Source organism: Pipistrellus hanaki (assembly GCF_964339955.1).
Source record: "Pipistrellus hanaki genome assembly, chromosome: 1".
In the NCBI taxonomy this organism is placed as follows: domain Eukaryota; kingdom Metazoa; phylum Chordata; class Mammalia; order Chiroptera; family Vespertilionidae; genus Pipistrellus; species Pipistrellus hanaki.
Window position 1 is genome coordinate 145,536,362 of NC_140503.1, and position 121,896 is coordinate 145,658,257.

The 121,896-nt window shown below is 37.6% G+C and overlaps 1 protein-coding gene across 5 annotated transcripts; it reads left to right on the forward strand.

Annotated features, from left to right (window-relative positions):
• Positions 1-53,607: 53,607 nt before the first annotated feature.
• CENPE (centromere protein E) lies at positions 53,608-121,580 on the forward strand. Of its 5 annotated transcripts, none has more exons than XM_084901700.1 (44): positions 53,608-53,729; positions 55,977-56,068; positions 59,174-59,263; positions 59,388-59,506; positions 60,222-60,341; positions 61,868-61,949; positions 62,110-62,177; positions 62,251-62,316; positions 66,604-66,655; positions 68,565-68,652; positions 68,990-69,119; positions 70,421-70,540; positions 72,545-72,703; positions 76,905-77,049; positions 79,432-79,520; positions 81,155-81,322; positions 84,187-84,261; positions 84,478-84,597; positions 86,289-86,411; positions 86,497-86,662; positions 86,962-87,116; positions 87,339-87,653; positions 87,763-88,023; positions 88,177-88,335; positions 90,275-90,565; positions 90,720-90,875; positions 91,286-91,573; positions 91,690-91,842; positions 92,014-92,298; positions 92,893-93,051; positions 93,717-93,998; positions 95,114-95,404; positions 95,970-96,128; positions 97,482-97,586; positions 101,251-101,469; positions 106,168-106,365; positions 107,093-107,296; positions 108,933-109,151; positions 110,111-110,296; positions 112,454-112,566; positions 115,566-115,663; positions 117,162-117,345; positions 118,601-118,845; positions 121,229-121,580. In XM_084901700.1, exons 1-44 carry the CDS (start codon positions 53,674-53,676, stop codon positions 121,321-121,323), a joined length of 6,948 nt encoding a protein of 2,315 aa, XP_084757826.1. In that variant the 5' UTR covers positions 53,608-53,673; the 3' UTR covers positions 121,324-121,580. The 5 variants fall into 5 exon arrangements, with proteins under 5 accessions (XP_084757826.1, XP_084757828.1, XP_084757827.1 ...); XM_084901702.1 differs by having other exon boundaries at positions 121,232-121,580; XM_084901701.1 differs by having other exon boundaries at positions 118,604-118,845.
• Positions 121,581-121,896: the final 316 nt, after the last annotated feature.

The window sequence follows — 121,896 nt, forward strand, 5'->3', positions numbered from 1 at the left end:
CCCAGATATAAGGAGGACACTGAGTGTGGGAGCATTGCACTTGCTCTCGGGTGTGGCATTTCATTTCAGGATGGCATTCCCAGTCCTCTCCTGGTCTTCCAGTATGCTTAGCCCTGACACTAAAAATTATTGCCATTGGTCAGTGTATGGGACATTTCAGTAAAGTAAATCTCTTTAAATTGGCCTAAGTCAAGCCAGCTACATATAGGTTTTCTAAAGAAGAGCATATAAACCATGTTTATATAGGTTGTAAAATCAGAATATCATACAAAATAGTAGGCTCCAAAATATATAGAGAATTTTCTTGTGTCTTCTCTAATTTGACCAGAGTAGTGAATACACACACACACACACACACACACACACACACACACACACTGTGGTAGTCATGGAAACATGCTACTTGGATCTATCTTCAAGAAAAAAAAATTTGCCATTCAGGTGCAAGAAATACAATTATTGACAGCTCCCAGTTGTTACTGTCTTCAGTGTCCACCTTTTCTTTAAATTTATTTTTATTAAATTTATTGGGGGTGACATTGGTTAATAAAAGTATATAGGTTTCAAGTGTACAATCCTATGATACATCATCTGTATATTATATTGTGTGCCCACCACCCAAAGTCAAATCTCCTTCTGTCACCTCTACCCTTCAGTACCTCCCTCATCCTCTTTTCCCGCTGGTAACCACCATACTGACGTCTGCGATTACAAGTTTTTATTTGTTTAGTTGTTTGTCTTGTTTGTTCATTTATTACTTTCAGTTTATATCCCACATAGAGTGAAACCATGTTGTTCTTGACACTTTCTATCTGACTTATATTGCTTAGCATGATATTCTCAACAGCCATCCATGTGGGCACAAATGACAGTGTTTCATCGTTTCTTATGGTTGAGTAATATTCCATTGAATATGTGTGCCACATCTTTTTTATCCAATATTCTATTGTGAGATGTCTTGGCCACCATGAACAATGCTGCAAAGAGCATAGAGGTGCATATGTCCTTAGTAAATGTTTTCAAATGTTTCAATACATGCTCAACTTCACTAGCTATTAGAAAAATGCAAATCAAAGCCAAAATAAGCTACCACTTCACACCTGTTAGAACGACTATTATCAACAAGGCAAGTAATAACATGTGTGAAGAGGTTGAGGAAAAGGCGCAATCATTAACATGTGGTGGGAATGTAAACTAATAGAGCCACTATGAAAAACAGTATGGAGGCTCCTCAAAAAGTTAAGAATAGAGTTTCCCTAACTTCCAGTATCAACCTTTTGAGCAGAAACAAGTCTTTCCTGAATCTCACTTCTCCATCAATGTATTCACTCAGCCAATGACTGAGTGTGGTGAGGGTACCTGGACCTGGTGGTTTCTAACATTAGACTCATCTATTAGGTGTTTTTTATTTAGAGTTCTCTGTTGGCTTGGCCAATGCTTTGTCACATCTGCATCAGAGTCAGAGGCTCCCCTGCCTAATCCTTCTCTGCCCTCTTTTCATTTGCAGGAATCAAATCTGTTTCCTCCTCCCTTTATTTCTCACAAACATTCTCCCTCATTAAATTTCCTAGACTGCTAATTCTGTCTCAGAGTTTTCTCCTCAGAGGACTCCATGACGCACACATCAATATTTTTAATTTTATCATAACTTTCAAGTTAAAAAATGTGTGTGTGACCCAGCTTGCCATTGTGTGCTTGAGCATTGGCCTATGAACTAGGAGGTCACAGTTGATTCCTAGTCAGGGCACATACCTGGGTTGTGAGCTTGATCCCCAGTGGGGATGTGCAGGAAGCAGCCAATCAATGATTTCATCATTGATGTTTCTCTCTCTCTGCCTCTCCCTTTCTCTTCGAAATTAATAAAAATATATTAAAAATTATATATTTTTTAAAATGTGTGTGTGATATCCACATATATGCATAAGTGCACACACATAATTATCTCATGCACAGAGTGAAGCAGAACAAATACTTTTCAATCTTTAGTACTATTGACCTCACCACAACACTTAGGTAAGTTACTCCTAAATGTATTACCCTTTCTTATTAGGAAATAAATCATGTTACTTCAACAGAAACTAAATTATAATGTTTAGATGTAATTTAAGGGAGTATAATAAGCAAAGTTCCTTGCATTACACAGAAAAAGTCTGCAGATTATTATTTCTTATCATCATAGCTATTTATAAAAGAGTTTTGTGGGGTTTTTTTGTATGTGGATAAGTACAAAGCAATAGATTTTCATTAGGCTACTAAAAAAAAAAAAAAAAAATTTATTGCCACTATTTCACATTGGGAAAATTATACTCTTTTGCTTTAAGCATACCTCAATAAAATTATTCTTCTCTCTAAATCATATATTTTGTTCTTTAAAAGAATATTCTTAGAGACAATTTTATCTTCTATCAATATCTACTTCCTCACCCATACAAAAACATAAAACAACTGGAAAAGTTTTAATGGAGGGTATGTATGTTATATATCTGGAGAAATAATGTGAGTCTGGGGAAAATGGTTTTTGGATTCCAACAATGGTAAAAAGTTGGGAAATGACTTTTGAGTTGGCCAAAGGAAATTGTCTGCCACAACCTCCTCTCACTCCAAGTGTTCCTAGGATTGGGCACTATACTGAAATTACTGCCTACAATAGTATCCAAAAGCTAGATTCTCATTTTCTCAGAATCATAGTACTAGATTGGCATGGGACAGAGTTCTGACCGAAGAGCCATGAGTCAAAAGGGGAAATCTAGGCCAGATCTACTGCAAAAATGGAGAACATTCTCAGCAATCAGACTGCTAGCATTCCAGAAAATGCTGACATAGTAATTTTTAACCCATATTGCCACAAGAATTTCAACCCACTATTTCAGCATCAGTGTGCCACAAGAATTTTTAACACATGCGACAACTATTTAGTCAACTCACTGATCTCTTTTCTCTTATATTGCCAAATTTAAAAATGACAACAGCCGATACAATGGCCATCCAGTGTGAATGAATCAGCAAAAAACAATATATTTGTTGGTGTGCCGAAGAATTTTAGTAATTAGTTTATGTGTGCCATGAAATGAACAAGGTTAAAAATCAGTGCTCTGAAGTGATGCACAGTTACTGTGAAGGTCCGGAGAGGCACCCTGTGGAGGGACTTCATTCACATCAATGTAGAACACAGTCTCAGAAAGATAAAAAGGCTCCAGGTTGATAAGCGGTGGGAAATAGACTCACAGTGTCAGCAGTCACGCACAGGGCCTGACCCAGGGTGTTCCGCCGGGCTTCTCGTACAAGGTGAGGTCTGTGCATGCTCACTTCCCCATCCACGTACTTGGGAGAATGACTCTTCCTTGTTCACATCAGAAATGTCTTGGTTGAAAACACATCTGCAGGATTCAGATAAGGTCAGGTGTTGCTTGTTCAATATCTCAAACCCAGAATTATGAGTTAACTCTTGAAGGAAACAAATTGAACTTATATCAAATTCAGCTGCATTTATTCAACAAGCTACAACAGTAAAAAAAAAAAAAAAAAAGAAGAAGAAGATATCAGAAAAATTTTGGATGGTATCTATGTTTCCAAAACAGTTCAGCAAGCTGATAAACAATATCTTAGTTGTCCAGTTATAGAAACAGCAAGATGCCCGATGATTCCTCAGAGTTTTTGGTGATATTTTAAAGGTGCAATAAAAGGCATTTATTAATTTGGGGAAAGGGATCTAGTTGAAAGTTTCTGGGAAATATTTTCATTCCCGACATAAAAAAAAAACAAAAACTATAGCTAATACCACCCTTTCCTTCCTTTTCTGTCTTGAATATTGGCATGAAGCCAGTAATTGCAGCAGCAACCTTGAGTGTTAAAGTCAAAAAAAGATGCTGAGATGGTGGACATACAGAAAAGATATGGATTCTGTAGTGAAGTAACACCAGCCCAAAGCCCTAGAGATTAGTTTATATAAGAAAAATAAACCCTATTTGATTAAGCCTCTGTTTTCAACTGAGTGTATTTCTGACAGGCATAAGGCTTTAACAAATTGGAACAATTTGTACTTCATTTTGTCAGAATAGAATCAGTCTTAGTTGGATTTCAGAAGTTTCAGTTAATGGACTATTTATTACATCTGCTGCTCTGCCTTCTCCAAAGGCTAGAACATTTAATGAGATTAAAGATAATGTCAGTGAGCATACAAGGAATCTTGGATATATTACAGATTTTCTTTATTTTTTAAAAGTCAGCCATAGGTGTATTTTAGGACTTATATGTATTTTTTCCCCCACAAGACCTTTCAATGTTTTATATTTCATCATTTTAAAATCATAAAAACCAAACCTGGTCATGGCATATTATAAAAATATAAAGTAATGACTGGTTCCTTTCTTTGTAATAAAAAACAATTAAATATATTGCTTTAAAATTGCAAATACTTAGGTCACTAAGGTAATTAAGTATTTTAATACATAAACTATCTAATTATTCACAAATATTAAGTATCTACCAGGGGTTTATTCCTAGGCTAAGCTGCAAATGTAATAAATGAGATTTATTGCCTATAAAATAATTTTATTCACTATTTTATGTTCATGCATGTTAATCATTGCTCATGCTGGATAGTGCGGATTTCTGGGACAAAGGTTCTCAAAAATAAGGGAGCATAAGGATTGTCAAAAGCACTTGTTAAAGATGCATGTTCCCAGTCTTAAGTTCCAAATTCTGATTAAATGGATCTGTGATTGCACCTATTGATCTGCTTATTTAATAAGCACTCCAGGAAATTGGGATGGAATCAGAATCAATAAAATAGCATTTGAAGAACTGTCTTGAAAAGCACAGACAATCTTTCTAGTTCTCTTTGTTCAGGAGGATGCTTTCTTTAAAATATATTTTTTATTGATTTCAGAAAGGAAGGTAGAGGAAGAGAGAAACATCAATGATGAGAGAGAATCATTGAACGGCTGCCTCCTGCATGCCACTTTCTGAGATAGAGCTCAGAATCTGGCCATGTGCCTTGACCAGGAATCGAACTAGCAACCTCTTGGTGCATGGGTCAATGTCCAACCACTGAGCCACAGTGGCCTGGTATGTTCATGAAGATTCTTAACCAGTTGATAAGGACTTGCTAATGAAAAGTGATATTGGAATTCTACATACAGTTTTGAATAAATGAAAATATAATATATATAATTAAAAAGTACAAAGCTGTCTTTGTTTTTTTGTTCTTCATTTGTTTTTTCTGCTTATGTTATCATACTCTCCTATTATTAAAAGATGATACCTATAACAAAAATTATAAATTTATATGTTCTTTTATATTTATTAATATTTGTGGTCTTTGTTGATATTGACAAGATTAGTTATGTTAAATTGACTGGATCATAACCAAAAATCTCTGTCTTAATCCTCACATTTAATTCAAGCCATAATTTTATTAATATCTCTCCAGCAATCATTTGCATATAGCTTATTTCATGGAAAAGTTTATAATTCAAAATTCACATTTGCCTAGAAATTAGAATTGTCATAATAACAGTTTTTGTCAAACCTCTTTGATCTTCTAAGGTAGAATTTTTGAGGATGGATAATTTTGTCATTGCTTTTTTTATCCAATTTTTCTTATCCTATTTTGTTTCTTTTATGTGATATAATGTGTTCTATCACTGAGTCCAAAGTATTTCTTTATGATTGGAAAGCACTTGGATTCATAAAATATAATAATGTAAACTTTTCTCCATGTGATGGATGAAGTATTCCAACAAATAGTGTTCCTGAATGTCAGAAGCAGGATGAATAAAAAGGGGGGATTAGAATACAACTTGCTGCCTTGGCCAGGTGGCTCAGTTGGTTGGAGCATTGTCCCATTCATCAAAATGTTGTGGGTTCGATTTTGGGTGAGAGTACATACACCGGTTATGGGTTTGAACCTTGGTCATGGCATGTATGGTGATGCAATTTCTCTCTCTCTCTCTCTCTCTCTCTCTCTCTCTCTCTCTCTCTCTCTCTCTCTCTCTTTCTCTCTCTCTCTCCCTTCCCCACCCCAGCTCTCTCACTCCTTCCCTCTTTGTCTAAAATCTTCAGGTGAGGATTTTAAAAATTACTGAATTTGAGTGAAATATCTACTAACAGATACATCAGAAACATTGGCCTGTGAAAATAGATGCTTCTGTATAGCTCTTCATTTTAAAACAAACATGCCCTCTCAATTTCCCTCACCTCTCTGACCCAGCTTCAGCTCTCGGTGTGACATTTGCCTTTCTTTCTCCTATGTCTCCAACATTCAGTTTCCCCTTCCCTGCTGCTGTGTTGCTGTCTGGGACGGGCCTCTATTTTCCTCAGTCACCCCTTTTACCAGATGCTCCTTCACCTCACATACCTCTGACTGACATGGATCCTCCCAGGTGGCTGCTCTCTCATCCTCCATTACCTTTCAATCCCCAGTCACAATTGAAAATCTATTAAAATCTGGCTGTTGTAGCTCAGTGGTTCAGTGTTGACCTAGGAACTAAGAGGTCATGGTTTGATTCCCGGTCAGGGCACATGCCTGAGATTGCGGGCTCAAATCCCCAGTAGGGGTGTGCAGGATGCAATTGATCAATGATTATCTCTCATCATTGATGTTTCTAACTCTCTGTCCCTATACCTTCCTCTCTGAAATTAATATATATATATTAATTTACAATCCAAAGAGTGTCAAGCAGCATGTTGAGACAAGGATGTGCTGACTCTCACCAACCAAGGCAAGAGGGCTTGTGCAACTAGTATATTGATTCTTAAATTTTGGAGATATAAAAGTAAAGTAATTTTTATCTAATTGCTAATGAAAATCATTTAACAAATTTTTCTTTCCTGTTTGTTAACTGTATTTTAATTATTCCATATTATCTCCAGAAACTTTTGGCTATCCAGACAGTGCAGTCCATTTTAAAACTCCAAAACCATATCCAATTCTAAGCTTTCCCCTCGATGGGCTATGTGGAAAGGAAGGGGTGGTCTTACCCTCTTCTCTTCTAGATTCAAATGTACTCATTATTGGGGCAGGCAGAAGAATGCTGGGAAGTTTCAAATGTTCTGTATTTGCCTGAGTGAGATCATGTAACTGCCTGAAGGTTACCAATGCTGTGGGCTGGCCCTGTTGTCTCTCCTCCCCGGATATAAGGTGTCCAAACTCTGACTCTCACATGGGTCACATGTGAACACTTACAAGAGTCCTGCAGAGAATTCCCTGAAGTAAGATCTGGGTCTGGATCACCTTCTTCCCTCATCTCTCAGTCCTGCATAGCCGTCCGCCCATAACCCAGCCGTCTGCCCTCCTTTGAGCACTTCTGGTAGGAGAGTAGGAACCTGACTGCCTCTGCACTATCCACTAGATTCGTGAGACACCCACACATCTTTGCTAATCCAGCTCTGCCCCTTCCCTTCTCTCCCCAGCACTCTTTCTCCTGACCAGATAGACACAAGGGCAGACCAACCAGGCCACTCCCTCAGCAGATGAGATGCAGCCAGATGATCTGCCAGACCCTTTTCCTTGCAGTCCCACTCAGTGGTTTTTCTTGGATCCTCAGCCCACTCTCTTTGCTTCCAAAATAAAAGGGAGCAACCTCTCACCCCAAGCCCTGCGCTTCCTCCTAAAGTGTGTTTTCAGCATCTTCCCTTTCTCCTCTACAGACTTTCCTTTAAATGTTTTGGGGGCAATAGGGTAGTGGGCAGGGTGATGGACTCGTTTGGCCTCCTCTATAGGAAATACTAGAAAGATGGTGCCTGGTCTAAACTTGTAGTGACTTGAAAGAAGCTTTTTATCAAAATGAGGGATACTTCGTGCCTCTTATCCTCACTTTGGTCATCAGCTGCAAATCAAGAACAGAGGTGATTCCAATCAGCATCATGTCAAATTACACCAGTAATAGTGGCTTTAGAGATGAAGTTGATTTTATACAAATTATTTTAAAGATTCCTGCAAATCACAGTTTTAGGAAGATGATATTCCTTCATAGGAGAAACTCAGTGACTTGCCCAGTTCACACCCTTGTAAATTATAGAGCTAAGCCTATTCTCTTTTCTCCTTCCTTTCTGCTTTGCTATGTCAAGGCACTAAATTGCTCCTAATTATCTTCACCCTCCAGTTATACTACTACTAAATTATCCTTGACAGATCTGGGACTAAATGGGCAAAGTTGAAAAATCAATATCCAATTTAAAGGAAAAGCTTACTTGCTTATATAATATAAGGATGATCCAAATGGATTGTGGGGCATGTTTTCGTGAACTGTATTTGTAAGTCTATATTGATGGTTTCATGGTACTTTGCAAACTTTCATAGGAATTTTTGTTGTAATGTTTCTGTGGTTGCAAGCGAATGCCATCACTATCATAACAGATGGTCATTCTAACCAAAAGAACAAGAATAATAATAATAAAAAAGAACAAGAATCCCTGACACTGGGAGATATCAAAGTGACTCACAATCCATTGAATAGCAGCACAGATCTGAATTAATCACATATCCAAAAGGCAATGACTTTTCCCTTAGTTCCATAAGAAGAGAAGGGAACTGAAATAAAACAGGAAAAACAGAAACCACAGGTAATAAAACTTTATTATGACTCTCAAAACAGTTAAACTGTACCTATGATATACAACATAGACAAAAAAGCACAAATACTTTAACTTTTAACACCAATTCAAAATGAACTCCTGCATGACAACAAAAGACATACTGTTGTCCAGCAACTTGACTAGTTTACAAATTCACTAACCAATAAATTCCTGCTCAGACCACCTATTAGCACCTTTTTTTAATTGTTTTTTCTCTTTTGAGACACTACTGAGGGTCGGACATGGTGATATTCTCCTCTGCCCGGAAATTTGTATGATAAACAGGCTTTCTTGATAGAAGCTTCAAAGGTTTACAAGCACATAGGAGTAGAGCCAGACATTACAGGTCATTATTAGTGACTGAATGATGTTACCCGCCTACCCTCAAAGTTCATGTGGTTGAAGTCCTAAACCCCAGTATCTTAGAATGTGGCTCCGTTTGGGTCTTTAAAGAGGTAATTGAGTTAAAATAAGGTAATTGGAATGAGTTCCAATACAATACGATTGGGTGGCTTATAAACAATAAACATGTATTTCTCAGTCTGGAGGTTGGAAAGTATAAGTACTTGGCACCAGCAGATTCAGCATCTGGTGAGAGCCAGATACAGCTCCTAGGGCAATGGAAAGTAAGGAGAAAATAAATAAATGGGACTACCTCAAAAATAAAAAGCTCTGCACAGCAAAAGAAAACATCAACAAAACAACAAGAAAGCCCACTACATGGGAGAACATATTTGCCAATGTTATCTCCAATAAGGGTTTAATCTCCAAAATTTACAGATAACTCCTACAATTTAACAAAAGGAAGATAAACAATCCAATCAAAAAATTCGCAAAGGACTTATATAGACACTTTTTGAAAGAGGATATACAGAAGGCCAAGAGACATAGGAAAACATGCTGAAAGTCACTAATCATCTGAGAGATGCAAATCAAAACAAGATACCATCTCACACTTGTCGGAATGGCTATCATCAATAAATCAACAAAGACAAGTGCTGGCAAGGATGTGGAGAAAAAGGAATCCTCTTGCACTGCAGGTGGGAATGCAGACTGGTGCAGCCACTGTGGAGAACAAAAAATTAAAAATGGAGCTCCAATTTGATCCAGTAATCCCACTTCTATGTATGTACCCCAAGAAAACAGAAACACTGATCAGAAAGAATATATGCACCCCTATGTTCATGGCAGCACAATTTACAATAGCTAAGATCTGGAAACAGCCTAAGTGCCCATCAGCAGATGAGTGGATTAAAAAAACCTGGTGCATTAATACAATGGAATACTATGCAGCTGTAAAAAGAAGGAACTTTTACCATTTGGAACAGCATGGATGGATCTGGAGAACAATATGTTAAGCGAAATAAGCCAGTCAGAGAAAGATTAATATCACATGATCTCACTCATTTGTGGAATATAATGAGCAACATAAACTGATGAACAAAAATAGAGCCAGGGGGAAAAAATAATTTAGAATATATTAGAAGTAATCCTGTTATTTGCAGATTTTTAATATTTTCTACAACATTTGGGCCGTTATGCTATATTAGTACAGTTTGGGCAATATTATATTTAAAATCTCTTTTTCTTAAATATTAATGTTTATTGCATGTAACATTATTATATTTAAAATTGTTTTTCCTAAAATATTAACAATTATTGCATGTAACATTATTAAATAAATAAATAAAAACTTCGGTTGAAGATGAAAAGTACATCTCTTCCTGTTTGGGGTAATTGATGATGAGTGGTAGGATATGAAAGCTCCCTTTATAGGCCCTCCAAATGCCAATTTAAATAAAGTTTCTGTTTTTTGAAAAATTTTATAGAATAAAGCCATAATAAGAGTAGCAATTTCGGGGGTGGAGTGAGGAGAGAGGTGTAATGAAGGATTTATTTAGAATAGTAGTAGGAAAAATGTTCAACAGAGCAGTATGCAGTCCAAGAATAATGACTTTATGACCAGGGACAAAAACTTCCTTTTCTTATTCTGGGTTAGCAATTCTCCAAATGACTTCTGAGAAATTCTGGGACTGTGAGATGCTCTTTAATAACAGGTCTTTGTGGTCAAATAAGTTTCAGAAACTCTGAACAATATGTCCTCTTTTGTCAGAAAAAAAAAAAATCATATACTCTGTAGAGTATATTTAATACTCTACTGAATAAAATAAAATAGAATTCAAGGGGAACAAAAGCAAACATCAAAGAGATTTAAGTTTGAGGAACTCAAATTAGGGTTTCCAGGTAAAGAAATATCTCATTAAATTAGAATTTTAGATAGACAACAGATAAAGTGTAATTATATATTAATTTTCTAAATCCTGTGAAATTTTTAATATATCTTCATTGGGCCATTCAAAACTCATCTCTCCTCCACTTAAATGTGCAGGTGTGGGTCAAAGAACTGTAGATTTTTAAGAAAGAAGAAGCCCATATCTAATGACCCTTACACCTCTTGGAATATATCAAGGGGGAAAAATGTATGGGTATAACATATATCAACAAATGTTTTAATGCAATTTAATTTTACTGAGCATCAACCCTACACATGAATAATGACATGACTGCTTTACAAAAGAATCCAATATAGGGTTATGTAGAATTTAGGAAGCTTGCCTAAGATATGACAAAATTAGTCAAGTCAAGTAAATATGGGTATGAATCTCATTTCCACTTCAGCAGGATGACCTTTGGGACACACAAAACTTGCCTCAGAGTTCCACATATATACAGTGAGAAAGGACTGCTGTGAAGATTTAATAATACTAGATTTGTAAAGGGCTTGGCATAGAATCTGATCCTTAGAAGTGCTCAACAAATATAGTTACTAGTTAATTCAACATACGCATATATTCCAGAACATATCAATTGCATTTAAAAAGAAAGCAGCTATTAACTATTTTTAAACAAACATTGTAAGTGTTTCTCTTCCTAATGAGTATCTCTGGAATTTTGGAAAATCCTACCAACCACTCCAGGGTTCAAACCAGTTCCTTTAATAAGGTTACTTCAACAGAAGTGAAAAAACAGGGTATGAGTTCTTGATTCCTGGTACTCTGCTCTACTCAGGAGATGCTCTCCTCTCCTAAATCAACCACTAATCAGATCTCTTTGCTTCTTTTGTCCTACAATTTATGCAGTGATGTTTTCTAATGATAATTGCTTTGTAAGGAACAGATTGCTTCAATGCTAAATCTATTTATTGACACTAGGACAGACAAAGATGTCTAGCGATGTCATGAGCACGCAGACCCTCAAAAAGTAATATTTTTGGATAGGTGAGATACATTTCCGAGTATTGGCATAGCCAAAATTACCTCTGACATTTCCAAATGTCACAGTTAATCCACTCTTAACAGCAGTGTCTTACAATGTGCTGGAAGGAAAACTTTCAAAAGTCATGTCTAAGATAGAGGATACATAGTGATTTTAGCTCAGGATCTCTTTAAAAAACAAACACATAGCAGAGTTATTTAGATAGGCATTTGGAAAGTTGATTATTAATATTTTAAGAATCTCCACAAAATTCAACATAAAAAATATTTTATTTTATTCCGCGAAAAACTGGCACTGTTTTCATGTGCTGAATCCCACCATGGCTGACTTAGCTTTATTCTGCAATTACAGACAACCAGCCAGAACATCCCACCACACCACTGTTACACACCAAATGTTTGTGTCTCCCTAAAACTCATATGTTGAAACTCTGTTAGTCTATGTAATGCTATTAGGAAGTGGGGCCTTTGGCAAGTAATTAGGATTAATGGGGCCTTTGGCAGGTAATTAGATTAGTTGAGATGATGAGGGTGAAGCCCCCAGAAATAGGATTAGTGCCTTTATAGGAGTCACCAGTGAGCTTTCATGTGTCCTCTGCTCTCCCCTATGTGAGAAAACAAAAACCAGCAATCTACAACCCAAAAGAGGATCCTCACTAGAACTTGGTTATTCTGGCACCCTGATCTCGGACTTCCAGCCTCCAGAACCATGAGCAATAAGTTTCAATTGCTTAGGAGCCAACCAGTCTATGATACTTTGTTATAGCAGCTGAACTGACTAAGACAACCCAACAATTCCTTGACCATATATAATTGGTCCAAAAATTGACAGGTGAACTAATTCAAACCAGTCAAAATCATTCTGACATTCTATCAATGAATGCCATCTTTTTAATCAGCCATGGGTTACTAAACTAGGATGACATAATCCTGAAGATCTCTGTGGCTTTGCCATCATTTCCTTTACATGGAGAAAACATGTCTATTATAGGAAGCCAAACATACCAATAGAAAGAAAACCAAGTGATGGATATATGGGTTGGAGAGATAGATCAAGAAAAAAAAAGTCATTCTTTGAATCCATAGTGTTTTGTGTGTGTGTGTGTGTGTGTGTGTGTGTGTGTGTGTTTTAAATATGTTTTATTGATTTTTTTAACAGATAGGAAGGAAGAGAGATAGAGAGCTATTGTAGAAACGTCGATGAGAGAGAAACATTGGCCAGCTGCCTCTTGCACACCCCCTACTGGGGATGTGCCCACAACCAATGTACATGCCCTTGACCGGAATCGAACCTGGGATCTTTCAGTACGCAGACCAACACTCTACCACTGAGCCAAACCGGCTTCGGCATGAATCCATAGTGTTTTTAAAGACAATCCCACCCTCTTGGAATTTTTAGATACATGCATGACTCAGTAAATTCCTATTTTTAAACTGGTTTATTTGAGATTTTGTCATTGCAACAGAACACTATCTTTTTTTAACTTTTTTTTTTTAAATATATTTTATTGATTTTGTACAGAGAGGAAGGGAGAGAGATAGAAAGTTAGAAACATCGATGAGAGAGTCATCGATCAGCTGCCTCTTGCACATTCCCTACTGGGGATATGCCCGCAACCAAGGTACATGCCCTTGACCGGAATCGAACCCAGGTCCCTTCAGTCCCCAAGCCGACGCTCTATCCATTGAGCCAAACCGGTTTCGGCTCTTTTTTTTTAACTTTTTAAAAAATATATTTTATTGATTTTTTACAGAGAGGAAGAGAGAGGGATAGAGAGTTCGAAACATCGATGAGAGAGAGTCATCGATCAGCTGCCTCTTGCACACTTCCTACTGGGGATGTGCCCACAACCCAGGTACATGCCCTTGACCGGAATCGAACCCGAGACCCTTCAGTCCGGAGGGCGACACTCTATCCACTGAGCCAAACCGGTTTCGGCCTTTTTTTAACTTTTGAATACATTTTTATTTCAGAATAATTTTAGATTTGTAGAAAAGTTGCAAAGATAGTAGAGTTCATGTGTACCCATCACTCATTTTCCCCTATTGTCCTTTTCCTATTTTAACAGCTGTTTCTGTGATATATTTTACATATTATAAAATTTATCCATTTCAAGTGTATAATTAAATTATGTTTAGTAACTTTACTGAATGGTTCAGCCATCGTCATAATCAGTTTTGGAACATTTTCACTCCCCCAGTAATATCCCTCATGCTCATTTATAGTTAATTTTTATTTCTACTCCCTGCCCCAGGTGTTAACAGTAATCTTCCTTCTGGCTCTATAAATTTGCCTATTATGGACATTTCATCTAAATGAAATCATACAATATGGGGTCTTTTTTGCCTGGCTTCCTTCGCTTAGCATAATATTTTTGAGGTTCATCCATATTATAGCATGTATTTGTACTTTATTGCTTTTTATTGCCAAACAGTATTCCATTTTATGGATATAATACATTTCATCTATCTACTCACTAGTTGATAGGTATGCAGGTTGTTTCCAATTTTTTGCTATTGTGAATAATATTGCTAAGTGCATTTGTGTGCAAGTCTTCATGTGGACATATGTTTTCATTTATCTTCGATATATGCCTAAGGTTGGAATTACTGGATTATATGGCAAATTTATGCTTAACTTTTCAAGAACACTATCTTTTTAAAACATATTTTAATTTATTTCAGAGAGAAAGGGAGAGGAAGAGAGAGATAGAAACATTAATGATGAGAAAGAATCATTAATCTGCTACCTCTTGTACACCCCACACTGGGGATTGAGCCAACAATCCAGGCAGGTTCCCTGACTGGGAATGGAACTGTGACCTTCTGGTTGATAGGTCGTCTCTCAACAACTGAGCACACTGGCTGGGCTAAAGCACTATCTTAATCACACAATTTAGCCTACTTAAACAAAAAGAGGATTCACATTTTATAGTGTGAATAAAGTCTTAAAGATTGTTTTGAAGATTCAGTTACTATTTTCATAGAATGTTTTTAATGGCATAAATGGATTTAGATAATCTCTTTAATTACAGTGTAGTGGAGTTCAATTGAAAAGTTTTATTTCAGTAATCATAAGCACCTATTTTGTCAGTGTCAGGAATTATCCAGATATTCCTTGCCTTTGTGCATGAATTATTAAATAATTGGATTTTTTAACTTTTACCAAAAAAAAAAAAAAATATGGTGATCTCATTTTCACATACTTTTCAGGAAGGCCAATTTACAGGAATAATTTCTGAGTTTTAGAATAATGAAATATTGGTCCTCTTTTTCCTGATGTTAGACAATGAATATAAAAAAAATGTTTTTGTTGCCTTAACCAGTTTGGCTCAGGTGATAGAGCATTGGCCTGCAGACTGCAAGGTTCAATTCCGTTCAAGGGCACATGCCCAGTGGGGAGTGTGCAGAAGACAGCTGATTGATGTTTCTCTCTCATTGATTTTCTAACTCTCTATCCCTCCTCCCTTCCTCTCTGTAAAAAAAAAAAATCAATGAAATATATATTTTTTTAAATGTTTTTGTTGTTTTATCAGTGGTATAGCACAATGAGTTGAATAGTAATCCCAAAAGTTACGTCTACTTGGAACCTCAAAATGTCCAGACCTTATTCGGAATAAGGGTTTTTGCAAATACAATTAAGGTAGAATCTGGAGATGAAATCATCCCAAATTAATGTGGACTTGATATAAAGAGACAGAAAAGGAGAAGACACAGGGGGATGCAGAGAAGGGCATGTGAAGATGGAGGCAGAGATTTAGAGTGATGCAGCTATAAGCCAAGGACCACCAATACTTGTTGGAAGCCACCAGAAACCAGGAAGAGGCAAGGAAGGATTCTTCCATAGAGCCTTCAGAGGAAACATGGTCCTACAAACACATTGATTTTGGATTCCTAGCCTCCACAACTGTGAGAGAATAAGTTTTTCTTATGTTAAGTCAACAAATTTATAGTAATTTATTATAGCAACCCTAGGAAGCTTATGCATACAGAAAGGCATATTTCCTGTAATTAATTTGAGTATTCTTTTTGTTGGTTTCCTGGAGGCTACGAAGGTTACGTTTTTAACACTATTCTTAGAAATCCTACTCTAACACATTTTGCCATGTGTGAAAGTCTCTGGAAGTTTTGACCTACTTTTCCCTGGGATTACTATTTTTCTTGAAACAATTTCTATGTGAAAGCATTGATTCACCTATATTTTGCAGCTAAAGGGTATTTCTCAACTATATTTTTACAACTGGTTTTCTTAAGCTTTATATTTGAACAAGATGCCTGCTAAATGTCACTTTATGCTGTCATTCAGAATGTATCTGTTAAGTCTTGTAGATAACAATTCCATAAACAATTTTTTTCTGACATAAATGATGTTTGTTTTGAGGGTCTAAGATTTTAAATCCTATGTTTTATACAAAAGTTTCATGAATTCTTTGCTCACTATAAACTTCATTGGCTTCAGTTTCCCAACATAAAAATAAAACATTTTAAGGACATTTTACAATTTAAGAGGCATTTCTGCATACAACATGCTATGCAGTTTAAATACAGTTAACTAATATAATTATACCTGCTTAACATTCAGTATCTCTGATTTTTACATAAACTACTAGTGTAAATAGCCTTTCTGGGCTTCTTCTTATGGTTGGATAACTTTATATATCATATATCCCCCAGTACCTACAAAACTGGTATTTATATAGCTATCTACTAAATGTTTTTTATTTAAACACTAGAGGCCCTATGCATGAAATTCATGCATGAAGTTGTGGGGGTCCCCTCAGCACAGCCTGCACCCTCTCTAATTTGGGACCCCTTGGGGGATGTCTGACTGCCGGTTTAGATCGGGCCTAAACCAGCAGTCAGACCTCTCTCTCACAATCCTGGACTGCTGGCTCCTAATTACACACTTGTCTGCCTGCCTGGTCGCCCCAAACTGGCCCCTCTCCCTGATGGCCTGATCACCCCTCACTGCCACTGCACTGGCCTGATCACCCCTAACTGCCCCCCCCCTCCCCCGCTGGCAGCCAGATCAACCCCAACTACCTCCTCCCCCCTGAACTGGCCTGGTCACCCCTTACTGTCCTACCTGCTGGCCTGGTTGTCCCCAACTGCCCCCTTTGCTGGCCTGGTTGCCCCTAACTGCCCCCCCTACCAGCCTAGTTGCCCTCAGCTGCCCCACCCCCACCCCCACTGACCTAGTCACCCCTCACTGGCAGCCTAATCACCACCAACTGCTTCCCTTGCTGGCCTGGTCACCCCCAATACCCCCACCCTACTGGCCTGGTCACTCCACACAGCCTGAGGTTTAATCGTCATCCCTCACTAACCCCCCTGCCAGCCTGGTCACCCAACACAACCTGCTGTTTGTTTATTTATTTATTTATTTATTTATTTATTTATTTATTTATTTTAATATATTTTATTGATTTTTTACAGAGAGGAATAGAGAGGGATAGAGAGTTAGAAACATCAATGAGAGAGAATCATTGATCAGCTGCCTCTTGCACACCCCCTACTGGGGATATGCCCGCAACCAAGGTACATGCCCTTGACCGGAATTGAACTTGGGACCTTTCAGTCCGAAAGCCGACGCTCTATCCACTGAGCCAAACCGGTTTCAGTACAACCTGCTGTTTAATCCTTTGGTCTTCCCTCACTAACTTCCCTGCCAGCCTGGTCGCCCCACACAGCCTGCTTGTTCAGTTGTTTGGTCATCCCTCACTAACCCTCCTGCCAGCCTAGCTATATGCAGCCATCTTGTGAAGGTGTGTGGGTTAATTTGCATACCTATTTATTATATAAGATTTGGGGTTTATTTATTTATTTTTATTTTTTAACATATTTTTATTTATTTCAACAAAGAAGAGACAGGGAGAGAGAGATAGAAACATCAATGATGAGAGAGAATCATTGATCGGCTGCCTTCTGCACACTCCACACTAGGGATCAAGCCCACAACCAGGGCACGTGCCCTTCACTAAAATCGAATCTGGGGACCCTTCAGTCTGCAGGATGATGCTTTGTCCACTGAGCCAAACAAGCTAGGGCCTAAATGCTTTTTAATGGATGGATAAATAAGCCAATGATTTTCTGTTCTTATTCCAGAGAGAAATGCAGCCTCAAATTCAATACTTCCCTTTAACCTCCACAGTGTTTGCTATAGACACGGTGGAGCTGAGCAACATTGAATGCTCTAGTTGACCCAGCCCCGCCACAAATAAGCAAGAAAAGCCATGAGTGAGAGCAGAGTTTTGTAACTTAGAGTCTATAAAGGGGTTTCTGGGGTGGGGTCTACAGGAAATTTTCTATAAAACAATTATTAATACTCCTGAAGAGGAACTGCATAACTTTCATCACATTCACAAAGGGGTTCTTAACCTAAAAACAAGCTAGAACCACTGATTCATGGGTTTCAGTAATACATATCAAAGAGAGAAATGTTGGAGACATTTTTATTGTCCTAAGAAAAATGATAAAGCTATGAGACAGTATCTATGTAGCTAGCTGAAATAATCTTAGTTTTTGAGTCATGCCCTGTAACATTATTTTCTTAGATGGGTACCCCTTTGTAAAACTACAGTCAGAATCAGAGTCATCTGTCTTATGTTTCCAGTCTCATAGTGAGACATTTATACTCACATAAGAGGCTTCATCTAGCCAGCATATAGCTAAACTGCCTTATTATGAAACTTCTCAGGATTTATTCCCACATTTGTTACTTTATCTTAATGGTTTCATCCTTATTTTTACTCAGATATAATTGACATTATAAAAAAAGTAGTATTATCTAACTTAAAATCCATATACTTCATATGCAAAATCCACATTAGAGTCAGCTCAGCACTTCTAATAATTATCTGAAACAAAAGTATTTATTAAGTATAAAATGTCCAGCATCTGGAGAGTTTTCTGACTCATAAACTGCTTCCCATTTCCTATAGCTGCATCTTTTTTTTTTTTTTTTTTTTTTTTTTTTTTTTTTTTTTTGTGTGTGTGAGTTTAGATCTAGGTCCAAATCTCCCCTGGATAACAGGACAAGCACAGCTCTCTCAGAAGAAATAAAATAAGATTGGGACATATTTTAATTACACGTTCAAGGTCTCTTGCATTCTCCACATTCCTATAAATTATTATAAATACATCAGATTATTTTTGCTTTGGCTATACCCTGTGATAAGAAGTCAGTCACAAAGGACAAAGACCACACTGACCAATGCTAAGAACAACACCACATGCTCAGTGCCTGCCAAAGTGTAAACTGATTTCAGATGTCACTGAATGGGGTCACAAATTTTTGTATGTTAAAAATAAAATTTTTGACAGATGTGAAGCCAAATGAAAATGGAGAATCAGGACACATATTTTAAACTACTAAAACTGCTCCTCTCACTTTCCGTTTAAATGCTAATTTGCCCATAGGGTTTTTTTCATACTTAGTTGCTTTTTTTCTTCCCATCTCACCTACAATGGTGTTCATGTCCTAAGCTTCTACTTTAACTCCTACTAACATAAGCTTTCAATGGGCATTTACAAATTTTTAATTGAAATGAAGACTTTATTGAACCAAGTGTGAAGTTTCCCTAAGAAACATAGAAACAAAAGATTCAAGAATGCACAGAGCAAAAAGCTGAACATCTGGTATTCAAAGATGTTGAAGATAACACAAGGCACTATCTATATCTCCCAATGTATCTCTTTAAAGCCTGAGGTCAATCAGAGGTCAACATATGCCACAGTGAAGAGCTACATGAACTTTTTACCTAAAATATTCAAATAATCAATAGCCTTTTCCGGATGCATCTTTTTAACCAGGTTAGTATTTAATGTTTAGTTCTCATGGTAAAATTCATTCCTTTATTTCTAAGGCATATTATTCGATTATAATTTTTCCTTTATACGAAAGGGATATAATGTAATTGAGCATCATCCTATGAACCAGGAGGTCACAGTTAGATTCCCAATAAGAAGAGTTGAGCCCGGGGTTGTGGGCTCAATCCCCAGTGTGGGGCATGCAGAAGACAGCCTATCAATAATTCTTTCTCATCATTGATGTTTCTCTCTCTCTTTCTCCCTCTCCCTTCCTCTCTGAAATCAATAAAAATATATTTTTAAAATAATACTTAAATTCTATATTTGATTAGCTATCATTTAATTCTATTGTTTAGAAAATACAAATTATTTGGTTTTTATACAAGAAATATTTCATAAGATTTTTCAAAGCACCACTAATTTATTCTTCAAATTGATTAATCCTGACAAATGCCAACTGTAATCATGAGTTATTCTATATCTTTTTTAACAGTCACATTTTGTGTAACATCAGTAGTCTGGCTCCCATGCCAAGAAAACATGTTTATACCATCTAAGTAGGCCAACCGGGAGACCTATACATGATATTTTCACAAAATTTCAGCCCCCAGAGCAATTGTAAATGTCCTCCATAAACAAATACAGTCCTAAGCAATAACATTGTAGCTTTCCAGCCAGCACCTCACAAAGCTGCATAATGTCACCCATTGCTATAAGCATTTTCTCAGCAAGTTACCTTCTAAAGCTAAGCTGGGTTTTGAAAGGCATTTTTATATATTTGCATCTTCACATTGCCAAGAGTTTTGAGTGCCATTAACTCAGTATTATACAAGCTCTTCAGGCAAACACAAAATATTAAAAATAATAATGCCTTCACCATCAATTACAGAAGATATTTCTAATCTAAAGGATCAATTCAGGCCAAAATAAAAAACAAAGCTAAAAACAATCCTAAGAAATATGATTTGGGATATCGCTTGAATGAATTAAGTGGTCCTTTACTTAACAATGTTTCATTTTGCTTGAATAGAGATAGCTTGTACATACATTAAGAAAAAAATTTCATGACTTTCCAAATTATAATTAAGTGACTGTTAACTAATTAGCAGTTCATATATCTAGTGAGAATATAAAAAAATAACTTTCTTTCCATCTTCTAAGTTCTTCTACATGGGCTAATAATCAAATTAATAGAGAAATTAATTTGAGAAAATGTACAGTTTATTACGAATGTACATGCCTGAAGTATCATTAAGATAGGAGACACAGATACATCAGACAGTTGGGGTTCATGTGCCACTCTGGTGAAAGGAGAAGGGGGGCTAGGGAAAGTCAGTAATTGACAGTAGGAGAAAGAGCACACGTACGGTAAAGGAATCCTTACTGGGTGATCACAAACAATGGGACACAGAGGGGAACGGTGTTTGTTAGATTTCTTCCTGTCCATCACATTCGTGCAAAGGTGAATCTGCTGAATTTCCCTTTTTGAATGAAGCAGGTATTTTTATCTGAATTCTTTTAGCCAAAAATGTAAGTTTCAGAGGTTCTTTCTGAGTTTTTTTGTTTCTTAATAACCAACTCAAAATCAGTGTCTCAAAAGGCGGGTTTTTGGGTGGCAGTGTATTCTGGACCTTCTGAAAACTACCATCTAGATGGGAAAAGCACTTAACTCTTTTTATTGTTTCTCAATGAGGATCAGAAAAGCCAAGCTTCTGTCCAAGCTCTGCTGCCTACAGCCTGGATGGACTTTCAGTTACTAAACCTTTCCAAGCCAGTGTGTACTCCTCTACACAATGAGGTTTATTTTGCCTTTCACAGGGTTTTGGGAGTATACTAATAAAAGGGTAATATGCAAATTGGTCTGGATGCCCTCACAGTAATGACCAAACAGCAGGCTGCATGGGATGAACAGGCCAGCAGGGGGCACAGTTGGGGAGGGTGGGAAAGAAAGTTGGGGGGTGATCAGGCAGGCAGGAAGGTGAGCAGTTAGGAGCCAATGGTCCCAGATTGAAGAGGGTGCAGGCTGGGCTGAGGGGACCCCCCCACAAACACACACACACACACACACACACACACACACACACACACACACACACACATCCTATGCATAAATTTCATGCACTGGGCTCATGAAAACCTCACGGCTTCCACCCATGGGTGCAGCCACCCTAGGTAATGCCACCAACCCCAGCAATGCTAGCCTTTGGGTGTTCCCACTACACTCCCATTACTGGTGCCTTTTGCTTCTGGAAAGAGGACACAGCTGCCTCGCCTCACCAGAATGCATTCTGAGGGTTCCCCCATGGCTGAGCATGTGTGGCTGCTTGTCAGAGCTTGGGCTAAGGGTCAGGCCTAGATGGATGAGAGGCTGGGATGGGAGGTTCTTTAGTGGGAGGTACATGCAATCTCATGAGGTTAAAGAGGCTACAAATACTGAATGTGGTTATGGGGCAGAAAGGGGTCATGCCTACTATAGCTCACCAATTACTTCACAAGTAGGATAAACAAGAAAAAAAATATCTTACTTTTCTGTGGTATCTCTCAAAACACCCAGAACAAAGTACTGCATGCAATAGGATATAAATGATTAACCTTGTAATACAGTTATAAACTTTTAGGACAAAATAGCAACTCACATTGAACATTGCAACTGAGAGGGGCTTCAAAAATCCTATTTCAAAGCAGAATCCAAATGTTACCACAATCCCTGTGACTTTATTTATGCCACCCTGTTAGCGATAGAACAAAAATCTAGTCTATTTAACTATACTGCAAATATGTGCAGCCACCAAGTCTCCCTTCAGCAGCCAGTAAGTGCAGACTGCTTAGAAACGTGGAATAATGAAGCAATTAAGCAACTCCATAAAGAATATTGTAAACTTATACAGTGCTAGGAAGAAGACATCCTGTAGCAGAAGTCAACCCTGGATAGCAGATTCTCAGACAGCTGGTCACCCACATCACTCAGAGGAATGACTGCTATACAGAAGTTATAAAATTGGACTAATTTATACTTGAAAGCAAGCATCCTGCCAATGAAGCAATGACAGAGAGATAGAAAACAGATTGTATATGGGCACATGGTCTTTGAGTAATAAAGCAGTTGTTTTCTCTCTATAAGAGCAATTCTGTGAATTAGAGCAGCAATTTTCTACCAGTGTGTCATGGTGTGCTGCAAGAATCTTTAAAACATGTGATACCCGACTATTTAGTGAGGGGCACTGACCTCTTTCCGATTATCAAATTAAAAAATGACAATAAGCCCTGACCGGTTTGGCTCAGTCGATAAAGCGTCGGACTGTGGGCTGAAAAGTCCCGGGTTCGATTCTGATCATGAGCATGTACTTTGGTTGCAGGTACATTCCCAGTGGAGGTTGTGCAGGAGGCAGCTGATCTATGTTTCTAACTCTCTATCCCTCTCTCTTCCTCTCTGTAAAAAAAAAAATCATTTAAAAAAATCAATAAAATATATGGTTGTTTTTTTTAAATGACAATAGGCCAACACAACAATAGCCATGTGATGTGAATGAGTCAAAATTATATCTATTTTTTTGGTCAGGTTGGTAAAAAATATTTTTTATATGTCGGAGAATTTTAGTAATTTGTTTACGTGTGCCATGAGATGAAAAACGGTTGAAAATTGCTGAATAAGAGGATATTTAGTAGATTTTAAAACTTCATTTCACAAAGCCAGGATTAATAAAGATGCATGGCATGGTATTATTTATGTGAAGAAGAAAGAAAGCTTTTCTTTTCTGCCAGAAATATTGAAGAGCCCATATTTGAATGAGCTTCCTGCAGTAGGCTGTGAGCAGGCCAGACAGAGAACAATTATATTACTAGCTTGCTTTTTCCCTCTAAGCTTGGATATAAAATTTAATCTATGGAGAAACAATTTCAAAAACAATAAACACAAAAGAGATTATCATGGTTTTCCTTTTACACACGTCTGTTCAAAAAAATCTTAATATCTGGTGTCTAGTAGTAAAAAAGAATAAAGAAATAAAAGTTTTTAAAAGAAAAACTCTATTCAAAGGTTATACTGTAGTGATGGAATTTTACACACAGCTTTCATAAATCAAAAGACCTGAATAATGTTGCACCTTTAAGAAATTTTTCATTCCTTCTTTGTATATCTTTTATGGAAATTACTTCAAGCCATGCAAAAAGATAACTTTCAAAATATCTGCAATAGGAAAATCCAGTGTCTTTCAGTAATGTTTTCTTCAATCCCAACCAAAATACTAAATTGGAAAAAAATTGGGGGTATAAAATAAACAAATAAAATGTGTGACTTCCCATAGCTTTCACATGCCTTATCCTAAAACAATTCCTTTTTTAAAAGATAGTAATAAATACATTCAAGATTATGTCATTTTTTAAAAATATTTTTATTGATTTCAGAGAGGAAGGGAGAGGGAGAGAGATAGAAAGATCAATGATGAGAATCATTGATGGGCTGCCTCCTGCACACCCTCTACTGGGGATCTAACCCACAACCTGGACATGTGCCCTTGACTGGAATCAAACCCTGGACTCTTCAATCCCCAGGCCAATGCTCTATCCACTGGGCAAAACCAGCTAGGGCAAGATGATGCCATTTTACAAAAAAATAATAATATTGACTATTCTTTATGCCAAAAATAGCTGAATCTTCTAGCAGCCCCTCCATTCCACTCGCTAAGGCTTCTCTTTCAATAGGCATCAATGTTTAGCTAGACACATAGCCACTCATAAAAGATGCATTTCTCAGGCTCCCTACAAAAAGAGTGTAACCACATGACTAACAATCAAACCTCTGAACAGAAGTAGAGGGTTTCAGAGCAGCTTCAGTGCACATTACGGAATGTCTGCCAGTGCATGCCCTTTTGACCCATATGGACTTGATCCCTTTCTCATCCTACTGCTTAGAATAAGTCACCATTTTAAACTATGGGGACGAGGCCATTCTCTAGGGTTGGCAAAGTGACAATCAGAAAGGAATCTCATTCCCTGTACTACCTGCTCTAAACTTTTATAGGAGAGAAGTATAAAATTCTTACAGAATGACCACAAATCCTTTTTGGAAAAGACAGAAGCATAAGTTAATAGATTAAAAATAAAATCAAAACTTTCTTTGGTATTCAAGTGCTCATAAATCTGATAATCAAGCACAGCCCTCATACCTTATAGATTATTTACTGTTTTTGAACTTTTATTACTATTTAATAAATGTCTGTTACTTAAAATTTGAGAATCTGTACACAAGAATCCTAAAAGCCAAATGGGAAATGAGACATTTCCTTAATAGTTCTGAGTTCACTTACATGGTACATTTTTAAACTGGCATTTTGCTTTTTATTTGTTGTTGTTGCATCTCTGTTTTTATTGAGGTAAAATTTACATAACATAAAATGAAATACTAAACTTTTAAAAGTATACAATTCAGTATTGTTAAGTATAATCATAATGTTCAACTTTAACTTCTATCTAGTTCCACAAGATATTTCACCATTCTAAAATAACCTCAAAAGAATTAAGCACTCACCCCTAATCCCTCCCCAACCTGCCCCTAACAACCAGTGATCTGTTTTCTGTTTTGATGGACTTATCTATTCTGGATTACTATGTTTTCTTGAATAACTGGCCCCCTTATCATTATGTACATCCCCTCTTTATCCCTAATAGCCCATGTTATGTAGTATGCTTCTTCTGAAATTAATATAGTTACTCCAACTTTCTTTTAACTAATTTTAGCATGGTATATGTGTTTTCAGCTCTTTAGTTTTTCTTTCTTTTTTAAAATATTATTTTTTATTTAATTTATTAGAGGCCCAGTACACAAAATTTGTGCAGGGAGGTGGGAAGAGGGAGTGTTCCTCAACCCAGCCTACACCCTTTCCAATCTGAGACCCATTGGGAGATGTCTGACTGCCGGTTTAGGCCTGATCCTCTCACAATCCATGGTTACTGGCTCCTAACTGCTTGCCTGCCTGCCTGCCTGCCTGATTGCCTTTAACCACTCTCCTGCTGGCCTGATTGATGCCTAACTGCTTCCCTACTGGCCCTATCGCTCCCAATGGCCTTCACCTGCTGGCCTGATCACCCCCAACTGCCCCTCTGCCAGCCTGATTGCCAACAACTACCCTCCCCTGCCAGACTGATCACCTACAACACCCTCCCCTGCCGCAACCTGCCTACTCTGCCTGGACCGGCCTCCTCCACACAGCCTAGAGCCATAGGACCCCTAGGCTTCACTGCACAGAGCAGCCACCAAACCCTGCCTCCACTATGTGCATGTCCATCTTGTGATGGCCATCTTTTGGCAGCTATCTTGTGATGACATCACGCAAGGTGTCGTGTGAGGGCATGACGCCATCTGGGCTTTTATTATACACTAGAGGCCCAGTGCACAAAGATTCGTGCATTGAGGGTAGGCCCCTCAGCCCGACCTGCACCCTCTCTAACCTGGGAACTCTCAGGGGAGCCCTCTCCAATCCAGGAGTTTCTGTCTGTCTTTGCAATCATATGAGCGAATTGTCTGAGACCTCAACACAGTTTGGTTTGCTGCTCACAGAATAATAAAGGCTTTTTTTTTTTTTTTTTTTTTTTTTTTTTTTTTTTTTTTTTTTTTGCTTTGCTTCATTGGTGGAGATTTCCTGGAAGTTTTAGGATATCTTCCCTTTGATTTTTCCTAGACATTCTGATTTTACTTTCGTCTCTCACCTTTACTGTCCCTCCATCCCCCACCACAACAATAACTTGCTCCAGGCTCACTTTGCTCTAGTGTCTAAGAGATCCATCTGTTACTAGAACTATGATTCCCAGCATTCCTGGCGCTACCCACTCTCTGGGCTTCCACTTCTGGGCCCGGGGCTGCCACCAGAACTACTATTCCCAGAATTCCTGGTGCTCCCGGCACTCTTGGTTTCCCCTTTCTGCTCTGTCTCACAGACCTTCCAAAAGGGGCTCAGGGTTTTACAGAACACACTTTGAGAGCCACTTTATGAGGAGAATGATAATAAAGGATGTCTTTTAATGCATGCCTTCAGCCAAATAGATAAACTGGATTATGCAGAAGAAAAATCATGGTGACATGATCTGGTAAGAAAAACAAACCGTGACCACATTTTCAGAACCAAGATTGGTGATTATCTGAGTAAAGATTTATTTTGTGTCATTTAATGCCAAGAAATAGTCTGGATACCAAGATGTTAGAATTTCTAAGACACCAAGCAAGTTTATAATAAACAACACAGAACATTTAGAATCTATATAATTTTTTAAAAAGACACCTATATGCCATAAACACAAAGAACATCTTTTTTAAAAAAGATCAAACAATTCCTTTTTCTGAATGGTCCTCAGCAAACTATGTCTACTATTTTTCTTCATTTAGCAAAAACTAAAGGCAATAAAGAAACACAAAGTAAAAACTAGGATAAAATAGAAATAAAAGCAATGCAAATAGTGCAGAAAATGAAGAATACTATCAACTTTTTCTGGAAGATATTCTATTTTGTATGACATTTGCTACTAGACATTAAGATTGCCATCGATCTCAGTATTTACCCAATAAATTTGGAAATCAAATTTTCTGCCTGGCATAAATATAATCAGCAAATATTAATTGAGTACTGATTATGCTAAGACCAGACACACTAATAAAATGTAGACTCTAGCTGCAAGAACAAACCTTTATATGTGACACAATATTATTATAAAATGGTCCTGAGATATTGATTGCTCTTTACAATAAAAAGTAATCAAATTGCATTAAATTCATTCCTGAGACTAAAGGTCTCCTTGCTCAGAAGTTATACACCTATAAGCTGCAGACCGAATATAGCCCACAAGCTTTTTTTTTTTTATCATGTCATATATTATTTTTGTTTTAATAAAACCAGATTTCTGAATACTCTTGAATAACTGCAATATATCACAAACAGGCTTACATTTTCACATGATAATTGGCATGCAGTTCACCCCAAACCCCCCCCCCCAAGCACATATACACACACACACACACACACACACACACACACACACACTTTCTATTCTTCCTCTATTGGAAACCTCTATTCTGGCCCTTTGAGACCCTTGGCTACTCCCAATCCTGATGGAAGGGAGTAGTCAGAAAGTGGGAAGATATTTACCTATTTTTTTAATTTCCCAGTGGTTGTTGACACCAAAGCAAAACTAACAAAAAGAGTCCTTAAAAACCCTAAACATCCCCATTTTAAAGATAGGAAGGCAAGAAGAAAGCTGTGGAATCTTCATTTCTCCCCTGTGGTGAATTTGAGAGAAGAGAAACTCTAGTTAATAGAGTTTCTAATAGTGAACATAAAAAGGTAGATAAATCAACTAATATTTCCATATGGCCAACCATGTGCAAAACTTGGTGCCAAATAGGGGGCCAAAGCAGAAGCCTATGGTCAGATAAATTCATGGTCTAGTATCACCAGTTCCAAATCATGAGCAGCAGACACCTGAGATACATACACCAAGCATTATCAGGTCCTAACTCCAAATATACAGTAGTCAAATTCTGAGGAACTAAGGGTCAAGGCTTCAACATCTAAATCTGCAAGTTGGGTGGAACACAATTCATCCCATAACAATAACCAAAGAAGGGCCCCCTCTTGCCTGGATTGAGAGTGGTACTATAAAGATTATTGTAAGAGCTTGTGAAATTCAGATAGTACATAACCAACATACAACATCTGCCAGGTGTGAGAATGACTATCCTAGACACTATATAGGAGGACTAGCCACCGTGTAGTAATCTTAAACATCTATAGAATAATGAGACAGTTCAAAGTTGGAAATCTGTGTGGGGAGGAAAATGTTTCACAAGTCAGGTATACCCACAAGAGTATTCAGAGAAAGCATCTGTAGACTTTACATAAAGGACCTATATATATATATTAATATATAAAAACCCTGGGTCCATCACATCCACAACCACAGGGAGGCTCTACCAACCAGAAGTCAGTCCTACAGTCAGCACTGGGTTGCCATAGTGACCCAGCACTGACTGCTACAGCTGCAGGCACGGTGACCCAGCACTGACTGCCGAGGGGGCTGGAAATCAGGCCTGGAGAGGGGCCCAAAGAAAGAAGCAGGGTCTGATCTATAGCCTCTGTGGTAGCTGCTGGTCATTGGAACACACACACACAACAACCAAACTTAGAACGCACATACACACAATAACAACACAAATCAAATGAGGGAGCATATTTAACCTTTCTGTGCACATATTTTTTCTCTTTACGCTAAATGTCTAAGGTATTGTAGTTGAAAGTCTCTTTAAAATTAAAAATTGGATTTTTTTCATGTTGAACTAAAACAGCAGACTCAAATGTTGAGGGGTACATTTTTAAAAAGAAATAGCTAATGTTAGGACCAGTAAACGATACCATGGTGAGATGATCAAATCAAACTGGGGTTGGGTAATAGACCTGGGAGAATGCCTCTGCCGCTGCTTGCCATCATCTCCACAGGTCCGGGCTCCTGGAGCCATTGCAGTTTTATTATGAACCCACGAAGGAGAATATTATTGGTAACTTAAAATTCTCCTAAATACACTTTAAAGCTGCATAGATATAAAAAGAGCAGAATAAACACTACAAGCATAGCTGAACACCATGGTACCCAGAAGCCAGGTTGCAAGCAGCCCTGCTCCCCAGGCCTTTACCACCCAGAACCAAACTTCCAGTTGAAGGAGACTCTTTTTAATTTGGCTTTATTTGTTTGTTTATTTATTTATTTTTCAATGGTATGAACTAACATATTCCTTTATTTTTAGCAATCAGCAATACATGTTAGATTTTGTCCAATGCCATTTTAAAAACTGTTGAGACATCACATACATTTTCTCCTTTGAGCTATTAATATGGTACATCATATTAATATATTCCCAGATATTAAACCATTACTGCATCTGTGGGGTGAATTCTACTTTGCTTGATATAATTAATCCAGCAATACAAAGTTTACTGTCTTTTATTCACAATTACAAAGTTCAAAACTCTTTGAAAGCCAAAAACAGCTCATCTAGTAGCATCTGATCTGATGTGGGATTATATATGGACCTGTTTCTTTTTACTTAATTTTTATTGTTTACACTATTGCAGATGTCCCCATTTTCCCCACCTTCACTCACCTCTGCTCCACCCTGATCTTCCTTCCCACTGACTTTTTAAATTTTGACTTTGTCTTGTGCTCACTTCGGCAGCACATACACTAAATTTTGACTTTGTCTTGTTTTATTGTGGGAATTTGGGGTTTATTATTGCTGTTGTTTGGGGGAGTGGGGGTAAGATAATAAACAATAGAATCAGAACAAAACAAAGAAGCAAGAAACTCATTACTTGGATCCATCTATTATACCACAACACATTGATAACCAATAAAAGAGAGAAATAGGTTTCCCGTTTTGCTTCTATCTTTCCTTTAAAAAGAATAATCTTCAAACAAAAAGTATATAATAAACATTTTCAAATATAGAATTGAAATCCAAAATTGGTGGCATGAGACTTGAAGAACTACTATCCAGTTAATTGGTTTTTTGTTTAAGTTCAAGTGGATCTAACGAGAATAAATTATACATCTGAACAGTAAAGGGATTTGCTGGCACAATGCAGGATAGGCATCAGTATTTGAGATGTAGTAGTGAATAAAAGAGATGTCAGAAGACTGAAGATTAATAAACAAATGTTCCATTTTTAAAATATATTTTCTGGAAATGACAGACTTCAAAGTTTATTTCAAACCCTGGCCAAAATAAAATAAAATAAAATAAATAACTTGAAGAAATCAATAATAAGGGTGTGTGAACATTTATGTGTTAATGGCTAAAGCCAGTCAAGCCTTATGAAGAATAAATCATGCACTTTCACCTCATATCTTTTTCTGATAGCCAGGCTGGCATGAAATGTTATATTTGGGTTATAGCAAGTCGTTTGATATTTTTAATGATAAACTTACTCATTAGGAGAAAATTGATATGGATATACTATAAGTGAGTGAATTAATAGCTAGATGAGTAATGAGAACCAAAGAGTGTTGGTTAATAGATCAATTCTATCTGTAATAAATTATCTATTTTAATGCTTTCACCAACATCTGTATGAAAATCTTGACTATCTGCTTATAAAATTTACAAATAAAAATAAATTGGAAAAATAAGTAATATGCTTACAGGCATAATCAAGATCCAAAACATGCAGCCTATACTAAAATAACTTTAGGAAGATAAAAATAATATTTGAAGGAAACATCTAAAATACTACCTACAGATTCCAAAACACAAGTACATAAATGCAAAATCAAGGAAACATAACTAATTTTTTCCCCTCTGCTAAGATTCTTGCCTAAAACCTCAGAGCAACAGTATCTCCATAATAACCCAGGGAGGGGGAAAGAGAGTGTTCTAGACCTTTAATAAGATGTGTGAAAAGGACCAGAAGAAAATTATGCTCTTCGTGTTGAGGAGCCAGCAAGCAACTTAGCTGAACTAGAGCCAGAAGCCTGAGGTAAAGAATAGATTCAGAGATCTCAGATGGCTAGAGAGTGGGGAGAAATAGAAGAGATCAACCAAAGAATATACAGTATATGCATATATGCATAGCCCATGCATATAGACAATAATGGGGTGGAGACCGAGGGCAGGTGGGGGCAGGATGGAGGGTAAGGGGGGGAGGGGTAAATTGGGGACATCTGTAATAGAGTCAACAATAAAATAAAAAGAGTAATAAGGACAGAGGAGTGAGACTAGAGGGGGGAACTGATAGCGGGCTGGGAGTAACTGCTAGGATGGGAAGCAGGCAAACAGCAAGAGACTTGAGAACAAGGGAAGCAATCGAGCCAGTACCATCACAGCTTTTTCATTCTTCCGGCCGCCCTGTGTGTTAGAAACCGCACGAAAGGATGGGGGCAGGAATCTGCTGAAAATGCTGTCATTACCATCCAGGCAAACTGGACGTCCTTAGTGACGATGGAAACATGCAGTAAGTACGTGATATACTAGAGAAGATGTGGATAATTCTTCTCCCTGATGCCCTGTGCGGCTGGCCACTTCAAAAACAAACAAAAACAAAAAAAAACAAAAACCTTTTAATAGAAAAATTGAGTACAAGATATTGTGTGAGGCGTTTTGGAAGAAACAAAAACAGTAGTTCCCTTTATCCATGAGGTGGGAATATTCTAAGACACACCCCCCACCCCCATCCCCCAGTGGGTGCCTGAAGCCGTGGATGGTACTAAATCCTATCTATATTTTTTTTCCCTATACATACACACCTATGATAGAGTTTAACTTAGAAAATAGGCACAGTAAGAGAGTAACAACAATAGCTAATAATAAAATAGAACAATTATAATATACATAATGACAGTTGCGTGAATGTGGCCTCTCAAAGTATAGAGTGTCCCCCCCCACCAAAAAAAAATGTATACACACTTTGAATAATGATAAAGGCAATGCTTATTAAAATATATTTCATTTTCAAAACTGAACTAACGGTTGTTAAAATGTATACATTTTTGGGGGACTCCCTGTATGCTATTGTCCTGTACTCACTCACCATCTCCCTGTGATGATGGGAGATGATACCATGTCTATGCGATGAGATGAAGTGGAGTGCTCAGAATGGCGCACAATTTAAAACATAAATTGTTTACGGCTGAAATTTTCCATCTAATATTTTCAGACTGCAGGACGCTGTATAAGCAAGACACCAGCTCTGCCTTAGGAGCTAAAAATGTACCAGACGCTTCCATGCACACAGGCTCCAAGGCAGCATCTGTATCATTCAATGAGCAGGACAAACACAGCGCTAGAGACGCTCAGAAAACAGCAAGGCCCTTCCGCTGGGCTTCAGAGGAGGTCTTCTTGAAGGAAAAGGTATTTAGCAGCTAAGCTGGCAGTCCCGGCCTTCCCTCAGTACCAGGCAGCCTACAATGTGATAATACTGTAAAACCCTCAAACCACAGAAAAATTATGATTTCTTCTGTCTGCCCTCCAGATCCTCTCCCACCTTTTTCACCCTGTTCTTGTCACTGGGAGTCTGGCCTGAGTGGACTGCAGCCAATGTCAAGCCAACCTGAGGCAGCAGGGGGCAGCAGAAGGCAGGAGGGCAACGAGGTCAGAGTCCTTCGAGCTCTAATTTCCTCCCTGCCAGACCGCCCAGATGATTTGTGTCTGTCTTCCCAAGGCCAGCTCATGTCATAGGACCCTTTCTCTATTCCTCTCTCACCAGAAGTGGACCCCTTTATCCATTAACTTTTAAAGAGAGGGAGAGGGAGAGGGACAGGGAGAGGGAGAGGGACAGGGAGAGGGACAGGGTGAGAGGGAGAGGGAGAGGGAGAGGGAGAGGGAGAGGGAGAAGGAGAGGGAGGGGGAGAAGGAGAGAGAGAGGGAGAGGGAGAGAGACACATCAATTGGTTGCCTCGCACACACACACACCCCAACCAGGACCCCGGATCCAGCCTGCAACTGAAGTGTGTGCCTTTGACTGGAATCAAACTCAGAACCCTTCATTCCAAGGGCTGATGCTCTATCCTCTGGGTCAAACCAGCTAAGGTAAATTGTCCTTTTATTAAACCCAGCTCAGTTACCCAGTTTAAGCATCTTTTTCCTGGTAAGAACCAGGCACATGCCTTCTGGATATTATATTCATATTGCTAAACTGAAAATTCTTATCAAACCTCAAAATATGAGTCTTTGCTTATGGAAAATGAAATATTAGAGATTTAAGACCTCCATCTGACTATATAAGGATTCTTAGGAAGGAGGTAGATTTAAGCAATCAGAAGAAGCAGGCACAAGATCTCGCCCTTAGCCATAACAGTAGTAACTTAGGGAATGCAAATTCAGAATTGGAAGGACAGAGGGGAAGTACAACACACCAATAAGATAAATGGTCCCTGCCTTTGCACTAATGGACCAAGTTAAAGACAAGTGATGCCCTACCCTGCCAGGGTATAGAGAAGCTGGGAGTCTTTTCACCCGTGCTTAAGAAGCATGACCCATGATCCCTGCCGCTGCCGCCACCACATACTCACTGTCCCAGAGGAGGCGACCACAGACCAAGCAAAATCTTAGGCCTGTGGTAACAGAAATACAATAAAGTATGCTTCCACATTTGTTGGCATTTGCTACTTGCTTTAGTAGAACATTGCAAAGGCAGCTTCGACATTATTGGTAATACTACTTCTTAGAATGGGGAGAATCATGTGCTTATTCTATTTCTTTTTTCCCCCACTCCATCTGGCCTCACCATTTGTCTCTCAGCACTCAAAACCTCAAAGCCATACCTGCAGGAGACTCCACTGGAAATTGGAGAGAACAGACGAGATTCACATCACCGCACAGCACAGCCAACAGTGTACAATTACGAATCAAAGATCCCTCTGCCATTCCACCTCAGAGGCATTTTTCAATGGTTTCAGCTTCCTGAGCTCCATCCGCCCATCAGATCACAGGATCTCCTCCCTCCTCCCACCCCTATTCTCTTCTCCATCCTGCATTCCAGAGGGCCTCAGATTGGTACCAAACACATTATTAAGGTAGGTTTCCAAAGGAAGATAGTTCTCTCCTTGAGATGAACTCTCTGCATTAGCTTATTAAAGTAAGGCAGTGTTTTCTCCCTAACACGGCTGTCCTTTGTAAATGGAATGCCTTTTAATGTGTATATTTTTAAATATATTTTTATTGATTTCAGAGAGGAAGGGAGAGGGAGAGGAAGATAGAAACATCAATGATGAGAGGGAGTCATTGATCGGCTGCCTCCTGCATGCCCCCTACTAGGGATCGAGCCCACAACCTGATATGTGCCCTTGACCTGAATCAAACCCTTCAGTCCGTAGGCTGATGTTCTATCCACTGAGCCAAACCAGCTAGGGCTTAATGTGTAAATTTTAAGATCTTCTGCTTACAGATGCCATCAGTCTCTGAACCACAGGTTTATGGATGAAGGACATTTTTGGAGACTTCCCTCGTGTGATAAGGACCTTTAGATTTCAGGGTTTAGAATATTCAACTCACACTTGCATACTTCCTTTCATAGCACGAGGCAAAGGCCAAAGGGGTTGCACAACACAGCCTGACCTTGGCTGGCAGGCACAACCAGTGCTAAATACTTCAGACCCCTTGGCAGAGCGGCAGTGCACAGTGGATGCTCGATAAATGCTGCTGACTGATTGATTCTGGCTCCATTGGTCCAGAGATCTCACACAGAAACAACCAGTTTTGAAAAGAAACTTGAGTTGCAGGCTAACAGGAAATAATCAAGCAGATTCTGACTAGGGAAATCTTGTTCTGGAACAAATTGAATGCAGTTTTCACTTTATTTTTAATTTTCAAACTAATATGGGCTGATGCCTCCCCCCCAAAAAAAAATTCATATGTTGAAGTTTTAACCCCCAATACTTCAGAAGGTGATGATTTGGAAATAGAGTCTCTAAAGAGGTAATTAAATTAAAGCGATGCCATTTGGGTGGACCCTAATCCAATATGACTGGGCTCTTCACAAGAAAGGGGGATTAGGACACAGAGATGCACAGAGGAAAGACCATATAAAGAAACAGGGAGAAGGTGGCCAAATTCCCACATTAAAAAATGGGGTTATTTTGCCCAGCTGGTGAGGCTCAGTGGCTGAGCATTGACCTGCACACCAAAAGGTCCCCAGTTCAATTTCAACCTCAGGGTACATGCCCAGGTTGTGGGCTCAATTCCCTGCAGAAGGCAGCTGATCAATGATGTTTCTCTCATCGATGTTTCTATCTCCCTATTCCTCTCCCTTCCTCTCTCTCTAAAAATCAGTAAAAATATATTTTTTTAAAAGCATGTCTTAAAAAAGTTATTTTTATTATAAAATAGCAAATTTAGAGATAAATGTAACCTATCAGTGCCTACTACTTGACACAGAGAAGGTCTCTCTCTCTCTCTCTCTCTCTCTCTCTCTCTCTCAAAAAAGAAAAGATATTTGTTAGTGGGCCAACTTAATCACCCTATAAGCACTTTACACACATTATCACATTTGTTCTGTATAATAATCCTATGAAACAGACACTATTAGAAACTCTATTTTATTCCTCAGAAAACTGCAGCCCTACTTAACTACTTAAGTAGTTTCCCCAGGATTATACATCAAATTAGTTAGTAAACCTAGCATTCTCCCTCAAAACATCTGATTCCAAAACCCATGCCCACAAATATTCTGTTTAATTCTCCCTGTTATTGGTTTTGTTTGGATTTTATTTTGTTTTTAGGAAGTGAGGATCCAGGCCATCCATAAAGTTTTTATAACCCTAGAGAGCAGCTTTGATGTGGAGAAAGTAGCTATAAAATAGCAATGTTCAGTCAAAAGATACACAGTAGACCCTTGACCATCACAGGTTTGAACTGTGTGGGTCCACATTTTTTTATTAAATATTATAAATGTATTTTCTCTTCCTATTCTTTCTTATGATTTTCTTAATAACATTTTCTACCTTACTTTATTATAATATTGGGTCGGCAACTAGGTAATTGCGGGTTTCACACATACAATATATGGCTTCAGTTGAATTTTTAGGTTTGCAGACGTAGTACAAATGTAAAACACATTTTGTTATTTGATAGTTGGCTATTCAGCTGTTAATCAGTAAAAAAAGTTTTTTGATCTGTTTTGTAGTTTTCGTTTGGCGTTCGTTGAAAAATGGAAAATCAAAAGGAACATTTTCATCATATTTTGCTTTTTTATTTCCGCAAAGGGAAAAACGCATCGCAAGCTCATAAAAAGTTATGTGCTGTTTATGGTGACGAAGCCTTAAAAGAATGGCAGTGTCAAAATTGGTTTGCCAAATTTCATTCTGGTGATTTTTCACTCAAAGATGAAAAACGCTCTGGTCGTCCAGTTGAAGTTGATGACGCCCTAATCAAAGCAATAATCAATTCGGACTGTCACAGTACAACACGTGAGATTGCAGAGAAGCTTCATGTATCACATACATGCATTGAAAATCACTTAAAACAACTTGGCTATGTTCAAAAACTCGATACATGGGTTCCTCACGAACTGAAAGAATCACAGTTAACGCAACGCATTAGCAGCTGCGATTTGCTAAAGAAACGTAATGAAAATGATCCATTTTTAAAACGACTGATAACTGGCAATGAAAAATGGGTTGTTTACAACAATATCAAGCGGAAAAGATCGTGGAGCAGGCCAGGTGAACCAACTCAAACAACATCAAAAGCTGATATTCATCAAAAGAAGGTTTTGTTATCAGTTTGGTGGGATTACAAAGGAATTGTCTACTTTGAACTCTTACCACCCAACCGAATGATCAATTCTGATGTCTACATTGAACAACTAATGAAATTAAACAATGCAGTTGAAGAAAAGCAGCCCGAATTGACAAATCAAAAAGGTGTTGTATTCCATCATGACAATGCAAGGCCACACACATCTTTGGTCACTCGGCAAAAATTAATGGAGCTTGGTTGGGATGTTTTGCCACATCCACCATATAGTCCTGACCTTGGACCATCTGATTACTTTTTGTTTCGATCTTTACAAAACTCCTTGAATGGTAAAAATTTCAATAATGATGATGATGTCAAATCGTACCTGATTCAGTTTTTTGCTAATAAAAACCAGAAGTTTTTTGAACGTGGGATTATGATGCTGCCTGAAAGATGGCAAAAGGTCATTGATCAAAATGGGCAATACATTACAGAATAAAGTTATTTAGTTCCATGAAAAAATTGTCTTTGATTTTCTTTTTAAAATCCGCAATTACTTAGTTGCCGACCCAATAATATAGTATGTAATACATATAATATACAAAATATGTGTTAATCAAATCTTTATTTTATTGGTAGGGCTTTTGGTCAACAGTAGCCTATTAATAATTAAGCTTTGAGGGAGTCAAAAATTACATGCAGATGTTTTACTGTATGGGAGGTTGGCGCCCTTAACCCCTGCATTCTTCAAGGGGCAACTGTATAGAGACTAGAAGAAAGGGAATGATTTCGTGGTATGATATTCCCACTACTTTGGATCATGTATCCCATTTTCTCAGCCTTCCTCAAGTACTACCCACTGAGCAGAACTGGGATTCTCAACATGTGACCATCAGGCAGCCACCTCCATCCTGTACACTCTGGAAACATCCTGACCACCTTTCCTTAGTGGGCTATAGTAATGCCATTGCATTGTCAAAGAAAGGCATCTCTAACCACTCTATGCTAACAAGAGAGTTCTCTGTGCCCTCCTCATTGCCCACCCATAAGCCCACATGACACCATTCAGCAACAATGAGCTTCTTCCACTGCTCTGGCCCTCAACCGTTCATTTTAATCACAATCATGAATCTTAACAATATATGGACCTGCTGGTGTGGCTCAGTGGCTGAGCGTTTACCTATGAACCAGGAGGTCACAGTTCAATTTCCGACAGGGCACATGCTTGGGTTTTTGGCTCCATCCCCTATGTGGGGTGTGCAGGAGGAAGATAATGATTCTTTCTCGTTATTGATGTTTCTATCTCTCTATCCCTCTCCCTTCCTCTCTAAAATCAATAAAAAATATTTTTTAAAGAAAGAAAAACAATATCTACTCAAAGTACCATGTTTTGATCTTATTTCATTTACCCATTGAAACCTTTACATAGTTTCTATCTTGGAGTTCTGCTCTTCCCAATGGTCTTGACGACCAATCTAAAAACCCACTCCAACACTACATTCACTTATGGATCATTATCGTCTTAGTACATAACTGTATGTTTCAGCTGGTTCCTTCTGATTATCTCTGGGTTCTTTTTTTCTCTTATTCATCTGGACCCATATTATTTCTTTAACTGTATCCTAAAGCAAAGTCCCATATTATATTACAATTCATATGAGACTAATTAATAAGTGTTTTTTACACCAATTTTTCTAATAAAATTAATCTATATAAACAAGCATGCAAAAAGACTGGTAGATGCTGTACAGATTAAAATTAAAAGATCTAGAATAGTTAGATTGTGCTTTTAAGAAACCCAAAAACACCATAGAAAACAGCTACATGTTTTCTATGAGCCTAGATTACATATGAGCCTAGATGGACCTAGAGATTATTACTCTAAGGAAAATAAGCCAATCAGAGAAAGATCAGTATCACATCCTCTCACTCATATGTGGAATCTAATGAACAACATAAACTGATGAACAAAATAGATCCAGAGGCATAGAAGTATGGGACAGATTGACGAGTTTCAGAGGGAAGGAAAAGAGAGGTTAACTGGAGGATTTATATGCATATATGCATAGCCCATGGACATAGACAATAGTGTGATGAAGGCTTGGGAGGGGCAGGAGCAGGGTGGAGGGAGTTAATGGGGAAAGTCAAAGGGGACATCTGTAATACTTTCAACAATAAAGATAACATTTTTAGAAGATTACATATGCAAGTTTTCTAAAAGGAAGTCTTCAGCCTTTTCTGTTACTTTAAAAGTGTCTTTTAAGAAAAAGAAAACTTTGCCGAAGCCGGTTTGGCTCAGCGGTAGAGCGTCGGTCTGTGGACTGAAAGGTCCCAGGTTCGATTCCGGTCAAGGGCATGTACCTTGGTTAGAGGGCACATCCCCGGTAGGGGGTGTGCAAGAGGCAGCTGGTCGATGTTTCTCTCTCATTGACGTTTCTAGCTCTCTATCTCTCTCCCTTTCTCTCTGTTAAAATTCAATAAAATATATTTAAAAAAAAGAAAAAAAAAGAAAAAGAAAACTTTGATAACTTAAGTTAGCCTTGGAGGTAGAAGCAGGCAGGAATGTGACAGAGCCAAAAGGGGACAGAACGAATGATGGGCCCAGCTAAATAATCACATAAGTTTTTTCACAACCGTATAAAACCCAATTACAAAATGACAGGCATTCTGAATCATCCTGCTTGCATGTTTTAGATCCATGTTCTGTTGTTATGCTTTATGCAAGCAGTGGCTAGTACTCGCCATCCATAAATTATAGGGTACCCCAGGCACATATGTGTTGGCAACTGGGAAGAAGGAAAAAGTAAGTACATTTCTAAGCCCAAAATCAGCAACAGCTATATATTGAGCCTCACTGAACATGAAGACCTATTTCTCAACACCTGCCAACCTTTCAATCACCTATTTTGTCAAATGCAGTATTTTAATCTTCCACTGTCTCAGGCCTACAATGTTGGATTTATATCTTTTATTTATCTCTTTTTCTCACACCTCACATCCAATTCCCCAATAAATCTATATTCTCTACTTTTAAATCAGTGGTTCTTGACTTTTCTAATGCTGCGACCCTTTAAATACAGTTCCTCATGTTGTGGTGACCCCCAACCATAAAATTATTTTCGTTGCTACTTCATAACTGTAATTTTGCTACTGTTAATGAATTGTAATGTAAATATCTGAGTATTCCGATGGTTAGGGGTCACGACCCACAGATTGAGAACTGCTAGCAGGGTCGCCTGAGTTGGGGGCGTCCAGGTCTGCAGGGAAGGGCAGTTGGGAGGGACCCAGGCCTGCAGGAGAGGGCAGTGAGGGGCGATCAGGCATGCAGGGAATAGCAATTAGGGGCAAACAGGCTGCCAGGGGAGTAGTTAGGCATCAATCAGGCTGTCAGGGGAGTGTTAAGGGGGTGATCTGGCTGGCAGGCAGAAGAGGTTAGGGGCAATCAGGAAGGCAAGCAGGCAAGAAATTGGGATCCAGCAGTCCTGGATTGTGAGAGAAATGTCCCAGATTGGAGAAGGTGCAGGCTGGGCTGAGGAACCACCACCCTCCCCCGAGCCTCTGGTGTGTACGTAAAATATCTGAAATGTCTACTTCTGCATGTATTTTTTTCATTTGATACTAATAAAAATCTCAAATATTGTAGTATTATCTCTACTTTAAAGAACTAGAGAAGTTAGTAAGCTACAGTGCTGGTTAATTCTAGAACCAGAATACCAGCATTTATTTTTAACATGCATTTCGGTGTTCTTTTTTTATTTTATTTTAGTGTGTATGTGTGTGTGTGTGTGTGTGTGTGTGTGTGTGTGTGTGTGTGTTCTTTTTATTAAAACATGCTGTCTCTCCATAACAGTATATGGAGTAAGGGCTAATAATTTTTTTTAATCAAGGAATGAAATTTTGACACAAGGAATGAAATGACCTCAATTAGATGACTGAGATAGAACAGAATATAACTCATGATAAGATACAATAACTATTTTTTATAATCTAATAGAGAAGAAATGGCTCTGAAGTGAGTCAGGCAAAATATGAAACCCATATCGGATGTGGCCTCATTCCTGCTGATTCACTCTAAGGAACAACGTAGTAGATGGTAGTGGAATTTAACTTGAGCAACCTTGAAGCCTACGTAGAAAGCAGAGGGTTTGAGGCCACAGGTGGTGTTTCGTCTGCTTCTATTGAAGATCATGATTTTTAAAATGAAACTGAACAGCAGCTACATAGATGCTGCACAAGAATATGGCCTCTTAATTCATAAGCCCTACTGTGCCAGTCTAGTGGAGAGCTTTTCCATGAGGGAGGAAGAAATACTCACATGATTACAGGTTCACATGTAGAAGGAGTAACACTTCTCTAACACAAGTTACAAAGGCAAGAGGCAGCAGCAATGGGGAGGTTCAGTCACCTGGGTATCCACTAAAAGTGAAATGCTCTTTAAAAAGAAATACTCTGCTTTATAAAGTCTCTCTCTTTCCCTTGACCCTCACCACCATCACCACCACCATTTCTTGTCTTTGTGATAATATTCTCATGCACAAAATCAAAGAACTATGTTAAATTGCTATTAACATTCTGTTTTGGACTAGTTTGTACATAGATATGATCGAAGTTTAGGTAAAAAAAAAAAAAAGAAAAATGACCACTGCATTTTGGAATAGGAGGAAATACTGCACATAGTCAAACTGCAGATTTAAAAAGAAAAAGAAAAAGAAAAAGAAAAAGAAAAAGAAAAAGAAAAAGAAAAAGAAAAACACTGAAAGATTTGAGAAAGAAAATTAGAGGGGGAAAAATTATCTCAAAGCTTTCAACACAAACATCACAGAAGTGACATAAAGCCTTAAATGAGTTTTAGAAAGTTTTAAGCCCAGGATATGCTGAAATTATGAGAAACATTAAAACAAGGGGATGTTTTTAGCTAATTTTAGAGAAGTAATAGATAAGAAATCTCTATTTTCCTGCTGGATGTAGATAACGTGACGTTAATGGGTAATAAAGGAGGGCACAAAGATCTATTCAGCTATTTATTTTCATATCCTCCAAGAAGGACAATCTTGTGTATATGTTACCCCTTAATCTTGCTTGAGCTGTTCAGCTACCAACTGCAGATTCTAAGCAGATTTTGGAGGGCCAATGAGGCAGGAATATGTAGTTCTTTTCAGTGGGGAGCAAATATCAGACATTTCATTTCACACATAAAATATTTTAATACATATGTCTATAAAAATTGTGGGTTTTTTATTTAAAAAGCAGTATAATTCTTTTTAAAATTACCAATAACATTTTTAATACTTATCAAGTATTTGGTCAATGTTCAAATGTCACCAATTGTTTCATTAATATTTTATTTAGGGTTGATTTGCCTCAATCAAAAAATAATCGAGCCAGTTCTACATGTTTCATTTGGTTGACACGTTTCTTAAATTTCTTTTAATTTGCACATTTCTCTTCCCCTTCTTTTCCTTCTAATTTTTTTTAATGGAAGAAACAAGACTATTATTCCTGTAGAGTTTTCCACATTCTGGATTCATCTCATTGTATCCCACTAAAGTCAGCATACAATTCTGTTTCCTGAATTTTCTGTAAATGTGCAGGTAGACATAGAGATCTGATCTATTTCAGATTGGCATTTTGGCACAAATACTTCACAGTTGGTGTGATGTACTTCTACTAAGAAGTACATACTTTTGGTTGTCCCTCTTTTTGTGAGTGTAAGTGGTACTGGCCTGGTTCTATCAAAATGTTGTTAGCAGCTATTATTGGTCTTTGCTAATTTTTATTAGAAATTACTTAATTTCTATTTTATTTGTGAGCTGGTATGCTTCAATCAAAAAAAATACCCCCTTATCAGCTATATGGCTATCCAGAGGTTCTTCATACTGGAAAGACAAAGACATGCTTGATACATTACTTTTATTAATTTCTCCAAAGGTACCCAATGAGGTATGAAGTCATGAAATTTAACATGTTTGATGTGCTTTACTCAATGCAGCTATTGTTTTTTAGGGAAGCCTCTTTAATTTGGCTCCTGTGTCATTTTGTCATTGCTGATAGTAGTTATTTGGTAGCTTCCTCATTTTTTGATGACAAGATCTTTCAGACCTCTCTTGTACATTGTCTGATGTGGACCTGGAAACATTCATTTTTTTAAGAAACTCTGGATTCTTTTTATGGAGAAAAATCATTGAGAACAATAGCTAGGGTACTATAAGGTTTTTCCCATGACTTTTTCAGCCAGGAAACACTTGTTTTAAGAAAATATATATCATGAGTTCATGTTAATATTTCCAATCCAAATTTAGTATATTTCACTTATTTTTTGTTTGTACTTTTTATATGTGTGTTCTCTTTTGCTAAAAATATTAGTTCCTAACAACACTAACCTAGTTACTTATTCATTAATTTTTTAACAATAATGTCAACATTATTACTAACACTGATTACTGAAAAAAATTTTTTTTTTAATATTTCCTGGATGTTCTTTTTTCTTCCTTCTTGGGATATATTCACTAGAGTTGTACAGTCAAATTATTATATTTTAAAGTCACATGAAATATATACTCTCAGTGTGGTTTACCTACCAGCTCAATTTGTTTCATTTTACTCTCAATTTTTAGGAACTGCTTTTTATTTTGTACTAATTTACTATATGGTTACATAAAACATATACATGGTTCCTAAGTCAAATCTAAAACCAAAAAATATATATTCTGAGAAGTCCAGCATCCATTTCTTACCCTTCCATTCTCCCTACCACTATCAATGTGATTCTCTAATGGGAAAATAGTGCCCCCTTGGGGACATCTGGTTCACTACTAGGCAATGTTGCTGGCATCTGTGTGTAGAGGCCAGAGATATTATGAGCCATCCTACCATTACACATGACAATCCTATAACAAAGAATTATTCATTCAAAGTTTCAATAGTATTGCTGTCAAGAAATCCTAATCTACAAATAATATTGTTTCCTTTTAGTTTAGTACTCTTTTTTTGTTATAATACAAGCCAAAAAAATTTCACTTCCTTAGAATAATAGTAAGCATAATATACAGATTTCATGTTTATTTTTTACATTAATGATCTACTATAGAGTTCATTTCAAAGCGGCATAGAGACATATTCTTTATTCTTTATTAAAAGGGCATAGTACTTCATTATGGGATGTATAATAGTTTATTCAACTATCTCTATGCATGGATATTTGACTTAAGGTTTGAGTCTTCTTCTATTGAAAAAAGTTCTGCTGTGAATAGCTGTTTTTGGTACTTTTGCTATGTCCACATATTTGAGGCAAGATACAAATATAACTTGGCTAGATATTGTCAATTCCCCTCCTTAGAGGTTGTATCTTTCTGTATTCCCACCAGCTAATAGAATATATTGTCAAATTTTTTATTATTAAGATGATTGAGAAACTGTATGTCACTGTAATTTTAATTTACATTTTTCATTATACATAAGGTTGAATATTTTTTTCATTTTATGTAGATTCATTAGCATTCATTATTACTTTTTTGTTTGTTTTTTAATTTAATAAATCTTTACTGTTCAGATTATTACAATTGTTGCTCTTTCCCTGCCCCCCATAGTTCCCCTCCTCCCTGTTCTCACCCCACCCTCTGCCCTTACCTTCCCCACCACCACCACCACTATCCTCATCCATAGGTGTAAGATTTTTTGTCCAGTCTCTTCCAGAAATCCCACATCCATTTCCCCCTGAGAATTATCAGTTCACTCCCTTTCTATGCCCCTGATTCTATTATATTCATCAGTCTATTCTGTTCATCAGATTTTCAATTCACTTGATTTTTAGGTTCACTTGTTGATAGATATGTATTTGTTGTTCATAATTTTTATCTTTACCTTTTTCTTCTTCCTCCTCTTCTTAAAGAATACCTTTCAGCATTTCATATAATACTGGTTTGGTGGTAATGAACTCCTTTAGCTTTTTCTTATCTGTGAAGCTCTTTATCTGACCTTCAATTCTGAATGATAGCTTTGCTGGGTAGAATAATCTTGGTTGTAGGTTCTTGCTATTCATTACTTTGAATATTTCTTACAATTCCTGTCTGGCCTGCATAGTTTCTGTTGAGAAAGCTGACAATCATATGGATGCTCCCTTGTAGGTAATTAACCATTTTTTTCTTGCTGCTTTTAATATTTTCTCTTTGTCTTTTGCTCTTTCCATTTTAATTATGATATGTCTTGGTGTGGTACTCTTTGGATTCCTTTTGTTTGGTGTTCTGTGCACTTCTTGGACTTATAAGTCTATTCCTTTCACCAGGTGGTGAAAGTTTTTAGTCATTATTTCTCCAAATAGGTTTTCAATATCTTGCTCCCTCTCTTCTTCTGGGACCCCCATAATTCTGATGTTGGTACACTTGAAATTGTCCCAGAGGCTTCTTACACTGTCTTCAACTTTTTGGATTCTTTTTTCTTTTTGCTTTTCTGGTTGAGTGTTTTTTGCTTCTTGGTATTTCAAATCTTTGACTTGATTCTTGAGATCCTCTGGTCTGCTGTTGGGTCTCGGTATAATGTTTTTATTCCAGTCAGTATATGTTTAATTTCTAGTTGGTCCTTTTTCATATCCTCAAGGGACTTGTTAAATTTATCAGCCTTTTCTAGATATCAATAATTCTTGAAAAACCTTATAACTGTGGTTTTGAACTCTATATTCAGTCTTTTGTTTTCCTCCATTTCTTTTGCTTGTGATCTGTTTCTTTGTCTCCTCATTTTCCCTGCTTCCCTGAATTGGTAGGGTAGCTTTGTGTGGTAGGTGTCCTATAGGGTACAGTGGCTCAGCCTCCCCAGTTACCTGAAGTGGACACCCTTGGTGCACCCCTTTGTGTATAAAACTTTGTTGTAGTTAATTCTTGATTGTTGTTGGTATCACTGGGACGAATTGACCTCCAGGCCAGTTGGCTGTGAGGATCAGGTGTGTCTACACTGGGAGAACTTCTGTGCTAGAGACAGCCTTATGGGACAAGATTTGCAAAATTGCAAAAGTCTCTGTGCTCAGCTTGGATGAGGTGGAGTCTCAGGATGGAGCAGACAGTCTTGGCTTCCCATCAGCCCTGCCCTATGAGGTCCCTCGGTAATCGCTGCAAGCACCTCTGGGAGAAAACTGCCCTCGAGTTTTGCCCATTGCCATACAATCCAGTCTGTCCCCCAATGAATCTGGATTCTCAGATTCTTGCCTTGACCTGGAGTTAAGCGCAGTCAAGAGCTTCAATTCCCTCCAGCTAGAGAAATCCAGCAGCATAATCAGCAGTCAGTCCTCTCTGTGTGCATTTGCACGCATGCCTCCAGACCTCTGCCTTTCATGGCTCCCCTGAGTTTCCTCCTGACAGTCCAGATTCCCTGTATGAACCTGTGTCCCCAGGGGCTCGCCCAGGGGTTCAGTGCAGTTGGGAACTTCCAACTCCCTCCCACTAGGGAAAGCCAGTAGCAACCTCAGCAGTCAGTTCTCTCTGTGTGCACTCACACGTGTGCCTCCAGACCCCTGTCTTCCACTGCTCCCCTGAGTTTCCGTGTGCCTTTCTCTCTACCTGACAGTCCAGATTCCCCCCGTATGAGCCTAGGTCCACCGGGTCTCACCGAGAACTGGAGTTCAGTGCAGTTGGTAGCTTCCTTCTCCCTCCCATCAGAGAAAGCCAGCCAGGCACTCAGCCACCCTTCCTCTCTGTGCGTTTTTTGCAGCTCCTCTGATTCTCTGTGAGTTTTTCTCTTTCCTTCTAGTTGTAGAATCTCCACTCAACCAGCTTTCCTGTGGTTCTGGATGATGTCCTTTTCGTCTTTTAGTTGCAGTTTTGAAATTGTTGTGCAAGGCAGCAGTTTAAGTGTTTACCTATGCCTCCATTTTGGATTCTCTTCATTATTACTTTTTAGTTAACTTCTGCCAATTTTTCTTAGGGTTACTGGTTTCTTACTGTATTTTTAGAATTTGTGTTATGTTAGATATAGTGATGGTTGGTCTGCAATGTAACTCACAAATACTTTACCCAGTTTTTTTTTATTTTAATTTTCTTATAGCTTTTTTCCATGCAAATTTCTTTTTTTTTTTTCATTTTTTGTGCAAATTTATCTGTCATTACCCTATTTCTTCTAGACTTTTGCATCTTTATCATTAAAGTCTTTCCATTTGCAAATTATGAAGAAATTGATATATATGTGTGAGTAGTCACTTGACTTCTCTCATACATTTGGAAAATTTTCTGAAAAAGACTGACAGCAATTCCAATAAAAACAACTAAAGAAGTTTTACATGAGCAAAAGTACATCAAGTAATAATGACTCAAGATATCTAAAATAATTATATATTTCTTCATTTGCATTAACAGGAAGTTAACAATAAGATCAAAGAAGGTCATAGTACTCTATACTCACTGTAACCTGGCAATAACCAGCCACAGTAATTAGTTTAATTCTGGGCATCATACCTTAAGAAGTACATTGACAAACAATAGTGTGTTGAGAGGACAAAGACAATGAGGTACAGGGAATCTACTTTACATGAGAGCTGATAAGTGTGAGAAAGGACAAATACAATATGCATCATCCAAAATGGGATAATGGGATCAATGTATTGAAATTGGTGAAAAGCTGTGCTTATTAGAAACAGCTATATACAAACTTTAGTGCACCAGCCTTGTATATAAAGACAAAATAAAAAACAATGTACTTTAGGGATAACATATCTTTTATTCAATGTGTCCTTTTTGCTTTGTTCATCTGAAAGATGAAAGAAACATTTCATATCTTTATGTTTTATTGCCAAGATGTCTATTGTTGCATAGTCTGGTTGTGTGTAATTCATCTATTAAACAAACAGCCTGGCAAAGGGTAAGGCTGGCAACATAGAAGAATTCTATCATTTAAGCCAGGGTTGTTGGTCTGGGTGTGGTGGCATCAGACCACATTTGAAAGAATGTGAAGGTATTTTGGTTGTCACAATACCTAGGGGATACTGTTGTTCATTGGGTAGAACCAGAGATCATGAACATCCTGAAAGCATGTGAGGCTGTACTTACAACAAAAAAATCATTCTGCCCAAAGTCTCAAAGGTGGCCATGTTGAGAAACACGTGTTTAGACCGTGATTATGTTCATGGCACACCTTAAATACTAGAATATTTGACTGCGAGAAGGAATGCAATTGTATCCAAATATTTTTACAGATAACTCTCGGATGACCTTCAGTTATCTTGCTATTTGAGTTGTAATTTTTACTGCCTTACCTTCGATCCCATAAACTCACCTGGCCAATTTTGCACTCATTCCAGTAAACATGAGTTTTTCCTTGGTACCAACTTGGTGATAGACACCACCTCTCATTTGTTCCTTGCAGCAAGCTGTGCTCCACTTCTCACCACAACTTATTACACTCCTGGCTGTGGGGCCAGTCTGTCAGACATCACTAAAGTCATTTCTATTTCTATGTAATCAAAACCCAACAAGCCAAATCCGTAACCATGTTTGTGGGGACATTTATAACACACATGCCCCAGAAAACAAATTAAGAATCACAAGTTTGAGACCATAAAATTTTATTTTTACAAATTCACAACTATAATAATTTTCCCAGCTGGTTCTTTTCACATGGCTTCCTTTTATATTTTTACCAAAAGGAATATAAAAATTTAAAAGAAGATAATTTATCAGGAGTCTACTTCTTTTGTTATCCTTTTCCAAATGAAGTGTGCTCTATTGTCAATAACAATACCCATCATTGGTTAGCTATGCCTCCTATTTCCTCTTTTTTCCTAGTATAGTGGTCTGCAAACCAAGGCTCACAAGCCACATGGCTCTTTGACCCCTTAAGCGTAGCTTTTCCACAAATTACCATAGCCTGGGTGAGTCTATTTGAAGAAGTGGCGTTAGAAGAAGTTTAAGCTTAAAAATTTTGGCTCTCAAAAGAAATTTCAATTGTTGTACTGTTGATATTTGACTCTGTTGACTAATGAGTTTGCCGACCACTGTCCTAGTACATCCCAACCTAAAATGGCTTAATTACTCGACATGGCCACTGTTGAGACTTTGGGCAGAATAATTTTGTTGTTGTAAGGACAGCCTCACATGCTTTCAGGATGTTCAAACTCTTTTCCAGTAACATATGGCTCAATAGCTGTTAACTTTTGATAAAAACTTTTGTTCTTATCCCAGAACAGTTTGTTTATTCTCATTAAATACAAAGGGAAGAAATAAAAGCAAACATAAGAGAGAATAAAACTAGCCTTCAGAGAACTTTCTTGCTTAACCTATAAGCTGTGAATTTGGTGATGTGTCAAATAAGCTGGAAAATTTACCATTTAAAGAGCATCACAGTATAGGGTTGGCTGCTTCCTTGCCCTGTCTACAAAGAAATTAAAAAATTGCCATAGCTGGTTTGACTCAGTAGATAGAGCGTCAGCCAGCAGAATAAACGGTCCCGGGTTTGATTCCAGTCAAGGCCGCATGTTCGGGTTGCAGGCTCAGTCCTCAGTAGGGAGCATGCAGGAGGCAGCTAATTCATGATTCTCTCTCATCATTGAATTTTCTATCTCCCTCTCACTTTCTCTCTGAAATCAATATATATATATTTTATTTATTTATTTATTTATTTATTTAAAAATATATAATATATAAACATATAAATATATAATATATAAATGTATATATTTATATATTTTAAAAATATATATTTTTTCATATATATATGAAAAAAATACAAAAATTATGGACATAAATTGCAATCCATATCAATACTGCAAATAGATCTTCTAAAACAGGGGGTGGCAAACTGAGGCCCACAGAACAAATCCAGCCTACCACCATTTTTGTATGTCCCAGGAACCAGCAATGGCTTTTACATTTTTGAATGATTGAAAACAAAAGAGAAATAATATTTTATGATATGTAAATTTAAGTTTCATTGTCTATAAATAACATTGTATTAGAACGCTACCATGCCCATTCATTTATGAATTGTCTATAGCTGCCTTCACACTACAATGGCCACAAAGCCTAAAATATTTATTATGTGGCCATAGCCATTTAAAGAAAAAGTAAAGTGTGAAGAGTGTCAGAAAAAGTTTAATCATGCAAGTGGATGTGAAGTGGTGCCTCGCATAACGAACGCCTCGCACAGCGAACTTTGGACAGGTTTTTCATGAAACCATCGGCCAAAAAGCAGAAAATGGATGAAGATGTGCAAGATTCGGTAGACTCTACTTAGTCTGTCTTAAAATTAAAAAAATGTGTGTTTTTTTTTAAAAAAATTATGTTTTTAGATGTATCTAAATAAAAATATGTCATCTTAGCATATTTTTTTTATGTCATCTTAGCATATTTTATGCTACAGAACGAATTATTTTTTTTAACATGTATTGTTATGGGAAAACGTGTTTCACATAACGAACTTTTCGCATAACAAGCTTGCTCCTGGAACGAATTAAGTTCGTTGTGTGAGGCACCACTTAACCTTTTTAAACACATGTAAGAGTGACACAAAAGCATTGGACCTGCATTCAGTTCTAATTCAATGGCAAATAACTCAATCTTTTAAGCTTAGCTTGCTCAACTGTGAAATAGAAGTAAAAATATTTAACTCACTTTAGGAAAGATGAAGTTTGATGGGTGATACGGAATGTTCACTTGACACCTCTTTTTTTACTTGTCAACTTTAGATTGTTGTTGTTTTAGAGCAGTGAGTGATTCTTCTCTTGTTGTTTTGTAGCTTTTTTTTTTTTTTCTTTTTTTTTTTAATAGAGAATAATTGCTGGAACAAGGTGCTGGAGAAGAAGGAATCAAGGGCAGATTTACCTCAGACCAGAGACCTCATTCTCAGTAACTACATGAAAGGAGACAAGAGTTGGTAGACATATAGATCAGTTGGAGTGCAGGTAGCTGATTGGGAGAGCTAGGTGGAGAGACATCTTACCAGATTTCCCTGGCTTCTCAGTAAAGATGGACCCAGCCTTGAGGAGAATGGCCAAGGTTTGCAATAGTCAGTGAGGCAAAGGGAAAGACTGATCACCAAGGAAAAATGCGCCCATGAAGTTTTTATATCTAGGCCTAGAAGTAGCAGCCTAAGTGCAAGACAGGCTGTAATCTTGCTTTCTGGCCAGAAAAAGGAGAATGAATTAGGGTGGCCTGTCACCAGTCCCTGCAGCACTGTAACTGTCTTAGATTTTCTCTGTAACTTAGAATGCTTTTCCTAACCCTTCACTCATCCATATTTTATTTAACACTCATCCATACTCATTTTTAACAGGTTATTTTTTTGTTTTTTGTTTTTTTGTTTTTTTGGTTTGTTTTTTGTTTTTTAGGAAGATGTTATAAACATATTGAAGCTAAAAGGAACATTAAAAATACTTTCATCCAATTTCCTCATTTTGTGGATGAGAAAATACTAAATCACAGAGATAAATTATTTCCTAGTGTGGCATAGTTTATAAATTGTGGAGTTGGATGACCTAGGTCAGTAGTTTCCACGATGCCACACAAATCCTGTATAATCATAATTAAAAAGAAAGGGCCCTAACTGGTTTGGCTCAGTGGATAGAGCATCAGCCTGCAGACTGAAGGGTCCCAGGTTCATTTCTGATCAAGGGCACATGCCTGGGTTGCGGGCTCAATCCCCAGTGGGGGTCGTGCAGGAGGCAGCCAATCAATGATCCTCTCTCATCATTGATGTTTCTATCTCTCTCTCCATCTTCCTTCCTCTCTGAAATCAATACAAATATATTTAAAAAGGGATGCTATGTGTTCATTGCAGAGATAGCTACAAAATTAAAGATAAGATTTGTGCTTCGAAAATTAAATGTTGTGCCTATTACACAAAAATTATCCCTGTTGAGGATGATGACATAATGTAAACACATATGGCAATTAATTTTATATAATGTACATATATAAGAAGTGAGCACGTGTGAGTAATTTGAATTGATGTATACTAATATCAGGAACTGCTCAGAATCCTATAATTAGCACCACATTCAAAAAACTGCAAAACACTATTCAAGGCTTTGCCATACTTCTGGAAGGGTGACAGTGCCCTCTGCAGCTTCAGCAGAAATAAGCAAAGTTTGGATGGAAAAACTGTGATTTAAGCATCAACATGGAAGTGTATGCAATTAACATGCATGCCTCAGGTATTCATTTTACCTTTGTGAACTGAGTAAAAATTGCTAAATATCCTGTTTTAAGCAAAGTAGACTACATGATATTCATATAGTAGGTACCCATTTATGTAAAAAGATATGCAATATAGAAAAAGAGACATGTACTAGTATGTGCATATCTGTAGATTGATTTGAGGATAACTCTCTAGGTAATGGCAAGTTACCTTTGGAGAGATAAACTTGTACCCTGGGGATCAGTTTTGGGAAGAAGGTTAATTTTTCACTGTGATTCTTCTTATGTTACTTACATTTTTTCATCATACACATATACTAATCTTTGAGGTAAGAAAAAAGTTAATAGTAGAAATTTTAATCACCTTTTAGAGAAGTAGTATGCATGCAAATTTTAAAACTCTCTCTCCAAACATTCCATACTTCAAATTCTTTAATCTGTTGAAAATAAGACAACAGGCCCAAAATGGAGTTGCTCATGCTAAACACCATGCCACCTGGCCAGACGGGAGCTTCACAGATTTAAATATATTCTTGGCTTTCCCAGCAATAGGATTTTAAACTAGGCAATCAGGAATCAACAACTCAGCACTAGGTAATCTGCCTGATAGGCCCCTGTCACTCCGTAAAGGAAAGTCAGTTTTTAATCACCAATCCACTTTTGGGCTGAGTGTAATTTCCTTTTTCCACACCTTTCTGCCTGTGAGCGTCATTCTTTTTGTATAAATCCGTAAAGCTCTTTTCTATCTGCTAGATGAGATACTGGCTGATTTGAATAGATTTTTGCTCAAATAAACCTTTAAATTTTTTAAAAATGCCTCAGTTTATTTTTAAAATCTCTCTTTGCCTTTCCTGACCACTCAATTTAAGTGAAAGCACAGCTTTCTTAACTCTTATTGTCTTATTATAGATACAGCCCAGCATCTTCCAACTGGGCTAATCAAATTAACAGATTCTTAAAGTGATGGTTAAGCCAAGGTTCCCTTCCTAAAGCAGGCTTCTCTGATTCCTTTGGGCAGGAAACGAAGAAGAATGAAAGGTTCTTTCTGAGTGTTTTGTTTTTTAACAGGTTAAAATCAGTATCTCAAAAGGCAGCATCAACGTGGCAAACTGTTCTTCCTTTCAGAACCCAAAGCCAAATGAAAACAGGGACTTAACGAGATAAAGAGAAAATCTAAACCTCAGAGCTTCTGAGCACAAGATTCTTGTTTCCAGGCTGGGCAGTGAAGGTTTTTCTTCTTCCTCTTCTTCTCTCTCTTTTTTTTTTTTTCTTCTTTTTTGGGGGGGTGAGGGGAGCGCTTTGATTCTTTAAAGGTCATAATTCTCTTTTGTACGTGAGAAACAATTGTGTGTGTTTTTTCTGCATACTGCGAACTTTTAGGGTGAAATGCAGTCCTGCAGTTCAGTGGCTTGTAGCAGGTAATAGCTATTTATTGATATTTACCGCGGATCCCTCTCTGCACCCACCCTCCTCCAGACCCTTTACACCCACTCCCAAACCCGTGGTCGCGCCCGCCGGCCCCGCGCCCCCCCGCGCCGCGCCGCAGGTGGAACGGCCCTTGACGTCACGGAGACCTCGCCCAATCAGCAGCGGCGTTGGGGAAAATTTAAACTTAAAGGCGGGGCTGCCCGCGGCCTGGCCTCGCCGGCGCGGAGGTCTGGGCGGCTGCCCCGGGGTCCGAGGAGCCGGGATGGCGGAGGAGGGAGCCGTGGCCGTCTGCGTGCGGGTCCGCCCGCTCAACAGCAGGTAGGGGTGCCGACCGCGGCCCGCGGCCCCGCCGCCGCGGCCCAGGAGGGGAAGCCTGCCAGGTTCCCAGAGTGGCTGCGCCGGGCGCCGCTGCTTAGTAACTCGGCCACTTATCCTTTTTAGTTTTTTAATTAAAAATACTTTAGCCGAAACCGGTTTGGCTCAGTGGATAGAACGTCGGTCTGCGGACTGAAAGGTCCCGGGTTCGATTCCGGTCAAGGGCATGTACCTTGGTTGCGGGCACATCCCCGGTAGTGGGTGTGCTGGAGGGAACTGGTCGATGTTTCTCGCTCATCGACATTTCCAGCTCTCTATCCCTCTCCCTTTTTCTCTCTGGAAAATCAATGAAATATATATTTTTAAAAATACTTTAATATTGGCGTTACCGGAGGTGTCTTCCTCCCCACCCTTTGCCCACCACCCCCTCCCTTGACCTCCTGCGGGCTGTGGTCGGTGCCCTTGGGGTGTGCCCAGTGGTCTCCAGTCCCTCCTGCTCCTTGACCCGCTCACCCTCCGCAGGCCTGGGCTCCCTTATCTGCCAAGTAGCAGGGAAGGGTCTAAAGATACATACCAGCTGCGGATTCTCTTAAATCCAAAAAACTCAGCATGGGCCACGTTAGAGGCAGCCCTGCGCTGCTTCTCCCCCGCCTGCACCCACCCGCTGGGAAAGGCCTGTCGGAGAGATCCCACTGGCTCTCAGGCATGTTACCCGGACCTGCCTCCCTCCTGGCTGTATGCTCCCTAAGAGCCAGGACGAGGCGGTATTTTTTTATTAATTTATTTGTTTATTTATTTATCTTTTGCATCCTATTCAGTAGGCACCTAATACTTCATTCAGACAATGACCGAATACAACATGCAGAAAGTGGTAATCTACATGGATTTTTTTTTTTTTTTTTTTTTTTTTTTTTTAGTATGGTATACCATACTTAAACAGATACTGTCATCGTTGCCCTGTGGATCTTACATTGGGGCGGGAGAGACTGAAAGTAAAGTTAAAAAAATATAGAATGTGAAAGGTTGAAATGCGAGTAATAAATGCTATGGAGAAAAAGCAGGGAGGGGAGGTACTAAAGTCTGTTTGCTCCTCTGGTCCCCGGCCTTCACCCCATAAAGAATCTCTTACAATACCTCTTGTCAAGTGTTGCCATAGGCTGGTGGAGAGTGTTTGCTGGAGGCCTGGAGCCCTTTGGTGAGATGACAGTTTGGGAGAGAGGCAGGGCTCGTGTCAGGAAACGCCTGACACTTTTCATGAGTCCTATATAATAAAAGGGTAATATGCAAATTAACCCTAACAGCAGAATGACCACCCGGCCAGACACTATGAGGCGCACCTCTTGGTTCCATTCCCTGGCCTGCAGGCTCCGATTGCCTGATGGCCACTGGGGAACCGGGAGTGGGTGGCAGCCACTGGCAGCTGGGGAAGATCTCCCTGATCGCAAGCCAGACATAGGGACCATACCCACACACGATTTCGTGCACCAGGCTTCTAGTGAAAGAATAAAGTTACTTACTGGCAAGGTTAGTCAGTATAGTCCAGGTGCAGAGGGGTTGAATCTATTATCCTGTGGGAACCTTCGGGTAATTAGTTGGTAGGGAGTTAGGATAGATACAGGGATTTAGAAGATAAGGTTGAAGAGAGAGAGACATGATCCAGGTGTCCTGTGCCATAGTAAGGACTTCAGGTGACTTTTAAAGGATTTAAGGGAGCCCTAGCTGGTTTGGCTCAATGGATAGAGCGTCTGCCTGCAGACTGAAGGGTCCCAGGTTCGATTCCAGACAAGGGCACATGCCTGGGTTTCAGGCTTGATCCCCAGTGCGGGGCATGCAAGAGGCAGCCCATCAATGATTCTTTCTCATCATTAATGTTTCTGTTTCTCCCTCTCCCTTCCTCTCTGAAATCAATAAAATATGTTGTTGGTTTTTTTTAAGGATTTAAGGGAGAGGGACATAAGCAGGGTTGCATTTTGGGTGTGTCTTTTCAGCTGCCAGTACTGGGTAAGACGGTGGGAGTGAAGAGCTTCTTAATGAAACTTCCATGAGAGGGCAGGGGATTGAAGGCATGTTTAAAAATGTTGACCCTCTACCCCCCCTCCCCCCAAAGGTGGATTTTCCATGTTTATCTGATATAGATGTCATTGCCAACTTTTAAAATAGTCTTCAGAAAATGCAATATTTTAAATTATCTTTCATATAACATTGCTTCTTTGACCAGTTATAGTAAAATCCAGTGTTTTATTGTTTTAGAGAAGAAGCTCTTGGAGAAGATACACAAGTTTATTGGAAAACTGGCAATAATGCTATTTATCAAGTGGATGGGAGTAAATCCTTTAATTTTGGTAAGCTTATACTAACGTCAGAAGTTAACCTGTTATTCTGGTCCTATTAAGAGTACAAAGGCTTGCACTAGCCGGTTTGGCTCAGACTCTCGGACTGAAGGGTCTCTGGTTGTTTTGATTCTGGTCAGGGGCATGTTCCTCAGTTTCAGGCTGGATCCCCAGCCCTGGTCCAGGCTTATGAGGAGGCAACCAATCGATGTGGTTCTCATATCTGTTTCTCTCTGTTTTGTCAGAAAGATCCTACTAGCTGGCACCCAAGCATTTTACAACAAACTCTCTCCCTCTCCCTTCCACTCTCTCAAAATCAATGGAAAGCCCTGACTGGTTTGGTTCAGTGGATAGAGTGTTGGCCTGTGGACTGAAGGGTCTCAGGTTCCATTCCTGTCATGGCACATGCCTGAGTTGCAGACTTGATTCCCCGTACAGGGTATGCAGGAGGCAACTGATCAGTGATTCTCTCTCATTATTGATGTTTCTATCTCTTCCTCTTCCTTCCTCTTTGAAATCAACAAGAATATATATTTTTTTAAAAATGGAAAAAATATCCTAGGCTGAGGATTAACAACAATAACAAAAAGAGTACAAAAGCTTGTGAATAATACTGGATTTGTCATTAAAGATGAGACCAAGCCTCTTGGTAACTGCTTCAGTGGGTACCTTAAAAAATTGCTCATCCATGTATGAAGAGTAAGATAATAAATTGATATTTAAAACACAGTCATGGTCAGAGTGTCTTATGACTAAAACTACCGATTTCCCTCTTATTTATTAGTGTATTTATGGCCTAAAACTTCATAAGCCTAAAATATGTCACTTAATGTCAAGTCATCTTTAAGGTCTTTCTTTTAATTTAGTATTTTTTTCAACAATTATTTTCAAGAAAACTCTTTAAACAGTAAGTAGGGAAGATATTGGTTCTTTGCTGAAATATGGCAAGGATTCACCCCTGTGTTTAAGGAGCTTATCATATGTCAAAAGGGATGCCTTAATAAGTAATTCCACTTATTATGGCAAGCTTTGTGGAAGCTTATAACGGGGGGTCTAGCTAGCTGTCTGAAATGGTTCCACTTAAACTGGGACCTGCAAGGTGAGGGACAGCTTCCTAGGACAGAGGGACTTAACAAGGGCAGGAAACATGGGCTGCAGAGGCCCGAGAAATCATTCGGTCTGGCCTCGCCAAGGCATTAGGGTAAGCTAATTAAAGTGTTTAACCAAATGTAGCAGGCTACTTTTTAAAGTTGATAATTTTGTAAGGCCCGAGAATGGTGTTATAAATATCCCAATGGTCCTTGGAAGAAAAATGGTTCCCCACCCCTGCCTGCCCTAAAGGTTGGCTCGACTGATTTGTTCTATTGATTTAATATGTAATAGTGTTGCCAATGCGCCAGACACTGCTCTAAGCTCTTCATAATACCCTGTTTCCCCGAAAATAAGACAGTGTCTTATATTAATTTTTTCTCACAAAGTTGCGGTAGGTCTTATTTTCGGAGGTTGTCTTATTTTCGGGGAAACACGGTATTAACTCATTTGATCCTCCAACAAGCCTATGCAGTAGGTGCTATGTGATAGGTACCTTCCCATTTTAGAACTGGACTAAAGCAGGGGCCCAGAGTCACACAGCCAGCGGGTGGAAGTCAGGCCCCAGATCTGTGTTCTAACCACATTCCCATGCTGCCACTTAGGCACCAAAGAGTGACAGTGAAGTGTTCTCAACAACCTTAGGAATGAGTGTCAGAACAGTGTTAATGTAGAAAGCCAACATATAAGGTTCTGGAGCCAAGCCATGTAGTAGAGAAAATGATTGCTGGTAAAGGACTATTTGAGGGGATTAACATAATTTTTTTAAAGGTGGAGCAACATGTGCCAGAGATTATAAAACCAAAAGCAATGATTGCGAAAGCGTTCCGACTCAGGTTCTACAGATTCTCAGAAGCCGTACATGCCCATTGAGGATTTTGACTCATTCACCGATCTGAATCAGATGGCATTAAGAATTGAATCATCCTGTCATCTCTCCTTGCTCAGAAATCATGATGCCTAAGCAGCCTTCGGATGGAACTTTGGTTTTCCATATGGTTCTGTCAACAGGGTAGATATATGGGCGTGCTGCAAGCAGTGTGATCACTGAATTTCTCATTGATCCATTTCCCTCCTGATTCACAGATTTTGCTGTGACCACAAGAGTGGTCCATTTTTAATTTGCTAACAAAAGCAGAAAACCACTTCCTAGACTAGTGAATTCATCAGGGCAAATGCTTTCTGTCCTAAACCTAACCTTTAGCAACCAGCAAAATGGTCATTCCCTCTAAACTCAGCTTTTTTCAGTACTTTTCTTTCAAATGTTTGCATTTGTTAGTTCAGTTTGGGCTAGTCCTTTTCACTGGATAGTCTAAACATTGAAATGTCCCAAAGAATAGTAATAGTTCTGATTCCCTAAGTATTAACCTAATGCAGTGGTCAGCAAACTCATTAGTCAATGGAGCCAAATATCAACAGTACAACAATTGAAATTTTTTTTGAGGGCCAAGTTTTTTAAACTTAAACTATACAGGTAGGTACATTGTTATTAACTTAATTAGGGTACTCCTAAGCTGGCCTTTGCTAAAAACTCAAGGGGCCAAAGAGCCGCATGTGGCTTGCGAGCCATGGTTTGCCAACCACTGACCTAATGTTTAGAATAATTCTATGAAAAAGATAATATAGGTATTGGTTTAACAAATTAGGGAACTGAGGTACAAGTGATATTAACCACCTTGCCCAAAGTCACATAGCTAGTAAGTCTCAGAACCAGGACTTGCAGATAATCTATTTCAAGACTCCATATTCAGCCACTATGCCCTACTGCCTCTTGAAAGTACATAGCATAGATGACGTTTTCTTGGGTGGGTTGTTTGTTTGTTTGTTTGTTTAGGTGGGTGGGGTTTAGGTGTGAGAATCAACACATTTTACATAAAAGTATATTTTCAGAGGACCAAAAAGTTGAAGAAAATAATAGTCTTAAATATTTTATACTATATTCTGACAATTTTATTTCTTTGAGCAACTACTAATTAAGAAGAAAACACTATTTGGTTTAACTCCTGTGTTTTTTGTTTGTTTGTTTAGATCGTGTCTTTGATAGTAATGAAACCACTAAAGATGTTTATGAAGAAATAGCAGTGCCCATCATAGATTCTGCCATACAAGGCTACAATGGTTTGTATTCATTGCAGAAACATTTTAATCTGGGTTGTCTGTTCAACAAATATGGATAGTTTTACACTCTGTACTCAGTCTCTCTTTTATAAAGCCTTTGAGTGTGTGTGTTTTGTTTTTGCAGGTACCATATTTGCCTATGGGCAGACTGCTTCAGGAAAAACATATACTATGATGGGTTCGGGAGATTACTTGGGAGTAATACCCAGAGCAATTCATGACATTTTCCAAAAAATTGAGAAGGTAAATAACTTAGCTAACTTTCTAGTATATACAGGTAAACGTAGTAATAATAGGATAGCAGCTCAGTGTTCTCTCATAATGATGAAAGGAAGTAGATTTATAGTTATCTCTTGATTATCTTTGGGGAGAGAAGAAAGGCATGGTATAAATTTACTTCCCCCCCACACACACACAAACTTCAGAGCTTAAAGTTCTTCATTTTTTGCTTGAAATAGTAATACTCTGACCACAAAATGGGCATTAAGGAACAGAGAAGTCTTATCAGAATGGTTAACTCCTTACTGCCTTTGTTTAACTACCAGTGATTACCAAGGCGCAGTAAAAATAGATATAGATAAAAGATAAGGGCGGCAGAGGGCCAGATAAGCAGCCTAATTTAGTTAAGAGTCGATTGCATTTACATTACTTATTTTTAGTTTAATGATTTTTAATGTTTTTATTTGAACCTCTGTGGGTAGGGTTTTATTTTGAGCTTATAGATTTGGACTGGACACTTCTATTTCTATGATACTTACATTTTTCTGAAACAGTGCTTTTGTATAGTTTTGTGTTTATCATTGTTAATATAGAACCATAGGGGATTTTTAGGGGTTGTTTGTTTGTTTGTTTTAAGGAGATAGTTTCTCAAACAATATTTTAATATTTAATATTAACACATAAACATTTAGTATTAGGTTTTCCTAAACAGGTGATTAATGTTTTGTTTTTCTTCTAGTTTCCTGACAGGGAATTTCTCCTGCGTGTGTCCTACATGGAGATCTACAATGAGACCATCACAGACTTACTGTGTGACACTCGGAAAATGAAGCCTCTGATAATCCGGGAGGACTACAACGTGAGCAGTAGAGCTAACAGTGTGGCTCAAAAAGAGACTTATTTTTTGGATTGTTGTTCTTGAACATTTACCTTTCATTTCTACATGTTTTTAAGTGTTGTATCTATGGTTTATTTTTTCTTAAGAGATGATAAAGATCCCTTTTTAAGCAATACACAGTAGGCAAAAGTAGGTTTACAGTTGTAACAAATTTACAAAATAAAAGGCTAATATGCAAATCAACTTAACAGTGAAATGACTGGTCACTAAGACGCACACTGACCACCAGGGGGCAGATGCTCAATGCAGGAGCTGCCCTCTGGTAGTCAGTGCGCTCCCACAGGGGGAGTGCCACTCAGCCAGAAGCTCTGAGCCAGGCTCACGGCTGGCAAGTGCAGCGGTGGTGGCAGGGCCTCTCCCGCCTCCATGGCAGCGCTAAGGATGTTGGAATGACAGTTTTGGCCCGCTCTCCATGGGGAGCGGGCCAAAGCTGTCAGTCGGACATCCCCCAAGGGCTCCCAGACTACAAGAGAATGCAGGCTGGGCTGAGGGACCTGACCCCTGAGTGCACGAATTTTGTGCACTAGACCTCTAGTAATCCTATATTTAAAGAGGTAATATGCAAATTGACCCTCACACCCTCACAAGATGGCTGCCTATGACCAGGCTGTCAGGGGGATTAGTGAGAGACAACCAAATGACTGAACAAGCAGGCTGTGTGGAACAACTAGGCCAGCAGGGGGATTAGTGGGAGGTGACCAAATAACTGAACATCAGGCTGTGTGGGGCAACCAGGCTGTCAGGGGGTGGGGGAGAAGGCAGTTGGGGGCAACCAGGCTAGCAGGGCAAGGCAGTTAGGGACAACCATGCCAGCAGAGGGGTGCAGTTGGGAGCGACCAGGGCAGCAAGGCAGGGGAGGCAATAAGGGGTGACCAATAAGGTGTGTGTATTAGGGGGAGGGGGCAATTAGGAGTGACTAGGCTGGCACGCAGAGGCAGTGAGGGGCGATCAGGCCAGCGGGGGGTTAAGGGGAAAGTTACTGGCAACCAGGCAGGCAGGCAGGTGAGCAATTGGGAGCCAGCGATCTAATAGGATTGTGAGAAGGATGTCTGACTGCCAGTTTAGGATCGGGCCTAAATCAGCAGTCAGATATCTCTAAAGAGTCCTGGATTGGAGAGGATGCACCAGGCCTCTAATATAATAATACAACAATACATTCTAAAATAAATAAATAAATTCTGTGTTTTGTATTCTCACAACTGTACACCTACTTTTGCCCACCCTATATGTGTAATTTTAAAATATTGACAGCTATAATATATTGCTCTAAAAAGAGCAAGATGGGAGTTTTAGGTTAGAATTTGGTGTGCTTTGATATAGGAAGTAAATTGTAAATATCATAAGTTTACTTATTTTCATACTATAGTTTTCATTTTGCATTTTTAACTTCTAAAATGTATTCTATCATAGTTTGTACCTTTTTGTTATATGCAGACTTTTAAGTGTTTTCCATTTCTTTACTCTTCCCATAATTAAACTTGTTTCAGAGGAATGTGTATGTATCTGACCTCACAGAAGAAGTTGTTTCTACATCAGAAATGGCTTTGAAGTGGATCAGAAAGGGAGAAAGTAAGACTTTATTCTGTATTTCTTCAAAACATTGTAAAAACTATTCGGTTAAATGCATTTAGGCTCACACTTTCACTTTTAAGCTAAAATAAAAGTTAATATTTTTAAAGTTTTGCCATACACTGCTGAAATATGACTTTTTTTTTTTTTTTTTTTACAGAGAATAGACATTATGGAATTACAAAAATGAATCAAAGAAGCAGTCGTTCTCATACCATTTTTAGGATGGTAGGTAATTCTCTATTTGGTCTTTCCAATTAAGAATGCACTAATTTTTCTACAAGTTTCCTTTTCCTTCTAGATTTTGGAAAGCAGAGAGAAAGGCGAACCTTCTAATTGTGAAGGATCTGTCAAGGTGTCCCACTTGGTGAGTATTGATAAATCGTGATTAAAGCACCTTATATGAGAAAGCAAAATTGGACTCAGCTGCAGGATGTTTGGTTTCATAAGAACTGTTAACTAAACTATTTTAAATAGAACCATCTGTAAATAGTGGTTTAACTGGTATCATACATAGCATGAAATTACTAGCTAAAATGTAGTACGAACTTAAAGGATCTCCTAAAATTTAGATGTTAGGACTGTAGGATTTGAGGCTTTCTCTGACATTAATGAAGGGGGTTTGTTTTGGTTTTTGTTTGTTGTTTGTTGTTTGTTTGTTTTTCATATACATTTAAGAGTTAACATAATCTTGGAATTGGGGGGGAGGGCAGTCAGTGTCTTTGTTTTTTGGCTTTTTAGTCTCAGCCAATAGAATTAAGATTTGTGAGATAAACAGAAACTTAAGTGGGATGGTTTAAAAATAAATCACATTATTCAAGTTCATTCTTGAGTAAATAAAGTATATTTTATATTATAAACACAGTGTTTTAGACTGCAAATCCCTGGGAAGCAAGAGTGATATCTCATTGATCTCGTAGTCTCAACACTTGTACATAGTTTATGTTCAGTCCTGTTTGTTGAATAAGTGACTAAAAGCATTATGCAAACATTCTTTTTTTCACATAAATAAGCCTCACATTGTTGTTCTATATCATTTCGGTCTCTTCTCATGCTTCCTTCTTATTCATTATCATTATTGTTTTATTCTCTGTCTTGAAGGCTTAAATGCTTTAGCTTGATATTTAAGTTTACTCTATTTGATTTGACAACTTCGGGGGTGAGGGGAAGTAATAGTCTATAATATGTTTGTTCATTTTTAGATTTTGAAAAATCAGTCTTAATTAAATATTTAATTCTAGTTTACTTTACTTACTTTACCATGCAAGTGCAAAGTTTATTTTAGTAAACTAGTCTTGCTTTAATTTAACAGCAAAAAACTTTACTTCTGTTTTGTTTTGTGATATATCACTACATTTCCAATTTTTCTCTTAATACATTAGCTTTAATACTCTTGACATGTTCAGTGATCCATTTGATGACTTTTCTCATATTGTTTGTTGCTCTCATTTAGGGACCATAGGTTCCATCTGATCCAACAACCTTCCAGCCTCTCACTCTTAAGTATCTTCTAGGGAAGAAGTGTTCCCCAGAGGATCATTTTCTGACTCTTTGTAGGTGACTGAGCATTTCCTCGCCGTTCTGTGATAAGATCCAGGTTCTCTTAGCTGTGCTTCTTCTCTATTCCCTTCTGTGGCCTCTTTTCTCCTACCCCTCTAACAAACACACAGGCTATTCTGTGGCCTTTCTTACTTCCCATGCTCTCAGACATTGTTATAACTTCTGTGTTAATAATGGCCAAATGTTTATTTTTATCTAGAGTCTCTAAAACATGTTCTAATACATGTCTTTCTAAAGATTACAGTAATGGTACTAGGGGTCCAGTGCACAAATTTGTGCACCTTGAAAAGAACTGTGTGCTGTGAGGCTGCGGTGGGCACAGGGGCAGGTCTCGGCCCATCCTCCATGTCCTCACCCAGACCCTTCCACCACGGCTCCTGGTCCCCTGTCCAGCCCCAATCCCATTGCTACCACTCGCACCTGCTGACAGTGCGGAGTGATTGGAGCCAGCGCCAGCAGTGGCTGCGAGCAGGGCTGGCACCATAAGTGGGTATGAGTGGCAGCTGCCAGCCCCGATCATCTCTCAGGACAGGGGGAAGTAGAGAAGCCCTGAGAGTGATCAGAGCTGGCAGCCACCACTCGCACCTGCTGACAATGCCAAGCAATTGGGACCGGTGCCGGGCATTGGCAGCAGGTGCGAGCAGCGGCTTCGGCGCTGGCTGCGGGTACAAATGGGGTGGGCACCAGCAGTGGCTGTGAGCGGCAGCTCTGACACCAGCAGTGGGTGCAAGGGAGACCAGTGTCCGCATACACAGGAGCAAAGAAATTTCAGTAACCTCGCTCTGCTCCTTGCTGCCGACACCCACCATGTTCCATGTGCACCCCCTGGTGGTGAGCGTACATCATAGCGACGGGTTGTACTGTTGTTCCGCCATTCGGTCTATTTATTATATAGGATTATTATATAGGATGTCCCACTCTTAAACTTCAGTGTGCCTAAAACCAAATTAATTTCTTCCTATCATAATGAATATTCCATTTTTCCAGTTATACTAGCATTACCCAAGTCATTTTGCCTCATTTTCTGCCTTCCCTTTTATCCCATTTCTTACTGATTTCATCTTTCAACATTCTCCTGGATGTCATATTTATTTAGGTACTCATCTCTCTGAAATTGCTATATCATTCTGGACCTGGCTTCATGACTTTGATCTTCAATTCAAATATTATTAAGTACTGATTTTGTTGTGTCACTCCCATAGTCAAGATTTGGCCACTCTTGGCCCATCTAACTTTACTTCTTTGTACTCCACATGAGCTCATCTCTTACAGATTCTTCATATCTTTGAATACTAATGCTCATTCCCATCTTATATCTTAATTCATGCTGCCTTCTTATTTTGCCCTGTTATTATGTATCTGGGTTATCTGTAATAGATACTCTACTAAAAAGATTAGACTTCTCTGAGTATTTTAGAGAAAGAAGTATCTGAGAAAGAACTACAAAGTAATGGTACAAAATTACCTGCCATTCCCTCAAGTCTCCACAGAGAAATAATTTAAACATCTGATGTTAAATGCATTGGGAATATTTACTGAGCCTTTACCATGTTGTGAGAATAGTACTGGGCTCTGGAGATGAAAGCATAAAGAATACATTTCTCCACTACTTACTGTCCCCGCTGCTACCTGCCTAGCTCAAACCACATTGTCTCACACTCACATTCCTATCTGGGCTCCCTGCTGCCTCTCTTGCCCCTCCCCATTCCTTTCTCCACCTAGGGTTTCACTGTTGACTTGTCACTCTTGCTTAAAGCCCTCTCATGATTTCCCATTGCACTTAGAAAATCCAGAGTTCTTACCCTATCTTGTCCTGTTTTTAACTCACTCCTCTAGTGCTGCCCTTTCTATGTTTTGAATGCACTAAGCTTGTTTATTGCTTTGTGACTGGGTGTACTGACTATTCTTTATTCTTAAATACAGTTCCCTTGGTCTTTGCATGGCTGGCTCCCTCTTCTCTGTCATTTCTGATCTTAGTCTAATGCAAGGGTGGGGAATGTCCACCCTGCGGGCTAGATATTTAGTCTGGCCCTGCCAAGATAACCACTAGCAGTACTGGAAATTTAATAAATCGAGGAGCTCTATTCATAGCAACATAAATTTATATTAATTGAATTATTTTAAGCGAATGACATTATAAATATCCAAATGGCCCTTGGCAGAAAAAAGGTTCCCCACCTCTGGTTTAACGGAAGGCCTTCCCCAACCACCAATCCAAAGACCTTTCTCTGTCCCTTCCTCCTCTCTCCCAGCACTCTTTAAATTACCTGTATACACTTACATGAAATGTTTATCTGTTTGTCTTTTTCTCTCTTCTCTCCAACTTCCTCCTCTCCTCATCCCACCCCATGTAGAAGACAAGCTCTCTGAGAGCAGGGGCCTTTATTTGTCCGGTTCACGTTGTATTCCTAGTACCTAACCACATGCAGCATGACAGGCAGTCACTTTTTCAACAACACTTGTGAAATGCAAGAGGGGCCTGTGCTTTTAAAGATGCTACAGTGTGTTGGGAGGTACAAATGACAAGCTCAGCACTATAAGTCATATCTGTAAACACCTCTCTGTACACAGTTGAAAAGCATTGCATTCAAGGTGAGATGAAGGGTAAAGTTGGCAAAACTTCATTGAGGTAACATTTGCCTTTGGTCCTGAGTAATGAGTAAAGGCATACTAGAACATTCAAACTAACTAAAGGGGAGTGGCAAAAGATAGCACTTGCAAGTATGGAAGCACATGAGGTGTGTTGGGCATAGAGCATATAGTTCCATTTAGTGCGTAGTTTAGAGTAAGCAATAAATAGATATAATGTTGGAGCAACATAGGTGCCAAATAGAAAGAATCACATTCACCGTGGTTAGGTTTTGAACTCTGTGTAGAAACTAGAGAACCTATTCTGTCAGCATTCTGGAGGATACAGTATAGTTAAGGAACACGGTATAAAGATCAGTTTGACTCAGAAAAGCCTAGACAGCGGGGTGAGAGACAGTGGTATCAGAGTGGTGTTCAGATAAACCATGCATTAAAAATGTTCTTTCAGTTTGGATTTCATTATTTCAGGCTACCCTTCCTAAAGGTTTATTTCCATCTCTTTCAGAATTTGGTTGATCTTGCAGGCAGTGAAAGAGCTGCTCAAACAGGTGCTGAAGGTAATGAAAACTCATGAATTATTGGTCTGAATGTTTTCCTGTTTTACAGAATAAAAAGAGCTAGCATGCATTTTAGAAACTAATAACATAATGGCAATAATAATTTTGTGATAAAGGTCTTTAATGCAAAAATCAGCTTCTGTGTCTAGCTAGTTATTTCAGACTACTATAGCATCAATTAAAAAACTAAAACTATGCAGGTATAGCTGGAAAGCTCCTGAGAGTACCATGAAAACCAAATTGTCATAATCAGTAAGGAAATTCAGAAAGGTCGTGGGGTACAAAATTAATATGCTAACATTAATAACTCTAATGATACAAGCAACAACCAATTAGAATATTAAGCGTACAAAAGACTCCATTTACAGCAATGACTTAAAGCAGGGGTCTTCAAACTACGGCCCGCGGGCCACATGCGGCCCGCAGAGGAGTCTGATCCGGCCTGCCAGGTTTTTTGGGCAGTGAGCGCAGCCGAGGTGTTACAGTAGGAATTAGTAGTTCATATAGTCCGGCCCTCCAGCTCTCTGAAGGACTGTGATCTGGCCCCCACTTTAAAAAGTTTGAGGACCCCTGACTTAAAGGATGTAAAAACTGTGATGAAACTCAACAAAAATTTCACAAGACCAACATAAAGAAAACTTTAAAACAGACGTGAAGAACATACACAAATGGAAAAGATAAGAAGGTTCACAATCATAAAGATGTCAAGCCTCTCTTCATTAATTTCCTTCAGCCTGACATAAACACACTCAGCTGAAGGTAACCTATATCCACCAAACCAGTGAATTCTTAGACCTGTAAATAAGAAATTAGTGCGCCCTAACCTGTTTGGCTCAGTGGATAGAGCGTCAGCCTGCTGACTGAAGGGTCCCAAGTTCGATTCCAGTCAAGGGCATGTACTTTGGTTGTGGGCACATCCCCAGTAGGGGGTGTGCAGGAGGCGGCTGATCGATGTTTCTCTCTCATTGATGTTTCTAACTCTCTATCCTTCTACCTTCCTCTCTGTAAAAAATCAATAAAATATATATTTTTTAAAATAAGATATATTAAAAAAAAAAATAATGCACCTGAAATAACAGCTGCCAAATGAAAAAGTAGTGTATTTAGTATACTATTATTAGTGTAAAAAAGAAAGGGGAGAAAGTAATATGTATGGACTTATATTTATAAAAATCTCTAGAAAAATAAACTAATAAAAATGGTTTACTGGAATAGAAACAGGAATAGGTTGAATGAAGCATAAAAGTGAGAGAGAGCCCTAGGTGGTTTGGTTCAGTGGACTGTCAGCCTGTGAACTGAAGGGTCCCAGGTTTAATTCCGGGCAAGGGCACATGCCCAGGTTGTGGGTTCATGCAGGAGGCAGCCAGTCAATGATTCTCATCATTGATGTTTCTATTTCTCCCTTCCTCTCTGAAATCAATAAAAAATATTTTTTTTTTTTTTTTAAAGTAAGAGAAAGCTTTTTCAACGTGCTTCTTTTTTTTAACGTTTGAGCCATTTGAGCATATTAACAATTTTAAAATGAAAACTTTTTTTGGTTGTGAGCCTGTAGGAACTAACTTCATTGTAAATGTACAGTTGCTTGTGAGGTATGGAAAAAATAGATTTGAGCTGAGGAGTCAGAGGCTCTTCTGGGAAAGGGACTTTTTCCTCCTTCTGATTCTTAGTCATTTTCCTCTTGCTAGTTCTCTCAGGTGACAACTTCGCTGATTCATTCAGTAGGTGGGAGAAATAAGGAGAGGGCTCCTTCTACCAGTGGTATAAAAAAGGTGGGCTCAGATCTAGTAGAAAGCGTAGACATTAGCATCTGACCCTCTTATTTATAATTTATCGTATAACTTACTGGTAAATAAGTTATCATGTAGTACAGAAATCAATTTTAGTTTTCCTATTTGTTTAATAAATGCAGGTGTGCGACTTAAGGAAGGCTGTAATATAAATCGAAGTTTATTTATTTTGGGACAAGTGATCAAGAAACTTAGTGATGGACAAGTTGGGTAAGTTTATCCCATTGTCATTTACCTGTTAATGCTTACATTTTTCATGAGGTTGAAAATTATTATAGTTCAGTGTCAAAAGTACTGATTTCTTTCAGATATTCAAAAGCTTTTGTGATTCTGTGAGCATGCATGACTTCTTAAACCTATGACTATGACCAGCTAAATTAACTTATTTTAAATATTTGCAGTCAGTAATTTTTATCTGCCCTCTTTAACCTGAAAAGAATTTATTTTTAAAGCTGTAGCTACGTTAGAGTTCTGCATTAATAAAGTAATCATTTTTGTTATATAAAAATTCTTACTCTTTTTCTTCCCAAACTTATTTCTCACCAAGGGGTTTCATAAATTATCGAGATAGCAAATTAACACGAATTCTCCAGAATTCTTTGGGAGGAAATGCCAAAACACGTATTATCTGCACAATTACTCCTGTGTCTTTTGATGAAACTCTTAGTACTCTCCAGGTGAGTTTGATTTTTTTTTAATCTCAACTTAATTTGGGGGGCAAATCACCTTAAAGAAGAAAAAAATACCTACTAACTTAGCTGTAGGTTTTTTGGTTTTATTTTGGGTTTTTTGTTTTTATTCATTTTTCTATTGATTTTTTTTTTTTTTTTTTTAAGAGAGAATGGAAGGGAAGGAGGAAGATGAGAGAGAGAAACAAACATGGATGTGAGAGAGACACATCAGTTGTTTGCCTCCTGTGAGCACCCCGACCAGGACCAGGAATCAAACTTGCAACAGGAAATTGAACCCACAACCCTTAGTGTGGGCTAATGCTCCAACCATTGAGCAACAGCGGTCAATGTCTACTAAATAGAATTTTTAATTTTCCCAGGTTTTAATTATTCATATCTCATCTCCACAATTTTTGCAATATCCAACACTTTTACTGAAATTAACGTAATATTTTTATTTAAATAACTCACTTTTTTACTCAATTTATTATAAAAGGATACTTTTTTTTTTTTATCAGTCCCATAAATGAAAACTAGAATCACTTGCAACAGGTGGAAATTGATTCAAAAAGGTGTTTGTCTTTAACAATAATTCTTAAATTCCTGCTAGCTAATTGTTGCATGCCTTGACTCTGAACTTAAAGCCTGTACTTTGTTTTGGGTTTATTTTTGTTGGGGAAAAGGGGAAGTTAAAAGATGAGAAATTTCAATAAAATAGCTTTTTCAATGATGGGTTCAGTGATTTAATGGTTACCATGTTACCACTTAAAGTTACTTCTGACAATTACTTTAAGAAACATTGTTTTAAAGAGCTATTGAGCATTGGATCAAGGTCCTGTCAGAGAAACAAAGATAGAAGATAGAGTCCCTGGCTTCACAAAATTTATAGTCTTATGGGGAAGATTAAACTGTCTTCCAACATAATTGCCTTGGACTAAGTTACATGGCTAATAAGTAGGATAGAATTCAAAGGAAGAACAGATGCTTTTGACCTAAAGCAAAGCTTCAGGTAGAGGGAGCAATTTGCATTGGATTTTGAAGGGTAGAAGGGATTCTAGTAAGCCAGTATTTATAGGTTTTCTGTCACCATGTGTCTTTAAAATAGTTGACTCCCCTTTAAGATATTTCAGTTTCAGGGTAGATTACAGGAATTGTTACAGCACACAGAATGTTCTTTGTGTTGAAAGTAGTAAGCCACCCTGAAAGAGCATTGATTTTTCTCTACAAAACTTAACTACAAGATACCTAAATGTTGACTAAAATAAATGTTTTAGTTTTGAGCACTTAACACTTGTATTTTTTTCCAGTTTGCCAGTACTGCTAAATATATGAAGAATACTCCTTATGTAAATGAGGTATCAAGTGATGAAGCTCTCCTGAAAAGATATAGAAAAGAAATAATGGACCTTAAAAAACAGTTAGAGGAGGTATGTATGAACCATGCATTCCAGTAAAGAATGGGACAGAAATAGAATTGAGATCTGCCTAAATGCTCAGAAAGGTTCTTAAATCATCAATATATGTGTCATGTGACCTAACTTTAAAACAGTTTTTAACTAAGAAAAAATCAACTCAAAAGTTTTAGTTTAATTCACTATAAACTGAAAGATTTGGTTTCTTGCTATTATTTTCTACAATATTTCATTTTTTCATTTCCAGAGGGCAAAATTTGTGATTTTTAAATGTGCCAAGTAAATACCTTTTTAAAAAATATATATTTTCATGATTTTAGAGAGGAAGGGAAAAGGAGAGATAGAAACATGAAAGATGAAAGAGAATCATTCATCAGCTGCCTTCTCCACGCCCCACACTGGGAATCGAGCCTGCAACCTGGGCATGCCCTGATCAGGAATTAAACTGATTCATGGGTCAATGTTCAACCACTGACCCACACCAGCCAGGACAAGTAGATACTTTTTAAAAATTGTCACAAACATAGGGAAGTGTGTTAAAAAGGGAAATCATGTATGGTTACATAAAACTACTTTTTTTTTTTTTTTTTTAACAAATATATTTTTAATCCTGATTTTATGCAGATTTAACATAATATTTTACACAACACTTAGCAAATTATTTGGAGATAAAAATTGTCTTAAGTAATTCTCCCCAACAGAAGCAAATGCATTTATACAAACTCCTATTATTTCTATAAGCTATTGATTTCTTTTGCACAGAAGAAAAGGTTTGACTAAATTATTGATTTAGTTCAAAATGTTCTTTGTTTGCAAACACACCTTCTTTACATGTAACAGCTTCCAAAACTACTTTTTGTAGTTTCATGTTATCTTGAGTTCCTTTTCTAACCCTGTAGGATCAAATAAAATAGCATGATCATTTGTCATTGTAATTTATTTGTTTTAATCATTATGGTCCCCAAGTGATCTTTTTTATTTTATTTTATTTTATTTTATTTTTTTATTTTTTTAATATATTTTATTGAATTTTTTTTTTGCCCCCCTCTCTCCCTCTCATACATATCCTCCCTCCCCAAAGTTTTATGTCCATTGGTTGTACTTATATGCATGTACACAAGTCCTTCAGTTGATCTATTATCTCCCCCAGATCTTCCTCCCCTCCCCACTGTAATTTGACAGTCTGCCTGTTGCTTTACTGTCTCTATATCTGTCTCTTGGTTCATCAATTTATAATGTTCTTTATCATCCACAAATGAGTGAGGTCATGTGGTGTTTCTCTTTCATTGATTGGCTTATTTCACTCAGCATGATGTTCTCCAATTCCATCCAGGTTGCTGCAAATGATGAGAATTCATTCTTTTTTATGGCAGCATAGTATTCCATTGTGTAGATGTACCATAGTTTTTGGACCCAAGTGATCTTTTAAAAGATGAACTCTGAGATACCATATGATAGTCCTAAAAAAAAAATATTTTTTTGCTGTAGACATTCAGTATCTACTTTTCTGACTTCTCTGCATGTTATTTATATATTTTCAGGCACTTAATAGAATTGCTCTGGCCCTGCTGGTGGCTCTGTGGTTGAGCATTGACCTATGAACCAGGAGGTCATGGTTCAACTCTGGTCATGCCCATGTTGCCTGTTTGATCCCCAGTAGGGGGCATGCAGGAGGAGTCCAATAGATGTTTCTAATTGGTGTTTCTCTCTCCCTCTCCCTTCCTTTTATTTACTTGTTTTGTTTGTTTGTTTAAATAGAATTGCTCTGACAGCATTGTTACAATCTTATACATGGCATACAGAGTATGCACATGAGGGGAATTGTTATATGTTACTGATTTTATTATAAGATTGAGAAACTTATGGTAACTGCATATTGGTGTTCTGCAAGTAGAGTATTTTATTTTAGTAACATTAAAATGTTCATGGTTCTCAAAAATTTATATTCTTTTAGGTTACTTTTTAAGGTTTTAAAACCTAGCCATATTCATTAATATAATCAAATATTATGTTCTATAGGTTTCTATAGAGACTCGGGCCCAGGCAATGGAAAAAGACCAATTGGCTCAACTTTTGGAAGAAAAAGATGTGCTTCAAAAAGTGCAGATTGAGAAAATTCAAAACTTAACACGAATGCTGGTGACCTCTTCTTCCCTCACATCACAACAGGAATTAAAGGTGAAAATATAAATGTTGAAAGCTTAAACTTGGTATATAAAGAAAAGAATTGGCGTTCTTATATGTTTATTCTCTAGTTATGTATTTCTTATCCTTAAGTATATTCAAGAAACTCAGAACTTTTTGTGCATTTGTCTATACACATTCCTGATCCCCACATTCAGAGATACAAATTCAAGAAGTCTTATATAGTCAAGGAATAGATTTGAAATGTGCTTCTTAAGAAATTCTAATGAAATTGATTAGATGATTGGGAGCCACAGATATCTAGAGTGGGAATATTTTCTCTTTAAACAAATATTCATCTCAGGAAAATTTTACTAGAATATAAGTCAACATAGAGATCAGAATTCTGGCTTCCAGTATGTGCTCTTTTTGTTTCTACTAGAATAGTTGGATATCTGTTGTCCAACAGATATTTTGGGGGTCTGGTGGGTAATAGGTAAGAGAATGACCTCTTGGAGCTGAACTGCCTGATTTGGATCCCAATTCTGTCAGTTCCTAACTCTGGGCCTTAAGCAATTTCTTAAATATTGGAAGCCCAATGCATGAAATTTGTGCAAGAGTAGGCCTGCCTTTCCCCACTGCTGGCACCAGCTTCCCTCTGGCACCCGTACCCGGGCTTCCCTTCAACCCACCGGCAGGCACTCAAGACCCGGGCTTCCTTGCAGCTCCAGCTTCGTCTGGAAGGACGTCTGGTCTAATTAGCATATTATGCTTTCATTATTATAGACTACAGGCCTCGTGCATGAAATTTATACACAGGAGCAGGGCTCCCTCAGCCCGGCCTGCATCCTCTCCAATTTGGGATCCCTCTTGCAATCCAGGACTGCTGGCTCCTAACCTTTTGCCTGCCTCCCTACCTGATTGCCTCTGCCTGCCGGCCTGATCACCCCCTAACTGCTCCCCTGCTGGCCTGATTGCCCTCAACTGTTCCCCCTGCCAGCCTGCTGGCCCCCAACTGGCCCCCCTTGCCAACCTGCTCGCCCTCAAATGCCCCCCCCCCCCGCTGACCTGATTGTTCCCAACTGACCCCACCAGCCTGTTCACCCCCAACTGTCTCTCCCTCCCATATCCCCCACTTTCCCCCCACCCCACCCCACCCCACCCCCTACCAACCTGATCGCTCCTAACTGCCTCTGCCTCGGCCCTGCCACCATGGCTTTGTCCAGAAGGATGTCTGGAAGACCTCCTAGTCTAATTAGCATAATTCCCTTTTATAATTATAGATACTTTGCTGCAGTTTCCTACTCAGTGAGACAACCTGAACACTACTTTATAGGATTGATGTGATAAGTAATATAGAATGTGTTTAACATTCCATATAGCAAACCCTCAATAAAGATTTGCTCTTTAGGTTATTATTAATATACATTATGTTCCAAACAACATGCTAGGTATATAGAAGACCTCAAGAACTATGTATTGACTGAATGATAATTAGAAAATAGCCCAATTAAAGATGTAGGGATGAGTGGTTCAGGAAGACATCTACATGTACAGAAGTTGTGAAAAGACATGTTTCTTGGACTGGTGGCAGGGGCATTTTAAATCACATCGAAAGTTTTAAACTTTCGTTATGCTAAGGACAGGAACAAAGCCTTGTAAGTAACATGATCAGAATTGCATTTTAGGAAGGTGTAGAGCTGGTATGCACATCAGATTGATTGGGCCTCTACAAGGATGGTGGCTCTAATATTGGATAGACTCAAGAGCTGTTTGGGAGGGCGATTCAACAGGAGTTTGTGATTGTTTAGATATGGGAGGCGGGAAAGGGAGAAGGAGGTTTCCAGAATGACTTGCAGGCATTGCTAGGCTTACTGGATAGCTGGTAGCCGTATTCATTGTGTTAAGGGACAAGGAATATAGAGCAGTGACGCTGCTCAGTGTTTGGATTTGAGACATTAAAGGTGTCAGACAGTTGAAAATGCAAGTGTATGAAAATCAAGTGAAAAATCTGAGATGCAGATAGCCATTTGGACACAAACATTACAGATCGATCCAAATTAAAGTCTTGTGAATGGATGGGCTTGCTTTGGGAACAAGTTGCGAATGAAAAGAACAGAGGGCCAAAGACAAAACCCCAAGAAACAGCAACTTTGTAGGTAAAGAGAGGCAGAGAAGAAGAATCCATAAAGGAGACTAGGGTTAAGGAAACAAGTGAATGTGGTTACGAGAGGAAGAGACTATTCCAGAGAGGCAGTGTATCAGATTCTATTGAGAAGTTCAACAAGATACATGTAGACACAAAAAAATTGGGATTTAGAAACAAGAAGCTCATTTGCAAAAGCATTTTGTGTTATGTGTTGGGAGTGAAAGCCACCTTACAGTGGGTTGAGATGGCCCAAAGGGATGGGATCTTAAATACAGCAGAAGGTCTGGGCTTAGGTAGAGGGAGAAACACCTGTTCATTGTAACAAGGGGGGGTGGGGGGGAGGGAGACAGGCTTCAGTGCAAATACTGCTTTCATACATTTAGGCTTATGTTTTCTTCGTGAAATAGGAAGTTTATTTTTTTTTTTTTTTATGCTGTGGTGGCAGGAGATGGTAAAGACATGAGTTTGTAGACATACTAAGGGTTTGCAGTAGTGTAGCCTTTGTAATGAAAAGAAAGCCCACGGGAAGAGGAGTGCGGCCAGGCAGCATTGAAGATCCAGGTGATGTTAGCAGCCAGACTTCCGGTTGTGTGGCTCTGACAGAGTTCAGGAGACTGATAAAGGCTGAGGAGGTAGTGTAATTCATTGAGTGTTCACTAGATTGGAATAGGTGTAAGGAACAGAATGGGTCAAATAATTTGAGGCTGTTGACCCAAAAACATGATTCAAGTGATCATCTGTGGAATCTAAGATGATGAGATGAGAACCAAGAGGGAGCTGGCGAGAAGAAGGAAGTGGATCAAGGGAATAGAGCTCCCTCTTAAGCTTGATAGCCAAAACGGGGTTGACTGAATCAATGAGGTGGAAGGATAGGGACCTTGGATAGAGTAGGAGGTCTAGGTTTAGGAATTTCAGATAATGGCAAGATTCAGGAGAGGGTTGGGAACAGATGGATTTAAGCTGAAAGTCTTTGAAGTGAAGGATTTTAATGACTGGGCTTTTGCAGAGCAGGCTGTGGAAACGGCTATTTTTAAGCAAAAAGATACTGTGTGGTAAGAGCATGAAAGCATGCAGTCATACAGATATATATCTGCATTATACAAATATCTATATCATACAGAAAACCTTGAGAGGCAATGCAGTGGAGTGGTTAGTGGATAGGCTCTGAAGTTACAGGCCTAGGCTCAGCTACCAATTGAGAGTGAGATCGTACACAACTTCTCCAAACTTTTTGGACCATTAGCTTCTTTATAAAATGGATATGGTAATATAGAATTGTTGAGAGGATCAAATAAAATGAGACAATGCTTGTACTAGTAGAGGGACAAGAGAAGAATGGTAGCTATGAAATATGGAAAACCACAAACAGAAGGTGGGCAGAGGAAGAGAAACCAGCAAAGTGGAGTGAGTGGTAAGGACAGCTAGCTGAGTGGGATAAGAACCAGGAGGCAGGTGTCTTTGAAGGAATAAGGAAGAAGATGGTGCAGAAACAGAAAGAAAATGGCAGCTAAGGAGAGTAAGGAGTCAAGATTTTCTTGTGTTTTTTTATTTTTTGTTTTAATCAAAAGCAAACAGAGGCTTGTGCATTTGTAAAGCTGAGAGGAAGGAGCCTAGTGAAAATGACAAATGAATAATAGGTCATTAAGGGAGCAGGGGCCCACCAGAGAAAGGAACAAATGAGACCAGGAGCACTGATGGAGGCATTAGTTAGTCAAATTGGAAGATACTTGGCATTGTGAAGGGCCCTGTGAGAGGAAATTCAAATGGGCTACCTGTCTGCTCCTTCCCACTTCAAGCTGGGTTCCCAAAGGTGCTTCTTTTAAGGATTATGTGTCACCCAATTTCTTTCAACTAAGTCCCGGAGAAACTTATAAGTAAAGATTCCAATTTTTAAAAAAATTAAATAGTTTCATCAAATTAATTATGAGTTTAAACACTGATTTGAAAACTTTGAGTATGTTTTCTTATCTCAGTATGTCCTTAGGCTAAGATCTTAAACTAGGCTTGATAAGAATTCTATCAAGGCAATCATTCTTAAAAAACGAAACTAGTTCCCTTGTTTTTATTATCTGGGTGAGGTAATTTTAATTTTTTTCCCCTCTTTAGGCAAAAATAAAACGAAGAGTCACTTGGTGCCCTGGCAAAATTAACAAAATGAAGGAATCAAACTATGTAAATGAGTTTAATATGCCAGTAAATACAATAAAAAGACAAAGGAGTGGTATAACTTCAATAGGAGAAATTGATGAATGTGAGTGCATTTTTATAAAAGTATCCCTACGATGGGAGACTTTACTGATTATATCTCCGTTAATGGGTAAACACATTTAAATAAAGTGTATGTATGTTAGATGTGATTAGTGCTTTTGTGTCCCTAAAGCATATTCCTGTGGAGATGTTTTTTTTATGTATTTGGGTGCTCCTGTATTGGGAGTGTATATATTTACCAGAGTTATTTCTTCTTGTTGGATTGCTTCCTTTAGTATTATGAAGTGGCCTTCCTTATCTCTTTTTATGTCCTTCACTTTGAGATCTAATATGTCAGATATTAAACATTGCTATTCCAGCTTTTTTTTTTCCATTTTCATTCACCTGAAAAACCGTTTTCCATCCTTTTACTTTCAGTCTGTGTAAGTCCTTTTTTCTGAGGTGGGTTTCCCGTAGACAACAGATATATGGGTCATGTTTTCTTATCCACTCAGCTACCCTATGTCTTTTGATTGGGGCATTTAATCCATTTACATATCAAGTTATTATTGATAAGTACTTGTTTATTGCCATTTTTATACTTTATGCCTGTGTTCCTTCTTCGCTTCCTATTTCTTCTTTTTACAACATACCCTTTAGCATTTCTTGCATTGCTGGTTTGGTGGTGATAAATTCTCTTAAACCTTTTTTGTCTGTGAAGCTCTTGATTTCACCCTCAATTTTTATTGATAGCCTTGCTGATTTCAATATTCTTGGGTTCAGACCCTTCCTTTGCATGACTTTGTATATTTCATTCCATTCCCTTCTGGCCTGATATGTTTCTGTTGAGAAATTAGTAACTAATTTGATGGGTGATCCTTTGTAGGTAACTTTCTGTCTCTCACTGGTCACTTTTAAGGTCCTTACTTTGTCATTGGTGTTTGCCAGTTTAATTATAATGTGCCTTGGCATCGGTCTTGGGATTCATTTTGTTTGGGACTCTGTGAGCTTCTTGGATTTGTCTGAGTTTTTTCATCCCTATATCTGGGAAGTTTCCTATCATCATTTCTTCAAATACTTTTTCTATTTCTTGCTCAGTTTCCTCTCTTTCTGGAACCCCTTTTATGTGGATGTTGTTTCCTTTCATGTTGTCCCATAGTTCCCTTAGGCTCTCTTGCTGTTTTTTAAGTTGTTCTTTGTTTTTGTTTTTGTTTTTCTAAACACTGGTCTGCTTGGGTATTTTTTCCTACCTTGTCTTCTAGCTCACTGATGCAGGCCTCTGCTTCTTCTAGTCTACTGTTAATGCTTTCTATTGAGTTCTTTATAGCAGCGATGTCATTTTTCGTTTCTTCTTGGTTCTTCCTTATGACTCTGAAATCTTTCTCTGACAGATTGCTTGCCTCCATTTTATTTACTTTTTTTTTTTTTTTTTTTTTTTTTTTTTCTGGTGATGCCTCCTTTTCTTTTATATGTGGGCTATTTCTTTGTTTCATCATGATCTCTCTTTCCATGTTTCTGGTTATGTAGCTCTCTCTCTCTCTCTCCTTTCCCTTGGTGAAATATGACCTTCCTGTGATTGTTATTGGTTATTGGTGTTTACTGTTGTTATAGCACATAATGGCTCATCCTAGTCCACCTATTTGTGCTGCTTGAAATCTGGTGTTCCTTGGTTCACAGCTGGTTCCTGGGTGTTCTGGTTGTAGAGTCCTCATGACATTTTCTATTTCCAGGTCTCTTAAAAATGATGCACTGTCATTAGACTACATAATACAAATATTTTTATTGTTTTTGTTCTAATCTTTATCCAATTATATTACTATTCATATAACATCTGCCTTAGCCGAAACCGGTTTGGCTCAGTGGTAGAGCGTCGGTCTGTGGACTGAAAGGTCCCAGGTTCGATTCCGGTCAGGGGCATGTACGTTGGTTGCGGGCACATCCTCGGTAGGGGGTGTGCAAGAGGCAGCTGGTCGATGTTTCTCTCTCATCGACCTTTCTAGCTCTCTATCTCTCTCCCTTCCTCTCTGTAAAAAATCAATAAAATATATTTTTTTAAAAAAGAAAAAAAAATCTGCCTTAAATGTTGCTAATCTTAAAAAGGTGGAATTTACACAGAAAATTTTCAAAGTTATGTCTAACACTTGAAGTATTTTGGGGCATTTAAAAAAACTACTTAACAGTGATCAAATCTCAAATTCATAATTTGTTCTTTTTACCTGTATTGTGTTAAAGTGCTTATATTTTATAATTCTAGCCAGTGATCTCAATTCACAAAATAATATATACAATCACATCTTTTCTTAATGTATTCTTGGCAGTCATGCTATGAGCACATAATAACTAAATTGAACTTATTACATCTGATCAGAATTCTTTTACTATACTTTGAGTTTTAGGAAACTTACTAGCATATTTATGTATAAATTTCTTTTCCCCTAATTAACAGCTGTCTGTTCAGAGGCTGATGTTTTCAGTAACACCCTTGATACAATAACGGATATAGAGTGGAATCCAGCAACAAAGCTACTAAGTCAGGTAACTTGAATGTATTTTATAGAACATTACCCTTTTACTCTTTAAAGTCATTTGTTATTGGTGTTTACTGTTGTTATAGCACATAATGGCTCTGACTTAATTTCAGTAACAGTGATTGTTCTAATTAAGGCTTCTTCACTCATTAGACTCACAGCTGATAATTATGCTATCTAGAAGGAAGCTAAAAGCTTTATAAAATGGGTGTATGGTAATAGATAAAACTCAGTCCATTACCAGCAGATTTTGGTATCTATGATTTTCTTTTTTCCCTTGGAAAATCTCCTAAGAGTTTTAAAAAAAAAAAGAAAATGGCTGATATTACTAAGTGTCAAAATTATCAGGCTTATAGTACAATAATACATCAGGGAAAAGTAATGTTGCCAAATAATAATGAAAAATAAAAGTAAATGTATTACATATGGTCTCATCACAACTTTAGGAATAAAGACTCCTGTAGTGAATATCTTAGTAAATGTAGATTCCATGTTTACTTTCCCAGCTGCTAATGTTCAAAGAAATAGATAAAGTTCTTTATATGAATTAGTTGAAGTAATTTCATGTTAATTTTGAAATAAACTTGGAACCTTCTTAGGAATTATTATTAGCTCACCACTGTAATTAGCCATAAATTAGTTATTATAACTAGTTAAATATTATTGGTAAAGTGGTTTTGTGTCCCTAAAGCATACTATGAAAGCATGTTGATTTTATAAAATCCCTGGTCTTAGTTTTTGGTTTTTATTGATTGTGGATTGTTTTTTTTAAACTTACATTTGAGCCGAAACCAGTTTGGCTCAATGGAGAGAGTGTCAGCTTGGGGACTGAAGGGACCCGGGTTCGATTCTGGTCCAGGGCATGTACCTTGGTTGTGGGCATATCCCCAGTAGGGGGTGTGCAAGAGGCAGCTGATCGATGACTTTCTCATCGATGTTTCTAGCTCTCTCTCTCCCTTCCTCTCTGTACAAAATCAATAAAATATATTTTTTTTTAAAATTACATTTGATACACCTGTGCTTATTCTCAATTGGAAGAAGGAATTAAAAACATCTTTGGGAATGTTTAGTTAATCTGCCCATTGATGGATTTGTATGATAAAGTTTATCTCTTTAACATAAAAGTATAGAAAACAGAAGCAGGTCTCTGTTGAGGATGGCAAAAACCTAGCAATGAATAGAGTTTTAGAAAACAATAAATAATACTTCTGTTTCTCTCCTAATTTAAAGCCATCTGAAAAATAAAATTTGTATCAGACAAGTGAGGTAAATCATCAGCTTTATTCCTAAGGAGCTTAAGGATCTTTGATAAAATAGATTTTCCATTATGCACCCTATCTCCTACTCCTGATGAACTTTTCTAGGCAAGCACAAGGCAGAGCATTTGTTTATATAGGCTTTTTAATTCTACTCCTTTCAAAGTAGTTGTCTGTTCTAAGTTAGCTAATTTACCAAAACACAAATTCTTTATTTTGCTGTGGAACAAGCTAAAACATTAGGATGATATTGAAAAAGAGAATGACCTAAACTACCAAATGATGCAAGGTTAAATTTATGTGACTAATCCAAATTTTTAGTTAAGTAAACAAACATATAATCTGAATTCTCTCCAGCTTGAAAATCTGGTTTTGTTTACAACAGGAAAACTTAGAAAGTGAGTTGAATTCACTTCGTGCTGACTATGATAATCTGGTGTTGGACTATGAAAAACTAAGAAAAGAAAATGAAGAAATGGAATTGAAATTAAAAGAAAAGAATGATTTGGATGAATTTGAGGCTCTAGAAAGAAAAGCAGAAAAAGATCAAGAGGTAAGGATATGAAACAACACTAAACTAAAACAACTTTTGTAAGAAATATCATTTTCTTAAAGATATTTATTTGTAAGATTGAGGTTGAGAATCCAGCCATCTTCCATTTGCATACACAGTTAGAGAATTTAAGAAATAATTCATTTATATTGTTAAACCATATTTGTTTCACTGTTCTTATGCTCAAGAGGAAGAAAGAATTAAAAACATCTTTGGGAAGGTTTAGTTAATCTATTTCTTCTATTTGCATTGAAGAAATTTTAATATTTAGCTGCTTCATGTATAGATACTATGTATTAATTATTCTTACATCACATACATTCAATTAAAAATAAAAACTGAAGCTCATTAATTGAGTCACACACAAAAAGATTACAAAATAACACAGAATCTATGTCTTAAAACTCACATTTGACTTTTTATTTTTATTTTTAACAACCATCAGGAGGAAAATAATACAACTCTATTTAGTTTTTCTCAAACACAAATTGAAATTCTTAGTTCTGTGAGATAATCTAAAATATTAAATATTAAAGGCTTACTCTATTTGAAGATTTGTTTTACGATATCCATTGCATTTTAAACTGAAAACATAAGTCTGTGTGTGTACAGTAAAATATGTTCCAACATGTACATCTGGGGGGAAAGTTTAACAAAAGGGGAGTGAACATCCTATTATGATCTGAGGATATGTGCTCTGGTTTGCCTAAGGATTTCATCAAAAATCACCAAAGTTGTGGATAATTTTCAAGTGAGAATGTAATGCAGGGTGTTTAAACAATAAGTTTTGAGAGCAGAATAAACAAGATCAAGTATCATCAGACTCAGAGAACAAGAGAAACTTCAACCCTCTACCTATTTTAACTTTATCTATTTAATTTTATAATTTTCACAACTAGGAGATTTTTGTATTTAAGAAGTTAAATTTCATTTCACCTGCTGCGAATTACAGTTGAAATCTGTACTATTTTGTATACAACAATGGATGATTATTTTCTCCTTGTGCTCATTAATCAATACATTAAATAGTGGTTACACTCAGATCATTACAAAATCACATAATCTTTTCCTGTTCCCAGTACTTAAAATAAAGTACTGTTTCAAATAAAAGTAGGAGAATTATTTTTGCTGAATGCTTTAAAAATTTAAGATTGATTATTTAGTTCTTGCCAGGAACCAATTCCAGCATGTAATAATTATAAGAGTTTCACCAAAAGGTTGGTGAAGCTTGGGTGGCTCAACAAGGGTGAGCCACATATGTAGTTTACCTGTTGGAAACGGCTAAATGGCACTTCCCCCAAACTTGAATAGGATTGTCTGCTGCCAGATAGCACAGGGCATTTTATTGCCTCCTGTTGGCCAAACACCTGACAATGCTTTTGAAACCTTATCCTTTGAAGTGTATATCTCCACCTTGCCTTAGGACAAATTGTGTTAAATAAATAGCATGGGGTCCTTAGACAAGGAAGTAGTCTTCTAGTTCCTTTAGCTGAAGCTCCTCTGATCCCCAATGTCTTTCAAAATTATCTTTCGTCCTTGTACTCCTTCTTAAATCTATGCATCATCCCCATTCTCCAGATTGCTGAACCCTTTGTAAGGCTGGGACAAGAACCCCAGCAGTTCTATATAAATAAATGTTATTTTCTTATGCAAAAGTTAGAAGTGGAAGAAAGGGTAACAGAGCCAATTTAAACTTTAATCAATACAGATGTCTAAACTTTGCTAAAAAAGAGGGTAGCCACTAATTATATTTGGCAATTGATCATTTGAAATGGGGTTAGTGTGAATTGGCCTAAGCATAAAAATTTTTTTTTAAATATTTTCTTAGTTTTTATTATTGATTACAGGAAGAAATTACAATAATATTTTAGATATATTTGGCTAGATAACATATATTAAAATTAATTCTACCTGCTTCTTTTTACTTCTTTTTAATGTGGCTACTAGAAAAAATTAATTACAAATTTTGCCACCCCCAAAAAAATTGGGGGAGAGAGAGATCACATTATATTTCTATTGATTGGTGCTAATCTAAAATAAGAGTGTCTAAACTAGCAGTAGTCTGAAATCTAAAACAAGTTAGAACTGAATTAAACACACAAAAAAGTTATTTTACTTTTTTAGCACAAAAATTGCCAGTACTCAAATATTTAAATGCTACAGATGTTTTGTTAGAAAGGAAACTTTAATGGAAATACTTTCATCTTTAAGTACTTGTATATTAATTGAGCAATATAAAGCAAAAAATATTAGCCTTCCAATATTTCCTATAAACCATCAAAGTAACAGTTGATAATTCCATGCAAATCTTTATAGCTTTGGTAAACGGTAATAATATTGTAAAGGCTCCATAAAACTACATACCATAATTTAAACCTAAATTTTAAATCGCAATTCATTGAAAAGTATGCCAGTATAGATAATTTATGAGAAGAAAAGAAATCTCTTAGGATAAATACATTTCTGTACTTACCCAAAACAAAAGCCTAATAGAAGCATGTTTTTGTAAAGTTTGATTACTACTTTATCTCCTCAAAGTAGTGCATACTAATTTGCTTTTGAAGTTATTGTAGCTTTATTAACAGATGACAAAACTTATTTGGATTATGCTGGGGGTTTTTTCTTGTTTGCTTTCTTCCTGGGGTTTGCAGAGGTTTTGTTTGGTTGTTTGGGCTTGGGGTTTGATTTGGGGCTTTTTGGTACTCTTAAATAATGAAATGCTCTGTTATAGTAGCTTGAATAATTATTTCTCAGTCTCTTCTTACTTGTTGGGTGATTCTGAAGCAGTGATTCAATTTTTTTTTTTTTTTTTTTGCTTTATTAACTATTGGTTTGCTCTGTTGCCTATTCACATGCTCTTACAGATGCAACTAATTCATGAAATTTCGAACTTAAAGAATTTAGTTAAGCATGCAGAAGTATATAATCAGGACCTTGAGGTGAGCATTTATGTTCATATTTCTACTAAGGAACTAGAATTATAAAACAAACCATACATAACTGAATATGATTTATGATTTCAGAAAATAAATATTTCTTAAGTGTCAACTTTTTTAATTTTACTGTTTACCAATTTGAACTATTAATAAGTTCCTTTTAATCCCCTAGAATTCAAATCCAATTAAATTGTTTTACTCTCCTTTGATTTCTTTTAGAATGAACTAAGTTCAAAAGTAGATCTACTTAGAGAAAAAGAAGACCAAATTAAAAAATTACAGAAATACATAGACTCTCAGAATTCAGAAAGTGTGAAAACGGACTTGTCATACTCATCGGTAAAAATCAGGTTTATTTTATTATGTAATGTTAATATTTATAGCATACCTTCATCATCATCATTAAAGCAAATGTGCCAACAATGGTGAGCATTGTAATGTTTTACAAAAATAAGCTAAAGTCATGGTAAAATGCCACTTTTCTCTATTTTAGTATTTTAGTTAATCTTGTTTTACATAAAGTCATATTAAAATGCCACTTTTCTCTATTTTAGTATTTTAGTTAATCTTGTCAATAAAGGACTATATTAGGAACATTGCCATTTTTACAGATAAGGAACCACTCATAAAGAGTTGAGAATACCATCCTTTGAGTCAATATAAACAAGTAGGTTATGAGCTGCCATTAAAAAATTAGTAATTTTAAAATGTTTTTAATTCTTCTGTTTTGTACAAATGCATGTAGAAGTGTGTAGTCAATGTCTTCAGATGAGCACTTATGTTATTGATAAAGATCTAGAACTAAAACACATAAATGAGCATGTTTTCATTAATTTTACTGATATTAATGCAGTCTCATAATTTAAGTAACTATTTTCAACAGTTTTAGTATTTTTCAGAAACTATTGTTCTATATGACTATTTGATACTAGATTGTGGTATTAAGTAACATTGACATGGTGAAATTTTGATGTTTTTATTTATTTGCTCAATACACCTGACTACTTCAAGAAAATTAACAGTTTCTAGTTTGAATTTTTTAAATTGCGATTTGTGTTCTATTCTTTTTGTTTTGAGTTTTTCGTAGTAATCTTTGTTACCTCCTATTAATGACAGATGATTCTTTCTAAAAGTATTCTTGCCTGGCCTGCGTTGCTTAATGGTTGAGCTTCAACCTATGAACCAGGAAGTCACAGTTCAATTCCTGGTCAGGGCACATACCTAGATTGCAGACTCAATCCCCAGTGTCGGAGTGCAAGAGGCAGCCAATCATTGATTCTCTCTCATCATTGATGTTTCTGTCTCTCTCCCTCTCTCTTCCTCTCTGAAATCAATAAATATAAAAATAGATTTTTTAGAAGTATTCTCACTGTTCTGAGTTGTGGGTAAGAAAGTTGCTTTCATATAATCCTGGAGAATAGGATTAATAAAGTAGCAAGCAGAATTGGCCAACTTTTTAAAAAATTGTTTCTTATGCTTCATTAATTCATGCGTGCATTAATATTTTGCCAAGTACATATGGTTGAATTTATTTAAGCTAAAGTCATGTTAAAATGCCACTTTTCTCTAAACATGACTTCTGATTTTTCCCTTCACTAAGTTACCTATTTGTATATTTTCCTATTGGATAATTTTCTTTTCAAGTGGCAATTTAATTTTTTTAAATAGTCCTTATCTGAGGAGGAGAGAGAGAGACAGAGAAACATTGGTGTGAGAAAGAAACTTGTATCTGTTGCTTCCCATATGCCCCAACCAGAGATTAACCCGAAACCAGGGTATGTGCCCTGACCAGGAATCAAACCTGAAACCTTTTAGTGTATAGGACAACACTAACCACCTGAGCCACCTGGCCAGGGCTAATTTAATATTCTTAATCGTAATTATTAACTACTAGCCTATCATGTTTTGGAGAGAATAACTTAAAATAAAAATACATAAGGAACTTTAACATGCTGGCTGAACAAAAGTGTGGTAACGTTTCTAATTCTGAGAAAGTTATATTTCACTAAAATCATTTGTCATGTGTATAGGAAGACACCGGAGATCTAAACCAGAAGAAACAAACTCAGCTTGATGCTGAAATTGTAGCCCTTGATGCCAAGAGAGAATCAGCCTTTCTTAGGAGTGAAAATCTGGAGCTAAAAGAGAAAATGGTAGGTGATTTTTGTAATATTTTCAAAATTGAGCACTTGTAATGATCAGTACATTTTTGTAAATTTTCAATGTTCCTCTTAATAGAAAGAACTTGAAAGTATGTGCAAGCAAATAGAAAGTGATAATCGGTTACATCAAAGCCGGTTGGAGGCAAAAGAGAAAATACAAGTTGATCTGGAGAAAGAATTACAATATTCTTTTAATGAAATAACAAAACTCAACTCCCTTTTAGATGGCAGAGTTCCAAAAGGTATCTTGAAATTTCAGACTACATCTTTGCAAATCTAACTTTCTGTTGAAATGTACCTAAAAGATTTTGCAACAATATTCCAATGATTGAAAATCCATTATTCTCTGATTTTTAATAACTTAATATTAACTTTCAATATTATATGTATCAGTATGTATAAATGTTTCCATGGACTTCAGATTATAAGGGTTAGAAATTGTACATGTTCTTAAAAAAGGTGATTCAAGAAATATTAACATATGTGGAGGTAGATAGACTTTTGTTGGGATGATTTATTTAATTTACCAAAAATTTCCTAGATTTGCTCTGTAATTTGGAATTGGAAAGAAAGATTACAGATCTCCAGAAAGAACTGAAGAAAGAAGTTGAAGTAAATGAAGCTTTGCATGAAAAAGTTAATTTGCTCTCAGAATTGAAATCTTTACCTACAGAAGTAGAAATGCTAAGGAAAGAGGTAAACACATTTTTAAGCAAATAACTTATTTTGATGGTAAAGTTAAATAAGAAAATACACTGTTAAAGAAATAATAAAAATATTGCCTTTTCTCGGTCAAATCTTTGCTTATTTTTCAATATCTTTTTTTTTTTTAATATTTTTTGTGTTTATTTTTGTTTTTCTGAAAACTTCAGTAGGTCATACATTATTACCAATGCTAAGTATTCTTTTTTTCCATAGGTGAATGATAAATCTGAAGAGCTATATCTAGTAACATCAGAAAAAGACAAATTGTGTTCTGAAGTAGTTCATAAGGAGAGTAGAATTCAAGATTTACTTGAAGAAATTAAGAAAACTAAAGATGACCTTGCAACCACCCAATTGAATTATAAAAACATGGATCAAGAATTCCAAGATTTTAAAAATTGTCATATTGAATTTGAACAAAAGTATAATATGGTCCTTGAAGAGAATACAAGAATAAATCAGGAAATAGAAAATCTCTCTAAAGAATCTCAAAAACTTGGTTTAACTTTGGATGACTTAAGGGCAGAGGTTAGTAAAGATACCTTCTAGGGAAATGATCTTTCATCTGCTGTAGTTTGGTTCCATGTATATGACATCGAATGTTCTGCTTTTCACACTATTTTGTCTTATTTTAAAGCTTTCTCAGAAAACCCAAGAACTTCAGCAAAGTCAAGAAAGGTTAAATGAAGTGGAACAGCTGAAGGAACAATTACAAAGTAGAGATTACAGGCTGCAAACTGTAGAAAGGGAGAAAATACTGACTACTGAGAAACTTCACCAAACCTTAGAAGAAGTAAAGACCTTAACCCAAGAAAAAGACGATTTAAAACAACTCCAAGAGAGCCTGCAAGTTGAGAGAGACCAGCTGAAAAGTGACATTGAGGATACCGTAAACATGGTAAGGTTTTGACTGGTTAAATGCTGAAAACTTAGAACATCTTTAAAAACATTATCGGAGCCATCATTATTTATGATCAAGTAGAAACTATAAAATTATTTTCATTGTTTCACCTTATTCTAATGGAAATGATTTTGTATTCCTTTGACAAAGAACATAGACACCCAAGAACAATTACGAAATGCTCTTGAATCTTTGAAACAACACCAAGAAACTATCAACACTCTGAAAATGAAGATTTCCGAGGACAGCTCCAAGAATTTGCCTGTAGAGAAAACCGTAAGAGAAACTAAGGATGAATTTCAGGAAGAGGTAAGGTGTTCCTGTTCAAAGTTTTCATATATTTACATATGAGTTTTCTCCTTAACCTCAAACACTTAAGTACATGATGGTAATCTCAATCTTATTCATTACTCACAGTGGTAATAACTAACAATAATTCATAAACTTCATCCTAATATCTTTGAAATATCTTCTAATATAGCTGCTTACAATCAACTTGGAAAATGGCAAAAAATATTAGTTCACTTTTTTTTTTAATGCCCCTGACTGTAATTGAACCCAGGACTCTTCAGTCCACAGGCCAACGCTCTATCCACTAAGTGAAACCAGCTATGTAAAATAAAATATCAGCTCAGATTTTAATACTAAACTTATTTAGAGTTTACTATAAAATCAATGTGTATATCATATTTAATGCCTATTTCTAATTTTTCAGCCATAATTTTACTAGTAGGTGCTTAAATTTTACCTTACTCATTCTAGGCAGTATGCTTAGTTTTTTCCTGAGACCTTATGAGAATAACTGCTTTAATAACTGGTTAACTAATACATAAGAAAAGCTAGGATAGTAATGGTGATTTTTTTTTTTTAAAGGGTGTATTATGGTATGCTAAAGCTGCCATAACAAAACATCATAGACTAGGTGGCTAAAATAACAAATTTATTTTCTCCTACTTGTGTTCTAGAAGGCCAAGATGGCCAAAATTAAGGTACCTGAAAATTCTGTTTATGGAAAGGCCTTTTTTTCTAGAAAGTAGATGGTGTCTTTTTACTGCGTCTTAACATGGCCTTTCTCCTGTGCACTAGAGCTGAGAATGTGTCCGATATCACTGCCTCTTTTTTTAAGTACATCAGTCCTATGGGACCAGGTCCCACCCTTATGACCTCATTTAACCTTAATTGCCCTCTTTAAATGCCCTAAATCCAATAGCTATATTGGGGGTTAGGCGCCAGCAAATTTTGGGAGGACAATATTCAGTGTATAATGAAATAATTGGAAACAGAACTAAAAATTACTCATAAGTACTTAAAACTATTGAAAGTGAAAGTTTTAGAGAGACAGCTTTTTTTCGTTAATATTCAAAATTATATAGACAAAGATGAAGCCAAAATTACTTTTATTTTCATTCTTTAAATCTATTCCTTCAGCATCTCATAAGGCACTACTGTCTTACTCATTAATTCAGTAAGAAATAAATTTATTCTCCATCCTGATCTTCTTAAAACCCTTTGATAACACAGTTACTCTTGACATCAAGGCCGGAATCCTTCGTAAGGCAGAGGATTCCCAGACCTGGTCTCTAGCATTATTTCAGTTCCTTTATCCTCCTGCTCATTATACTCCAGCAACTCTAGTCCATTGTTCTCCCTCATCTCACGGCCTTCAGATGGTCTCCCTACCTGCAGCATTACCATACCGACTCCCCCACTTCATAAACACTCAGCATAGGTTGTTTGCCGCCAATACACTAACAGGGGTCTTCAAACTACGGCCCGCGGGCCACATGCGGCCCGCAGAGGAGTCTGATCCGGTCCGCCAGGTTTTTTGGGCAGTGAGCACAGCCGAGGTGTTACAGTAGGAATTAGTAGTTCATATAGTCCGGCCCTCCAGCTCTCTGAGGGACCGTGATCTGGCCCCCACTTTAAAAAGTTTGAGGACCCCTGCTAGAAGAACCTGTACTCCTGTTTAGTAAGATTTGAATGAATGTCTACTTTCCCCTAAACTGTCTCAAAATGCCAGAGATCCTGTAAGACTCATTCCTGTTTTATCTCTAGCATACAATAATATGCTGACATCACAGTGAGCCCTCAATATTAAGTGCTTAATACCCGAATAATGGAAGAGTAGGGAAGTGGGAGAATTGCTCTGTAAATTAACCATTAAATCCTGTCTTAATTGTTTTAGAAAATATCCTGACTTCTTTTGTCCTAAAATAAAGTATCTTTACTGTTTTATGATTCTCTTAAGATCCAAGAGGCTCAAGACATACCAGAACAGTCCTTTAATGTGCAGGAAAAAGACAATGAGATGAAGGAAATAATCAGTGAGGTGGAGCAATTGAAGGAGCAACTCCAAGCTAAAGAGTCAGCACTGCTAAGATTAGAAAAGGAAAAACTCAACTTGTCTGAGAGACTTCAAGAAAGTCATCAGGAAGTGAAATCTATAGCTAAGGAGAGAGATGACCTACAGAGGCTGCAGGAAGCTCTTCAGTCTCAAAATGACCAACTCAAAGGAAACGTGAGAGAAATCACAGCTAAGGTTGGTTACATTCTTTTCCTTATGTATGTGTGTGTGTTTTTAACTAATTTGTAAGCAAATATTTTTGTGGAAACTAAACCTTTGGAAAAAGGAATTGGAGTGTAATAGTAATAATGTTTCTATAAATTTCTTACAATTTCCTCTATTAATAAAGCACCTAGAAACTGAAGAGGAACTTAAAGTTGCTCATTGTCGCCTGGAAGAACAGGAGGAAATTATTGATAAGCTGAGAGTGAATCTTTCAGAGAAAGAAACTGAATTATTAAGTTTCCAAAAGGAATTAGAAACAATATCTGAATTACAGGAAAAGGTGAGTTGGGCGTGAAGGTACAGTGGGGAAAAAATCTGAGGGAAGTAGCTAACTGAATTACAAAGAATACTTATTTTTACACACTAAATTGTTTTGGAGAGCATACTGGGGTTTTTTACCTAAAAATAAATAAATAGCATTTACACACACACACACACACACACACACACACACACACACAGGGGTGGGTAAAAGTACATTTACAGTTGTTCATATGGAAAGACATAATGGTTATGATTATTACAAACAGAATAAATTGCTTTGTGTACTCACAACTATAAACCTACTTCTCCCGTTATATATACATATATATCACATAAAAATACAACATACATACATGTATATGCAGATAGATATAAAGACAGACTTTATGCATTTGTATATATACTTTTTGGCTATTGTTGTTTAAGATGCAAGAGCTTCATGAAAAACAGGAACAACTTATTTGCTTCAAAGAAATCAGTGAGACTCAGGAAAAAATGAGTGAACTGGAACAATTAAAGGAGCAACTCAAAGCCAAAGATTCATCACTAGAAAGCATAGAAAGCGAGAGGCTCACGTTAATTGAGAGACTTCAGAAAAGTGAAGAAGAAATGAAAATTATAATTAAAGAAAGAGATGAACTGAAAAGGGTGCAAGAGGCCCTTCAAATGGAGAGAGACCAACTCAAAGAAAACATTGAAGAACTTGTAGCTGAAGTAAGTTTCCCTCTTCTGATGTTTTTGGATACAAAAATAGTATTAGGGTGATAACAATGCTCACTATTAACTTCTATTCATTATTAACTTTTATTCATTTTGCTCCCATCATAAAGAGACAAAAAATCAAAGAGGAACTAAAAACTACTGATATTCTTCTGAAGGAGTACCAAGAAACTATTAGTACAAGGAATATTTCAGAAAAGACAGATCAAGGAGCAAATATTCTGAGAAATTTGGAAAATTCAGATGCTGAATTATGGGGAGAGGTAGGTCTTGTTAAGTTGGAAAATGACATCTGATTCTTGTGTTCCTTGTGTTCCTGTGAAAGTAAAAAGTTCATAAATTAAACTAAATGTAAAAATGATTGACTTAATTTAGAAACACATCTTTTTTCTAAAAACCTGCCTTTGCTCTAATTTGTTTTATGATTTTCTTAGATTCAAGAATTTCCAGTAAAAGAACATCAGCTTGAGATGAAAGCTGTAAATGAGACTGAGGAGAAAATATGTGAAATAGAATACTTGAAGAAACAATTTGAAACCCAAAAGTCAACTGTGGAAAACCTAGAAATAGAGAACATAAGGTTAACTCAGAGACTCCAGGATAACCTTGAAGAAATGAGATCTATTACAAAAGAAAGAGATGACCTTAGAAGTATGGAGGAGACTCTCAAAGGAGAGAGAGACCAGCTCAAGGAAAACCTAAAAGAAACTGTAATTAGAGTGAGTTACCATCTTTTCCCCATCTATTATAGTAAAAATGACACTGTGTCCCAAAAGAAGCATAGGTAAGAGGGTTGATGGGAGTGTAAAATTGGTGCAGCTTTAGAAGGTTGAAGGAGGAAGAGGGAGTGTATTTGGTGATGTCTTCCAAATATTATAGTAAGTTTGTTCATTTACCCAAAAGTTCAGTTGTACCTATTTATTCTGCACACATTAGCATAACCATAGGAAGATATTTATAGAAGGATATTCATAGCAGCAAGTTGTAATAACAAAATAAAGCAAACCAAAAAATAGGGAAAATTCTGTTAGTAAGAGACTGCTTGCATAAGTGTAGCACATTCAGACCATGGAATGCAATTCCACAGATAAAGAATGAGGTAGAGCTATGACTTGGAAGTATCCTGATAGGGTAAAGGGGAAATTGTAGAGTAGTATATCTAGCTTGTATTAGCATCTGAGAGTCAATTGGAGGATGAACTCTAGGAGGTATAAGGAGAGAGAAAAAATTTTACTTCTTACTCTGTACTTTTGTACATATGGTCTGAATTGTGTTCATCTGAATATATTATTTTTCTTTCTCTAATAATAAAGGACCTGGAAAAACAAGAGGAACTAAAAATTGCTCACAAACATCTGAAGGAGCATGAGGAAATTATTGATGTACTCCGAAAGACTGTTTCTGAGAAAACAAATGAAATGTCAAATATGCAAATAGATTTAGAAAACAAAAATAGTGCCTTAAAAGCACAGGTATTGAAGTTGTTTCCGAAGTAATAGTTTTAAATCAAGTCTTTTGTGTAGTGCAGTGGTCGGCAAACTGCGGCTCACGAGCCACGTGAGGCTCTTTGGCCCCTTGAGTGTAGCTCTTCCACACAATACCATGGACTGAGTGAGTCTATTTTGAAGAAGTGGCGTTAGAAAAAGTTTAAGTTTAGCCGGGACCGGTTTGGCTCAATGGATAGAGCGTCGGCTTGGGGACTGAAGGGTCCCGGGTTCGATTCCTGTCAAGGGCATGTACCTTGGTTGTGGGCATATCCCCAGTAGGGGGTGTGCAAGAGGCAGCTGATCGATGACTCTCTCTCATCAATGTTTCTAACTCTCTATCTCTCTCCCTTCCTCTCTGTATAAAATCAATAAAATATATTAAAAAAAAAAAAAAGAAAGAAAGAAAGAAAGAAAGAAAGAAAGAAAAAGTTTAAGTTTAAAAAATTTGGCTCTCAAAAGAAATTTCAATCATTGTACTTTGATATTTGGCTCTGTTGACTAATGAGTTTGCCGACCACTGGTATAGTAAAACAGGATATAAATTAGCCTAAAATTGAGGACAAGTAGAGATTTTGTCTACATAATTTAGAAACTAATGTTTAGCTTTTGTTATCTATTTATATCTTAATTTATTGTATGATTATTTCAAGATCCAAGAAGTTCAGGAGAAAGAACATCATCTTCTTGAGGTAAAAAATGATCTCAAGGAAACTATATATCAAGCAGAGCAATTAAAGAAGCAATTGGAGGCACAGAATTCAATCTTGGAAAGTACAGAAACAGAGAAATTAAAGTTGACTCAGAAACTTAATGAAAACCTTAAAGAACTAAAATGTGTTACTACAGAAAGAGATAGCCTAAGGAGAATGGAGGGAACCCTCCAAACGGAGCGAGACCAGCTCAGAGAAAGCCTCAGAGAAGTAGAAGCTAAAGTAAGTTACACTCATCCCTCTTCCTCGCGAGGAAATGTGAGCCCTTCTTTGATAGAAGCATACACAAATGCACACATAAACCTTAAGGTTGTTCATTGTAACAGTATGTAACAGAAAATGGGAAACAACCAAAATGTAAATCAGTAGGAAACTGGATAAAGATGAGTGATGTGTCAGGTAAAAAGAAAAAAAATTAAATAGATTTGAGTGTCCTAATTGGGAATACCATAATAACTCTTAGTGAGAAAAGCAGGTTGTAAAATAGTATGTGCATAATGTGTTTGCCTCTGGAAAGGAGAGGTTTGTGGGGAAGGGAGGGAACAGAAGAGGGAAAAGCTTTTAACTTTCTAACAAAAATGTAGAGTAAGAATTAGAGTTCTGTTATTTTTACTAAGAAAATATGTTACTTTCATTTAAAAATAATTGTTACCTTGCCTAGTTGATATGGTTTAATGGTTGAGTGTCGACCTATGAACCAGGAGGTTATGGTTTGATTCTCGGTCAGGGCCCAGGCTCAGATTGTGGGCTCCATCTCCAGTAGAGGGCATGCAGGAAGCAGCTGATCAGTGATTCTCACCATTGATGTTTCTATCTGTCCCTCTTCCTTCCTCTGTAAAATCAATAATATATTTTTTTAAAAATACTAGTTAGAGTGAGAAGTAATAGTTTTATTATTTTTACTAAGAAAATATAATACTTTCATTAAAAATAATGCCAGTTAATCATAATAGGGAAAAACTGAAAATAATGCAAATACCTATCAAAAGAACTGTAATTTATAAGATCAAAAGCAGGCAAAACTCATCTAGGATGAGAAAAGTGTCAGAATAATGGTTGTAGGATGGGATACGTAGCAACTTTAGGATGGGTCTTTGAAAGGTTCTATATTTTAATCTGGGTTGTAAGTATATAGATGTTAAGAATAATTGAGCTATATATACATTTAAGAATAGACCACTTTTTTATTTATACCTCAAAATGAAATAATTTCTGTGTGGAATTATGTATTCATTAAAGCAAAATGGAAAAACTTGTCTAAATCAATTTAGAAACTTCTTTATCCTTCCCTTAAAAACCATCTGTCTGCTAACATGTTATTTTATGATCATCTTAAGATCCAAGAACTTACGGCAAATGAACATCAACTCTTAAAGTTAAAAGAAGAAATCAGTGAGACGCAGAAGAAAATGTCTGAAATGGAGCAATTAAAGAATCAATTCAAAGCCCAAAGTGTAACTCTGGGTAAAATAGAAATGGAGAATTTAAATTTGGCTCAGAAGCTTCATGAAAACCTTGAAGAAATGAAATCTGTAATGAAAGAAAGAGATCATCTAAGGAGAGTAGAAGAAACTCTCAAACTGGAAAGAGACCAGCTCAAGGCAAATCTGCAAGAAACCATAGTTAGAGTGAGTTGTGCTCCTGTCCATCCAGTAAACATGTTTTTAATATATCAATAAGAGGCTCCATTCTTTGAAAATAAATGATACTGTTAGTCAAATGTAACTGTTATAATTTTTTATGAAGACAGTTTGGTAATATCTTATTAAAAATGTATTAGCATATGTATTTGCTACAGCAATTCCATGCCTATGAATTTAATCTATCAGTATATTCATACATTTTGGGCAGAAACAGCAGCCTTTACTGCAACATTGTAATCCAAATGTCTACCCATAAGACACTCACTAGATGGAGCTCATCTGTGTAATGGAATACTAAGCAGAAGTATAGGGCGTGAGATAGTGATTTAGAGAGATGTCCAGAAAGGTGAAAAGTAAGTGGCAGAGTTTATCAGGGAACAGGACTGGGATAGGTGGAACTTTTACTTTAGATCCTTCTGCACTATTGTAATGTAGTGGTGGGATGGTGGTGGTTTTTAATGATAAGCATGCATTTTTTAAGATTTTGTTTAACCAATTCATTAAGAAGAAGTAATGTTTTTTATGTCATTTTTCAATTCTAATTATAAAGGATCTGGAAACACAAAAGGAACTAAAAATTGCTCGTATTCATTTGAAAGAGCACCAAGAAACTATTGACAAATTCAGAGAAAGTGTTTCAGAAAAAACAACTCAGATCTCAAATATTCAAAAGGATCTTAATAAATCAAAAGATGATTTACAGATAAAGGTATGTGTTGTTTTGTTCTTTTGGGAGTGACCAAAATTATTTGTGAAATAAGGATATAGATAGATATATAGACATATATATGTGTGTATATAATTATATATATATATATATATATATATATATATATATATACATACATACATACATATATACATATATAACAAATAGACACTAGTTTCCTTCTTTTAAGAGATTCTCATTGCATTCTAACTTGTTTTATAATTATCTCAAGATCCAAGAACTTCAAAAAAAAGAGCTTCAACTTCTTAAAATGAAAGAAGATATCAATATAAGTCATAAAAAAGTGAATGAAATGGAACAATTGAAGAAACAATTTGAGGCTCAAAATTTATCTATGCTAAGTGTGGAAATGGATAACTTACACTTGACTAAGAAACTTCATAAAAGCCTTGAAGAAATAAGAATTGTAGCTAAGGAAAGAGATGAGCTAAGGAAGATAAAAGAGTCTCTCAAAATGGAAAGAGACCAATGCAGAGAAACTTTAAGAAAGATAATAGCTAGAGTGAGTTCAGAATCTTCCCCTATCTAGTAACTATAAGAATCAAGCTTTTTTGAAATGGTTTGTTTTGTTATATTTTTTTTTTTTCCAGCAAATGTCTACAAACAATAAAGGGTAATCGGGAAAAACCCCTGTATTTTTCACACAAATAGAAAATACAGGGGTTTTCTTAAAGCCACAGTGTTTTTTAAAGGGTTTCAAAACAGGGAAATAGTATTATTCTCAATTTGCAGGATTATATTTGTAAAAGATTAAATATCCCATTTCACTACTTCTACATAAGAGTTTTAGACATGGGCTCTTGTTAATGAAGTTAGATGGGAAAAAGTTAAACAAGATGAATACCAAAAAAAGTGAAGTATTCTATCTCCTAAAAATATGTGGTTCTCCCATTTTTTCCCCAATGAGTTGAGATCACTCAATATAAGATGTAGTAGTGCTATTATTCATTTTCTGTCCATTTTTAACATTGCTTTTGAACTACAGGTATAATGTTTAATTCTATTTTTTAAAATATATTTTATTGATTTTTTTACAAAGAGGAAGGGAGAGGGATAGAGGGTCAGAAACATCCATGAGAGAGAAACATCAATCAGCTGCCTCCCGCACACCTCCCACTGGGGATGTGCCCGCAACTAAAGTACATGTCCTTGACTGGAACCAAACCCAGGACCCCTCAGTCTGCAGAACGATGCTCTATCCACTGAGCCGAAGGAGTCAGGGCTAATTCCATTATTGAAACTTGATATATAATACGTAATTGAAAAAGTATGTGTAGACATTCCCTATGATTGTAATCATAGTTGACACCTTATTTCCTTGTGTCAATGCAGGACCAACAGAACAACAAAGAAATAGTAAAATCTGAAAAAAAGTTACTGTGTGATGAAAAAGAGCACCCTACAGAAAGCCTGAGAGAAAAGTGCTTTAGGATAAAAGTAAGTGCCCCCTGTTTAAATTACAAATGAATATCTGTACCCTGCAGAGGTCAATGGCAGCGATTTTCAAGCAGTGTGCCGCAAGAATTTTTAAAGCATGCAATACCTGCTCTGGCTGGGTAGGTCAGTTTGTTAGAATGTCGTACCGATACACCAAGGTTGCAGGTTCGATCCCTGGTCAGAGCACATATAAGAATCAACCAGTGAATACATAAACAAGTGGAACAACAAATGAATATATATCTTTCTACTTACCCTCCTCCTCCCCACCTCAATCTCTCTCTCTGTCTCCCCCTTCCTCCCTCCCTCTAAAGTCAGATGTGTGGTGTTTTTTAATTTTTAAACATGTAATACCTGACTAGTCAGGGGTAATGACCTCTTTTCCCTTAGATTGTTAAATAAAAAAATAAAAAAAATGACAACAGTCAGCACAACAATCGGTTGTGAATGAATCAAAAGTATTCCTTTTTGTTGTTGTTTGTTGCTGGATTTGGCAAAAACATATACTTTAGGGTGAGTCATAGAATTTTAATAGTTTATATGTGCCCATGAGATGAAAAAGGTTGAAAATAGTTTGTCTGTGGAATGAAAAGATAATGGTCAATATGTTCCTAAACTTTCTAGTGCAGGCATATAGGTGTGCATATTTACATACATAAACAAAAAGCAGTGGGGCTTCTGGTTTAAGGCCTCACTGGAAAGGTGACATTTGAGTAAATACCTGAAAGAGGTGAAGGATGGAGCCATAGCCATTCAGGTACCTGCTGGGCCAGAGTGTAGGCAGGAGGAACAGCAAGTACGAAGCTCCTGTGCAGAGCCTGCCATGTGGGTCCCTGGAGCATCAGGAAGGCAGAAAGCTAGTAAGAAATGAGGTCAGAGTTAATGGGGAGGAGGCAGGCTGTGGGGCTTTAAAAAGACCGAGTTTTAAAAAGACTGAGAGAGATGGAAATCCTTTGCAGACTTTTGACCACATGAGAGACATGATCTGACTTACATTTGAAGGGCTGACTCTCACTGCTGTGTTGAACAGAGTGGAAGCAGGAAGACCATTTGTAATCCATGCAGATAGTGGCTTGGTAGCAATGGAAGTGAGGAGTGTTTGGAGATATTGAAACCAATCATATTTTCCACTACTCCTATTAGAATGCAAAATCACTGAAGACGTGTTTTCTGTTTAGCATATCCCTAATGGGAGTTAGCATTCAATATGTATCTTTCTCTCTCCCTCTTGTTTTGTTCTTTTTTTGTATTGTTTTCTCTGTCCTTTCAGGTTTTCTTTTTTATCTTTGTTCTTTATTTCCCTTTAGTTTTTGTTGTTGGTGTTCTCTCTGTTCCCTCTTTCGCTTTGTTCTCTCCATTTTTCTGTTTTATATATTTTTACTTTCTCTCAATTTTCTATTTCCTCTCTCCTCTCTTTGGTCTCTGTTTTTTTGTTCTCGTCACTCCATTTTCTCTTTTATTTTCTCTTCTCTGTGTTCTGTGTTCTTGCTTTATTCTCTCTGCTCTGTTTTCTCTGTTCTTTTTATTTTCTTGGTTCTCCCATTTTGTTCTTTTACTTTTTGTTCTGTTTGTTCTCTTATCTCTGGTGTCTGGGTTATTTCTCTTCACTTTGTTTTTGTTTTTTCTTCTTTCTCTTATTTTTTTTTCCTTTTTCTTTGTTTTCTCTTTGATTTTCTTTGTTGTATTTGCTATATTTTTTCTTGTTCTCTCTAATATCTTTTGTTTTCTTTTTTCTCTTTGTTCTTTTCTTTTTCTGTTCTCATTTCTTTCTCTTTGTTTTCTCAGTTCTCTGCATTTTCTTTTTGTTCTGTCTTTTTTCCCTCTGTTTTCAACTTATTCTCTTTATCTCCATTTCCTTTATTTTTTCTTTTTTTCTCTTGTTCTCTCTCTTCTCTATTTTTTCTCCTTTCTTGGCTTTCTCTGTTCTCTTTTTTTTTTTCTCTGTTTCCTCTGTTCACTCTTAGCTCTCTCTGATTTCTATGTGCTCCTTTTAATCTCCTTGTTTCCTGTCAACATGTGTCTATTAAAAGTACAAATGAATGACTGCTCCATACCATAATGTGATTTATCCTAAGGTCAAAGGCAGGAATCACCTCTCCAGCATACCAGATTAGTGAATATCTTATCTATTTTTTTTCTTTAAATTAAGAGGGGGGGGGGGGGGGGGGAAAGCTCACTATTGTCAGAAGCCCCTTATTCTATTATTTAGTGCTCTGAACTAAATGGTTATTCTGTATAATAAAAGGCTAATATGCAAATTGTCCCCTCAACAAGGAGTTTGACTGGGAGTTCAGCCAGGGGGGAGGCTAGCCAGGCCATTGCCTTTTGGTCCCTCCCCCTGGCCGGGCCCAATGCCAATCAAGGTGGGCTGGGAGACCCCACCTGTGCACCAATTTATATACCGGGCCTCTAGTTTATGATTGTATCAACTTAAACTTAATTTGTCCCTCCACTTACACTCAGTCCACTGTGAGTCATTTGAGCTGATGGACCTAAGCTTACTGAGTGTCTACCACATGCCAGGCACTACGTTTGGTGCTTCACCTCATGAGATAGGTTGTATTGCTTCATTTATATACATAGAAGCTAAGGTGGAGAGAGGAAGTTTAGTCGTTTTCTAAGATCACATAGCTAGTTCTTTCACACATTTAATTCCACTATAGCTAGTAAGTTGGTAGAATCAGGATTTGAAGCCAGATCTGATGAAGTTTAAAGCTTGGGTTTTGAGGTTTTTTTTTTTTTGTTTGTTTGTTTTTAATATATATTTTATTGATTTTGTACAGAGAGGAAGGGAGAGAGATACAGTTAGAAACATCGATGAGACAGAGTCATCGATCAGCTGCCTCTTGCACACCTCCTACTGGGGATATGCCCGCAACCAAGGTACATGCCCTTGACCGGAATCGAACCCGGGACCCTTCAGTCCCCAAGCCGACGCTCTATCCACTGAGCCAAACCAGTCCCGGCTTGAGGTGTTTTTATAAATATAATTTTATTTCCTTTAACATGTAATGTGTACATATTTTATAGATTATATCAATATAGGTTGAAATATTAACTTGATTCACATAGGAAACTTTGTGGCAGTTATTGTAGTCTTTTATTTTGTGGTTGATAAATGTCTCAATGATTTTTCCTGTCAGAAAGTGGCAGAGCTAGAACCTGAACTCTGACAAAATGTTAGAAAACTCAGGTTCTAGGCAAATACAAAGGTATGAAGAGGCTATGTAGCTAGTTTGATTCTTAGTTACTTGTTTTATCTGCTACCTCACACTGCCATTGTAAACATGACCCAGCAATCAGCCTTGAGCTACAATATATATTACAACATTGAATTCACTTAAATTTCTCCTCAGACTTTGTAAATGCTTATTCGAATCATGGAAGATTAAAAGAAAATATCAAATGTTAAAAATTGTTAATTCTGATTTTCTTTGTTGTACTTGCTTAAATTTTTTTATTTTCACAATAATTATGTATTATTTCTATAATCCAAAATCAATAATATCAGTTTCCTTTTGTTCTTTTAATCACGGTGGTTTTAATTTATTACTCTGTTACAAAAAATATAAAAGCATAACTTTTGTTTTAATTCTAGGGCTAGAACTACTTATTGTTAAATTAGAATCATTTGTTAAGTTGAATGAATTCTAATTTCCTTTAGGAGCTTCTGAAGAGATACTCAGAGATGGATAACCATTATGAATTCTTACATAGATTGTCTCTTGACTTGGAAAAGGAGATTGAAGCCCAAAAACAGCTTTCAGTTAAAATAAAAGCAAACCTCTCACTTCCATTTCCACAAACCAAAGAGATTCAAAAACTTCTCACTGTAAACCAAAGGTGTTCCATGGAATTCCACCGAGTCATGAAGAATCTAAAGGTAACACCTTTTAGTAATATCTTTCTAAATATTGCTATAAATTTTGGTTGAAAACTTCATTGTATTTAAGTCCACTCTTTGTGAGTTGACACATTTGCTTCTTAGTATATGTACTTCTGTCTGAATTAAAGATTACATGGGTCCAAGAATAGTGTGCAAGATTCTCAGTGTACCAAAACCTGGTCATTCAGTAAAACCTGAGCTCTGCCGATGGGCCTAGACACAGGTATGAGTAACATCTCAAATATTTCATAGCCTAGTGGGTGAGGCAGATATACAGACAGATAGTAGTAGTAAGTGTAGTGATAGAAGTATGTGCAGGTTATATGACATACTAGGAAAAAAGTTAAAGAAGGTAAGACCGTAGTGGAAGATAGACTTGTTCAATGAAGCTTGGATGGAGTTCATTTTGCAGATAATGGGGAGCCACTGAACAATTATCTTAAGTGTTGGCAGTAATGTGATTAGATTGCCATTTTAGATGCTTCACTACAGATAAAGAAGTGAGTTTGCAGGGGATACACCTAGTGGCAGAAAGAAGAGCCAAGAAACAGTTGTCAGATGGGATGTTATGGGTGGCTGAACTACTAATGAGGGATTCTATAGGGATAGAAGAGATGAAATAAATATTAAGTTTAAAATCACAGTCTGTTTGATAGTGGAGGTAAGCGAGAAAAGTTGAGATTGTATCCCAGGATTTGAGTTTAGCCAAGTGTGTGAGTAGTGGAAAGAGGAATGGGAATGAGGCAGGAGAACAAGATCAAGTGTTTACTTTGAGATGTTATCATGGGACATTTAAGAAGAGAAACTCACTAGGCATTGTCAACCAGTGGTCAATGGCGCTAATTCAGTGCCAATGGAGTCCCCATTTTTGGGTGTGGCGAAGAAGGAAGTTTATTCAGCTCAATTGTGATAGATATAGCATAGCTGTGAAAGCTCTGCTCTGCTCCCTACTGTTCCACCCTGCATTGTGTTGGTCTGCTCCACTCTGTTCTAGCAAGATATCTTCAGTGTTTCAGCTCAGCCAGGGAGAGGCAGGCTTCAGGCTTCCGGGGAAAGGGAAAGGATTCTCTCAGAGCCAGCGAAGAGCTGGCCTACATGGGCAGAAGTTCCCACCCCTGTCTCTGATTGGTCTGTCCTCATACCCATGAGGACTCCAAATCCTCACAGTTTGATTGGTCCAAAAGGCACTGTCCTATTAGAATAGAACCACTCTGGCTGAAACCCCACAGCTGATAGGGAAAGCCTCAGTCCTTCGGGTTGAAATGGGATCCCAGGAATCCTTTATAAGGGCTGGCTCAGATGGCTGAAACACAGTACAGAAACAGGTACTGCATTGCAGAGCCAGGCAATTCAGTGTAGGCTTCTTCGTGAAATGCAATTTGCATGAGAGAACCCTGTGCAAATATCGCTGCTAGGCTTTACTTTTTAAAATTTATTTGAGCCCAGTTAGCCACTAGGAGCCCTCCTTAGTAGGTGAGGTGTTTTTTGGGGGGATTTTTTGTTTTGTTTTGTTTTGTTTTTGCCTCAAGGCTCACAGCATTTAGCTGTAAGTCTGAAGTTTGTCAGGAGAAGAGTCAGGACTAAAGATAAAGATTTGGGATTCATCAGCATGTTTGTGATGGATAATATAACATGTGTAAGGTCACCAGAAAGCATAATCAATGTATATAAAAACCCAGGGACCAGAATTGCAGAACAACCAGAATGACCAAAATGACCAGTAGCTATGATGCGCACTGCAGCAGTCAACTGGACTGATCCAGTCCCAAACAGCCCATCCCTCCAGCTGGCCCCAGCACCTTGATCGGGGGGCAGGGCCGACTGGCCAACCACCTGAGGCCCTCCCCTGCACTGGCCCAGCCTGATGGACCCCCATCAGGGTGGGCCAGCCAGATCTCACCAGTGCAGGAATTCATGCACTGTGTTCCATGAATTCTAGTATAGGAATAAAAGGCTTGAGATAAAAAGAGAACTTGGGAAAAGATAAATTTTCAAGATCTGTAACAGAAAAGAGAAAGCAACACATGGGATCAAGGTTGGAAAAGTGAGACAGGAGAGAACCAAATGGAAGTGCTATCACTCAGGACAGTGAAGGAGAGTAAGTCAAATAACTCAACAGCCAGAATATGAACTGAAGAGGTCCCCTCAATTTGTTGATAATAGAGGAGAATCCAAGATGGCTGCCGAGGTAAACACCTAGCCGCAGCCACACACAACAATTTCAATAAAATACAACTAAAATATAAAATGGACATTACCCAGAACTACAGGAAAGTCGACTGACTGGAAATTCTACAACAAGAAGCAAGGAGAAAACCAGAAGGAAGCGCGGAGGAGCTGTAAAAGACTAAGTTCTAGGCCAGACCCCGGGGACACAGGCTCAAACAGAGGGAGCTGGGCTGTAAGGCCGAACCCCGGGGGAGCGGTGAAAGGAGGTCCCGGAGGCTCACACATTGCGCACAGAAAAGGGACAGGTGGCTGTGCCGCGGGATTGCCCTGGTGGGAAGGAGACAGGAGACAGGGGCTGCAGACTGCTCTGAACGCCACCTCCAACTCCACTTCCAACTGAACTGAACCCCAATACCAGGCTCATTGGGGGAGAGACTAGACTGTTTGGTAGCAGGCAAAAATCGAGGGCACGTTTCTCTCAGAGGCACTTGCAGCGAGTACTGAAGGACCCTGAGACGCAGGAGCCGCATAGGGCGCGCTGACGGAAGCCTAGGCTGTAGGCTCCAGCCTGAAACCCCACCCCATCTGTAGCTGCGAAATGCGACAACGAAATCGATCACAAACAAAGGAAATGGAGGACAAAAAGCGACTGGATATAGAGTTCAAATCTACGCTTATAAGGTTTTTCAAGAATTCCCTAGAAAAGATCGATAAGACCTATGAGGATATGAAAAGGGATCAACTAGAATTAATAAGGAATCAATAAGAAATGATAAGGGATCAACAAGAAATAAAGAATACATTGTCTGAAATAAAAAATATTATACAGAGTCCTAAAAACAGAATGGAAGATTGCAAGAATCAAGTCAAAGATTTGGAACATAAAGAGACAGAAGACACTCCTCCACAGAAGCTAGAAGGGAAGAGAATCCAGAAAATTGAAGATAATGTAAGAAACCTCTGGGACAACTTCAAGCGAACCAACATCAGAATTATGGGGGTCCCAGAAGATGAGAGAGAGCAAGATATCGAAAACATACTTAAAGAAATAGTGACAGAAAACTTCCCCCACCTGGTGAAAGAATTAGACTTACAAGTCCAGGAAGCACACAGAACTCCAAACAAAAGGAATCCAAAGAGGACCACACCAAGACAAATCATAATTAAAATTCCAAGAGCAAAAGACAAAGAGAGAATATTAAAAGCAGCAAGAGCAAAGCAGGTAGTTACCTATAAAGGAGCACCTATACGATTGTCAGCTGATTTCTCAACAGAAACCATGCAGGCCAGATGGGAATGGCAAGAAATATTCAAGGTGATATATAGTAAGAACCTACAGCCAAAGATAATCTATCCAGCAAAGCTATCACTCAGAATCGAAGGTCAGATAAAGAGCTTCACTAATAAAAAAAAAGCTAAAGGAGTTCATCAACACCAAACCAGAATTATATGAATTGCTGAAGGGGGTTCTTTCAGAAGAGAAAGTAAATAAAGATAAAAATTATGAACAACAAATACGTAACTATCAACAAATGAATCTAAAAACCAAGGAAATTTAAAAAAAAAAAAATCTGATGAACAATATTAACTGTTGAATATAATAGAATCAGAGGTATGGAAGGGGAGTGAAATGACGATTCTTGGGGAAAAGGGGAGAGGGGGGTGTGGGAAGAGACTGAATATAAACTGTGCACCTATGGATGAGGACAATGGGGAGTGGGGAAAGGGCAGAGGGTGGGGTGGGAACCTGGTGGAGGAGAGCAATGGTGGGAGGGGGAAAAAAGGAACATTTGTAATAATATGAACAATAAAAATTTATTTAAAAAAAATTTGTTGATAATAGAGCTCATTGGGACCTTTGTCAGAGCAGTTTTAGTTGATTAGTTAAGGAAGAGGCCAAATTATAAGAAGTTAAGGAATGTGGAAGTTGAGGAAATAGGGAGCAAGTGTCTCTATTTGGTTAAATTGCCCCTCGGGTTCTAATAGTCTTTCCCAAATCCTAACTATCAGATATCCAGAATTTATTCTGAAGTCCATGACCATGACATTCTAATTATTGTCACCTTGAAGTCAAACATCTAAATATGCTTGACAAGGAAGTTTTGAGGCATGGCACACCCATACTAATTACCTAACCAAGATAGGCAGAATTGATTGTTGAAAATGAATTATCAGGTATCTAGCTTGACAACCTGGGTGATTGGTGATATAATTAACCAAAAGGAGCCAATAAAGAAAGTTGTATTTTTAGGAAGGAAAAATCATGTTGCCATTTAAACATTGAGTCGGGTATTTTCGTGATAACAACAAGGTATATTCAGTAGGAAGTCAGAAATAAGGGCCCAGGAGTAATTCTTCCAAGATGCTGAGAGGAGAAAATTGGGGACAGAGAGAGGCTCTTTCCTTTCTCCTCACTTGTCAGAGGATATAGATGACGAGATGCCATCCCACCTTTAGTCTTGAGGGTTTAAAACATAGTCTAAATATGAGATAAGTTTAATTTTCCTATGTCTGTTTCTCTTCAAGTATGCTTTAAGCAATGTTATAATGATAAAGAAAGAACAGCATGAATCCATCAATAAATTTGAAATGGTTTTCATTGATGAAGTGGAAAAACAAAATGAGCTGATAAGTCAACTTGAGCACCTTCCACAAGGTTATGATGTATCATCCAAAGAATTAAGGGACCTCAAATTGAGCCAGAAGGTGGATCTTCATATTCAGGTATAGTTTATTTTAAATGGATTTAATTAGATGTTAAGTCTTTTTTTAGCAAGTAGAAAGGTGCCTTTTCATGTGCCTAGAGGCATTTTCATTTACCAAATATTAAAAATAAGCTACAGAATAATAGCTGGCCAGATCTAAGAGAGTACCAAGTAATAGAGGAGCCTCCTTTCAGAACTCGGCTGATACAGACAACTTTAACAATATCAGCAAGTGGGAATTCGTGGAACCCCAGAATAAGTTTCTAAATGCTGTCTAACACTTCCCAGACCTATGACTAGGAGTCAGAAATATTTTTATTGCAACAGCTGCACATGGAATGTTTGTTCTCAGCCAGAAGTGTGAAGCTAGCATCTAATCCCTAACATGCATGTATGTCCTGCTATATGCAAAGAAAAGTTATATCAAGAAGCACTTCACGTATTGTTATTATTAGTCACAGATTTATAGTTTTGACAGGTTTTAATTCTACTAGGCAGAACTTGTGGTCATGCTTCTGTTACATAACTTATACTGCCAAATCTTTATTATTCAAATAACTAGGATAAAGTTTTAGATTAGAATTTTATTTCTAATATAATTAGAATAACAAGAATTATATTTACTTCAAAAATATCAAGAGTGAGAGTTCAGTAAGGTATTTTCCTTTTTTTATGATATTTGTGTGATAGTTCGATAAAAACTTCCCCCAATGTTTATACAATTCATTGCTTACTTTTTAACACAGGAAATCCTCAAAGATTTTTCAGAAAGTGACTACCACATCATAAAGACTGAATTTCAACAAGTACTCAGTAATAGGAAAGAAATAACCCACTTTTTGGAAGAATGGTTGAATACTCATTTTGATATAGAAAAGCTTAAAAGTGGCATCCAGAAAGAAAACGATAGGATTTTTCAAGTGAATAAGTTATATAATAACAGAATAATTGTAAGTAGAAATTTTTATTATGCTTCCTCATTCTTTTTGTTGTGTGCTTTAAAATTTTTCTACCTCGTTCTTAAAAGGACTCAGAGCAACTGGATATTTAAGTATGTTTTCTTTCACTTTTTTGTAAAAAAAAAAAAAAAAAAAATATTGACTATGTAAAACATGTTCTTCCACTAACATGCTTTCTTAAGATAAATATACCGATTTATACTTGTAAAGAAAATAACAAGACATGGGTATGTGATGATCACTTTCCACTTGTGAAATTGTGAATCCTCTTGTCATTCTCCTTTCCTTTCTCACTTTTCACTGCTTCTGTAGAAATTGAGCCCTTTCCCTAAGTAGCCTCAGACACAGTGAGGTGTGAGTTGTTGTGCAGCCCTAGACAGTCTGGAAAGCTCTAGTGAGGCCTCATGTGCTTTTCACCTAGTTGGTCACTATTTTATGCTCTGTCCTTCAACTTGAGGTTTAAAAATGTAGTCTGTATCCTTGTTCCCAAGTTGATCAGCCTTGTAAACTGATTTATAAGAACCAGCCTTGCTTAAGATCATTTATTAATTTGTTATTCTTCCCACACTGATCAGACTATTAATGCTGCTTTTTGAACTACAGGGACTAGTTCAAAAAGCAGCATTATAATAAAACATGTAATAATCAGAAAGTTGCTTCTTATATATGCAACTAGAGGCCCAGTGCATGAAAATTGAGGGAGGGTCCTTCAGCCTGGCCTATTTCCTCTCACAGTCTGGGAGCCCTCAGGGGTAGGAGCAACCCGGCAATCAGAGGAAGGTGATGCCCCATCACACCTCTCCTGCTGCCACTGCCGGCAGTGCAAGCCTCAGCTGGCTCTGGTTACCTGAGCTTCAAGCGGCCCTGTGCATCTGGGCAACTGCCATCCAAGGCTTGCCTGCATCTCAGGCATCAGCTGGGCAGCCACCATCTGAGGCTTGCCTGTGCCTCGGACCAGCCCTGGGCAGCTGGGGGACCAAGGAGCTGGGAACTCTGGAGGCAGGCATGTGCAGTGGCCAGACACACCTGCTGCCCCTGTGGGGTTGAGGGGACTGGGTGCCACCATCTTGTGGCTGTGGGTGCCACCATCTTTGAAGGTGTGGCAATTAGCATATTAGCATATTCCCTCCTTATTGGCTGTCATCTTTGTGAGGGTGTGATGGTCAAATAGCATATTCCCTCTTTATTAGATAGGATTAGAGCAAATTAGTGCTAGAGTATGTTGCTTTTAAGATTGGTTTTTTAATTTCATGTGTTTGGGTAGTTCTTAACACTTTGATTTCATCTGGAAACTAAATTACATTGAAATATATAGATACTGTTAAATGGATAGTTAAAAAGTCTCTCTCTCCCCCTCTCCCACTCTCTCCCCCTCCCTCTCTCTTTTCTCCTTCCCTCCCTCCCCCTCTCCCTTTATCTCTCTCTCAAATCAATAAAAACATTAAAAATAAAAAAGAATGTTTACATTCTTTTATGTTCTTGACAAACTGTTCTAGAATATTTAGAAAATGAATTTCAACATATACTAGTACCTTGTCCTAGAATTCTAATATTTTTCATAGTTTTTTTTTTCTTTTAAGTATGCAATTCACTTTAGAACTATAATGACATTTTTACTATTCAATAGACTATAGTGAATGAATCAACAGAATTTGAGGAAAGAAATGCTACTCTAGCCAAAGAATGGGAACTTGACCTGAAATCAGTGAGAGAGGAAAATGAAAAACTGTTTAAAATCTACCAAACTTTGAAGCTCTCTCAGACACCTGGTGCCCCTGCTAATCCTACTACACAAGATGATAAGAATTTTCATGTTACATCGAGAGTCACACAGCCAATCACAGAGGTATGTGAATTTTTAATATTTTTCAATTTGCAATTTCATCACAAAGTTAAAGATGTATCTCATGTAACATTTCAGAGCAGAATTATAGTATTGAATATATTAATTAAGGAACATGGACCAATCTTTGTGTTTGTGTGTGTGTCATAGGCTTGTTTGATTTATTGATGATAACCATTCTGATAGGCATGAGGTTTTAATTTGCATCTCTCTGATGATTAGTGATGTTGAACATTTTTTCATATGTCTATTAGTCATCTGTATGTCCTCTTTGGAGAAGTGTCTATTTGGGTCCTTTGCCCATTTTTTAATTGGATTGTCTTCTTGGTGTTGGGTTGTATAAGTTTATATATATATAATTTTTTTTAATTGATTTCAGAGTGGAAGGGAGAGGGAGAGAAAGATAAAAACATCAATAATGAGAATCATTGATTGGCTACCTCCTGTACGCCTCACACTGGGGAGCCTACAACCTGGGCATGTGCCTTGACCAGAATCGAACTGTGACCTCCTCATTCACAGATCGACACTCAACCACTGAGCCAGTGGGGCGAGTTGTGTAAATTTTTTATATATTTTGGTAATTAACCCCTTATCAGATGTATCATTGGCAAATATGTTCTCCCATACAGTGGATTCCCTTTTCATTTTGTTGCTTTTTTTTTATGGGGTGTTTTGTTGTTGTTGTTGTTTTTGTTTTCGCTGTGCGAAACTTTTTTAGTTTGATGTAGTGCCACTTGTTTATTTTTTTCTTTGTTTCCTTTGCCCTATGAGATATATTGGCAAAAATATTATTCAAGATGTCTATTTTATTGCCTATATTTCCTTCTAGGTTCTTTATGGTTTCATGACTTATACTTAAGTCTTTTATTCATTTTGAGTTTATTCTTATGTGTAGTGTGTGTTTATGGCCTAGTTTCTTGTTTTTGCAATTTTCCCATATATGTCTCTCTTTTCGGTAGAAAATTCAAGAGCTGGAAGCTTCACTGCATGAAGCTAAAGAAAGTGCTATGCATAAGGAAGACATGATTATAAAGATGCAGAAAGAACTTCAGATGACTTATGATATGATAGCAAAACTTCAAGCACAAGTTAAGGAATCAAATAAATGCCTTGAGAAAACAAAAGAAATGACCCAAGAACTTCAGGTAACTTCACAAACCCTATCTAATAAAACAATAATATGCAAATTGACCATCACTCCAACTCACAAGATGGCTGCCCCCATGTGGTGAAAGATGGCCACCACAAGATGGCTGGCAGGGAAGGGCAGTTGTGGGCGATAAGGCCAGCAGGGGAGGGGAGTTGGGAGGTACCAGGCCTTCAGGGGACAGCATTTGTGAGGGACTGGGCCTGCAGTAGAGGGCGGTAGTTGGAGGGACCGGGCCTGTAGGGGAGGAATGTTGGGGGGAACCAGGCCTTTAAGGGGAGAGCAGTTGGGGGTGATCAGGCTGGCAGGGGAGAGCAGTTGGAGGTGACCAGGCTTGCAAAGGAGTACAGTTAGTGGCAACCAGGCCTTCAGGGGAGAGCAATTAGGGGAGACCAGGCCAACAGGGGAGGTCAGTTAGGTCTGACCAGGTTGGCAGAGGAGGGCAGTTAGGGGTGACCAGGCTGGCAGGGGAGGGCAGTTTGGGATGATCGGGCAGGGAGGGGAGCAGTTAGGCGTCGATCATGCTGGCAGGGAGTGGTTAGGGGGTGATCAGGCTGGCAGGCAGAAGTGGTTAGGGACAATCAGGCAGGCAGGTAGGTGAGCAGTTGGGAGCCAGCAGTCCTGGATTGTGAAAGGGATGTCCGACTGCCTATTAAGGTCCAGTCCTGGTCCCGGTGGGATCAGGCCTAAACAGGCAGTTGGATATCCCTTGAGGGGTCCCAGATTGGAGAGGGTGCAGGCTGGGCTGAGGGGCACTCTCCCTGTGCATGAATTTTGTGCACCAGGCCTCTAGTTTATAAATAAAAGGTTTTTTTTGTTTGTTTGTTTCCTTTTACTGTTGAATTTGGCAGGTCATTTGGGAACCCAGGCTTTTACTTCAACTTCCTGTTAGTTAGATATGTCTCAAGTTCAATACTTAGGCTTTGAAAAAACAAGTAACAACTTAGAAATGAAATACAGGAATATAATAATGGTTATATCTTTTTAGAAAAAATTGTAAAAGACATATAGATGTTTTTAATAGTTTAAGATGTATGTTCACTTTATAAAAATGCTTCTTATCTTAATATTTAACACTCCTTATAAGATAAGTACATTTTGGGGGTGGAAAATATTTTCTATTTTAATGCCCTAGTTATTGAGTCCACCTATTAGCCAATAGACTATGGGCTGAATCTGACCTATTTTCTTTAGGAATAACAGTCGTTTCAGTGTTTAACTTGAATTCCATTACACAGCACACCCTCATTTATCACATCCTTACCCCACTCTCTTATTTTAGCCCCAGCCACTTCTTATACTTTGCTACTTGAGTCTGACCCTAATAGACATTTAAGTTTGCTATTCTGGCTCCAGTGTCTTGTCATTCCAGTTAAAATTAGAAAGAAGTAAAAAAAATGTGTGCTCTGCCCTTGCTGGTTTGGCTCAGCGGATAGAGCATTGGCCCATAGACTGAAGGGTTTTGGGTTCAATTCAGGCTCAATCCCGGCCCTGGTTGGGGCTCATGGGAGGCAACCAATTGATGTGTCTCTCTCACATGGATATTTCTCTACCTCCCTCCCTTCCACTCTCTCTAAAAACCAATGGAGTAATATCCTCAGGTGAGGATTAACAGCAACAACAAAAAGGGATGTGTGTTCTTTTCATTATTTAACATTTATTCAAGCTGACATTATTCATTTAAAAGAGAATTCTGTATATGTATTTATATATGAATAATTTGTTTGTGAGTGGAAAGTAGGTATATTTATGTCACTGGATTGAACCATATATGAATACAAGGCATAATACTTTGTGCCTTTAATTCAGTTCTAGTTTTATATTTTCTGATATCTTTTTTTGTTTCATTTTCCTGACTTTGTTTCATCTGTCTACCCATTTCTTTATTTTCAACTTTTGTGTTTCATTTTGTAGTACTGTTTTTTAATTGGGGAAATAATTTGTTTTAAGAAATAAAATTCTTCATATGTTCTCTACATACAAGTTTCCAATAGCTTCGAATATACTTCACATCAAATATCTGTTACTCATTTTAGGGTTCAAATTTGTGCCTTTCCCATTTTTCATGTATGTAGAGTTTTGCTGTTTGAAAATGAGCAAATAAATAAAGTGAAACTGCTATAAACTTACTTTATTTTTCTTTTCTCTAAAAAAGGACAAAGTTTCTTTAGGAGCTAAACCCTATAAAGAAGAAATTGAAGATCTCAAAATGAAACTGGTGAAAACAGATCTAGAGAATAAGAAAATTGTCAAGGAGCTTGAAAAGGAGTATGTCTTTGCCTTAATTAAACATGACTTTAATATCTTAAATTTTCTTTCCAAATGATATGTTTCTTTGCATTAACTTTTGAAAATACTGTTGTAATAGCTTTTTTAAATGAATACAAACAACGACATGGTTTTAATTACCGTAATTAAATTCTCATTATATATGCAAAGATTTTAAAAAGTAAGCACAAATCTGATCAATTACTAGCACACTATGTCTTTGGATGCTTCTTGCTTAATCACACAATAATAGTTTAAAATGGCCTTTTTATGCTTGGAAGTGAATGCTAAGAAGGTGCGGTGTGGCCCTGGCAGGTTGCTAAGTTGGTTGGAGCACCATCCTGTACACCCAAGGGTTTCAGATTCCATTCTGGTCAGGGCACCATGCATATCTAGCTTACGGGGGAGGCAGTTGATTGAGATAACTGATTGATGTTTCTGTCTTGCTTCTCTCTTGTCTTCTCTCCTTCCCTCCCCTCTCCTCTCCTTCCCTCCCCTCCCCTCCCTTTTCCTCGCCTCCCCTCCCCACCACTCCCCTTCTCTTCCCCACTCCTCTTTCTCTCTCTTTCTTTCTCTCTCTCTCTCTCTCTCTCTCTCTCTCTCTCTCTCTCTCTCTCTCTCTCTCTCTTCCCTTCCCTCCCTTCTTTCCTCTCTCCCTCCCCACCACCCTCCTGTCCTTTCTCTCTCTCATAATCAATTTTTAAAAATCCTGCCTTCATCCCCAAGTAGGGAGTGTGCAGGAGGCAGCTGATCGATGTTCCTCTCTCATCAATGTTTCTAACTCTATCCCTCTCCCTTCCTCTCTGTAAAAAAAAAAAATCAATAAAATATATTTCTTAAAAATCTTGCCCAGCTGATGTGGCTCAGTGATTGAGCGTGGACCTATGAACCAGGAGGTCACGGATCTATTCCCGGTCAGGGCACATGTCCAAGTTAAGGGCTCGAATCCCCATTGTGGGGCATGCAGGAGGCAGCCGATCAATGATTCTCATCATTGATGTTTCTATCTCTCTCTCCCTTTCCCTTCCTCTCTGAAATCAATAAAAAATATTTAGTTTAAATCCTCAGGTCAGTTTTTTTTTTTTTTTTTTAATATATTTGTTTGTGTGTATGTGTGTGAGGATTAGCAGCAGTTTGATTAAGTGTTTCTGTTGCTTCTCAATTTCATTTGTTTTTTCTATTGTGTTTTTATGTAAAGGTTGTTTAGAGTGGGGCAAAAGTAGGTTCATAGTTTTTCATATGGAAAATAATACAATAATTGTTAGTATTATAAAAATAAACTGTTTTCTGTACGCAACTGTAAACCTACTTTTACCACACCCTGTAATTCCTTTGAAATTATAGTACCTAATGTTCAAAAGCATGTCCTCTTGTTGTTGCTTTGTCTGTGTATGGTACTACACATACTAGCATGCCTCAAGTTCATTCTGGTGTAGCATGATGAAAAGAACATTAAAAGAAAGTTGGGGAACATGAATTAGAAATATAATGTTGCCATTTATTAATATATGACATATGCAAGTTGTTTAATCTCTCTGCTCCTCACAGTCATAATGAAAGGATAGATTTGTATTAGAAGTTTTCTGAAGATCCCTACTGATTTCTAACCCTTTTTATTCTTCCTATAAATCTTTAATAAATATTTACTGGTGATATATAATTTTGCGCAAAAAAATAGCACTCTGAGTCTTTAAGCATTCAAATCAGCCTTCCATTGATAACACTACTGGTTTCAATGAAACTAATACAGACTCATTTCTTCATTAAATCAAAACGATTTAAAAAACAAAGCAATTTTACTTAGAGAATAGAATCAGCAGATACTTTCAGTCTCTAAAAAAAGGCAGAAAGTCTTATCATTTATCATTACTGGTTAATCTAAAGCCCACAATTCATAAAGCATCTCTTTCTATTAGAGAACAGTGAGCAGAATTTGACCTTTTACTGTATCACCTTAACAGCCCAGGGTTTATTAGTTGACAATGTAGAAAGGAAACTACTTTTCACTTTCAGGCTCTGGTAATTATTTTATCTTCAAGATATTTTGCCGAAACGGGTTTAGCTCAGTGGTAGAGCGTCGGTCTGTGGACTGGAAGGTCCCAGGTTCGATTCTGTTCAAGGGCATGTACATTGGTTGTGGGCACATTCCCGGTAGGGGGTGTGCAAGAGGCAGCTGGTCAATGCTTCTCTGTCATCAACGTTTCTAGCTCTCTATCTATCTCCCTTCCTCTCTGTAAAAAATCAATAAAATATATATTTTTTTAAAAATAAAAGATATTTTGAGGACCTCATGGTAACAGTCCACTTATTTTATTAGTGCCTTTCAATATGATTTTGCTCAATATCCAATTAATAGCTATTGAGCTTCCAGAAATTTAAAAGATCGGTTTCTCGCCGAAACCGGTTTGGCTCAGTGGATAGAGCGTCGGCCTGCGGACTGAAGGGTCCCGGGTTCGATTCCGGTCAAGGGCATGTACCTGGGTTGCGGGCACGTCCCCAGTAGGGGGCGTGCAAGAGGCAGCTGATCGATGACTCTCTCTCATCGATGTTTCTAACTCTCTATCTCTCTCTCCCTTCCTCTTTAAAAAATCAATAAAATATATTTTAAAAAAATAAATAAATAAAATAGAAGATCGGTTTCTCGCCGGCACCGGTTTGGCTCAGTGGATAGAGCGTCAGCCTGCGGACTGAAAGGTCCCGGGTTCGATTCCGGTCAAGGGCATGTACATTGGTTGCGGGCACATCCCCAGTAGGGGGTGTGCAAGAGGCAGCTGGTCGATGATTCTCTCTCATCGATATTTCTATCTATCTATCCCTCTCTCTTCCTCTCTGTGAAAAATCAATAAAATATATTTTAAAAGATCGGTTTCTCAGTGTTAAGTCAGTGCCCCTGAAACCAGACAGGATACTTCCAATTTGATGGTGTTATAGCTACAAAATGCATGATACCAGAGTATTATGTCAGTGTGATAAACCTTAATATTTATTGTTTTTCTTAGAATTGCTTCTACAAAAGCCACTGTAGAATATCAAAAAGAAGCTATAAGGTCATTGAGAGAAAATCTTAGAAGAAGTCAACAAGCCCAAGATACCACAAGTAAGTAGAAAATGCTGATATTTCCAGTCCCTATCCATTTTATTTCTCAATACACTTATATATTTTGAGGACTACTATTATATATGTGATAGTCAAGAATAAATCGCTAGTTTAGAAAGAACTGCTTTTAAAATGAATTTATTGCAATTATATTTCTGACATCTCCTATAATGTCAGCTGTTCACTCATTATAGATTCTTGAATTATCAAGATAGAAGTACCCTTCCCAATAAAAATCCAAACATATCTTAATAGATTTTAATATTATACACAGTAAAAATAAAATCAGTGCATAATACAAATAAGTAAATATCGTACTTGTTCTTAATACTGAAAATACTCGTAAACTTTTTAAAATTTATCTTAGGTATAGTTATCAAATCTAAGGATCAAATTTCTGCATATACATTCCTCAAACTATTCTTTGTTCCATATCCCTATTTCTTGTGTTTCATCTTCCAAGAGAGAATGCTGAACAGTACTTAGGGCAGCTTCATATAATAGAACAAGCAATGAACTAAAAGTCAGGGGCAGGTCTCAACTGATTGCCCCCACTTAATGGCTGTGAGAAATCGAAGGGACCACACCTGACCTTCTAGCATATGTGTATACACATGTTGCAAGAATCACACTAAAAGTGTGTGTGAAAGCACACTGAATATTCTAAATGTCAAGCAAATGTAAGATGATATTTGTGTGTATTGTCCATTTATTTAAAAAAGAAATTAGAGATAGTGTTGAAGATGTTGTCTAGTACATAATTTAGTTTGAATGACCCTACTGCCTATTTGCAGCTCTTACATGGGAAACTTCAATGGGTAAAAATAGAACTGAGGACTCTTTGTTGTTACATTAGGGTCAGGATAATGATTCTTGAATACTAAGTGATTTTCAGTACACCTTGTGCCTGAATTCAAAATAATTCAAAAGAAAGTGGACATCTTCACACCTTACCCCCTTTGTAATTATCAGTGATTTAGTGGACTATTCTACTTTTAAAGCTACTCACATTTTTATGCAGTTTTACCTAAAATTTACAAAACAATTTCTCATACCACTTTTTTTTTATACATATAGTATATACGAATAGAATAATCTGTGCTTTAACATAATTCTAAGGTTTCTTTAGTTTACTAGTATGTGTTGAGGATTTATAATGCACTGGGTGGCTGGGGTGGGCCCCACACACATACTCTGTTGGAAGAAGCCCCGCAGGTGATTCAGAAACAGATGAGCGGAGGACAGCTCTAATTAGAGAGGGTTGCTGCTGCTGCAGTCCCGGGGAGAGGCTTCAGCAGGATTATGGTAGCAAAACTGGTGGGTGGAGAACAGCAGCAAGAATTCTAGAGATATTTAGGATTGATGATGGAATAGGCATTGGGAGTCAGGTAGAAGGAGGAACTCAAGGATGATTTCCAGGGAGATGGTGGTTGAGATGTGTTGGGTTTTAGAATGACTTACTGCATTTAGTAATGTTTCCTTTATTTGCCTCCCACAGTGGTACTAGAAGTTAATGATTCTAAACCTTCCAACAAACCCCTCACATGTGGGGGTGGCAGTGGCATTGTACAAAGCACAAAAGCTCTTATTTTGAAAAGTGAAAATGTACGACTAAAAAAGGAGATTTCTAAGTTGAAGCAGCATAATGAACAGCTAATAAACAAAAAGAATGAACCATTAAGGTAAGAGCTGCTTACATGACACAGAAATTATGTTTAGAGCTGTTACATGTTGGGGAGGACAGTATATACCCATACATATGTTTTTTGCAGCTAACAACCCTTCAGATATGGGGAAAATAATTTTTAGAGTTCATGTAATGTGTCCTTTTTATTATAAAAGGAATAAGAATATGGTAACACTATTCCAGATGTTTACTGTCTGTCAACTGACCTCTTTTTGACCAACCCAAGAACCAAGATGTGAACAGAGATCTTTGAGGAGGCAGCTTAAATACACTACATGTCCATATGCCAAAGTCATGAGGATTTACTCAATAAAGGACTTTTAGGGTCATTATTGTAACCTACTTTACAAACAGTTCTAACAAACTTATTTGGCTTCTACCAAAGATTAGAATCCCCTGCTAATCCTATATAATAAAATCCTAATATGCAACTCGACCAAATGGCAGAATGACCAGTCACTATGATGCACACTGACCACTAGGGGGCAGACATGCAATGCAGGAGCTGCCCCCTAGTGGTCAGTGTGCTCCCACAGGGGGAGCGCTGCTCAGCCAGAAGCCAGGCTTACGGCTGGCAAGTGCAGTGGTGGTGGTGAGATCCTCTCCCGCCTCTGCTGCAGGTGGGCAGTAAGGAGTGAGGGGTCCCAGACTGTGAGAGGGCGCAGGCTGGGCTGAGGGTCCCCCCCTGCCTCCCCATGCACAAAGTTTCGTGCACCAGGCCTCTAGTCTACTAATGATATAGTAGAATAAAAGTAGGCATCAAACAAATAATTACACAAATAACTAATTCTTTCTAATGAGTATTGTTAAACAAATGAAAGAGTTTACCAGAGGAATCAAGCCTTATCTAAAAGATAAAGAGGGCTGGTGATCAAGAAACTAATCTATGAGTAGATCTGGAAAATGAATACAAGTTGAGCTGGATGAAAGGAGAGACAGGTAAGCTTCCCGGGCCAGCATGTGCACAAGCTGTGAGTGAGAAAGAATAACCAGTAAGTGGAACTGAAGACATCCATGTGGCCAGAGCATAGAGAATGAGACAAATGCAAGATGAGGTGCCACAGGTGCCAGATTCCACAGGCCATTGTAGGTCATTCTGAGGAAGTTTGGGTGGTATTCTCGATGTAATAGGAGGATGACCTCCACAGCTACTGAAGCTCTATAAGGGAACCCAAATTAGGAATCTTGTTTGTTGTAGTCTTAACAGTTTTCTCCTCCTCCTCCTCTTCCTCCTTCCCTCCCCATTTAAGCAGTAATCATCATCTTTCCAATGAGGCTCTCAAAGATGTAACTTGTGAGAATTCTCCAAGGACTCCAAAAAGAACAGCTTCTGAAAAGAGACACCGTACGCCTTCTCAGTGCAAGGAGCAGAATTTACAAGATCCCGTGCCAAAGGAATCACCAAAATATTGTTTTTTTGACAGCCGGTCGAAGTCCTTTCCAGTACCCCATCCAGTTCGCTATTTTGATAACTCAAATTTAGGCCTTTGTCCAGGTGGGTAAATATATACTGGCTCCTTGGGAATCAGGGGGTAACAGTGGGGCCTAACTATACTATGTGGCCCAAAGGGCAAGTTTTGTGACGAGAAGTAGGAGGCAGGCTGGTGATGTGCACAGCCTTCATCTGCTGTCTCTGGGAGAGTTTCTCCAAAGCCCAGCGCTGAGGTCCAGTCACTCCAAGTGAAGACTTTATTCTGCCTCTTAAACCCTCAAGCTTTTCCCAAAGATAGACAAAGCAACTCTCTTTGGACATAAAGACACTACCCTATGTACAAAACTTTCACTGAAAAAGACTTTCTCATCTAGTCAGTGGGCCAGTCATCCCAATAGCATTATATTCATTGGCTTGTATAATTTACTTATTAATTCATTCAGTAAACAATTTTTTGACCAACTCTGTGTGCACACATTAGGCCCCGATGGTACATAGATGAGCAAAACCAGACATGACCCCTGCCCACCGGAGCTTACAGTCTAATAGGAGGTATAGTTGGTAATCATGTAGTCCAAAAAAGGGTAATGTTCTAGAGCGCACCAGGCTCTAAGGCTTATCCTGTGCAATAGGGTATTTCAGACAGGCAGATACTGTCACACGGGGCTCAGGCCACGCACACCTGGGCATGCTGAATGCCACGTGGTGAGAAAGATGGCCAGCAACACATTACAGCTTCCCTTGCAATGACCCACCTGGTGCAGTACCCTGCAGAGCTGGGCGTGAGCATTATAGTCATTGGCTTATATAATTTACTTATTAATTCATCCAGTAAATGAATTAATAAGTAATTTATACTTATTAATAGGTTTTTGTTCCATGAATGTTAAAGAAGGCTTCTTTGAAGAAGGGAACTGAGCTCTAAGAGGTTAACATGGGTTAGCTTAACAAAGAGGAGAGGGAAAAGCATTCAGGCAGCTGGAACAGTGACAGCCCAGGGTGGTGGTACCAGGAAACCCCACTTGGGCTCGGGCTGCCTGTCACTGTGTGAATTAATCCAACCACAAATAAAGTTGTTTCAGCCTATTTATCAATATACAGGTCTCTCTGGTACTATTTTTCAGTGAAATTAACAAAAGAGGCTGGAGGAATATACAAATTAAAGAGAAAAAAAAAAACTGACCAATTCAGAATTAAAAAGACAGAGTCCCAGCTTAAATTAGTAAAATAACAGTTTAAAAAGTTGTCAGTTTTTAATGACCGGCCAGAGCAGTTATACTAGATTTACAGTTGACCCTTGAACAACATGGGGGTTTAGGAGTGCTGACCCCCCTGCACATTCGGAAATCCAAGTAACTTTTTATTCCTGTAGAAACAGCTACTAATAACCTAGTGTTAACTGGAAGTCTTACTGATAACAGTCAATTATCACCTGTTTTGTATGTTATATGTATTATATACTGTATTCTTACAATAGAGTAAGCTAGAAAAAAAATGAAATGTTAATAAACTCGAAGAGAAATTAAATTATAGTTATTCACTGAAGAAAATCCACATGTAGCCCAGCCAGTGAGGCTCAGTGCTGGGTTGGGGGCTCGATCCCCAGCAGGGGGAGTACAGGAGGCAGCCAATCGGTGATGTTTCTCTCTCATGGATGTTTCTATCCTCCCTTTCTCTCTCAAAAATCAAAAACTTTTTTTTAAATCCACATAAAAGTTTTCCGCCAAATCCGGTTTGGCTCAGCGGTAGAGCGTCGGTCTGTGGACTGAAAGGTCCCGGGTTCGATTCTGGTCAAGGGCATGTACATTGGTTGCGAGCACATCCCCGGTGGGGGGTGTGCAAGAGGCAGCTGGTCGATGTTTCTCATCAACGTTTCTAACTATCTATCTCTCTCCCTTCCTCTCTGTAAAAAATCAATAAAATATAAAAAATTAAAAATTAAAAAAAGTTTTCCTGTGCTGTTCAAACTTGTTGTTCAAGGGTCAGCTGTACTGTATATAGTTCATAAACAAATTGATATAGCTGACGTGCTTTTAAAGGCTCAGAGTTTTCCAAAGATGTCTACGTATTCTCTCAACTGATATTTTAGCACACCATTTTTTTTTCTAAAAATAGAACAAAAGAAAATCAAACTTAATCCATGTTTAATTCACTTTTTATCTCAAATTTATGAAATCAAGTAAGTCTTTATCACTCCTTGGTTTTATGTACAGCATGGTTTTTCTCACAATTCAGTGTATGAAAAAAGTGGAGAATAAACTTCTCTGTCTCTGATGAAGTGAAATATACCTTTTTTAATGATCAGACAAGAGGTTGTTAATGATCATGTTGCCATGTTTCATTTTTCATATCTCCACTGTCTTAACAGCCTTTGCATTACCAATTGTATTTGAGTTTGTGTATTTTTTAAATAAGACGGCTTCTAATTTTTATTTTCTTTCCTCAGAAGAGCCAACTGCTGGAGGGGAGAACGTGGCTCCTCAGCCGGCTGATTGTCAGGGCTTCTCAGAAAAGGACCTGCCCGAGTGCAAGATGCAGTAGCCGCCTGTCACTTCCGGGGCCGCATTCCTCGGCTGTTACTCCCTGTGTCTACGCTGGCAATTATGTCACAGTCCAACTTAATTTCAGTCCCGCTTTCCTTTTGCCACCAGATTGAAAGGTGAAGGAACAGGAGATTAACGCATTCTCGTAGTTTCGGTGATAGCAATGTCATTGGCGTGAATGTCATACTAAGAAGTGGAACTGTCTTATTTATTTGTATATTATTAAAGAATAAAGTTATTGAAGGAAACTTTTCATCTAAATTGTGTCCATTTTTAATTACTGTAACATCCACACGGAACTTAACAAAGTTATGAATTCTTTGTTTAGTATCTTGAACATTCAGTCAGTATTTAATTAGTACTGAATCCAACTCCTATCATATTAATTAATGGCTTTCTAGTGGAATACTCAGGATATCTTTGTTCTCCTGTCTTGTTTGTTAACATTTAGAATTTTGCTAATAAACAAAATGAATCAACCAACAAAATAAGATTGGAAGCATGGAGGCCCAGAACAGGCTGACATGCCTCGGTGTGGGGGTGGGGAAGGAAGAGATACACCAGAGAGCTG

Excerpts from the sequence above, each read along its gene's own strand:
- CENPE (XM_084901700.1), top strand. The coding sequence starts at position 53,674 with ATGGCGGAGGAGGGAGCCGTGGCCGTCTGCGTGCGGGTCCGCCCGCTC. Across the intron at positions 86,663-86,961 it reads AGATGGCAGAGTTCCAAAAG|ATTTGCTCTGTAATTTGGAA; the intron begins GTATCTTGAAAT and ends AAAATTTCCTAG. Across the intron at positions 96,129-97,481 it reads AAGATGATTTACAGATAAAG|GACCAACAGAACAACAAAGA; the intron begins GTATGTGTTGTT and ends GTGTCAATGCAG.